This window comes from Serinus canaria, chromosome 18, assembly GCF_022539315.1.
Source record: "Serinus canaria isolate serCan28SL12 chromosome 18, serCan2020, whole genome shotgun sequence".
In the NCBI taxonomy this organism is placed as follows: domain Eukaryota; kingdom Metazoa; phylum Chordata; class Aves; order Passeriformes; family Fringillidae; genus Serinus; species Serinus canaria.
Genome location: NC_066331.1, coordinates 4367973 through 4489868, shown reverse-complemented (window position 1 = coordinate 4489868; position 121896 = coordinate 4367973). Strand labels below are relative to the sequence as shown.

The following is a 121896-nucleotide window of genomic DNA, read 5'->3' as shown; positions in this document are numbered from 1 at the left end:
GAAATTTTCTGAAAGCCACACAGATGTGAGGAGGACTGAGGAAATCTAGTCCCAGGTGAAAGATGTTGAGACCAAACCCCTGCCCCAGGTGAGCTGTTATGGGACAGAGATGCCAGTGCAGGAGCAGGGGAAGCTTTAAGCCTGCAGCAAATCCCAGCTACAGAGGACTCTCAAAGGGAAGCAACAGCTTTTCTTATTCTTGGTGGGATTTTTAGTTTTTCTATCTGAAGCTGCTTGTAGTACAGGGTACAGTGAGGAGAAGACATGCTTATCACCCAGGAACAGTAGCTTTGATGCAAGATAGAAATAATTTCTTTTCCTCTTTGAACTGTCATCATCTGCCAGGGGCAGCAGAGCCAGGATGCCCTTCCCAGCCTGGGGAGGGCAGGCAGCTGCTTTGGGCAGGAGCTTCCACACTGCCTGGAGATTTTGAGCCTTTGCCCAGCCGTGGGGATACTTTTGCTGGGGAAATGCTGACCTTTCTGCAGGGCAGGAATTCAAGGCAATGCTGTGAATATGAGAAGTGCAGCAGCACTTGGTATGAGATGCCACATTAATGATGCACATAACACCAACAGAGGGGCTTTCATGTTAAAGAGCTCCAAGCTTCTTTTAATGAACTTTACACCACAGGCAGATCTGGCAGGAAATGCAGCCACACCTGGAGGGGAAGGAGTTAATCAATCAGCATCAGGCAAGCTGCAGATGAGAGAAGTCAGGGATGGGTACAGTGGCACCAGCCATGCACCAAGTGCAAAATCATTAGTGCTTCCAGAAAAAAAGAAAGAAAAAAAAAGAAAAAAGGGAGTAGAGCACAGATTTCTGCTGGAGTGCTGGGTAGGAAGTATCACAGCTGGAGCTGGGATAGTCCAGTCTTGCAAAATTCTATTTGTATTCTCTCAAGGCAATGAGTACTTTGCTGGGCAAGCCAAATGAAATTAATTCATGGTAAGAGCTGGCAAGTACAATTCCAGGACCAGATTTCCACCCTTCCTGTCCATCCTGACACACACATTCTGCCTCCAAGAAATATACTCTCATCAGGAAAGAAAGTGAGGAGGAGTTTTCTGTTCTGGGTTCCAGCTCTGCCTCCCAGCACTGAGCTCCAATATCCAGCCTTCCCAGGGCCAGTCATTTTTTCTCTCTGCTTTGGCTGTGGTTAGCTTTCTTTGGGGAGGGAATGGCAATTAAATTCACAATTAATCACAATTTTAAAGCATTTCTCTATTTTTCAGAAGAGAGATGCTGCAGATGGGGAAGTGTTAGAAGGGAGCAGTAAAAGGCTGTGATTAAGCACCTGAAGGTCAGGGATGGCCTCGGCAAGGAGGAGGGAAAACTTCCTCCCCATTGCCCCATCCCTTCATGACAGCACAAATTTAAAACAAAGACAGCTGTTCAGTCAGGAGTGACTTTAGTTTAAATCTTTCTGTTTCTTGCTCAATAACTCTTTCATTATAAGCTTCCTGCTGGGGCAGTTTGTGAGCCAAGGCTTGCTACTGAACACGCGGCACTCCGGGGCTGCAGAGCGCAAGCGGCCAGCGCCGTCCTGTCCTCACCTTTCTGAATTATTGCACTTTCTAGATCTGATGGGGCAAATCCACAATTAAAAAATAAAAATGTTTAGATACAAGCTGTTCTCTGAGCAGCTAATCCCATGCTGGAAAGTTCTCCAGCAGCTTGAGGAGGAGTCAAGAAAACAGAAGCAGCTGTGGGATTTGTGTGAAGCAAGTTGTTCCTAGCCCTGCACAGATTACATTAATAAAATACCTTTTCTAATTCAAACAGTTTTAATTTATAACCTAGTTCCAAAGTCCTTTGAACTCTGTAGGAAATTCCAGGGTCTTGGATGGGTTTTTGCTCAAGTTCTCCATTGTTTGCATGAAGGGAAGAAAAGGAATATTGATATAAGCCCTGCAGCTTGGAGGCCTTGCTAACAAACACAGGATCTGAACAAGGGAGGATGGAGACAAATTAAGCACAGTCAGAAAACGGACCTGGTCCATCAGTGGAGTCTTTAAAATGGCTGTTAATTGCTCTGGAACACTTAAACCATTTATATTTGGTACGTAGATGCAAATTGAAGAGCGTCCCACAGTGCCTCCAAAAAGCTTCATCTGAAGCCCTGCCCTCAGAAGGGACTTTATCAAAATCACTCAGGAGTGGCTGGGTGATGTGACTGTAAGTTTACTGGGCAATGTTATTTTCTGTGTTACCTGCCTGCCCACATCACTCCAGGGGAAGTGCACAGAGCCCAGACAGCCCAGTGTGGGCTGTGACCTGATGGACACTGCAGGCAGGGGCAGCTGCTTTGTAGCATCCAGGGAGCCCAAATATCCCCCCGGGCTGGGAGCATCCAGCCTTCAACCTTTCCAGTACCCCTAGCTCAGATTTTTCTTCTGCTGAACCATAATTGAAGTCAATAACCTCTTCTAAGCTTCAGACCTGTCCACACAAACTTTGTTTATGCAGACTTGTCAGCACTTTAGCAAACCATACTTAATTGGGCTGGCTCCATCCCCACAAGAACACTGTGGCCATTCTTTTCCCTCCCAACGCCTCTCGACTCGCAGAGAGCCCAAACCATGCTCCTCCCCCAGCACTGCAATATGTGCTCCACTCCCACAGGTTCACCACCTTCACCCCCAGAGCTGCCCCTTCACCTCACTAGGTCACTCATTTTGGGTATATTTATTTGCCCAAGGCTGGAATATCCCGGGTCAGCTGCCACAAGTGATTGCACAGCAGCAGAGGCTCCTCTCCCACACACAGAATGTGCTTAGGCTTTTTTGGGTTTGCTCAGACCTCACAGGCAGCTGGATCTGGGAGACATCGATCAATCTTTCAGAACAGTGGCTGACAAATTTGTTTTAACCCAAGTTTGTAACAAAAAAATCCTACTGCTCTAATCCTACTGCTCTTCTACTGCAAAAGTTAACGGGGATTTTTTCCCCCCCTACAATGAAACCTGAATACCAGGCCTGTTTCAAATTATAGAAAACATGAAAGTTATGATTAAAGAATTTAGCTTGCAAGTGGAAGAGGAGACTGCCTTCTACCTCAGATGAGATTCCACTGTGCAGCTACACAAACACACAGGAGAAGGTAAAGCCAATGCCAAACCCTAATGACTTGCAGTAGCTCTGCAGCAGAGGCAGATTGTTACTCCTACAGCAACGATCCCTTGGGAGGGTAACACACCCCTCTAAGATGAGCACAACACCATTCCCAGGGTTTCATCCAGTAATTTCTTCCCTTTTCCAAAGGCCTAAGATAGAATATAACATTCAAGAGAATAAAACCTATAAAAGCTTTGGAGCAATAACCCAGTGGGTTGAATCTCCCTGAGATGCAGAACGTTCATTAAACGAGCTGGCAATGTGCTAATTCGGGGAATATCTTTTTTCCGAAAGGCTAGCGTTACAAAACAGTGTCACCAGGCACTACCAGGAAAACAATCCAGTCCTCTCGAAAGTTCAGCAGAGCTCATGACGACATTCCTGTCCCCAGACTGCCACCAAGATGTTCTCAGACAGCCCAGGCATATGGAAATCATAGCTCCCACAGAACAGCTGTGTTTTTTGGAAGTGACTTCATATTTTTGGATGTTGTCTGCCACATGGAATCTAACATCTTCAACAGCAAATAAAGCTCTTCCTTTTATCCCCTGCCATGTTTCCTTCATGTAATAAAGGTGGTAGATGATTTTTTAACTCCATAATCACTTTTTTCCCGGCCTTTTCTTAGAGCACAGGGACTGTAGCTCTGTAAGTGCCTTTGCAAGTTTCTGGTATTTCTAACAGGAATTGCCCTGAGATTTTACCCAAGAATGGAAGGATTCTCCTTCCCACTGGCCTCACGTCTGGGCTGATGTACTGACTCACTCTCAAACAGTCACTCTGGAAATAAGTTCCTTTCCCAAAACCCTCTGTTTCATACTGGCAGTTCCACCACATGTTTGCCTGGCAAGCCACGCACATTGTTTGCTACCAAATTCAGGAGAGGTCCAGACTCTGTGGGACGTGCCAAAACCTACCCTGGGCCCTGCCATGTGAACCAGGGGCTCAGAAGGCTCAGGGGTTGCTGTTGGCCAGCACTTCTGCAGCCTCTGGTAGTGAAAGGGGTGGTTGACAAGTCCTGTAAGAGGGCAGTGAGAGAGGAGATGCCAGGCTTCAGCAACAGGAGGGATGAAGGGCTGGGTTCACCTTCTTTATGGGTGGAAAATAGGAAAAAACTTTGCATTTCTTTGGCATCTGCCCTTCCCCAGCACTCCCTGCAGGTGCTGTCCTTGTAAGAGGAGGCAAAGCATCCTGGAGTCAGCATTTGTCCCCACACACAGGGACAGACAAGCACAGGTACAACAGCAGCCTGTGGAGTCACAGAGCAGTCCCCACAGCCATCAGCCGAGGCAAAACCAAACGCTTCAGCCATCCCTCCTGGCCTGCTTTGTGTGATAACCAAGTCCCTCCTCAGCCTTCCCTTCCTCACTAAACAGGGCTCAAGCCTCCCCACAAACAACTGCAGAGCTGTCCTTTCGTCTGCTCACGAACACACTTGATAAATAAACCCCAAACATTTCCATTTGCAGTAACAACCAGCTGCACAGGCTGCTGCAGTGGAGCTGCCATTCCATCTCTCCAGGCAGCTGCTCACCCCTGGAAAGCAGCTGGATCTCCACAGGAGCCAAATGGACGAGCACCAAAGGCAGCTAATGAAGCACAGGGAGTGCTGCTCCCTGCCCCTGCACTCAGCATCTGCCCCAGCTCTTCTTTGAGAAGCTGTGCCAGTGACTCCCAGACCCACTGGCATGTGACTCTTATCACTTCAGTTCCTGTAGATGACCACATTTTCTCCCTGGCGTGCCGGGAATTGACAAAAGAGAATCTGACTTAAGCATTTTGAAATAAACTCCAGGCATACATCAGGATGTTCAGCTGTTCCAGGCTCAGCTCATTTTACCACTTCACTCAGATCCCTCAGGCAAACTGCAGATTGCACAGAAGGATCCAGATGCTCAAAACAGCACCAGGTTCCTAAAGAGCTTTGGAAAAAAATCTTTTTTTTTTCATTTTTAAATCCTTAAAGGCCTTATATGTACATTAAAGTACTTTTAAAAGGGGGAGGTTTGTTGCTGTAAGCAATTAAGGCCTTTACTTCAAATGAACAGGACCTAAACCATCAATATTTTCCCTTAAGACCTCCACTAGCTGCCTTTGCTTTCCAGTTTCCTTGCACTAAGAGTACTGCTCAAGGTCACAACTTGGTTAATAAATCTAGTTTTACATTGAAGTTCTGCATATAATGCTGGAAAAGTCCAAAAGTTATTATATATATGTACATTAAAAAAACCCCAAACACATAAAACAAATTTCTATCTAGCTTAAAATTAAAGGCAGCAAGAGAGTGTCTTATCAAAAGATAATAACTCAATAAATAAAAATATCTAACAGAGCCCAGGTGAGGAGTCTTAGACAGGGATTTGGAAGAGCTACAGACTGTTTTGTTTTCTTGGGTAAGCCCTGCGTGGCAGTGAAAATTTGCATACATATATCAATATATATACAGACTGCTGCTAGCCAGGAGGGAAACAAACAAGGAAGTAGTCAGGAATTGGGAATAGCAGGGTGTCTTTTAGTTATTTAAGGTATTAGCTGAGCCAATGGGCACGCTTTTCCTGTTTTAAATAGACACAATAAGATAAAGGTCAGCAGGGGAATTGGTTACATTTCTCTTTCCCATGTATAGGTATGGCTGTGGAGGATGTAATCCTCCCAGAACACTTCAAAAATACAGAATAATTTGGAGATTTTATAAGCAACAAATTGGCTTCCTCAGCCCAGAGCACAGTGCATTACAGGTACCAATTCCCTGGGAAAACCAGAATAATTTGGGCTTTCTGATACTAAACAGTAAACCTAAATCCTGTCATGCAAATAAGGGATCCTGTAGGAAATATTACTTAGCATCAAAGCTAAGTGTCCTGTATGCTTATCGTTATAAAAGAAAACATCACACTGTAGGTAAAGAATATTTTCTAATCTGCTTATCTCATCTTCAGTAGATAATTGAATTAGAAATCAAACTCCAAGTGCACCAAGAGCCTTAATAAATACCAACAAACCCAATAATTGTTTTGGGCAGGCAACAAGCTACTCAGTGACATTCTTCCAGATCTATTAACACACAAACTTGATACAGACACCAGCCCAGCCACAGAACCCACCTTCATTTTCCTGACTTTCCTTCTCAATCCTTCTCAACCCATATTTTTTTCAGTTCACTAAACAATTATAGAAACAGCTCTTTCAGGCAACAAGAAATAAAAGATACCACAATCTCACAAACCTGCATATCCCACTGGGATCAGTAGGAGCTTACTGGGAGTTCAGGCTGATTTGAAATTACATTCATAATGCACTTGGGTTCATTAGAAACCAATTAAGGGCACTGGCTTCTGAAACTGAACCCACCACAGTCAGTTAATCAATTGCTAGTTCTAAAGTGCAAAGAAAGTTCTGCTTCTTATTACCAATTACTTTTAAAGACTATTTGATTTCTTAAAGGGAAGAACATCAAAGGCTGAGATTTCTATGTATCTGTACACACACACAGGCACACATTAACACACAGGCACGTAAATAAAAGCCCAAGTGAATTTGTCTCATGGGGAGTTGTAGAAGAACCTTTCCAATGGGCACAGTGGGCATTCTTGAGTGCTGCTTCTGTAGTCTTCAACATGAAATCTAGGACTGACAAATACCCAGCAGCCTGGCTGAGGTCTCAAGTGTGCCATGTCTTGTGTCCAGGTCCCCTTTTAGAGTTTCCTTGTAGCCTCCAGAATCAATACTTTAGAGAGCTCTTTGTTAACTCAGCAAAAGGCAGAATCCTGCTGTAAGAAGCTCAGGCAAAAGCTATTACAGAAGCCAAAGCATAAGGTGGGATGTTATTGGAATGTTCCTGAATAAGCAACTTTAAGCAATCAATTAGTTCCACTTTTGTTTTGGAAAGAAAGTAATGAAACATTACTCTTAGGGGCCAAAATGAACAAGAGATCCATTCCCTCCCTTTCTTGTAAAAAGCTCTGCATCTTGCAATATCTGCTTTAATGGCTCATTTCTGGTCCAGGGATTTCAAAATGTATATGGCTGTCCTCCAAACCTTCCTTGTAATAAGAGTGTATTTTGATTTAACTTAGAAAAAATCTTCTCATTGCGTGCAAATCCCTTCCCTGGCCTGCAGCAAAAATTCATCAGAGAGACCAAGAGCTGTGAAGTCTTCACTGTGCAAAGCACAGTGGCTGGAAAGACACCTCATTGCCTCCTTCTGCTTGGCCACTTGAGCTGTCACTGAAGGGCAGAGGTGTGAGAACACACAGGGATTGGTTCAGGAAATGATGTGCATTAGCTGAAGTTTGGTCCAGCAGAGCATCAGAACCCAGCTCAGCCTTACCCATCTCTGGATCCTTTGCTTAATCCACAACAACAGCAGAAAGTCCCAAAGTCCAGCCCCTTCTGTGGCTTTTATCCCAACAAATGCATTCAATGATTTCCAAATCAAAGACGTAGGCCAGGGAATAGGGGGATTGGATACTGAGCTTAACTGCTGCTCTTTGGATGCACTCAAACACTAGTTTTTGGACAGGCTGCTTCTGCAGCTCATTGTGATACTACCAAGAACCTCTGGCATGGGAACAAACAAAAGAAGTGTTGAAGACGCCAGGGCTGGCTCTGTGAGAGGGCAATTTAAAGAATAATGGACCTCCAGTGATAAAGTCTCCATGCTGTGCTATTCTGCTGGTACTTATCGAGGAAGTTTATTTAGGATTTAGGCCCAAGAGCTCCTGAGAGAGGCTTGTAAACAGCATGGAAGTTGAGTTTCCTGTGGGTGATAGGAAGATTGACAGCTCACAGCAACCTTTTGCGTTGTGCAATGACAAGTGTGGTTACTGGGCTGTTCCCCTGCAATGTGATTAGATTGTAATCAGACTGTGGCTCTGCTGGATTTCTTGATGCCTTAATCAATGGCCCCAAACCAAATGTCTTTCACCAGAAAGAAAAAACCCTGAAACTTGAATTCCTTGACACTGAGTAGGTTTAACACCCTCTAGTGCCATTTCATGCTTGTGGCAAATGAACCTTTTTTCCTTATGTACTTGGGGTACAACCTATAGAAAGCATGGAAAGATCCAGTGACAGATTCTGTTTTCTACTTTAATTTAGAAAATAGGTATCAATTTCTTTTCTCAGTTCCATAAAGTTATTATGACGGTGTAACTCCTTTTAGAATTAAAAAGCAGTTGTCAACACTTAAACAACTGTGGGTACAATCTTGGTGTTTATGGAAATCTGAAGGTTGGGTTACTATCACCAGTGAGACAAAGACATCATTTGGTGCATTAAGAAAAAAGTAAGTGCTGTAGTTTCTTTATATTACATAATTTTATAGGTGTGTTGCTCGGAGCACATTTCTAAATTTTGAGTTAGTTAGTTAGCTAGATGATCTGTAAATTAATATTTACAAATCATCTACTTTAGTGAAGAGTAAGACATAACAGGATGACTGCTTATATGTACAAGGATAATAAGTTTAATTGAACAGATGTGAAAAACAAACAACAAAACAAATATTGTCTGTAAAAATAACTCTGACTAAACAAAATCAAACTAAATTAACTTAATCAATTAGGAAAAGGTGTCTCATGGAAAGTATAGCTAATAAGCCCATCTTGGAAATTTTTAAATTATCCAGAAACCTGAGATACAAACTTGTATTTGACAAACACCACCGAAATGTTCCAACATCACATGGTATAATACATGTGGTCTATTTATGTATTATATATAAACACAGACCATGCATGAGAAAGTTGCCTATTCATGCTTCATAAATCAAAAAAGATGATGGAAATATACCAGTATTTAAGAGATGCTATTAAAACATAGAGACTTCTTAAACCATTTTCCACAAGAAAGAGCAAACTCAGAGATGGGAGCTGAGTTCTTTTCTTGGGCCCACAGTCCAAATTTCCCTTCAAAAAAAACCAACACAGCTTTTTTTTTTTTCCCTTTCTGGCATCCAGGTTGTTCAGTGATCACAGGGGAGGAGCCCACTCTGGGGCTGTACATGTTCATTTGGAAACAGACTTATAAACCCTCTAAATGAGCTGATGTTCTAGCACGTGTCCTTCCTCTATGGGGAGCCCGGGGTGTTTCTCTACACTTCAAAGCCTTCCATTAGCAGCTGCCAGCTCTGCCACAGGTCCCTCTCTAATCTCTCATTCCATCATCACTTTAGGGCACTTGTAATGCTTGATGGGACTTTAACATAAAACTTCCCAAGGCAGTTGTCAGATGGCCGTGGGTCCTGACCATGACACAATTCACATGGTCAGGAATGTGGTTTCATGCTATGCATGTTGCTTAGCAAGCTTTTGGTTCAGACTTCATGGTACTTAATCTTTTCCATGCAAAAAATTGCTTAACAACATCTCCTATGTTCAGCTGAACTGCTCCACTAGCCAGAGGGAAAACTTTGTTTCAAGGTGGATTTAAACTTTGCTGGAAAAACGAAAAATCTAATTAGACTACTTAATAAAATTTACACTGTTGTTCCTTCTGTCTGTGATGTGCAGGGGGTGCAGAAGGGCTCTGCTGACCTCAATGAGCCACGCACCAGCAAGGCAGATCAAAAACCACCACCTGGGCTGTGTACCACACGCCCCACAAGACTGGAAGACCTAGAAACTAAATACAAATCCCCAAGCACTGTCATACCCACAGAACAACCCTCCCACTGCCACTTTTGAGAAAGTGCAGGATCAGAAAGAGCAGGATAACACTGCCGCTGCCACTGGGGAGAAAGTGAAGAGTCACTTTGCAGGATGTCCTTCACTCAGCTCCTGCTCAGCCTTGTCCCTGCGATTAAATGATCCCTCTGCACAAAGCCCATCCAAAAGCAGTTAAAAAGAGTGACTGAACGAGATGGAAATAGCAGCCATCCCCCACAGGTGGTGTGCCAACATCAGGGGCTAACAGGGCTGGAGTACGAAGAACAGCCCTCTAACTCCTGGGCAAAACTGACCGCTTTTTGGAAGTTATTTGGACAGCAGGCTGTGACTGCAGCTCCTCCCCCAAGCACTTCTGTGCTTCAGTCTCTCCAAATCATTCCTCAGCCCAACTGGAGGCCTGCTGCCCTGTGACCACACTGCAGCCTTCTGCAACAGAGGCTGGCTCCCCAAAACCTGATGTTCATTGAGGACTTGCAGCAGGGGAGACTGGCAGAGCATTTCTTTCTTTCAAAGACAGATCTACACAGATGAGAACTCTCCAAGTGCTCTGCAAAGCTGATGCCAGTCACATTTTCAGAGTTCCAGTGTTGAACAAAGACTTCACTCTGGGGAGAAGAGCATTGTCCAGCAGAGGAGGTGACAGAGACGTCAAATCTATCTGCCAGATGTCGGTGTCGTAACTTGTACCGAGCCTCCTTTCTCTTTGTACACTTGGCCCTGCCGCCTGCAACATGCATTTCCCAGCTGGAAAGGCCTCACACACTCCTATTACTGGGAAAAAAGAAAACTGCCCAAAGGGAGAAAGTACAAAAGATTTGCCTTTGCTACAGGAAACTGGAACTGCCAACAGTCTTGCTGAACTGAGTGCGTCGGCAGAATTAGGGTTTAGCAAGGTATCAGCAGTGGGACAGAAATGGAGGGAAAAAATTTCCCAAGTCAGGCTATTTTCTCTCAAAACCAAGTGGAATAGAGAAATAAAATTGATTGATCAGAGCTCTTTACAGTCTGGAATTTCACTGCATGAAAAACTCCAAGGTTGTTCTCATTTTCTTACCTTCCCAAATGCAATTCTCAGCCTCAGGAGTTTATCTGTGCAGATGAATAGGTACAGAGCTTTCATACTTGTGCATATTTCATTTCAGCAAAGATGAAAATCTTTCTTGTTATCCTGCTCTTTCTGATTTTTTAAATACAATGCAGTTGAAAATTAAATGTGGTGATCCAATGATTACAACTTCCTGTAAAAATGAATAAGCAATAAAGTTTACATTTCTGTGAAATGTTTTGACTTAACAAGATCATAGTTTTCCAGTGGAAGACTATTCCCTTGGGAGTTTCTGACCAGCTGTAACTGCAGCATTTGGAATACATCTGTCATCCTAGGAAATGAAGGATTACCAGAACCACAGGAGCACAACTAAGTGTTTGTTGTGGTGGGGCTGAGGGATGCTCTCAGTGGTGGGTGCACCAGGTTCCTTTCTCATTCTTTGCAATTTTAAATCTCTCCTACATCTGAACAGAGAGTGCTGAATTATTGAATCGATGTGTGAATATAAACACTCAAACTGTGCAATTAGAAAACAGATAAAACTCCAGTAGATGGCGCTCAAAAATATCCCAAATTTGTGTCCCTGCTCGGCTGTCAGGACCTCGGTGCCATGCAAAGGCCTCGGGGAGGCAGCTCTGCCAGCAGCCCCGGGCAGCCTCATCACCATCGCTGAGAGCCAGGGGATGCTCAGAGCTCCAGGGCCGGTCACAAAGGTGGGCTCAGCAGTCGCTGGGAACACAGAACATACAACAAAAGCAAGTGGATTAAGAGATCTAGGTCCTGTAAAAACACAGCAAAGTTTGCAGAAATGTTGGGAACTGGGGCAGTTGTAGAACATGACTTTCCAGGCAGGGGAATGTCTGGCTGCCAGTTCCTGTGCAGTCCTGTTGTTCAGTTCTGGGGTCACTTTTAAATGTTGTAGCTCAGACTGGAAGAAGCCTGTTGTATTTCAAAGGCTGTTGAGTAGCAATTCTTCCACAGAAGCACAACTGGTTTTACCACCACCAGGGGAATGGTTTTTATTGACCATTCTGACCAAAGACCAGAGTGAAAGTTGATACCGTCTGATAGAGTCCCTGTTGGTGGCCCACGGGAAATGATCTAATGGCCAGTTCCTCTGCAGTCCCAGAGCCAGTGCCAGAAGTGCCTCAGTCCCTCCAGGCTGGGACACAGCCGATGCTCCGGGGTGACAATGCTCAGTGTGGAACCCAGAGCTCCTGGCTGCCCTCTGCTTTCTGCAGAGGAAAACAAGCCCTTCACACAGCCAGGGAAGAGAAACCTCCCCAGGCTGGTTGCCAACATGTTCAGTCCTCCTCTGCAGTACTTATCTCTGCTTTAGCATTAGTGTGAGCAAAGCATACATGGGCACATGGATCCTCTCTGATTTTTCTGTCCCATCCTGAGCTGCAGGCTTCATGCTTCACTTCTGGTCACTTTACAGACCAACTGCACTTTTCTGTGTCTGTGTCTGTAATCCATCTAGTCCTGCTTGTCATGGAGCAGCCCAGGCTGCAGTGAGGAAGAGGTGGCAGCTCAGAAGAGCCACCTCAGCCCCACTGATGTCAGCTCACAGAGGGGCAGTGACTGTGATGTGAGTGCTGTGCTCAAACCGATGGCTCGTGTCTTTCACAACACTTGGAGCTGGTGGCACTTGAGGCTACCACACCTATCAAGGCCCAGCTCCTGCAGTGGAGGAACTTTAGGGTTTTGCCAGGGGAAGAACAGCTTGTTCTCTAACTTTTTGGGGGTTTTCTTATAAAAGGCTATTGAGGTGTTGGTCCTATATGCATTTAGTTGCTCATTTTGCAAGAGCTTAAACATCAGCAATAACTTGACCACCTTTATGATCTTTCACATGAGTTATATTACTCACTTCAGCAGTTCTACCTTTAGGTAAAAAAGGGAAAGGGGCTACAGGATGCTTTGCTTCAAGCCTGCATTTAATTAAACTTCTGCTGTACTGCTTTTGCTCCAGATTAGGAAACAATTTACTCCCAGACTTCATTAGACTTTCTTGAGAAAACTGTTTATAGAGAAATGGTTAAGAGATCAGGATGTTTCTTTACAAGTTCATTTTGCAAACCAGAGTGAAAAGTCCTTTGCTTGTATGCCAGCAGAGGTCGTTCTTTGAAGCACCATCAGTTGGGAGGCAAATAATGAAATTACCTACATAGAAGCAAAGCAGAACTGGCAACAGAGATGGTCATCCATAACATGTCCCATGGATTCCAGGGAAATAAATCTGTTCAGGGGAATCTCAGCTAATTCACGTGGAGGCCACTTTGTCCTTTTTTACTGTGTGAAACAGCAGATTTCTCTCTGCAGCGGGAGAGAACAAAGAGCAGCAGGCAGTGAGAATGTGACACCATCCCTTCCCACAGCTCTCTGGGCTGCAGCTCTGCTGGCTGGATGTTATTTTAGTGGCTGTGCCTCCCTCCCATGCCGTCCCAGGGCCCGGGAGCCGCGGCTCTGACGCCCGGTGAGCCCGAGGCTTATTCATGTTCAGGAATGGGAGGGTCAGGGCCATCGACACACACCAGCATCCTGCTGCCTATTATTTCCTGCCAGCCCTGGCGTTGCACCAAACCCTAACATGACAGGTGGATGGAGTTCACAAGGAAATCATGTCATGGGCCAGTTTTCCAGGAAAGCTGTTAACTCTATTCACAAACCCGGGCCTTCAGATGGAAAGGGAACGTGGCAGAGAAAAGGCAGTGAAGGGCTGCTCTGCTGTTATTGATGTTTCTGTCCCAGATTATTCACTGACATCTCTTGCTGCAGCACAGAAATCTTTACCTCTGCACCGTGCCTACGCCTTCAAGAGCAGACTGTGGCTGAATGTCTTTTAACTTAAAAAACATGGGGACACTGCCTCTGCAAATCCAATGTGGGCATTTGATGTCAGTCAGGCTGCAAAAGATGGTAAAAGAATCTGCCTTTTGCTGAGCTAAATGCTTCCTGGGGAACAGAAAATAAATATGAGGTGAGGATCTAAGACCAATGTTAACCTGGGGACTTCAAACATTTTGTAAGAATGAAACTGAGGATAAAGTCCAGGATGTATCAGAAACAAGACTTACACATTTTTAAAAGTCTCCATCAACAAGGCACATTTACTGTCCTTCCATTACACTATGCAGTGTCCAACATCTGCATTTGTATGTTTTTCTCTTTCTTTCCTAATCTTCTGTTTTTAAAATGCAATAATTTTGCTATTAGTATAGAAAGCACAGAAGAAGAGTTAAGAGGAAAAGCAATCAATGCAAAAGAAGTGTTTTTCAAAATTGCCATGTTTGCTACAAATGCAAATTTTAGGATGCACAGTCAGGACAATAGGACTCCAACTGGCTGCTCACAAGAGGAAGGATTAGGTCCTGTGTCATGTTAATAGTGACATCAACAACCTGAATAAAAGCCAAAAATTCAAGTTGATTTTGCAGTTTAAGACCATTGTTCTCCCACATGGTTTAGCCTGTAAGATTTAGTCTACACACAGATTTCTGCGGAATTGATAGTTTTCACATCATACAGAGCAGTTCTTGATATGTAATGTACTTCAATATATAAAAGCCCTTAATGACTGGATAATATTTACATTGATGTAGCTAAAATGCCATACAAGCTAGAGGCAACAAATGTATTGGAAATATAAAAGCAAAACGGTATCTGTCAATGCTCAGAGGTACTGGTAATATCTATGCAAAATGATGGCTGCCAATGTTGTTCTGCTCTTCTTATTTTGCAGCCCATAGTAAAAACAAATTAGGTGAAACCTGCTAATCATATGCACCAACTTCCACCTCAGATATCAAAGGAGCAGTAACCCTGGATTTGACTCTGGATAAGCAAAGCTGAGGCAGGAACACGGGATATTCCAGAGGGCTTGTTCCTAGTCTGACTCTTCCGGATGCTGATGAGACTCTCAGGCCTCTCTTCGTTCCACACTCCGAGCTGGTTCCTGTTCTCTGGAGCTGCAGTAACACTGTATATTTGGTGTTTGGTAACAGGAGCTCTCCCAAGTGTCCATGGCAGAGAAACTTAATTCTTGACACAAGTCCATGAAACTAACCTTTCTTTCTCTCTTTCTCTCTCTCTTTTTTTTTAAACCTGGAAAATTATGGTATTAGAGCCAGAGTCATGTACAGAACACAACACGTGAAATGACTGGGGAATTGTAAATTGGGCATTTTGACTTGAAAAAAATCTAAGCATTGTCATACCAATTTGATTATTATTTTAAAATACTGTCCCAGGCTATAACTGTCTTTGTGTACAATAGCAATACAGGGTGTAGTTACAGACACAAGTTCCTGTGCTTAGGTTTTGCAATTATTATTTAAGATCACTGTAACATTTGCCCGGAGCACCACCGCAATTCCTCTATTAGATAATTTTCTATCCTTGTGAGGGCAGTTTTGCTTCTGCAGTGCTGCCAGGGGTTTCAGGAAGGGATAGACAAGTAATTGTGACAATAAAATTTGCACCAGCTCCCACCCAGCCTCTCCCAGAACTGAAACACCATTTGTGGCATTCAAAGCCTTTTCACACCAGAAGGGAAGGTGTTTCTGAACTGGAAAGTCACTTTGATCTCCACAGGGTTGCATCCTTCTGCTTCTCAGATTCCCATGAGAAACACCAAGCAGCAGTCGTGGAGTTCCAGATGGCTTTGCATCAAAGACTTGGTGCACTGCAGCACCCAGCACCCAGGCATGAAACTCCAGATCCGTCCAGATTAGGTCATGGGGCTCAAAATTTGAAGTAGGAATTTTGGTTGGGTTTTAAGGGCTGAAAAGGATGTCTTGCTCCTGGGAGAAGGAGAGAGGATAATAATGAAAATATCTGAAATAAATAGATTTGCAAGAAGAAAAAAGCATAGACTGTTAGACATGGGTAGGATGTCATGCCTGGTCAGTCAGAAAAGATGCTACTACTGCTGCAGACTGGCCCAAAATCAATGCCAATGAATCATGGGGGAAAAGTCATGGTTCCTAAGGCCATGTGAGCACTTAGTGATGAAACCTTTGAAAACACTTTCAACAGCCTAAAAATCTGCCTGAACTGCTCATCACCTCTGCTTTGCTCCTGCAGGACACCAGGATCAGGTGCTGAGATTCTCCCACATAAAATTACTGTTTCGCTCCTCTGAATGAAAGACAAACAAGCCTGGCTTTGTGCACAGCCTTTCATTTGCTTCTTGGGATGAAGATGCTTGTGCTTGTACATCATCTCTAAAGGACACAGACAATGCTGCTGAGCTCAGCAGCCCCTCTCACCCAGATGCCTCCCAGCCTGTCCAGTTGGGTGGTACTCAGGAGACCAGGGTGTGCCTGAAGCTTTGCAGGGATCACAGCCAGGGTCACTGCAATGTGTCTTTCTTTGCACACAGGCTGGGTAATGCCCAGGTGCCCACAATTAGCAAGGCAGAGTGTGCTCCAGGAACTCTGCCAAGTCCTTGCCTATGCACTGCAAAAGTCAAAGAGAGCAGAGATAAGGACAGGGAAATCATCTCTAGTAGTAGCAGAGCAATTCTTACTCACTCCTATTTACCCTTCCTGAAAAAAACTGCTCCAAAACCCCCCTCATCTCCATTCCACTGAGTTTGGATTTTCTTTTTTGACTTGGAGCTGAGCCTCACCTTGTACCTCTACGTTCCTTTCACAGCAGTGATGGCCAAAGGAGGACCCATGTGTGGGAAAGACTTCTGGAGAAGCTGGTGGACAGTTCCTGCTCTGGGCTCAGTCTGGGAACCATGGAGCCAAGCTGCCACACACTTAGTGCAAATCACTACATCTCTACAGCCCCTGCAGTTCTCTCCTCAGCAGCCCCCAAAATTCCACTGACAAAAAAAGAAATGGGGAGGGAAGGAGCCAGAAAAACTATTGTGTTCCCAGGGAGGGGAAAAAGATGAACAGCTCTATTTAGCTTATCCAGCTTTGCTAATGTCAATCACTTCTCTCATTTTAAACAGGAAAGACACCACTTTAGTCCACCTGTTCCATTATTTATCATGCTATGCGTTTCCCATGAATTGTCACTCATGCAGAACCTGTACATAGTAAGGGGACACCCTAATATTTTTAATGACCTTAAGCAAAGTGATTGACACTAGACACCGGTGTCAGATGTTCTGGTGACGCAACATGTTCTCCTAGCAGCAGGAAAGCTTCCTGCCGTGATTAAGTGAGGGCTATGGAAGTGCTAAAATGTGTTGTCAGCTTTCCTCTGATGCAAGTGATTTTATTATAGCATCTGGTAACCATGGAGTGTGGCAATGCAAATACTGACCCCAAACATCCCCTCCTGCACATATAGCTCACTCTATTTAAAACACAAGGTGCAGCTTGCAAATCCAGGGATAAGTTATGGATGTAACAAGCTTAAACCATGGAGGGCAGAGGAAATGGTGGCACCTAAGCCAGAATTCCTGGGTGGTTTCAGCAGGAGAAGTAGAGGGATTCAGGATGAACTGCAGAAGGAACCCCCTGCAGCACCTCTTTGGCAGGTGGGCTCTGCAGCAGCATCACCAAAACTGTCCTGGCTGCCAGAGGCTCTGAGGGCAAAGAGAAGACACAGGCCTGTCTTACGTTGGTAGTGGAAAGCAAAAATCTCCAGCCCTTTTGAGTCTGGAGAAAGTAAGGGGGAAAATAAAAGAGAGAAAAAATAAAAAGAGGGCTCCATGCAGCCCCTCTGCCTTCTCATACACACCAGGGTGGAAACCTGTGACTCAGCTCAGCACCACATGTCCTTCAAGAAGAAGAAATCATGTTCTGGTTTGCCTCAATTTGGGACAAACCTCTCAATAATCCATTAACTGAGAAAAGCTGGAAGAACTCTAAACACAAGAGTTACAGAATCAACACCTCAGCCACAAGCGGGGAACACCTGGCACCTGCTTTTCATGCAGATTTGTAATCCCAAAGCTCAGTCAGCAAACACTACACATAGCTTTGCTTCCACAAGTTATTATTAATAGTTGTGTCTCAAACTGACTGTGACAGTGAGTGTCTGCAGAACTGTCTGCTATGATTTTTCAATAACAGAGCTGTTAATCAAGCTGCAGAGGGTTCAACTATCAAACCAAAGTCCACAGGCTGCAGAGGTTTTCATAAGAGATCAACAGTACATGTGTTCGCAGTTATTGTCACAGGGGTTGTTCTACAAAAATAGAAATATTAAGTAGTCAGAGTTAAAGATACAAGCTATCTTGATAGCAATAAAGAAATATTTTCTAAAGGTCCAGCAGAACTGGATATTATTTTAATGAAATTTATTTTTTAATTTTATAGCAAAATAATCAAAAGTGCTAAACCTGACCACTTTAATTTACAAAAAAAGTCTCATGTTTTAAGCTATGATCATACCTTGTTATTTAGGTTAAACACATAATTACACATTTCTACTGATTTCTATTCAATAATGAAACAAAATCAATATTAGTTGGTTTAAAAAAGGGGGAAAGTACCACAGGTATTGGCAGGGGGAAGTTACATAAAATATAAGAATCAGCTTATTGAGAAAATTGCAATGTGTTCTTATTGCCTTTTTTTTTTTTTTTTTTTTTTTCCTACAGTTTCAGTCCCAGATGCTCTGGCCATAAGCTTGTAGTCACTTCAATGCTATGACTTCTCCCTTGGTCAAATGTCAGTGTTTTAAGGAGACCTCTGGCATTTCAAGTCAATTCAAATTATTTTCTCAGTTCCCACGTGTTCCCCTTCGAACACAATCAGCATGTTGGAGAATGCAGTCAGGATGGTTTCAGTTATGTGACAGTTTTCTGTGAAGGAAAAATGGGTTTTCCTCTGTCTTGGAAAGAATCACTACCAAATCTGCAGTAAGAAATATATTGAGAGCACTTGCAGAGTTGTTACAAGTATTTCTTAATCCATTCCATTTTCATTTCAGTTTGTTTCCACAGTTAAATTAAAACCTGCAATCTCTTCTACTGATAAATAGCAAAGTTGACTTACAAAGGATCTGCCTTCTGTCCAGCCCTCTCCTGGTGGCCTTTAGCCAAACAAGGTTCGCTGGTTTGCCACGAGCGCTGTCTGGCTCTCCCGCCTCTTTGCTTTCTTCTTGTGCTGCCTGATCTTCCAGCACACAGCGCTGGAAGCCAGCAGAACGAGTCCTGAGGACAAGAGGACCAGCCCAAAGACGGAGATGATGGATCCATGGGAGTTGAAGATGTACGCCACGGCAGTGACCACGATGCCGGCTATCAGGATGACCACGCCGAAGGGAATGGTGCAGCGGTAGCAGGAGAGCTCTGCTCCCCCTGTGGCTGCCGTCAGCTGGCACTCACTGACCAGAGGAATGGTGGTTATCACACAGTCATTGTTGTTACTCTTCTCTGTGGGTACAGAATCAGGGTGCTTTGGGGTGCCCAGGATCTCTTTGATAGGTTCGTTTGTCATCTTGATTGTCTTGGCTCGGCCCGTTCTTAGGCTAGAGCAGGCTCTGCTGAGCTCGTGCTGCACTGTGGAGAGAAGAGCATGAGTTCAACCAATAATTAACAACTATTTATAAGACAAATGGGGACACAGAAGTATCCCCTTGGGATCACTAAAAACCATACATTCAGACCCCACAAGGATTTATGCACAAGATCAACAGTGACACAACTGATTGTGAAGGATCACAATCACTTCTTATAGTAATCAACAATATGTGTTTAAGTTCTGGAAATAACAGAGTCACGGACCAAGACAGACACTAACAGTAAAGTGTTGTGAGCCAAATCCTACATTAAGTTACATCCCAAAGTCAGTATTTCTGGACATAATTTAGATTTCAATGGCATTACATTTTCTCACAAAGAGGTGAAGTTCACACACTGTTTTGATTTTTGCTCACACACTTTTCGTACAGTTTCTTTATACATCTACACACAATACATTACACAGATTTTCTCCATTGCACATCACAATAACATGGTCAAGAACTAGCCAAACAAAAACCAGGATGAACAGTGAGCTCTTTCTCAGTGCAAGTGCTACTTAGGGAAAAAATTCAAATGGTCACGAGAAGGTGTAGATGTGGGGGAGTGGGGATGCAAACAGATTCCCACACTCGGCTCAGCTCAAGGTTGGTGAACCTCCAGTTACAGCAATATCAGTGCCAGACTGTCAGCTTGCCATTTACACTGGCTTCATGCAAAAGCAACAGGTCTCTTGAAAATCCATGAAATTACATCCCTGTTACTGTGGGAGGTAGATTTACCATCATATTCACTCATCTCAGGTCAGCAGGTTGTTTTTCTCCTGTTTCCAGACCGTAAACACACTCTTCAGTCCTGATAGCATGCTCAGTTTGACTGCATCTGCACAGGACACAAATACCTTTTGGCTCTGGGCCCAGGGAATAATCAGAGCCCACCTGCTCAGAGCAAGAGGAGCTCATAGCTCTCCACCATTTCAGAGCTCAGCCTTGTCTCTGGGGCTCTGGTGATGTGGGGTGGCTCTGGGGCCTGCAGTGAGCTCTGCCAACACCGAGGCTGCACAGATGTGCTGTCCTGGACCCAGCTCAGTGCACCCCAAACATGCTCCAGAGACTGGGACACTGGGGAACCACTGGGGAACCACTGGGGAACCACTGGCTGCCCTGCTGTGGGCAGCTCCCAGGACTCCTCCACCACTCTGGTGTGGGCTGTGCCGCTTTTGCTCTCATGAGCAGCGCGATATGCAGCTCAGAGAACAAGGAAGAGCACTGGCAATGCAGTAATGCTTTTATCACTTTTATCACCTTCACATCTGTGACTAGGAAGTTAATTGCCAGATACTAGAATTCTCCTTTTCCTTTCCCACCACTCCACCCTTGTTGCTAAGATATATTTGCTCATTGTGGAGAGCCCTTGGTTTTATATCTCAGTACCTCCTGTAACTGACTGTGGGTTCTACAAGAAAGAAGATTTTACTCTTTTTAAAAAAACACAAGCACAAACAAGCTAAATGCTGGATACAGAGTGTTTGCATACAAAGTCCCCTTGAACCCTCAGGAGAGAAGAAAAGCCCAGATCTGGTTTGCTAAAGCTTTTGTTCTACTGCTCTGGGAAGAGTGCTCAGCTCCCTGTTGTATCTGCTGTGCAGAGCTGCCTGTGGGCTCAGCCCTGCCAGAGGAGCCTGTCCCTGCTGAGCACATACAACACACCCAAGCACACACAGTGACAGCCCAAGAGGCATCAGGCACACACTGAAACACTCTGATAATCAGGAAAACTTTTATACTGTGAGGGTACCTGAGCACTGGAACCTAGTGAAGTTTTGTAGTCTACCCTTGAGATAATCCAAAAGCCATCTGCACAGTCCTGGGCAGCATTGCCTAGGTGCTGAGCAATAGTGGGGTCAGACCATAGGACCTCCAGAAGCCCCTTGTAACCATGACCTTTCAATGATTCTGCCTGTTTCTGTGAGAGTACTTGGTATCTCCAAGGGCAGGAGAGGGATTTGTTCAGTGCTTATCAGACAAAGCAAATGCATCTATGCTGACACCTTAGATATCCTAAATTCTCCTAGGTTCAGTAGGTTTGTTTTCTGAATCCTAATGCATGGTTATATGCCTTTTAAATCAGACAGAAAGAGCCCAGGAAAGCCATGGGTTTGCTCTCGAGTGTCATTAATCTGTTTCCCTGTGGATCTGAGCCCAAGTTCTGCATTTTCAATAATGATTGACACAGCAGAGATGTACACTGGTGCCATTATGTTGCTGCATTACTTACCCATAAAACGTTACAGAAGTTCAGCATAACATAAGAATGTGGTCCCCAAATGTCACCTTATTTTGATCTTACCATTCAATTAGTATATCATTTTATTATCAAATTTGAGGGAGAAAAAAATTGAAGTATTTTGCATATAAAAGGTCTATTGGCTCAAATACACTAATAACTATTCAAAAGTCCAAGTACTCTAACAGTCACTGAAATAGGGAAACTGCCAAATAACTTTAAAAAGCCCATAATAAACATTATTTTCTGAAAAATTTTACCCTTTAATCAAAATGTATTTACTCCTGTCTGTAAAGTCCTTGTCCCTCTGCTTCAGCTACATCTTCAATGAGAATTAAATTCTCCTAGACCTCTTGTACAGAGATCTGTGAAGAAAAGAGATATATTTATACAGTCAAATCTAACAGGAATAAAAAAATATATTCTAATCTATAATAATTAGGTCAATGGCAAAATAACTGCTCATTTCTGAGGAGCACTGTTTTTTTCTGGAGTAGGATGCAAGAAGGCAGGCATTCATATAAAACGAATAAACAACCTTCTACTGAAATGCTATTAAATTAAATAAACAACAGAACCTATTTGAAGTGTAAGCAAAGGTATCTAGCCCTAGAAAAAAGGGCACTGGATCCTCATTGCCAGCAAAGTCACTTCTGACTTAAGCCAACAGGTGATTTGGTTCAAGTTTCAGGGTAAGAAATTTAGGCAAAGATACCCAGTAACACCAGCATCCTCTCGCTAATCATACCACAAGAACCATCTTAAGGAGCTGCTTTGAGTTGGAGGAAGAATGTGCTTCTGTGGCAATCTGTGGCTAACCCTGAGTAAAGGGGAGAGAAGAACTTTAGCCAATAATAAGTGTAAAAGATTTATCAAAAAGACATTAAAGCCATCAGCATGCACACCTACCAGATCCAGGAGAAATCCATGGTCAAAGAGTGCTGAAGACGTCTTGTGTGACAATTCAAGGTAGAAAGAGCTGCTCGAGTCTTTGAAGCATCAGATATTGCTGATTGATGAACTGGAGGTGAAAATATTCTAGCATGGAAGTTTCCTACAAGAAAAGTTGTTGGATAATTATCAGTTTCTTAAGAATAAAAGTCACGAGTATAAGGCTTCTGCTGTGGGCTGACTCCTGCTCCTAACCTAACCAAAGCAGGAGATGTTCTCCCTCTGGCTCTGCTAGTGGCTTCTGCCTCTTTTCTTGGAAGCAGCCACCCATTTCTGGCCCAATGTAACATTTTCATTTGATGGTGTGACGTCCCAGTAGTGAGTAACATAACCCAGTCAAGTCCCCCAGAGAGAGCCAGGGGGAAACTGTAGATAAAAATCTTATTAAACTTCACTCCTATTGCTCACTTCACCTGTGTGAGTAATGATTTAGAATACATGGGAGTTTGTCTCTTCTATGAGCCAAATTTCTGTGAGCAAATCACTCCATCTCCCCGCTCCTCAGATTTCCTAGCTGTGAACTGACTGTGACAACACACTTACCACTAAAAAAAAACCTGTTAGATCTCTTCCACTATAAGAAAACCTAAGTAATACAATCCCAAAAACTCAGAATAAAAAAAGGCAGACTTACACAGTCCAAGAACTCTCTGTAATACACACAAGTCCACTATATTTACTACTGTTCATTTCTGTTCCTGGATTTTTAAAAAGAAGATTCGTTAAAAACAAGATTGGTAACTCCAAGAGGGTCAAGGTGGGCTCTGCAGCAGGGCAGTGATGACTCTGCAGAAAGCAGAGCGATTGAAATTGTTATCAACTGCAGAAACAGCTGTGAAATCACCAGGCAGCTGGGTAAAACTCACGAAGCAGCAGATTTATGTTGCTAATCTTATTTGACACCCTTTCTAGAAGTGCATGATCACGGACGATGATTTCAACATGGAAGCAGGAGTCCTAGGTGGGGATGAGATTAAATTCATGAGAATAATTTTGTATAACATTAAACTTTAAGGGGCTTTCTGTTTTTAAGTTATGTAGACCCACCCTGCTAACATTTCACAAACACAAATATTTACAGGTACAAACTGCTGCTGTTCTCCAGAAGATCGCTGGAATAAGCCTGTGACATTGCCAAAGTATATTTAGCTGATTATTGAAGTTAGCTAATAATAAGGAAGTCTACCTGTTTATCTCATTGATTATATTATTTTCCACAGAACCTAGCAATTAATTTAACTTTCTGAAAAGTTTGGAGGGAAATGCAGGGAAAAAATCCAGACTTCAGATAAATAATCTAGATTTCATTAAAAGAAATGCAGACCTTTGAAATGTGCTTGCAGTCAACTTCTACTTGGATTACAGCAAGGTTATATTTGTTGGAAAGCTCTTCCCAATGCAACTGTGCCCCCTAAGCCCCTCTGCCAGTATCTTGCTTGGAAAAAATTAATTGCTCATCAGTTATTTATTTGTATTTATCCCTGACTGCATGAAGTTTAGATGTTTTTATTTTAAATTAATGTCTTTATCAAAAATTCTAACAGAGCAACTTCTTAGAGATTAAATTTCTTCCCTTCTCCTTCCCCCTCTCACCACGAAATTGAGAAGCAGAAACACATGAAATCTCTACATGAAACTTCCAGCGTTTTAATTTGGAGTCATTTCAATGTGGTGCTCTCTCAGGAGGCTTCCTACATATGGAGTATCTCTGTGCAAGGGCAAAGAGCCACTACAACCCTTTCCTTTTATTCATATTTTACTTATATCCAGTGGGACACATTTGAGTTTTCTGCCTTCAAGCTCTGAACGAGATTCTCTCTATCTTACACAATACTGCAGGCACCCTTTTTTGCTTATGTAAAATCCCAATAAATCATAATGCTCACACTTCACACTATGGCTATGCATTAAAGTGACTACGGAAAAGAGCCTAAGGAGTCCCTCTGTTCCAAGAGGAGAGCCTGAGTTCATTCAAAATTCAACAGTCTACAGTAATCCTCAACACAATCCCGCAGCTCTGCCCCAGGTGAACACTCCTGGAAATACACAACCAGAATTTGTACTTACAGGACTCCAGGACCATGCCCTGACCTACAGAGGCAGCAGAAGAACACACTGCCTCCGAACCAGCTGCCTCAGGATGCAGCAAGTTTCTCTCGCCAAGTTTTAAAGTAAAATCATGAACAGGTTTATACTCTCGCACCTTTTTCGTTTTCCCGACGTAGCCGGGGTGTAGGATGGGAGCCAACCCAACCCCTCCACAAACCAACTCCGTTATGTGCCAGTTGCAAAACTTTCAAACGCGCCTGCTGCACGCCACACACACACACCTGGACTAAAATCCTCCGTGTCACGCCTGTCCCCGAGCACCTCTGCAAGAGAGCAGAGAGGCGAGCAGGAGGTCAAAGCCTTGTGCACGTACAGCCCTGCGGTACCGGGAGGCAGCGCGCCGAGGGACACCGACCGCACCGGGAGCGGCTCCGGCTGCCGAGCCCCCGCGGCCGCTGGAAGCGGGGAGAGAGAGCCCTGTGCCGCAGCGGAGCCCGAGCAGCCGCGGCCGCCCCGGGGAGCCGGGCACGGGAGCCCGGCAGCCGGAGCCCCGCGGGCACCGGGAGCCGGAGCTCTACGGGCACCGGGAGCCGGAGCCCCGCGGGCACCGGGAGCCGGAGCTCTACGGGCACCGGAGCCGGAGCCCCGCGGGCACCGGGAGCCGGAGCTCTACGGGCACCGGGAGCCGGAGCCCCGCGGGCACCGGGAGCCGGAGCTCTACGGGCACCGGAGCCGGAGCCCCGCGGGCACCGGGAGCCGGAGCTCTACGGGCACCGGAGCCGGAGGGGCGTGCGGCTCCGGAGCTGCCAGCGAGCTGAGCCGTGCCAGCCCATGCCACAGGCTGGGCCAGTGTGCCATAGCATGGGCTAGTGTGCCATAGCGAGCCGTGCCTTACCTCCCGGCCTCCGGGCGGGACTGCGGCCCACAGCCAGCTTAAGAGGGGATGCAGCTCGGCGTACAAGGGACTGTAAACAAAGTTCTCGGTGAGAGCGAAACAATTAAGGGACCGGAGCAAATTCAGCGGTGGGAGCTGCGGCGGGCGGGGCGGCAGCGGGACGGTCCGGCTGAGCGGGGGGGCCGGGAGGGTGTCCGGGCTGGGCCGGGCCTCTGCCTCCGCCCCGCGCTGCTCACAGCCCGGCACAGGGATGCACACGGCCGGGACACCGCGAGGGGAGGCTCCGCATCGCGCCCTGCCCGCGGCAGGTCACACACACGCAGTTCCCTCTGCCATCCTCCAGCCCTCTCTGCCATCCTCCACCCCCCTCTGCCATCCTCCAGCCCTCTCTGCCCTCCCGCCGCCCCTTCTTCTCTCCAGCCCCCTGTGCCCTCCGGCGCACCCAGCCCCGTGCCGTGTGTTCGGCCACATCCCGGCCGCGGCAGTGTGGGTGAGGGTCAGTACCTGTCCTGAGCTCGCTGGGTGGCCGTGCTGGGTCACTTGGAAGCACAGTCCCTGCCGAAATCCAGATGAACCCCTAGCTCAACTGCTAGGAATTAAAGGTGGAGGAATATAACTTCGGATGGCATTCTAAAAGGATAAAGTTTTATGTATCATTTAGAAATATTTTAACTGGCTTTTCTAAGCTTTAATTACTCATTTCTGCAGCACATCAAATACTACAGGGGTTTGGAGAGGATGGGTGTGGGTGTGTGTTAATTTTTTACCATGATTTCTGTTACTTCAGACAAAAACCAGACAAATTATGTTTTTAAGTATTGTAAAAGGACATGTTTGAATTTTGCAGTTAAGCTCAACCAAAGTTTATATTTAAAAGGCACTATTATATCAATGATTGATAAAAGAACAGTGCACCAGATGTATTTAATCAGCCACTCTGTCTCTGAAAGCATGCATGTACTTTTGACTCCCAGAGTGAAATCCTGGCCTCACAGAAATTTATGGCAAAACTTCCACCAACTTCACAGGGGCCAGGATTTCATCCTGTGTGTTGTTAAGAATTGCCCAGTGACAGAGACCCTTCCAAGGGTTCATCTCCTCCAAACAAATCAACCAGGTTCTGGAAAAGCTCCACAGCTTTATGCAAGAAACTGTCAATTTTTTCCCCTCACTTGCTGGTGCTCCCATCAAATATATCGGCATTTGAGCAGAAATGACAAAGAAACTGGATCTGAGGGAAACTCCATTAGGCAGGATCTCCTGGACCATTGTCTGGTCCTTCCCAATGCAGGCAGCCATGTCTGTAATATCTTTATTAGACTTGACAAGTTCCACCTCAAGAACAAGCAGGTTTCCCAGTCCTCCTGTTGGAGCTACTCTCTCTTTTGGCAATTAGCCCTCTAATACCTAAAGAGAGAGAAATTAAACTCTCTCAGGCTTGTTTTCAATTTTTTTTTTCAGATATCTTACCAACTTCTTCCATGGAAGTGCAAGTATTTTCCTGGCCTACTAGAAATATCATCATTTCATAATTTTCTTCTGCTTGTTCGGGATGTCTGTTTTTTTTCTCCAGTATCAGTTTCATTTTTCACTTTATATCAGAAATTCTTGCTGTTTGCACATGTGTGCATGACCTAAATTTCACCCCATTCCTGTTACATCAGTTCCTCTCTAGTCCTTCCAGTCTAGTACTTGGTCCTCCTATGTTGACAGAGAACCTCCCTCTCAGGCTTACACCATCCACAGCTCCACTAGTACATTCCTATATCTTCATGCCAACTTCATTACTGAAAGTATTACATAAAATACTGTTAGTTTTACATAAGATATCTCACGAAACTGATTTTTTTAGGAGCTATTCTAATGCACATAAACAAGCACCAAAGCTGGGCTTAGACTGTACAAATAAATGCCCTAACTAATAAAAGTCACACACTCTGCTAGACCTCATGCAATTCTTATTTCTTGCTGTGAAGCATAAAAGCTGCAATAAAAAGTGATGGGAATGAGGTCCCCTCTAGTGCTGAGATATCAGTGTGCTCTCTCTCCCCTGGAAGGATGGGTTTGTAGCACTCAGGCACTGAAGGGTTTAGAACAGCTTGGGCACCAGCCCTCTGGTGTTTTAAAACAGGGATGACTGACCACCTCTGCCTTTTAAGGTCCTGCTGTGTTCTAAGCACGGCTCTCCAAGGATGTAAGGAAAGAAGCAGCAGACACACCCGGAGCAGCACATTCTGCACCTGTAGAAATTCAGTGCAAACAGCTGAGGAAACTTCAGGGCTGAGCAACAGCTGCAGCGAGGGGTTACAGGTTCACACTTTTGGACTGCCAGGCTTCAGTGATACATAGCTCCTCTTTAGGACCTGCCCTAAATGACAAAATCTCCTCCCAGGGGCCTAAACACAGCTGCTTAGAGGGAAGTGCAGCCCCAAAGCTGGGCTGATAAGCAAGAAGTGTGTGTGATTCTGGAACTCAGGGCGCCTACTGAGAGAGCAGTTTGGCTCCTAAATTGAGCAATGCTGTTGCTCCGCCGACTGAAACACACTTGCACTACTTCATGGCCTCCTTTGAGTTTCTAACAGTCTCCTGGGCCTTAACAGCACAGCAAACAGTGACTCACTAATCTGGCAAAGTACAACCATTGTGGGCTCCTTATTCACTTAGTTTTTCTTACCTTTTCCCTAACCTGCCACTGAATTTTCCTTTTATTTTATCCCTAAGCCCACACACGGACACATCAGTTTACTGCATTTTGTGAAACTTTCAGAAAGTGCCCTTTCAATATGTTCAATATATTATAAATTGTCCTTGCCATGCCATGCAATGTATGTGTTTTGTGATGAGGAATGGAGTCCAAAAGGAGCCCAAAGCCAATTAAGCCAGAGAAGCAAATAATTTCCCATAAAATGCTGTAGCTCCTCTCTCATGGACACAGTTTGCCCCCCAGTTAGTTAATAGCTGTGCGACCCAGCCACTCTGTGGTTACTGAGGCTCATGAAATGGATGTGCTTATAACGACTGTGAGAAACCTCTTTGGTGGCTGGGAATATGGAAAGGAATTTTCTTTGAACTCTATTAGATCTTACTAGTGCTTTGGTCAACATCAGTTATCCTGCTGTGCATGTGAACTTTGTTATTGCCGTGATTGACTTTCACTTAATCTTCCTGCAGTGCTGAAGAAGACAGGATATCTGGAACTGAAAACAATTATTCTTATCTCCTACTGCTTTCATAATTACATGAAGTTCCCATTTGAAGAGCTGCAGTCCTTGTGTGGACATGTGCTTTTAATTAGCAGAGGGATGCATCACACCACCAGAAGCCAATTCCTCAACCTTGCATAAGTTGGTTACAGAACCTTTGGCCACCGTGGCAGCTTCCTGGCCAAGTTGGGGGAAGCATGGAAGCAAACTCCAGGCACTGTAATTTCACCATAAGCAGGATTTTTAGTAGAGACTATTGCAGCAGCATGCAGCAGATTCAGCTGAGATTTAAGTTCAAAATAGGAATGATCTCTTTTCTTGGTTTTCCACCTGCACTGAGTCACGCAAAGAATTTACAGGGCTCAAAGACATGAAGGGAAATGCAGACAAAAAGCTGAAAAAGTGACTAGTCCAAGTTACCCTGACCTAAAGGGTAGTTAAAAAAGAAAAAAAAAAGAATCATTGCAATAAGACCAGTTCTTACGGTTCCCACAAAAGAGAGCTTTTTATATATATCATCTGCTTTAGCATCCCCTGCTAAAGGAAATGTTTGGAAATATTTCTACATCCATGTAAACAAGTTAAGAAAGTAGAGGGTGTGGTAGTGCTAACTACCAAACCAAGTGAAGATCTGAACAGGCTGTCTTATCTTTTGAATGAGTCATTTTAGGTCATGGAGGTAATGGTGAAATCCTTTCCTTCCTACAATGAAGTTTAAAATTACCCCTCTTTTCTCAGGGCCAGGTAAATAGGTTGCACCTCTTTATCTCCCTTTATTTGCACTGGGAGTGTGTTACTTTCCAGAGAAACTGTGGCTGAAAGATGGAAATCAAAAACAAACATGGCCAAATGAAAGAGATGGGTTCTGACACCAGGAGTCCAGCACAATAAACTACCTACCAAAGGTAAAAAATACTTAGTATCAGAAGGCAGAAAAACTGCAGAACTCCAGTTACCCTCTGAATCCTCTTCTATTTGGGTGGAACTCTGTTGAAACTAGATACTCCATACAGAAACAGTCAGAGTTTGGGGTTAAATTCAACTCTATGAAGAAGGCCATTATAAACCAGTATTTAATAGCCACTTATGACATTTCAAGCAGTGCATGTTTTGTGCTATTTCTTTGTAAAAATCACCCTCCCTGCCTAAATATTTAGGAATAAAAACATATAATAAATAAACTTATATATAATATATAAAATATATAAACGTTTTGATGTAGCAGACAGGCTATATTTTCTGTACACTCTAAAAATGTTGAAAAAACAGATTTCCCTCTGACTCATACAGGAGAGGAGAATATAGACTGCCTTACACATGCATGGCTGTGATGGGAGATGCTGTTGTTACTTCTCAGTTTTTTGGATGAAGAATTGTCTTTTTGCAAACTGTAAAAGTCATGAAACAATTTGTGAGAGAGGCTTTTACATGATGCAGCCAAAAAAGCAACAGCAGAAGCTTATAATTGCTTTGGCTGTGTATACTAGAAATGCAAATGTACAAATTGTATAAATGGTAGGGCAGGACTATTCAGTTTTGCAAAGTTTTTGGGATTACAGTAGTATATAAACATCTGCACAGCAGATGAATTCATCAAAATCCCACATCTTTAGTTCATCTTCAAGAATTTTTCAAAGTGCACCAGTGCCACACAGAGACAGATAGAGGAAAACACAATATAGCTGGGAACATTCCCCTACATATGGATGTCCATATTCAAAATAAACACTGAAAATCACCTGGGGCCTGACAACATCAGTGTAGTATTCATTGCTGGTTTCAGTTCTGGTTAATATGATTTTCTGAGGTAGGAGTTGTCCAGTTTCCTGGTTTTGTTCCATGCCACAGAATTCATTGGATTACCCAGTACTGATTTCAGTAATGGAAAGGTTAGGTGTTAGCAGTACATTAATGCCCAAATCAGCAAGTTGCCTTGAGGTATATTTCCCACTCAGAGCAGCAGCAGCTAAAGAGAATCATACAATCACAGAATGGTTTGGATTGGAAGGATCCTTAAGATCATCCCATCTTATTCCAACCCTTTGCCATGGGCAGGGACAACTTCTACTAGAGCAGGTACTAAAAGCCCAGTCCAACCTGTTCTTAAACACCACCAGGGATAAAAGCTAAACCTTCCCATACCAGAAAGCCTGGCTGAAAACCAGGTATGCTAACTACTACACTATAGGGTAACTAACCTGAAGCCTGAGATCCACCAAGTATGTAGATCAAGTTATGGGCCCTTTTGAAACTCCCCCTCATTGCCCCAGAATAGTAACCCTCTATTTTCACTTGAATGGTATTTGGGTCCCTAATCCATGCGTGGGACTGGGCTTTGCTGTATCCAGGCTGCCTTTGGGTTCATGTTCCCACACCCAGCTGGCCCAGCACAGTTGCTGTCCCACAGTGTTGGGGCAGAGCAGTAGAAAATCAGTCCTGAGCTCATGCCAGCCTACAGCCACTACCCAGCAGTGAAGATTCTAAAGGACCTGGGTTCAAACTTCAGCTTGTATCCCTAAGCTAAGGGCAATACATGGAAATACAAGTACATAAACATACATGAAAACAGAAAATAAACTCTCAGAACAGCTTGTGCTTTCTTAGTAATCACCCCTCCTTATTTACCAAGAAAAAAAGGTCACATAGTAATGCCTAATTCCTTTTTTGAAAGCTTTGGTCCCTAGAGTGGCCTTGTGAGATAAATCTCTTTTTCCATGAAAGTGCTGGGGAAACAGGGAGTGGTCAGACAGCTGAAGCCAACTTACTGATGCCATGTAGACAACCATATAATGCAAAACATTGACTCTAAAATAATAGGCAACATGGAGCCTATTATTCAGTCCTTTTGCACAAACAAGGAGATCAGGTAATCTCACAGGCATGTGCCCTTGCTGCATGTCAAAGATCAGTTCTTGACCCACAACTCCTCTTTTTTACTGGGTCAAAGTCACCTCTGTGCAAACAAGAGCCACAAGCTCTTTCATTTTCACTGAGCCCTGCTTCAGAGAAAGAATAGGACTTAGAAGTGAGACAGCAATCTGATAAAAGCTTTGCAAAAGTAAAGAAATATTTCTGCAAGAAAAACTAAGTTAATCTCACCTCCTGGCCATTGCCTCAAATTCCATTTGAAAGACCAGCTCTTCAGCTGGGTGGGCAGCACAGCTTCACCCAAGACAACTTAGCCAAGAAATTACTCATAAAGGATCAGCCATAAGAAATGTATTCCCTTGATATTTGGAGAACAAACTGGGCTCAATGAGAGCATGCCATTTTAATTAATGTTTAAAGAAAGAACAAAAATAAGCCAAAATATTTATACAATAATAATAATAATAATAATAATAATAATAATAATAATAATAATAATAATAATAATAATAATAATAATAATAATAATAATAAATACATAAGATTACTAAAAAAATTAAAAAACCTGAAATATTTGCCAAGCAGTCTCAGTGGGGAGGTGAGAGCAGGTAAGATATGAGCAGATATTTATTATCATTATTGACATTATTTTATGAGGATGGTAAGGTCAAGTTCTGGCATCAAATTTACATACTGGGAGGAAGTTTGTGAGATGCAATCTTGCCTTCTGCCAAAATGCACTCTCCAAAAGTTTTCTGGACTGTGCAAGGATGAGGGTCAGCCTGTATGTCCAAACCAGTCAGCCAGAAATCCTCATGCTCTGCTTGCAAACCAATTGACTGGAACTGGAAAGGACAGCTGACATAAGTAAACTCTTTGTCAAAGAGCTCAGCCACTTGGCAGGAAAGCTAGAAACACTACATTATTCCAGCCTTGCACAGAGGTTACCACCAAATACATTGAGTGGTGTTGCCAGTCAGTAGGTTTGATGATGTCCCACTGCTCAGAGCTGCTTGTTTTATTCTGAAGACAGTGTTCAGCAGGAAAATCTCACAGGAATTAGAAGAATAAAGCTGTAAAGAAAACAAATTTACAACTCCTGGGAGATAACCTGCCATAGTCACATTTTGAAGGCTTTAATGCTTGTCTGAGTGTGATAGGTGGTGTCACTGCAGAACCTGAGCAAGATACAAAATGTGTCCCTGCCAAGGGATTCCTCCTGCCCGGGAGCTCATCCCAGTGAAAGTTTTCTGTCCCCTTCCATCCTGTACACCCCAGTGCAGCCCAGTATGCCATGGGCCAGAGCCTGCTCCCCTCCTCTCGGCCAGGCTGGCTGGGTCTCCGTGGTGTGGGCCAGGGCCACACGCACCTGCCAAGCAGCTGTACAGCAGTCTTGGGTTCTTTATATAATTCTCTCGTATGTACAGTCCATAAGGAAAACTGCCTATCAAAATGCGAAGACGTACAAAAATACACGTGCCCATAGTGTTCAATCTGCGTTCTTGGGGAACACCCCAAAGGCCCTGAGCAGCACACTCATGGACACCGCTCTGGCACCAAGCTAATGTCACACACACTCTAAGGCACCACCACCGAGACCGCGCCTAGCCCGAGCGCGCACGGAGCGCACCTGCAGGGGAAGAACGTACCGAGCACCTGCCGTGACCCCCGAGCCCGCTCCCCCGGCCCCGCGGGCCCGGCGGGCCCGGCCCCGGGGCGGAGCGGGGCGGGCCGGGCCGGACGGGGGCAGTGCCCGGCCGGCACTTGGGCCTGCCCGGCCGCCACCGGGGATGGCGGGGCTGCCGGAGCTGGAGGGAGCGGTGGGGACGGCGGCGCCGCCGGAGGCGGAGGAGTCGCTGTCGCGGGGCTTCTCGGAGGAGCAGTTTGGGGCCGCCTGCCGGGAGCTGGACCAGCCGGCGCCGGCCGCGGCGGGGCCCTGGCAGCTCCTGGTGGAGACCATGGGCGTGCGGATCTACCGGCTGTACCACCAGGTGGGCGGGCTCCGGCTGCCGGCCCGGAGCGGCCGAGGGGCGGTGGTGGTGGGGACGGGGGGCCGTGGGGTGGCAGGGATGGGGGCGGTGGTGACGGGGATGCGGGGAGCGGTGGGTGACCGGGACGGGGGGCGGTGGGTGGCAGGGATGGGGGCGGTGGTGACGGGGATGCGGGGCCCGCCCCACCCTGCTCGCAGCCGCGGGTTCCCCTACAGGCCTGGGCTCGGTTTCTCCAGGCTGGCAGAAAGCAGCTTTCCTGGTAATGCCATTAAGTGCTGATGGGAAAGCTGCTGGGCCGCAGTGAGCCGAGCTTGTGAGCAGCTGGATGCGGAATTCCCGGGTGTTCGATGTGCCACTCTCCTGAGCCCCCTCGGAGGGGGTTTGTGGTCAGGGAAGCGTGTCCCTAAACATCCCGAACCCCGCCCGTGTAGAGCATCCTCTCTCCTGGAGCCCTCCCCCCTTCCTGCCTCTCTCAGAACTCCCTGCACACTTTCCACCCTTCGCCCTCTACAATCAGGAGGTAGTTCAGAAAGGGTTGGAATGAAATTCTTCTCTTTTGGGGTGACTAACATTTTTAAAGAACTTCCGTAGTTTAGGAACTGACTTGTGATTGACAGTGTTTCCATTCTGACAGAGACTTATTATTCAATACTGGCTTCTAAATCTATATATAAATCTATATATAAATATCTTGGTTTTTTAACTGAGTGGTCATAGTTTCCTCTCAGCTCCTTCTGGACTTCATGCTGTATTTTGCATGACAATTTTGTATTTGTATTCTGGGAAATCATTTCAGACATGGTAATGTTAGAAAAAACCAGCAAGCATACAGGGCTGTGCTAAAGTCACAATGGGGTGGGGAAAGCCTCTTTAAAAAAACCATCACTTCACAGACCTTGGAATTTTCTTTAGTCCCTGTTTACAGGGTGGATGTAATGGCAAGATGAGCTTCTCAGTAGGTGCTCACAGCGCAGGCGAGGCTGGGGTGCCTGCCAGGTATCCATGCAAGAATTAGTGAGTTGCTGGAGTTCAGGGTGCTGGGGGTGTTCCTGCTGGAGTGGATGAAGTAGAGGCTTTAGGATCAGAGCTCAACCCAGAACTGTAAATGCAGAGGAACTTTGGGAAGCTGGAGGCTGGATTTAGCCAGGCACATGGAACCAGGGAAGCCCTGGCTTACTGCAGTGGCTGTGCTGCTATTGTAGGAATGCAGCTGGTGAGATGGAAAGTTTCTCAGGCTTCTCCTCCTCATCCTCTTGTGCTTTTATACAGAAGGACTGTAGAGCTAAAATGACTATTTGAAACTAAAAAACCCCATTTACAGGTATCTGTCAATTTTAATGTAGTGTACAATGCCCCTAGTTTGGGCTGGATGGACAGACTATGTAGGATGCAAGGGACCTTTTCAAGTCCAATCTTGTGACTCTTCTGGGAAATAAATCTCCTGTTTTGTCTTTCAGTTGCTTCAGATTGCTGCAAGAGAAGATGAAGTCTACAAGTAGGGTCTTTGTTTAAAGTTGTTAGTGGAAAAATTAGCTTTTAGTACTTACTGAACTGTAGCTCCCCTGCAGCAGCAGTAGTCCAAGAAGCTGAAAGCAGCAATTATTCTTCCTGTTGTCTTCTCTTTTTTGCTTTGTCTTTCCACCTTCTCTGCAGGCTGCACAAATAGATCTGGGCCTTCCTGCTCAGTGCTGCATTCCAGCCAAGCTGATTGACTCTCCTGATGCCATGCCTCAGAAAAACAGAAACATTTCACTCTTTCTTTAACTTTCTTACTGTAAATCGCCGTTTTTCTCGTGAGAATAAAAATGTTGATGCCTCTTAGAAAGATGATGAGTGCATGGGGTTACACAGATGCCAAATAGTTCAGGTTTGAACCTAGTGATTGGTGCTTCAGTGAAGCCACAGTGAAGATGAGTAGCTTAAGCTTCTTGCCCACATTACTATTTTCTGGTACTTGAAATTCTCATCTTCTGGAGTTGATTTGTGAAGGCGAGGAAAAGAAAATCCATCTGTTCACTAACAGAATGTTGTATAATCCTTCTTTTCCTTTCCTTGGGAATCCTTTGATTTGATTTCTGCACTGTAAATATTAAATTCTCTCATTGTTTTCATTTAGTCCTGAACTCTCAATGTTTTAATGTAGTTCTGAACTCGTACTAACAATGGTACAAACGTTGCTCTATAAGCACAGATGGAATTACCATATGTTGAAAATAACATTAAAGCAGGAGATATCCTGCACTCCACCCCTTCAGTGCATACAGCTTTCTGAAAGAAAATAGCTGGTAAATATTCAAGGCAGATATGAGTGCATTGTATATAAGTGTGGATATTGTAAAGCCTTCTTGTATCCCAGCCTGATGTGTAAGCATAACTAACTTGCTGCAAGAATTAGTGCTTCTGGTAAACCTCATTGTGGGCAGGATTCAGTTCACACTGACCACTGGAGATGAAAAGGGGATTGTGTTTGTGAAGAAACATGCTCCCTCTGGAACTCCTGATGAAGTAAAAGGGTACTGGTGTAAGGGAAGGAACAGCCATTGTGCAGGGCAGGTCAGCCTGGCTGGATTTACACTTTCATGTATAGATCAAAAAGTTGAGAGGTTAAAGACTGAATCTTATATTGTTTTCTGAGCACTTGCTTTCACAGCTCTTGAGTATATTTGTAATTTGTGCCCCACCTAACTTCCTTCAGCTGTTCTCCCTGATGGCAGAGTACTTCCCTTTCCTGTGTGACTTTTCCTCTCTTCATTCTGTTTCCACAGCAGTCAGGACTTTATGAATATAAAATCTTTGGTGGTCTTGCTGATGTTTCCCCAAAATTGTGTGTAGATGTCTACATGGACTTGGATTTCAGAAAAGAGTGGGATCAGTATGTTAAAGGTAAGCTCATCTAGGCAGTGTAAAAGCAAGCTGGAGTCCACATTGATTGTTCTTTCAATGTAAAACTTAAAACTTTCTTCAAAGGTATTTTGAAGTTACTGCCTCCAAAGACTTTGGGTCAGACTTAAATATCTTTTGGGGTAAGGTTGCACTCTGCAAATACACATGTAAACACTGATAGGGAATCTCTGATATCTCAACAGTATTTATCTTTCCTCTGGAATGAATTCTTTCCACATTGGTTAAAGCATATGATTGGCATCACTGGTTATGCTGGAACACCTTGTTACTTCTAGTTGTAATGCTTAGGTTAAATTTTAGTACATGTCTTGGGGAGAAATGGGGTGGTACCTTTTGTGCATCTTTGCATGTGGCAGTGGAGCAGTGCATCATGGAATAGCAGCTTGGAAGGGACTTGTGGGATCATCTGCTCCAAACTTCCTTGGTGAGAGCACAGTCAAGACAAGATGGCCCAGCACCCTGTTCAGCTGAGTCTTAAAATTTGTCCTTGGGGAGATTATTTCAAAGGCTAATGTCATTGTGAAAATTTTTCCTCAGGCTTCCACCAGTTTGATGCACAATGGAATATTTTTTCCTGAAAGCATGGGTTGTTCTTGGCACATTTTACAGTCAGGAATGGGTGTATCGAGAGTGTATGTCTTTTATAGAGAAAGGAATAACTAATTGAGTTAAGGTTATTTAATGTTGTCTTTGAAAAAGGGCATTAAACCTGGGTATCCACATGGTGTTAAAACATCCTAAGTCAGCATGAACAAGGTAAGGGTTCAGCTGATGTAGATATCTAGTAATCCATTTATTTTAAAGATGGGGAGCCTTTTCTTTTTAAGCCTGTGCTTGAAGTCAGAGCAGGCCAGTAAAACTGAGAAGTGGTCTAAGTGTTTTGCTGAACAAAGAGCAGTGTTAAAAACCAAAGACCGGTTAAATGTTGTGCTTATTAGGTTTAGGACAGCTCCATGGTGAATGATTGCTGATAATGCCAGTGGCTGCATTGATACAGAGACCCATAAATTTAACTCATGTCAGTCTTGGTCAAGTTTAAGGAGCAGTGTCTTCATTAAGAAGTGTTAATTGTCAAAATGCTCAGTAGCTTACTTGTAACAAAAACTGTAAAATGAATGGAGCCACAGGGGCTAGCTTCTCAGCCGGAGAGCAGGTTCCCCGCAGGGTAAGCGCCCCAGGCAAGCGGCCCAAGGCCGAACACCTCAGCCCTCCGGAGGCTGGGGTGCCTTAGGCCAGACAGCCGCACAGCCGAGACAGTGATTTCAGCTCTTAGTGAAAGTCAGCTCTTTTGTGATTTCAGCTCTTAGCTTGCTCGTAGGGGCTGTGGCTGGCCGTGGCTCCTGGAAGGCAGACGAAATGAGAGAGGAGAAGGCGGCTCAGAGCGTTCCACGATGGTTCATTCTGAGGGTCTCGCAAAGGGTCTTGAAGCTGCTCTTCTGGGGAAAATGGGCCCAGACGGCCTCTTTTATAGGGTTAGGGAGGATTGAAAACTGACCAATTGTAAGGGTTAGGGAAACCAGGCTGTGGGGTCACAGAGAGATAAGGAGAACCAGAGTGAGGACTCCTGGTACAATTCCTATGACTCAGCAAATACCTATCTCTAAGCATCCCTCCACGGAGCCGTAGCAGGCCCTGCGTCTGCTACAACAAACCATTTGCCATTAATGTAACAAAGAGTCAGAGTGGAGCTCAGCATTATTGTATTGGATGTAAAAATATTCTGTTGAATTACTTCAGGAGTCTTTAAGTGCATTTAGGAGAAATGAATGCTTCTTAAATAAACACTTTTTTTTTAAAATTCCTTCATAGAGAAAAGAAAGGAAGCTGCTGGGGGAAGCTACACCCTTAAACTAAAAACTAGATAATGTTGCAGATCTGACATTTATATCCTTGCTGACCATGGTTTGTTCATCTCTTAATTTATACTTGTGCTGGTGCTATAGGTCCAGCATTTCACAGAAATTAACTCTTAGAGGGCATAAATATAACTTAATGTTTTCCTTCCTACTTAAAAATTGACACAAGCCCACCTGATGAAAGTGCTAGCCAATGTTTTAAATGTAACCCCAGTTCAGCCTGGCTTTTTTCTTTCACATTTGGGAAGAAACCCCAGAAAACTTCCATTGAGAGCCTTCTTGCTCTTGGTGTTACTGTTTTTATTCCTTGGTGCTCTTACAGTCATGCCAGTGGCAGCCCAAAGGATAATTTTCTGCTGAACTGCTGGCTGGCATTGAAATAAAAACCTAGAGCAGAAGTAGCTGCGCCTTTTTAGCTGAAAAGGCAACTGCTTCTGCATGCTTCTGAAAATCCACAACATGTGGACATCCTGAGGCCTGGTTTGTGCTGCAGCTGCCAGTCCAGCAGGGAAGTTGTGACTGAACTGTAGAGTAGTGACTGAGGTACCACGTGCTTCTGTGGCATGATGCAAAATGGTTGGGCCTGAGCAATACTGAAACTTGCTAGTCCTGATTGCAGCACCTTCCTGATTGAGATCAGACTTCCCAACAATTTCACATAACTGAATGTTGAAGCAGTAAGTGCTGCTATCCCTATTATGGGTAGAATGGACTTGGGATCTCTTGTAGTGATGCTAAATGAAATCAATTATTATTAAAATGCACTGTATTCTGGTTTGAAGTGAACACAGGTGGGATGTGTATTGTGTATTTTTTCCTGTGTTTGCAAAAATACACAGGTAAGTGAGGTAGCTAATAACAGTTGTATTGGGGTCTTTAAAACAGTGTCATGGTGCCTTTGTAAAAGGAAATCTCTGTGGTTAGGAGTAAAAGCTAAGTGAATAATCCAATGCTCCAGTGACCTCTGGTGGAAAACATAAATATTGTGGGTTATTACAACACCAGGTGCATCCAGTATTGCTGCAGCTGGAGAAGAGGAGAAGCTGTTTCCATGGGTGACAGCTGAACTGCAGGGCATGCCAACAGAAACCTGGTTTGGAATATATTATATAGGGAAAGAATCTCCCATCTGGGACACTGTTCTTGCCTTGTCAATGAGATTATCAGTTTATTCTGGCCTCACTTTCAAAAGCCTGGCTCTGGAGGATATAGAGCATCTCAGGCACAAGTCTGCTGTAAAGAAAGAAACACTGTGACTGTTAAGGTGAAGCACCTTTCTGGATCACACTCTTCTTTACTCCAGACCCTGAGCCAGCAGTTCACCCTGGCTCAGCCCCAGGACTCGTCAGGTCCATTGCCCTTTTAGTGGCAGTTGCTGCCTCAGGGAAGGAAGCTGTACGGTAGATAGGTTTTCAAACTCGATTATGTGATTTGATTAGAACTAATTTTTCTCCTTCATGCCAGACTACTCTCCGACTGAGTCACTGCCATGTTTTAGGCACTATTCTTAGATTCTGCTGCCTTCTGATTGGAGTTTCCAGGCAGACTGAAGGTGGTGTAATGAAGGCTCATAAACTGCTCAAGATTCTGGTTTGCTGTTGCATGTATATACTGCTGTGAAATTCCTGACAGCTTTTCCAAAATTCATTTATCCTTCATGAAGATGTCTTTAGGTGTTAGAAAGCTGCACTCATCCTGGTTCCATGTTAATTCAGTATAACTTATAAGCACATTGTACTCATGACTTAGACTTGTGCAGAACATGCACAGGTGAGGAATTAGCTTTGAGATGGAAAGGCTTTGAATGAGCAAACTGTTGGAAAAGGAATTTGACTCTGTTGCCCTCAGAATTGTTCTCATTTTATGTTCTGGGGTTTTTTGGATTTTTTTTTTGGGTTTTTTTTCCCACCAATTAATCCAATAGCCAAAGAAAAACAAGTTCTGGTACAGGACTTCTTAATGTCTGTTACTGCTAAAATTCTACATACCTATCAATTTTGACATCAGGGTTGCATGTAAAATGTGTTCATGTCAGAAATCTGAGCAGTTCTTGATACCATCTATATTTCTGTTGCAGTAGAAGTTAAAAATACCTAACAGTCTTCTTCTTTCAACCGTAGAACTCTATGAGGAAACATATGATGGTGAAAAAGTAATCTACTGGGAAGTGAAGTACCCTTTTCCTCTCTCAAACAGAGATGTATCCTTTCAAGTTTTTGTTCCTTCTACAGTTTTTGCCACTTTGTCATCCAGGAATCCCAACAATGAACTGATTCCATCACTCTGCTGCACTGATCTAAGATCTTGCAGTCCTCGTGCTACATGAATATATATGGCATGAAAAGGAGTGTGGGTGCCTCTTCCCACAGAGCTAGAGCTCCCATAGCTGAATTACTGCTTTGCAGGATTGAATCCTGTAGGGACACAAGAAATAACTTGAAGGAGGGGCTGTTTGTGATGGAATTCACTTGTCAGCTCCTCATGCCTCAAGCTGAGATTGTTTTGACATGGCTCCTCAACTTGCAGTGCAGTATGTCTATATCCGGGAGTACCGGGAGATGGATGTGCATGGGAGGAAGATCTGGGTTGTGTTAGCAAAAAGTGTGGCTGTTCCTCAGTGCCCTGAGAAGCCTGGTGTTATCAGAGTTAAGAGCTATAAACAAAGCCTGGTAATTGAAAGTGATGGCAAGGCTGGATGTAAAGGTAAGAGGTCAAGAAAACGTATGACAAGTCGTGTAGGCAGGGAGTGTATATATTAGCAAACCACACAAAGAGGGGGACTGGAAATTTTAAGACAAGGGTTGCTTTAAAATGAATAAAACCTTTGGAAATGTCCAGTGCAGTGCACTACTGTGAAGAATCTTTTTATGTAGCATTTGGGCTGGGTAGTTAAGAATAGTCTACTGACCACCTCCTTCTGCCCTCCCATCCCACCCCCAGTCTCTACTTCTTTTCCTTCCAGACAGTTGAGCTGGGGAGACTCTGCTGCAATTTTCTTAACTCAGCAATGATTTAAGTATTGTGTTTGACAGAGATATAGATTAAAGATTAGCCTAGAGCTTGACTTCTCTCTGAAATTAGTCTTTTAAAGACAGTCTTATAAAATAAGACAGGGTGCCAAAAATGGTTTACAGTAATCTAAATGCCTGTTGTGGCTCTGTCAGCTTCCCAGAAGTTAACAGGGAATGCCTGTATTTACTTCACATTTCACTTCAGGACAAGCTGAATTTTTTGTGCAGAATTTAGAGTAGAACTGTTGTAGTTGGTGCTTCAGTGATGCACACTGACAGTTTCTGTCACAGTGTGTTAGAGCTGAGTCTCAGGTATCTGGTAACTTCTCTCTCCTCTCTAGTCTATATGTACTATTTTGATAATCCTGGTGGCATGATTCCAACCTGGCTGGTCAACTGGGCTGCCAAGGTAAGGAAAGGATACAGATAATGATCTTTGGCTAATCTGTTTCAAGCAATAAATTCACTGCAGTCATACCCATCTTCTGCATTTTGGGCAGAATTATTTTTTTCTGAAGATATATCGGCGTTCCTAGATTTTACACAGTCCCATATTTTCTGTCTCACTATTGTATGCTCTCATGACAATGGTCTTAATTAATTTACTTATTTTAATTCCTGTCAAATTCCTTTGGTTTTTTAACCAGGCAGGTAAATTTCTGCAGCAAACCCCAAATAATCTGTGTTTCAGAGAATATATGAATAGCCTCAAGACCAGCAAACTTCAGTGATGCAGTTTGTTCCCAAAGTATTCAAGGAATGGCTTGATGCTATTCCTTGATGCAGATCTCAGACTTGTATCTTAGACAATTGGATATTAGATCTTAGAACTGTATCTGTTTGAAATCCTTGATCTATATAAAGGGAATTTTCATCTTGCTTATAGTTTTTATTGATTTCATTATGCTAGAATAACTTTTCTGCCTTTCTCTTTACAGAGTGGTGTGCCTGCTTTCTTGAAGGATATACAAAAAGCTTGCCTTAAGTATTCTAAGAGCACATAGGTGTTAAAATTGATCTTAATCATTTAATTCCTAGATCTCTGCTCTTACAGGAGCAGATGCTATATATTATACTGGATAAAATCTACCTCTAATATTGGAAAAAAATTATTTTAGTTGAGTTATGCCTTGAGTTTTATTAGATTTTTTTTCCATCTCCAACTGAAGAACTGGCCACTGGCAAGGTAGCACCAATATCAGCTGCAGCTTTTGAAAGACTCACATTTAGCCTTGTTCTCCATGCTATGTTTATGCTGGTTGTCAGGTGTCAATTAGAGGAGTTCTGTGATGGATATGTTACATCCTTGCACAAGAGACAACAGTCTTACTAGAGAAATGTCTGAACTTGGACTGCAGATTATCTGCATGTGTTATGCCTGGATCTGCTTTTGCTACCCAAGTTTGTCATTCCTAAACTCTCTGCCTGATTTAAACCTAAAAAATGCTGAGGAATGAGGTAAATTAGAAGAAAAGTGCAGTAGGAGGTCTGTGATGCTAAGCTCCCTTAAATCCAGCTGTAAAACGATCCAGCCTAAAGCCTTGCATTCACAGCTCCATACTTCTCTATGAAATGTAAAAACCTTTATTTGTCTCTAGAAGAAAAAGGAGGTGACTTCTTGCATGTCTGATTTAAGGGGAACAAGTTTTATCTTCAGAGTCAATAGTCTTACCTATAAAACAGCTTGGACACCAACTTGCAACTGGAGGCAGTTTTAAAATGGGTGCTTGCCACTGAATGTGGATGAGCTTGATGTGGAACTTGGGCTTGCTTGCATTTTTAAATTTCATGCTGATGTAAAGAGTGGATGGTGACACACTAAAAGCTTAACTGAGCAGGAAATTAAATTTCCAGCACCTTTTATTGGGGGAGGGTGGGGGCTGGGGGTGGGGAGGAGGGACAGGGAGTGCATAAAAAAATGGGAGGACATCATTCTCAGGGATTTAAAATATTCAACATTTTTCCTAAATCTAATCCTGTTCCCGAATAAGTCTGGTCATAGAGCAGCTTTGTGTTGTTAAAAAATAAACAATTGAAATTATGCCTGTACATCTTGTGTGAATATTTCCAATAAATCCTTATTTTGTCCATGTAGTGTTCTTGTTCTGTCTCCTAAGTTTTAGAGTTCCATGCTGGGCAGGTCACAAATGAAAGGCTGATACTGTGAGCTGCCTTACTTTTAAAGGATTTTGAAAGAATAAGTTGGATTAGAACTAAGCAGGATTCTTGTATTCTGCCAGCAATTCAGGCATTTTTCAATGTGTTTGACTTGGAGACTGTCACTGGATTGAATATTACAGTGTTACACAACATAATATAACAAAATTTTAAAAGGAGACTATCTGAGGATGAATCTTCCTGGAACAATGATGGAGACTAATCAATTTGCAGTTTTTTCTGAACAAAACTGACCTCTGTGCCACAATAGTGCAAAACTTACCTGTAATTGTAAAACTACCCTAAAATTTGAGTTGAATTTTACAAGCAACATGAGCTGAGTATGTGCACAGAGATGAATCATGTACAAAAGAGGCCGTTTTTTCATTCTTTTTCTCCAGACAATCTAATTTTGTTTAGTCTTTAGGGAAGTGAAAGCAGGAGAAAGACTGAAAGCATTTTATAGTCATGAATTCACTTTGTCTTAGTTATCACCAAGACAGGGTATTCATGTGTGTGCAGTGTGCTGAGACACTGAGGCTGAGAGTTCAGGGGGCTGAATGGCTCCATTGTCAATCCTGCTGAAAACTGGATTTCCTGCAGACCCTGCACTGAGCATGTAGAATCCACAGCCTTTGCTCACATATCCATGCTGAAACCATTGCACAGGCAGCTTCTTGTGCTATACACAACTTTCTAAATTAAAACAGAAGATACTAAACCCAGCTTTTCCACTGCTTACAAGTAACTAAGCAATGATGTGAGATGAAAGCACCCCCAGATCTTGTCTTTAGTTCCCCGTGGGCTTTTAAAGTAACATAAATATTCAGTGGCTCTTCAGTTTAAGTCTGGGTTACTACACCCATCTTTGTATTACTAGAGAAGAAAAGTTCCAGCCTGTGTGATGAGACTTCGTATCTGCATAGAAGATTGTAACTAGAAAGAGTTGTTTTTTTTAGTCTTTGGATGTAAAGACATTCTTAAATCATTCTAGAGCATTATTAATGACTGATTAAATATTGATCTTCCATAAATTATACACGTGTTATGTCAGCCTTTCTGGATACCTTGAGCAGGAATTTACCTGCAGTGAAAGTTGTTAAGTCACCATGCATTATGAATTCTGGTGCACAGGGTTATAAAACATGAAACCCCCTTCCCATGCTATTTGTTTATGTAGCATCTTGAAGTTGGTTTTGTTTCATCAGCTTGCCTAAAACTGGAGTGCAAAGTTAGTTCTTTTAGTTATCTGTTGTAAGCAAATGATTGTTTGAATAAAAAAATGAACATTTCTGTTAGGTGAGGTTGAGCCTCTCATCTTCTCTATCCCACCTCAGTTAACAGACTGGGAGGTGTCACACTGCAGATTAACAGGGACTCATGAAGTTTTCTCAGCAGACAAATAGAAGGAGAAAAATTCTGTAGTTTCAGTCAACAAAGAGGCATCTGCTCCAAAGTGCAATATCAAGAGTTTGCATAAATCATAAGAAGCTTTGGATCTATTCTCATATAGAGCTTCTGTTCTAAATTTAGCAGCTCTTACTGTAACATGTTTTGGCATGTTCTTCACAGAAAGAAGTGGTGGTTTTTTTGGAATGACTGGTTCCCCATCCCCTGTTTCCATAAGGAATGAGGCTGTAATAAAATAAATATAAACCATTCTTCCACAATGTGTTCCAGCCATTCAACTCCATTCTTTCCATGTGATCTCTCTGTAAAATGAATGTATTTGAGTTGGAAGGTAAAGTAAGGGAAAGATTCCCAGCAACCCAAAGTCACCACAGAGAATGATGTCACATTCACAGTCACTGGTGCTGCCTCTTTGAAGATGATGTGCAAAGGGAAACAGAAGTTGTCTTTGCTCAGGAAATAACTGGCTGATTCTTCACTTCTCAAGCAGGTCATCATGTGTTTTATGATTTAGTGGAACAAAAAATGTGGGAAGACAGGGGGATAGACTGCTGATGCTAGTCCATGCTAGTAGATGATCTATCTTCCCAGCAACAATTTTGCTTCCTGTTATGTCAATTTTCTATGTACAAAGAACATTTTCAAAAGGGATCTAATTATACTTAAATGTTACTCAGCTGAGAGTGATTTCTTCCTAAGAACACATTTGCCTTCCTCTATCAAGATGATAATTCATTCAGTAGTTCTCTAATCAAACTACTACACTTTCAGACAAAAACCTTTGTTTTCACTCCTCTCAGTTAAAATTCACTGAAAACTTCCATAGAAGTTAGTTTCCAAAAAAAAAAAAAGAAGGCTTATGGCAGGAGCAGAGTTGCTATAAATCCAGATGGACTCTATGAAAGATAAATGCATTTTGAGAAGCAATAAAAAAGAAAAAAAATCTCTACAGTAAAATTTTTTTGCTGGGTTTTTCCATACCACTTTTGTTCACAACTGCAGACTTTGGAGTCCTGATCAATAAGGGAAATAAAACTGGTGTTAAAGCATCCTACTCATTCTTCTCTGTAAGTGCCAAGGAACATATTAATTAGGATTACATGTGCACACATAAAGAGAATGTCATCTTTCTGTTAGCTCAGTATTCCCTGTTCTTTGAGAACTTGACCATAAACAATTATTCTCATTTGGAATCTGAATGATAAATGTATCCTTGGAGTCCTGCTGTGAGACAGGAACATTTCAAATGGGAACTCTCCACTGGAAACCTTCATTTCCAAAGTAAGGACTGCATCCTGTGAATAAGTGTTTCGATGGAACCTGCCTTAATAATCATGTCAAAAGGGCTTAAACACACATATTCATTTTAGTTTGTGAAAAATTTCCTGCATTCCAGCTGTGAAGCAGGTTAAACTGAAAGGTGTTCCTGCAGTGTAAACACAAGTACCTGTAACATTACAATTTAAGTGAGTTTGCCTTTATCGGTACTCTCTGGATTTCCTGCAAATTCTAATATTTTTCTAAGGCCTGTTTCAGCTCTGGAGGCAAAAGAGATTATGTGATGGACTGTAAGAATCAAGTTTTGCTCCAAGCTTAATTGTCCTGTCATTCCATTCTTCATGTATGGAAGAAACCAATGAGAATTAATCATGTTATTCCTAGAATGACAAGTTTGGGATTGAAGCAATTCTACATACTGGGACCAGAGGCCTGCTGTGAAGCCACAAGGATCACTGCATTTCTGCAGATCTTGGGAGGTTTTAAGTCTTTCCCTGTTTCAATCACTCAGAACCATGGGGGTTTGGCTTTTATTATTCCTGGTGCATACACATGTCTTCCAAAGCACGATAGAAATTGTGTGTAATTGCCTGGAAATGGATATTTCACTTTCAGCTGCAACTTGGAGTTATATTTTAAGAGTGGATTTTAAATATTATTTTTATTGAGACCAAGCTACTGCTGTGCATTTTAAAGTTAATATGTTTTCTCAGTATGGAAACCATAGAATTGATTTGTACATTTGAGTGGATCTCACAAGAGGCCAAAATTGCCTGGTCAACCATTAACCCTGTGAAAAGCTCATGATGCTGTTCAACGATTCAAATTAGAACAAACAGTAGGAACATGCTTTCAGCAGGAAATTACTGTGACAAGACCTATTGTCTCAGAGTGTGAGGTGGGTATGTGTAAGAGTACATGGCCTTCCACTGATTTTTTTTTTTTTTCTTGTAACATGGGAATAATCTGACCCTTGATAACATTTAAGGTGTGGTTCTAAGAAACATGAAGTTGAGAGCATTATCACTGAATAATGAGCTCGATAACTTCAGTACAATGACAGTCAGGCATGTAGAAAAATGACTTTTAAATCCATTTGGAACAAGTTAGAGAATAACAATGAAGAAGTAATCTGAGGATCTTTTAAGGTCTTTCAGCAAAGACAGGCCTAGAAGTACCTGCCAGGTCACCAAAAGCAATTATAGGCATCACATAACTCCTTCCCTTGCATAAAGTATGATTCACAATTTTGTGCTTAACCCATCCTCTCTTTCAGACCTGTAATTCTGTATGCTCAATATCTTTGTTACTAAGTTTGTTGTGAAAATATGACTAGTGTAGAGAACTTGTATTTTGCTCTTTAATAATTTCTTTAATGGCCAGTAGATATCAGAATGTTTTATGCCAAAATAAAGGAAGTTTTTCTCAGTGATGATAATCAGCAATGAAACAAATTGCTTTGAGAAACTCTGAAATCTCTGGTTTTGGAGATACTCAAAGCTGAAGTGGACAAGGCCCCAGGCAATTTATCTGACCTTGAAATTAGAGCCAGCCTCAAATTTGTTGCTGCTGTGGTCTGTGGGTTTGACTGGATGATGAGATGATCCCATATGTCCCTTCCAAGCTGAATTATTACAAGATTTTTAATATTAATAAATCTAGGAGATTACAGTGTGAATCCTTCTGAGAAGGCAGCATTATTTTCTTTCCAAATACTGTTATTTAACAGACTGACTTCCACTGAGATACAATGAGACGCACAAGTGTATAAAAAACCTACAATCAAAATCTGTATTAAAAACAGGTACATAGATATTTTTGGCAAGATACTTTTTGTAAGCTGCTTTATTGCTTTAGGTTCTTGTTGTAACTGAAATTATTGCTATGAAGTCAGTGAGAAATCTGGGAAATTGAAACTAAATTAAATGAAGGCAGACTTTCTGAATCCTTGCTAGTGAAACAACACCATAATAAGCATTACATTACATTACATAAGAAACAGCATTATTGAGTGAGAGCATGGTGACTAAGATTGGAAAAGGACAGCAAGAGCAGACAAACTGAGGCTGGGCTGCACACTCCCAGAAATGTTACTGGTGCCATTTGTTATTGCTCATTTCCTGTTGCATCCAGCAGCTGCAGATCATATCTGAAAGGTTAAAGACTGGGAAAGGGCCAACTGGGCAAGGTTGAGATGTAATCAAAGAGAAGATGAAATGCAGATTTAGAATATCTAAGAATTCCATGATGATCCTGTAGTTTTACCTTAACTATCAAGTCAGCATTTTTAAAGAGAGCATGCTAAGCCAAATAGCACTCACAAACTTTTAGCCTTATACATGGTGGACTCTCTTTTTGTCAGATGGGAATCTATGTTCAAACACATTTAATTAAAACTAAATTCATATTAAAGGATATTTACTGTTAGTAAGTATACTCTTCTTCTCCAGATCTGGTGCTTATTACCAGCCCAATTCAGTATTTAGCAACAGAAGAAGAACAAATCTTTGTGTTGATCCCATAGTGGACCTTCCTCTCCCCAGCCCAATGATGGATATTTACTGCTGAATACAATGTCCTTTACTGTCACATGTCTTCCCCTCTCCCTTCCCCTTTCAATACTGTGTCAACATTTGGGATGAGCCCAAATCCTAGTGTGTGATCTGACCTTCTGACATTGTAGCCCACTGAGCTACCAACCTGGCCCTGCTTCCTGCTCCAGAGAGGGAGCACAAACAGCACTCTCAAGGATCATCTTCTGCTCAGCTATTATTTTTATGTCTGTTGCTGCTGGTCCATATTAATGTATTATAAAAATCTTGCATGGATTCTTGGTTGCCTTCCCAAAATATATGTTTGGATCTGTGGATCTGTATTTATGTGGGAATAGGAATTATGTCTTTTGCAATTTGTAACTGTTGAAATTAAGAAAAATGAGGGGGAAGAATAAGAGCTGCACTGAAAACACAGTAGTAAATATGAAATTATGTTGGTCAGTGTTAAGCAGGGCAAGAACATTCTAAAAACAGACAATGGTTTTTGTTTAAAATTATGTAATGAAATATATCCAGTATAATATATAATAAAATCTTTAATTTAAACAATGGGGCAGTTTTTCAGGGGCATTAGTCTCTTCTTACATTTAGCAGAGACATATTTTGAAATATGCAAATTGCATATTTTCATTTTCTGGGCCAGATAAGGAAGGAACACAAATGCTGGCCAGAGTCCCCAGAAATGGGACTATCTTCTAATTTGTAAAGCTGCAGAACTGTGTTAGTTTACACAGTGGCACTATTGAAAACATCAAGTTCTTAGGGCATTCTAGATAAGATAGCTTCAACTTTTGCTGTTTCCTGTTTTCTCCTGATATTTTGAAAGGTAAAAAAAAAAAATAATAATCTGCATTGCTCCACCCTTGCCTTGCAGAGAGACTACAACCCAAATATTATTTTGTTTGGGAGTAAGTTTGCTTACAGCTGCAAATAAGGAGAAAAACAAAAAAGGTTCCTTTTAAACTCCTCAGAATGGCAGTTTCAGTAAAGCACCTTCAGTGGTTTCCCAGCAGAGATCAAAGGAATGAAATCCCAAAGGGCTTGGACAGTGGGGTCTATTTTTGGTAGTGAAACATCCACACAGTTCCTCTGCTTTACTGGGGATATCAGAGGAAATTGCAAATGCTGTAGAAGCTTTTTCTGATGTCACAGGCTTTTGGGTGGGTTAAAAGGACAAATACTGAGCCTTTCCCTTTGGATTCCTCTCTGTTAGTTGCTGCTTATCAAGCAAAATGGTGTTTTTGTCTACCCCACCTTCATTGTCCCACAAACAGCAATTATATTTTTTCAAGCATTGGGGAAATCTGTAATACAGTAAACTACATGAAAAAATAAGTTTAAATTTTTTCACTTGGTTTTAAAACATATATTAAAAATGGTTATTTGATTTTGTTTCAAATGCAAATACAAAATATTTAAGCTTTTCCCACCTCATTTTCTTTCCACTTTTCAATTATTAATTACTAAAACTAACGTGGAGCTAGAGAAAGATGCTAAGTAATATATGGCAGTGAGGAAATTAAATCTTCTGATTTGTACAGAAAATGGGCACAATGCTCCAATTGTCATTGAAAAATGAGGGGAAAACTATTTTTACTTTTGTGAAATAATTCAACGTTTCAAAACTCATTTTCCACTGCTGCAGAACAGTTAATATTCTGGATAAAACAGAGGCAAAGTATAAACTTGCAGAAGGAAATAACCCTCTCCTCCATGGGCAGCACCTGAGACTCATCCCTTCTCCCACTGCTTAAGAGTTCTAGCACTGGCTTTGCTCCATATCTCTACTTCCCTCTCAGCAGATCCTTTAGCAGAATCCTGCCTCTTTTCCCCTGGGTGGATTCTGCCAGTGTTGAGGAGTGGCTGTAGAGGGCAGAACAGTCAGTTATATCCATCTCTTCAAAGTGTTGATGATGCTGCCTCATGAGAGAGCAAACTCAGAATGAGTTGGAACACCTCAGTTTGGGAACCAAAGGGGCACTGCAGGACAGAAATAAATATATTTAGTATTATCCTAAATTTGGCTTCAGTATTTACCCAGAGAGCAATCCATTGTCTGCACAGGGAATACGATCATTCCTTAATGGACTTCAGACAGCAGATACTGATCATTTGAGGATGCTGACACACAAAACTGCTGTATTCTGATCCAATGGCTGATGTTCTAAACTGGCAGCCTCGTTGTCTTACAGCATGACCTTGCATCTGCAGCCTGGTGAGTCAGCTGGCAGCAGGATCACTGACTCTGGAATGTGGCAAAGGGGAAGGAAAGCAAACACCTCGGCAGAGAAAGGCATGCATGGGAAGTAAATGGCAAAGCAGCACCTGGAAAAGGGCAGTAAATAGAGCTTAGTAGTGAGGAAAGACTACAGGAAACTGGGTACCCAAACACAGGAGAGCCAGGAAGGAATATCAAAGCATTTGCAAAGGGCCACAGGTACCATGGGACAAACAAGGGCACCACTGGGCGCACAGTGCTCACTGGTCTGTGCAGGGACAACAGGAGCAACATAGACACAGTATCTTTTTTTTTTTTTTTCTTTTTTAATCTGAGAAGTCACATCAGCATTTGGTTTCCTTTTTCCTGATACTTTCCTGATGTTTCATGTAGCTTTGGAAAAACACCAGAAAAAAATGGAAAAAACAAATTTTATTTAGCTAAAAAAATAAGCATTTTCCTAATTTATGCTATTCAGAGACTAAAGACATCTCTAATACTTTTGCATATTAAAAAAATGTAGGATCTGGCCACCACTGAAGAAAAAACTGAGGCAGACTCTGAGTTGGGGCTATCAGTCCCTAGGAAGGACCTCACTCAAGTTTATGTGAGAATCATACACAAAAGTAAATTCTGGTGCAAATACATAGAATTTTTACCCTGCAGTTTTCCTGTCTCAGTGAATTGAATAAGAAACCTCAATTCAATATTTTAAATCTCATTAAATCCCTCCTTACTCCAACACATATGTGCATAAACAAAACAAAACAAAACATCCCATCTGGTCATAGGCATCTTTGAGTATTTGTTTAATGGCTCCCTAGCTGTGAGGACTGCAAAAATGCTTGAAATCCAAGTACACCACATAGCTCATAGCAACAGCATATAAAAGTTTGCCTCTCAAGAGATTTACTCTGTGAGGGCCCTATCTGTGAAAAGTTAGAGGAAAAAGGGAACCAGTGTAAAATTGTAGGGTGCACTGGTTCTGTTGATAAAATATTGGTTCTGCTTGAAGGAGTGTGGGGTAATGAAGTGCAAAGGACGGGATAGAATCCTCATTATGGCTGAAATGAAATAAGAGAGTAGTCCGTGTAATTGCAATGAAAACTTGCTTTCATTAGTTTCTCTCGATGTGCTTTCATCACAATGTGCATTATTTATACAGTAAAGACAGAATATGAGAGAAAGTGCTTCCCTCAGCCAAAGGCAGAACAAGAAGTGAAACTCAAGTTTTCTGAATCAGCCACTACAAACCCATGCAAGACACTTTGACTTTCTCATGAAATAAACATAAGCATATGGTCAACTCTACGATGCTCCTTTGGGTTAAACTTCACTCAAGAACATCCAAGTTCACTCACACAAACTTTTATTAGTCAAAACTTTGCCTCAGCAAAGAAGTCTGCTCAGTCCACAATCAAGAGGTATTTTGGGGAAAGCAAGAGACAAAGTTTTTCTTTGAAAAGATGGCTTGGATATTCCTGAAATCATAGCTCCATCCTCTTTCTATCATCTCCTTATCAGCACGTTACCAGCAGGAGCTTCTACAGGGAATCCAGGCAAGTGTTTAACAGTTCACAGGCTGTTCCACATCTGCTTTGGACAATAAGAACAGAGATTTTTGTACAGTTACTTCAACTCACACCCAAGGAAAAACCTCCAGTGTAAGCAAACTGCAACTGTATTTTTGTACATTGTCTTTAACATCATTTGCTTTTATCTTATATCCAGTGCAATTTCATAATGTCAGATTTGCCTAAATGTGACAGGCATAAAGCACTTTGATTTTGCTGGTGTCTGAGCTGACAATATCTACCGTTTTTTTAGCAGACACAAAAAGAGCTTCATCAGGTGGCCCTTGCTGGGAAGGGGCTGTCTGCAGCCTGAGAAATGCTGCATCTCAGAGCAGCTTCAGACTGGTGACCGAAACAAGCTCAGAGGGGAAATGGGGCTGCATTTTGGACTCTACTTTCCATTTCCCAGCGCAGATCAGCAGTGTCCGGGTTTCCCTGGAAGTGCAATATGGCACTGCCCTCTAGTGCCGTGCGCCAGAGCCAGCATCGGCCGAACGGCTCAGACGCAGAATTGTGTTAAAGCACTTGGAATCATGGGGTTAAAAGATCTCATTTCCTATCCCCTGCTCTCTGCGTCACTGCGGAGTGATGTGATGACTTTTGGTCAGGCCCTGGGATCTGTTTGTTGCTTATATGGAGTAAAGTAAGAATGCAACAATGGAAAACTTCAAAATCAGGCAAGAGGCCTGAAAGAAGCTGTGCTAAAAAAGTGAGATAACATCAGAGGAGAGGGTTTTTTCAATGAGCCCATAATACCCAGCCAGGCTAGGCTTGTCTTTGCCTCCATGAAATAAACCCCCCAGAACTCTCAGGTGGCTTACAGATGGTTTCCCATCAAATTTTTCCTGAGATCATATAGGAAAAATTTGTCAACATTCAAGACGAGGGACTCAATATTGACTATTCTTGGTCAATATTGAGTCCCTCGACTCATAATGAAAAGAATTATAATTAAAGTCTTGCTTTATGAGACCAGCTTCTGGATGCTGATAAAACACTTGATGGGAAATGATTCTGAACCACAAATAAAAGGCTGCCAAAGGAAAAACACATTGGAACTGCATGGGCTCTAAGTACAGTTAGGTAGGATGTGACTAAAATAACTTTGGCTGTCAGCACTGAGTATCTCATGTTTATTGATGGCTGTAATTGTTACTGCTGCAGCAGGAGTAAAGTTAAAACTAAAAAAAAATATTCATGCTGAAATAGTTCAAAACTTGATTGAAAATTTACCAGATTCCATGAGATCTTTGACTTGAATTTTGGGCCACTACTTCAAAATGTGTAAAGAGAATTCAAGCATGGCTCATAACTGGCATGAACAGTGTAGAGTTAAAATATCTGCAGGAGAAGATTCATAAAAAACTCTTTTCTGCATTTCTCTCATGTAAAACCTATAACTTTTTCTCCAGATAGAGATACTGCTCAGGAACTGGAAAGGTTAGGATAATTATTCATTCAGTTTGGACAGTATTGGGAAAAGTCCCTCAGTTATAGTGTTCTTTTTTAAAATATATTCTGTAGCAAGGTGATAAACTGAATGTAAGCAGCATCACTCAACATCCATTGAAATCTTTAAGTGTTCTCTTTTTACTTCAGTAGTCATCTGACTAAGCCCTGAAGGCAGAATTATAAGTTTAAATTAAAATTTAAAGTTTTTTAAGAATTCAGAGGGGATTTTTTGGTTTTTGTGTTCAAACATGACTCAAAGTTAAAATGAAACAAATGACATTTTCTCTCATATCTTTATTTTGGATCAAACCTATGAATTCTAATTTATGCTTTCCTTTTTACTGAAGCAACTGAATAGTTGCTTCCAGGTTTGTCCCACTGAGATGAAGTATTTTGATAAATTCTGTATTACACCAAAACGTGATATTGTAAAACTGCTTTCTTTTATTGACAAAGGATAAAATGTCATACTAGCTGCTGCCAAATACAGTCACCCATATATTCATAAGACATTTGTGACAATCTCTTAGTATAATCAGTTTTATATAATTTAGGTAGCTGTCTTTATTTCTCTGTTTGGTGAAAGTACACCATAAGAAGTAATACCTTTTGTCATTTTTTTCCCAGTTAATTGAGTTATATAGCTTGGAACTAGCTCTGAAAAGTACTTCAGAGTTATTTCTAGGAGAGCACAGAGGAAAGCAACACATTGTCATAGTTCAAAGCAAATGTTTTTCTATTTTTAGACATTTCTACCTTGCAACATGCAAGAACCCTACAATAAAATTTAGCTAAGTACACTTTAGTCCAACTTCACCCTATAGGAAATTGAATGCTAAAAATGGTAAAATCCAAGACAAATTTGTAACATTTGTTTCCTGAATATAAGAAAAATACCAAACAGGAGTGCTGGTGAGATCTGCAACAGCCCTCTGGTGTTACAAGAAGCAGATTACAGATCAAATCTTCATTTCCTTTTGCCCTGCATTGGGCTAACATTTTATGACCTTTATAAAACATCAGAACCAGAGAAATGCTATCATTTTGCACTGTTTTGTGCAAGAAGAGCCCAGAATCAATCCTGTCTTGGATTTACCATTCAGCCTGCAAGTCATCCTCACTGCTGCAATGATTGCAGGAGCTAATCATTTACCTCTGTGTTATCATTACAAGATATAGCAGTGATGTACCTGTAAATGATCTTCTTGAGCAAAGGCCTGCAAGTTTGGCTGCCCCCTCCCCTTTCTGGTCCCTCTCCCATCTCTGTGCATATTCAAATCATCATTCAGGCTCTTCTGATACAACATTTTCCAGCATCAGTGTCAGCTCCTGTCTCCCAGCCCCAGATGGATGACCAAAAACATCAGCTGGGAACGAGCATTTTATTGCTGGAGTTCCTTGTGCAGTGCAGACCCGTTCACTCATTAACTCAAAGCAGGCATACAAATCTCCTGGCTTGGCAAAGAATTCATCTTCCCTCAAGTAACAAAGACTGAAAAGAGCGCCTGAAAACCTGGTCATTAGCTTGTTCCTTTATTTGCAATGTACATAAGGCCAAAGGAATAGCAAATGGAGTTATTTCCCACTGAAGAGAAACGATGTTTTTTCTAATCTGCAATCAAAAGAGGCTTGACACACATTAGTACAAGAATATTGCTTTCAAGTCAAACATTTTCCTCTTGTTGCAACCATAGCAATGGAATAAGAAACTGCATGCCAGAAGTTGCAATCCTGGGAGCTGTTAATGATGGATCTGAAGCTGGTTTTGTTCTGTGACCTTAATGAGAGGTGTGATCCAAGAAGAGAGGCTGCTGAAGCATGTAGGAAACAGCCCCATTCACAAATCAGACTTAGCTAAAATCAGCTTCTAGAAAAGATTGAGTCAGACTAATTCACAAAGTTAAGGCCATTCCATCAAGGAAATAGAAAACAAATATTCAATTCCTGCATAAGCAGCACTACTCTACTGATCCATCCTACGTCGTTTTTGGAAAGACCAACATCTTCTGCAGTAATTGATGTCGTGTAAACTTGGCAACACAATGGTAACTGCAGAAGCTGATCCAGAAGAACATAACTGAAAATGGATGCAGTTTGAGAAATCAATTAAGCAAGGACTTAACTACAAAAATGAAATTGCTGGTCTGAAGTTTAAAAACCAGCCAGAAAGATCATAATTGTTGATTGTAAGCTCAATAAGTCTTACTGACCAAATATGCAAATACTTCCCTATCTGAACCTAAAAAAAGGGGTGTGTTGCAACAGCAGGATGAGTTTCCTTCATATTGTATCAAAATGATGGACTGGAATGATTTGTGGCATGGGAAAGTTTGCTCTTGTCACAAGGGAAAGAGCTACTAAAAAAGTAGCCTTGGGTTGTCTCAGGGGTAAAGGTTTTCCTGATTGAGATTATTTATAGAGAATAAGTTTTTATGATGGGCATTTTATTATTTTCTTTTTCTCTTGAAACTTCCATCCGTTCCTTGTGATTCATTCCAGATGTTTCAGATGAGTGAGGCATATCAAGGTGTCCTTTGTAGAAAAATTCCAACAGCAACTCAATAAACTCATCACTGTAAGTAAATCCAACAATCAGAAAATTACTAACATTTGTCAAAAATGTTCTGTCTTTTCCCTGGAATGATACTGGAAATAATACTAAAATACTGGAATAAATGGCATACTTTGAAGCAAAGCCTCCACATCCCAGAGTGCATGTTTATGTTATGTATGCTGTAATGAATTTCTCTGCAGCTAGATGAGAACTCTCATGAGCAGTCTGCACATTTAAAATATTTTCTGAGCTGTATCTGCCAGCATGGACACTTTGCATGGGAAGATGTTTGCTGCTTCTGCTTCATTGTACTTGCAGAACAGGCTCTTTGCCATGGCTGTGCTGTACCAGGGTCAGTGCACCACACTGTCTGCTATACTTCAGCAGTTCTATTATATTAGCATGATTATAATCTGAGTGCCCATTCTCTGGAACATTTATTCTTCTAAATTTCTCATCAGTGGTTCTATGGAAAATAACACTTTTTTTTCATTAAAATATCCCATGTTCATGCTTTCATTGATGGAAAAGACTCTTTTAAATCAGCCCTTAAAACCCTGTTTAATAATGTCTGTTTATTAAATCCTAAACCACTTTAGAATGATGATGATGATGGTGATGATGATTATATGATTTAAAATTCAGTGTGAAAAGAAAGATACAATCAAATACCATTAAAATTTCAGGACAAAACTTAGAGAGTTATGTTGATAGATTATGTTCTTGTCTGTCTTCCAAATTGTTCTTCAGATCGTCCTGACTCTTCCCTAGACCTTTGATATTCTCCTCCCCAGAGAGACTGCTGGAGATGAGCCGGTGCACTATATCCCACAAAATGCTTTATATCTCCAGCCTCACCTTGTCCCATGTCCATTTTCTGAAGAGACTTCTAAGGGTTGTCAGGAGGCATAAGAGTTGTGGGCAAAGTGTTTTCTGTGCCCAGATTATATGGATGCAGTCTCTGTTACAGTGGAAATGAGGCAATATAGGGTTTCAAATTATTTCTCAGCCAAGTCTGCAAAGAGAGGATGAAATTATGACATACTCATGTCACAGAAAAGCTGTTCAGTTGTAAGAATCTGTGCTAAGTAGAGGTTTGTTTGGCTTATTTACAACTATGAATGTTGCTTCTACACAACCTCCCACCCCACCTTTGTGAGTGACTTGGACTTAATGTTGTTTCATTTCTCTGTGGCATTCAGCACCAAACAAAACAGGAATTCTCCCTCTCTCCATCCTGGTCAATTTTAATAATTTCTGTGGACCCTTGGCCACTATGCAGTAACAGATGCTGTGAGTCATGGAACTGGACTGCACAGCACTGAGATGCTAAAATATAATCCTGATGAGTACTGAAACAGCTAAATCCCCCCCAAAAACAACAACAGAAAAAACCCTAACAGACATGATGGCCTCAGAGACAATCCTAAGGCTGTTGTAAATCACCACTACCTGCTCTGACTCGCATATAATTCTGACAGTGTCAGCCATCTGAGACTGGTCCTCCTCATGCAATAATGTGGAGAGTATTATGGTTTCCCACAGATTTCAAAAAGGGCAATTCTCATTCTGACTGCCCTTCTCCATTTTTAACAGGACAATGAAGAAGGAATGGACTGTTTCTTTAATTTTCTTTTAAATAAAGTATTTTCCTTCAATCCCTTCTTCTTGGCATAAATAGGAATTGTAAAGGTAGTTTTAATTTCCACTCTTCTTATTTTCTTGAAAGATAATTCTCTTTTTCAATTAAAATTAGAAATAAACAGTTGAAGATGGATCTTCATCCATAGAAAATATAATTAGAAAGCAGTTTCTTCAAGGAGGAGTGACATTCATCTGTTTGAAGACACAGGATCTTTTAGCATAATTAGAATGGGCTCATTTTACCGCTGAGTACTTTGTGTCTCTGCCCTCCCACCTTTGGGTATTGTATTTCACCATGTTGTCCGACGGCTGCCTAGGAAACACTGAGGCCCAGTTTGAGACATTGCATGTATCAGTCTTTCTCTTTTGAGCCATTTGTAGTTCTGGATCATTGGAAAAAGCAAGCTTTAGATAAGCATTTATAAAAATATTTATTAATCAAATTATAATAAATAAAAATTTATTTAGTAATCAAATGGGCAAATCCTTCTTAAGCAGTTAACGTTTTTCCTACTTCACATCCCCTCCAGATCTGAATTACTGAATAATTTCTTGTATCAAATCCTAAACACTGAAGTCTATAGTTCCTTGTAGAAAAATGCTTGTATATTTTCTTCCAGAAATTACTGGAAGTATGAGTTTGGTCTTTGTATATTTCACATGAAGTGTCCCTTTGTTGTGTTTTAGATTGCACAATACCATACAAGTGCAAATTATTTCTACATAATTGCAGTAATTGTCAGAAACTGCCAACATTGCAATAACCTGTTGGAGGTAGTAGAAATCTCTTCTTGCAAGAACAGTTAATTTGAATCTGCCCTAGAGGAAATTGAAGGGTCTTCATGCGTAGCATTAAAGAAATTATTGCAGTGATTATGGACTTCTTAGTTATAGAAATCACAAAACACAGTGTATTTATTCCTGTATTTGCCTGTTATTTTCTCTGTATTTAAGACATTTTCATATGACAAGGTGTTTGTAATGCAAGGGATAGGAAAGAGTGAACTGGTACAAATTGAAACACTTCCACTATTTTAAATAAACCAAGAAAAACTTATTTCAACTGAAAGTCTCATTAATTAACTCTAACCTTTTCCAACTCAGAGATTCCATCCAATTATTTTAAATAATTTGACCATCTAAAAATCTTACAAAAAATTACTGTCAATCAAAACAATCCAATTACTGTCAATCCAACTGATTTTTTATTATATCTTTATTGTGAAACTGAACAGAAATGGCTGCCAGGGGATTTTAATCTGTCCTGGTGAAGTTTAAACTTTTTAAATAGTATACAGCTATATGAGCAGGAGCTCAAAGAATCTACTTGTCCCATAGAAAGATAAATGTTTTGATTTCCATTTTAGTACCCTAAATCAAGGTTATTCAGTGTCAAGAACTTTTTCTACACTGGAAGTGTGTGGCTGTAGGACTTCACCAAGGCCACATACAGCTCTGGAGTACAAGCTGGTCAGGGGTGTATCCCTGATATCCAAAGGCACTGCAGCTAAAGATACCAGAGTTTAAGTTCCTTTCTTCCTATATGAGCAAAGACAGATACTCCAGTTTTTGATTCCTCATCTGGGAAATTAAAAGCCATCTTTTATTCCCTCACATGGAGTCAGTGTATGAGCCAGAAAGCCTATTCCAAATTTCAGTAATATGAAGCAGTAAATAACTACTAACTGTGCTGCAAAAAGATGAGTATTTCTGTGTCATAAGTAGCCTGGAAGCTATTCAGCTCTACTTCATTAATAACAATAATGATTTACTGTGTTAGAATCTGAAATGTTTTCAAATCTGCCCTCTGCTCCATGAAACTTCAAGATTAGGTCTGGTACAAACAAAAGGCTGCTGCTACAATGCACGAAGAAGTGCAGGAGCCCCAGCTGGTGAGCATTTCATTTATCAGCATTCACCAGTGAAAGGCCCTTTTTGTCTGCAGTACATTAGAGCAAGTAGGAAAAACTAATAGCTTTGACTTCAGGAGGCCAGACAGTCTGTAGACAAGCACTGTGCAGATCTCCAGACTGCCCCATGAAGGCTCCTCGGTTCTTGCCCTCAACACTCCTATTATTCCCTGGCAATTGCTGCCAGTTGGCTTGGTAACCATGGACATATTTTAACAGCTGAATTCTTCCCTCAGTTACACTTGGCACCACCACTGACTTCAGGGGAGCTACAGGGTGTAACTGAGGGCAGAACTTGGCTCTTGGCACCCACTACAAACCAGTTCAAGGCCACCAGTTGCATTTTTACCCTTAATAATTTAATCCCTAGCGTTAGTGAAAGGAACCTAAAGCATGCACTGTATCACCTTGCCTGAGAAAGCCCTCGGTGTGGCCATAGGAAGATGGTGTGCACGGAGCTGTGTCTGTTGCTAGCCCATTTCTGTGACAGAAGCCCATTTCTCATACCGGCAGCGTGGGCTCAGTGTCACTCGCGCTGCACCGATCACCCCGAGCTCAGCCAGCGTCTGGAGCCGCGCTTGAAACATTGCTTTGTTTTAATCACATGTTTTTATTTCATGAAATAGACCCAAGTATTCTGAAACTAAAGGAGTGTTTTTTCATGCTGCTATAATTTGTGAAATAATGAGACATTTTGGTCTGTTAACTCCTCTTAAGTCTCACCACAATGTTATGCTTTGACTTCATTTGTGGTTGCAAAATATTTACTTTTCTCTTTAGCAGATTATATGAAGCTGTGTATTTTGTCTTGGGAGATATATACATATATTTATATATATTTAATCTCAGAAGCTGTTAGCAAAACTATTTTTGTCCTCTGATCTGGTTTTGCATCCTCTTTGAAAATATTTACCGGGACAATGTGGATTTATTTGCTGATGTGATCTTTTCTCAAAAAACCCTAAAAGTTGACGTACTAATAATGTGGATTTTTTTCACCATGCAGGTCATATGTATACAAATAATTCCTCACTTGTACTGGGAACAAATTGCCCAAACAATTATTTAGTACTATTAAACCTTCTCTCATTGGAGATTATAAATGGAAGATGCTATTTTTAAAATTGCCAGAGGGAGTTAGGATCATAAGCCTTCTAAAAAGTATGAGTGAGGTTTTACTGGGTCAAACTCCAGAATAAAGGAGGCAGTACTGTCTGCTTAGGATTTAAACAGCAGAACACCTGGGTTTACTTCCTTTCCTTTTCCATCAACATCCAGTCATCAAAAACCTGATCATCACTCACGTACCAACTGAGCTGCTATCCAAGCAGAATTCAGACAGTGGTGATCCAATGCAAATCTGAACAGGTACAGCATTCAGGACACTTCTGATTCCTCATTTGAGCCACCTGTAGTTACGCTGCTGCTTATGCAATACAACTGTGAAGTAAAATTAACAATTTAATTAAATGTTTGTAAGAGGTTATGATAGCCTTTAAGAGAAACAATTGAGTATCTAGTCATGATTCTCTGCCCTGACACCTCCAGTGACAACTCAAATCTGACTTCCTCAGTGTCTGGGAATGCCCCTTTAGCCAGGTTTTCCATGGTAATTAGAGATCTCAGCCAGTTCCTGTCTCTCTTCATCAGCTCTATCAGCTCAGTGCCTTGATGTCTCCATCAGTGTCATTATCTTGGGGACTTCTCTGGTTTCCCTACAGAGTCCCTGCATTTTCACAGGTTGCTTTTCCCATAGATGGTATTTTCCTTGCTTATACTGAAATGCAGTTTAATGTTCTCACCATAGTGAATGTTGAAGACTCCTGGCAGGATCTTAATTTTTCATGGCTTGTCAGTCTGTAGGTGATCTGCAATTCCTGTCACTTAGCTCACATTTTCTTTCTGCCTGACCTGAATCTCCAGACTTAAGAAAAAGCAGATTTTCAGAAGACTTTAGGCACCTAAAGAAAGACACCTTTTTACATTAAAAAGGGACTTACAGAAATAAGATATCAAATTCCTGTTGACTACCAATGGAAAAGTACTTAAAATATTTAATAACTTCTAACAGTTTAATTAGCTGTTCCCAAGTGTTGTAAAGTCCCTAAAACCACTTCTGGAGACAACAACTCTTCCTTTTAATTTGTGCATTTTTTCCAATTGTGGAAGCAGAGAAAGGACCCAAAAATAAACATGAATTATATACACTATAAAGTCTCTCTGTATTGGAGAAGCAGGATAAAGGAAGGGTTTGTTAAGTTTCTGTCTGTGGACCTGTGCTGTCTTTGAACTCCAATTCCAGCTATCCACAGTCTGCAACTGGGAATCCTTATGCTAAATATCTTTATTAAGGAAGAGAATCCTAAAAAAGATAATAAATTGAAACTGGGCCTAAACTCCCCTTTTTTTGGTGTTTTGGGAGTTTTTTTTTCTCCCCAGCACTTAGAGATAACATAAATGCCTGACCTTTGTTTTCATTCTTATATGGTTTTAAGGCAATTTGGGGAAGGGAGGGAGAGGAGGGAGAAATGAAAGGGAATTTTTAGTTTATCCACAAGACACATAGTGGAGAAAGGTGAATTTAGGAAATGGCAGATGCATATGTCTTCCAAACATCTCGGGGTTTTTTGAGTTTGTGAGGGAAAAAATGTTATTGTTGTCTCTGATAGCTACTACTTTCTCCTAGTAGAGTCCCAGGATTTCTGAGACTTATTTTACACAGGAGACACAAAAGTTGGATTCAATGGGACAATCTGACCCTGCTCTTGCACCTCCAGATGACAAAAGTCAGTTTTGCTGAGAAACCTGCATCTGGTGATTCTAAAGCAAAAACTAAAATCTACACTAAAGAACTTGAATACAAGCACTGAGGTGATCCTACAATAATCACTTGCATTTTTATCAAAGGCTTTGGGGTCTAGCCAGGGATGAAATCCTACATAGTAATACATATCTAGTGAAAACATGCCCAGAAAAGTCTGGGCTAAGTGAAGCGAAACACTAAAAGTTCATTCTGCTTTTCAAAGAGTTTAACCAAGGCTGCCTTTTGCCAGTGATAATTTTCCTGGATGCAAAGAAGAACAGCAGATGCCTCCAAAACTTTTACCATGCAGTGCTTTGTCCGTGTACTCCAGAGGGCAGCATGGTAATACTGCTGAAATGGTCTACCAAGTCACACAAGATTCCTCTGATTTTTCACATTAAAAATAAACTTTAAAATATTTACTAAAAATTTTACACAGAGAAGCCATTAAATATATGAAAGCTACATCAGAAGTGCTGTTTTGGCTTCTTAGGTAACTAAATAAAAAGATTTATAAGGACATGAAGTTTAAATTAAAAATTTTAAAATAACATTAAATAAAAATGGTTTTCATTGTCTTTTAAAAGTGTTTATTTTTTGATGATTTTCCTGCCCAGACTCAATTTTGGATGAGAAAAATGTTAATATACTAACTACAAGTATAATAAATTCTGTATTAAGTGCTTTCTTCAAACTCAAAGTTATATATTAAACCTCTGCTTGATAGCAAATTCCATAATTTTTAATATCTAAGTAAGGTAATTTTTTAAAAAATCTAACTTCCTAAGAATTTTACTTCACAAAATGTTCACTATGTTCTTAGTGCTTCTAGATACTGCAGCCTAAGAAATTATTTGTTTTTGTGATCTATATTTAAGATAGATCTTAATGGAAATAACAGTTTTTTACAGGAGGGAAAAAACCTGCAAAGGGTCAACTGCAATATTTGACAAGGTCATATTATTGGAGTACAATGTGTCTCCCTAATCGTGGTTCCTTAGTATGTTAATCTGAAAGATAATTAAAAGTGTGCATGTGTATACCTGTAAGAAATATGCAGGTGCCAGAATGCTGAACAACTGAGAATCAATTGCCAACAGCACAGCACCATTAGAAAACTATTCCTTGAGAATAATATTGTATAAAATTACAAGAGGATCGTATTCCAATTGTCTTCATAAAGAGACTACAATATGGGGCACTGTTTAGGATTGGCAGGATTGGCCATAAAATGCTGAAATTAAGACCTAATCAATCTGTAGCAGAAGGCCAGCAAGACAAATGGGACATAAATAATGCCAGCAAGAAAAATGGGAATCCCTATATATTGCAATACTTAAAAAGCTTATGGTGTGTTGATTGTCTTATTATGGAATTTTTCATGGTTTTGTTGAGTGAAGTAGCAATTAAACTGAAGATGCTGCTGCAGAAACCATTTATTACCCCAGTGCCTACACAGAGCAGACTATACTGAAAACAACCATGACTTGCATTTCAAGACTCATTTCATTTTCATGGTTTAGGCTTTCCCTCAGTGGTTGTAAACAACCTGCTATGGGTCTCTCACAAGTAATTTAATGAAGCCAAAAAAATCTGCTTTTAGGTTAAATGTTTAGGATGTTGAGTCCTATGCCTCAGGGGGCCTGAAACATCATGGGCCCTTCCCAAGGAATTCTTAGGTCATTTTTGATGACTGCAATAATCCAGTGTAGTCTTAAAGTCAAAGGAAGTCCTTGGGTTTGATGAGCTTTGAAACTAGCCTTGCAGTCCACAGGTATTATTAATTCTGTAAGTTTTTTCCAGAGTAGTTTAGACACAATAAAACTTCCCAAGGAATTTTGGGGAGGTTACCTTTTCCCGTGTAAGTTTTAACTAATCAGGATCTTTGGAAGAAAAATATGCAGATCAATTTTGTGCTAAGGCTTTTCCAGTCCTAAGCAATGCCAGGGCTGTACCAACACAGAGCACCGAAAGATGCTGCAACACTTTTACCCACAGTCTCCCCCGAAAGAAGGATGTATTTAAAGAAGGATTGGTCTGGGGAAATCAGTCATTACAATCTGTACATTATTAAGCTGAGAGAAGGGTTGGCTAAAGAGAGTATATTGTGAGGGAAAACACATTTTCTGTAATCTGAAAAGACATAGACACTTCCATGGTATGTTTTTTTTGTTTATTAACTTTTTCTGCTAGACCTGACCATAGACATTGGGATTTTTGGCTGAGTTCTGCTTCAACATTTATCTGTGGCCTGCAGGTTCAGCAAAGCTGTTTTCATTTCCCTTTGTCCACTTGCTTGCTGTGAAAATAGATTTTAATAGCCCAGCCAGGAGCTGTAATTTATGTCACTCAAACTGCATACAACATTTGCTATCCATGTAGAAATATGCATCAACCTGGGCAGCTACAGCATTGCTTCTCTCTGTCATAATACATGTCTTATCCTTCCATGGGCATCTACAATAATCACAGAGGACGTGTAGACATAAAAAATGTGGCAGAGACAAATTGTGAAAAAACAATATGGTAAATATGTATTTAACTGACCCCTTCAGTTAAACAGAAATAAAAATATTTCATTATACAATAAAAGTAACAGTGTGGGTTGTCGCAAATAGTGTCAAGAAAGAAGGCTCCTGAAGTCATAATATTCTCTTCAGACATGAGATCTGTATTCACCTCCTCTCAAAAATATTTTTTATTTCACAGAGGAGTAACCACCTTTTCTATGCTTTATTTCTCCATGTGTAAAACTCACCCTCTGTCTGTTACACTAAATGAAGATTGTTTGGGACAGAGGCTGTGTAACTGCACTCTTTGTAGAAGCTTGTAGCAGTATTGACTGATAGCAGCTGGGGCTGCTAAGTGCTGTGTGTGAAACAAACATTCTTGGGTTTGGTTTGATTTCTCTGCCAACACTTCAGGTCAGCCCCTAAGCTACTTTAATTTTTAATTAAAGTAGCATCAATAATACCCTTTGAAAGCTTGCTTCTCTGCTGTTTCCAACTACATGCTAATTAGTTTTTGTCCCCATTTACACAAAATTTAATTTTCTGGTTGCTATCTGGAGAATTTCCATAGTAATTTTAAGGGGTTTTTTTCTTTGCTGCTGTGGGTATGCTGACTTTTTCCAAAAGACACCTGCTCTGAAGTTAAATTGAACTCTTTTCCACCTTCTTACCCACTTCCCCCATGATTTCCATAGAATAAAAGCATTAGTCATTGACCTGTAATTATCTTTAATTCACTGATACTTTTCTTGGACCAGCTGCATGAGGGACTGAAAATGGTGCAATGAAAAGACTGAAGCAGACACAGACAGCATCACAAGAGTGAGCTACACACACTTCCACACAACTGCACGTGTATCACTTAGCCACAACACAATTAACACTCTTGCCCCAAAGAAATTATGATCCAAGGAATTCTGCAAACTTTCAACAAGTGCTGTGTTGTCTGTGGTGCCAACTTTCTCAGGTCCTATCAAGAATCCTACAATGTATGACATCTGCCTAAAATCTCATTTCTGAAACTTGTATGTCTGCATGAGAACATCCAGATTCATTTTATTAAAAAAAGGGGGTTCTGTCATTGCAAAAAAAAAAAAAAAAAAAAAGACTGGAAAACATGACACAAATGTTTCCTTAAGGCTTAGTAAACAGAAAGTGAAGTAAAAAATACCTTTTTAAAAAGTTCTTTAGTTTAAAAATCAATTTTTTAAAACTTAAGGGCCAGCCTGATGATGTTTTAGTACTTCAGGTTGACAGAATGATCAGTGGGACTATTCACAGAGTATAAAGATAAAAATGTGCAAAAGATCTTTGTCAGATCTGGGCCTACAGCCAGCCTCTCACTCCCCAAGAGCATGTCATATGGCACTACTTCTAAATTTGGCTCAACTTTGCTTTGGTGAGTGCAAAATTTGTCTAGATCCAAAGCTAGCTCTGCATCTACCATTTAAAGCTTTTTCATCCCATGTAGAAACTCCAAATAAATAAAATTTACAAAGAAGCTTTTATCTGGCTGTAGGTGTGTTTATAAGTAAGAGTGAAAGCAAAACAACACTGGGCAGGGATCCAGAGACTGATACCTGAGCTATAAACTACCACTGGTCACAGTATTTAGTAAATAAGTAAAAATACCTACCTCAGTTTCACTGCCTGAAGTCAGATAGCATGCTCCCCTTCTTGCCTTGACTACAAGCAGCGCCCATAAAGCCCCAGGGAATCAAGATAAATGCAATGACAAAAATTGAAAGGGATCATTTCCTTCCTCTCCAGCATTTTCCATGTAATGTTGGCAGCTCAATCTGCAAAGTTACAGTTAGCAAAAGAAATCTTTGACAATGACTGTGTGTGTCTCATATTGCAGCCCCATCCTTCTCCTTTACAACTGTTTATGCTGACTCACTTTTTATTTGCCACCTGGAAAAAGCCAGTGCCCAAGATAAGGATACACTGGGCATGCAGTGCCTCCCTTAAAGCCTTCCAAACTCCAGAAAACTCAGAAACAAGGGTGGAGTTTGCTCATCTCTCAATAAAAGCACAAAATGTAATGACCAAAAGAAAACTACTGCCAGGCAGAAAAGGGTTCTTTCCCTTGACCTGCTAAAACACAGAATATCACATAAACATTGCCCCTCCTCCATCCCTTCCTAAGGGATTGTTCCTTCTGTGAACACATTTTCCTCTGAACAGAGGGGGAATGTCACCTGAGGGAAGGCCCCTGTGCAGTCACCCGAGGGAAAACTCTTGTCACCTGAGGGAAAAAATGCTGTCACCTGAAGGAAAACTGTCACCCGAGGGAAGGCTCCTCTTCTGTCACCTGAGGGAAACAGCATGCTGTCACCTGACGGAAAAATCCTGTGCTGTCACCTGAGGGGAAAAATTCTGTGCTGTCACCTGAGGGAAGGCTCCTCTTCTGTCACCCGAGGGAAAACTGCTGCCACTGAGGGAAAACTGCTGTGAGTGAGGGAAAGCTGCTGTGAGTGAGGGAAAACTGCTGTCACTGAGGGAAAGCTGCTGTCACTGAGGGAAAGCTGCTGTGAGTGAGGGAAAACTCTTCTCACCTGAGGCATGTGGTGGAGGGCAGGGAGAGAAACACTCCTGGCAGACCACATTCCCACTAAGGTTCTGAAATATTTGTATGACTTGGTGTCTCCTCTAGATGACGGAGTAAAGCAGAGGAAGGGAGGATAAAGAAAGGGGATGTATTGTCAAAAAGAAAATGTCATTCCGAAGGTCAGAAACCAGAGGTGGAGCTGCAAGGCCGTGGAATGCAGTGTGCTCTCCTGGACAGTAATTAGCAGGGCCTCAGCAGCCCAAGGGACATTTTTTGGATAGCAGTGAGTCTTTTGAGGGGTTAATGGTGATAGAGCCAGATTTCAGACATCTTTCTTCAATACTGCACAGTCCCCAGGGCTGAAGGGCAGCTGTGGGATGGGATCCAGGGCAGGTCTGGGGGCTGTGGTTGTTGGTGGAAGCTGTGGGGGCTCCTGGGTGAGCTGGGACTGCTGAGGCTGAACACAGTCCTCCAGCCTCCACGAAAATCTCTGCTTAAATTTTCAGATGCAGTTTTGAACTTCAGCCATGTGATGGCCACATTTAAAAATTCCATTTCTAATAATGCTGGTGGTTTAGTGGCTGAGATAATGAGACCCAAATGGATATGGTCAGAAAATCCTCGAGGCAGCCCCACACGGGAAGATGTTTGTTTGTGTAAGTATTCTATACACAATACACAATTTTGATTGTACAAATACATATTTAAATACCTCTGTGAAACAACAGTATAATGAAACATGGAGAAGAGGCAAAGATTTTGTATTGAGGTGGCATTGTGAGTGTAATGCTCTGGTCCCATGGCCTGGGCTGTGGTGGCTCTTTGGCACCCAGAGCCTCAGCTCTCATGTCACGCTGGGCTGTGACCACTGAGAGACTTGGAATAAATGTAGCTTTGTCTATGTATGCTTGTACACAACATAATAATATAAAAATAGAAATATTATAATGACATTATAACAATATAAGAATAGAAATATTATTTTGCACAGTTTGTGGGAGATCTACCCATATTGTGGTACAGTGATTAGCCAATCCACCTCATAATTTCAATATTGAAAGAAAACACACCAGCATATATTTTGAAGTTTGTAAAGTTTTTAGATTTATAAAGAAATGAGGAAGTCTAATGGTAGTTTCAAATAGAAAAAGGTAAGACACTCTGTGTGGAAAGTGGGTGCAAAACTGGCATTCTGAAATTTTTCAGATTTAACTTCTTATTAAATAAAACATTAGATAAATCCAATTTGCTCTAGCAAATTTATGCTTTGAGCCTTTGATTGAACCCTAAACTATTCTGGCTGAATGGCTCACAGTCTGAGGCTTTTACCTGAGAAATTTAGACCTGCAGTGCTTTTGACCCTTTATTTATTTTGAAAGTATTAACCTTCAAATGATTCAAGAATATAATCTTAATAGATGCAATTTCCTCTTGCGAATTTCTTCTGACATGGCACATAAAAATGTTGTGGGACTGACTGTCATTGTTTGTACCAAAGTTCTTTTACTCCTACCATAACTTCGGGATTACAAGGGCTCATTAGCAGGATAATGGCAGTGTTACTTCAAACAGCATGGTACCTTTTAATTGTCTTGAGACAATCTGACCTTCTTTTAAAAGGAAATCAAATAAGTTTGTTGTTGCCAAAAGATCTTGGGAAATAAAAGGAAAAGAGGCTGCAATAGTACTGAATTAAAAAAAAAAATTAAAAAACCCCACCCATATATGTGACTGCTAAAATTTGATAAGATCTGGGAAATTTAAAAAATCATTCCTCTTTGGATTACTTTAAAGTTTCTTGGTGGTATTTTTAGACCGTGTAATTTTTTTTTTTAAACTTAATACAAAAAGTCTGTTTAATATTGTTTTAATCAGAAAGTTGTTTATCAAAGACTTTGAGACAGTCTCCTGAAAGGATCTAAAAAATTAAAAACTTGGAGGAAAACTACAACATAATTTGTAGTGCTTCAGAAGTTTGGGGTTGGAATTTGATTTTATGAAAAGCTGGTTCATTTGGCTAACTTCTTCTGTTCAACTCCACGTGTATGTGAAATGATGGACAAGAAGAGCTATTTATTGTTCATTCCTAAATTTTAATCTCTTTGAATCTTTGATCAATATCAAAAATAACCTGTCTTCACTTTGGCAACTTTGAGTTCTAGTAGTTTCTCATACTTAATAATGAAGAAAAAGAAAATGTGCTACAATTTTTACTAATCTTTGCTTTCTTCTTTCACTCCTTTTTCCCTTTTCCTCACCCTCCAGTGTGACTGTGGCATTGGATACAGCTGAGACAGAACTGGTTCCAAATTCTGGTACTTATTTTTGGTTCATTAATTTTTGGCAAAGAGGGGACACTTAATAGGTCTGACATTCCCAGCTAGGTGGTGATTGATCAAAAGTCACCACAGTCGGTGTTGTTATTTTTTCCAAATTTGTAAGTGTGTTATTCCCTAGGAGCCCACAAAAACAAAGCAATTAGTCTGTCTTGACAGGAATGATGGTGGCTAAACCAGCATCAGAAGTGAAGGCATTCCATGGGATTACCTTTTCCCTGCCTTAAGTCTGCTGCAGCCTAATTTACAAAATGACAAGGTAATGTGTGCTTTATTTAAAGTGCATTATCTGCATTATGCCAGCTGCACCCTTCAGGAATGTGACATTGTTAAATGAGATTTCCACACACCTACAGGAATGTGCAGACACTGTTAGCCTAGTAAACACACAATCTTTTATCAATAACACCCCGTCTCTCTCTCAATTTCTTCCTGTTTGTGTTGTGTGTCTGTGTCAGCCTTGTTCTGAGCCAGTGCTGTCAGGTGAACTCTCCAGAGTCTGCTCAACTGTAGCTGGGAATACCAGCCAGAAATAGCCAGCCCTGCTCAGATGCCCCTACAGTCAGTAAGTGCCTGTGGAAGGTACACACAGCTATTGGCTGCTGGGATTGAGCTTCTCCACTGGAGATGAAGTTGTAACTGGTGTGGGACAGTGGGAGGCTGGCAGCTCTGGAGAGGCATCTGATTAGTGAGGATCTAGGTGATAAATTCAAATATTCAGGTGCTAATCCAACCTTAAAACACTGAGCTACTGGGTACTTTTATGTAGCCAGTATCTTTCCTGTGACTTGATTTCCCCAACTCTGAAGTAGAATCATGCTGCTCCTGAATTGGAAAGATTAGATATTACAAACAAACAAACAAAAAATTATTGCTCTTATTGACAGGGAAAATGCCCCAGTTGGATTGTTTTAGGATTTCATAATATTGGTAATACACTCCTGAATAAGGTTATGTTGCAGCTATTCAGTGGGTGACATTCACCTTGGCACAAACTAGGCTTATGTTGTACTGGTGAAATTGATAATATAAATTTGCTTCATACACATTTCAGTAATTCCACTTTGAATCTGTGGAAGATTCTCTGTGGGTGTTGATCGGGTCCAGAATATTGGACACCTGCCAAAATTCTGGCAGAACTTATTTTTCTTCATCTGGACATGTACAACAACTCAGAAAGTTGAGAATGCCCATTTTGGTCTTATCTCAGGAGGTTTAGTGTCTCTCTAATTCTGATAACTGTATTTGGAGAATAGGAGTATTTGAATGAGCCCTGAGAAACTGTGCCTCCAGGGTTAATGAAAGGAGAAAATGAGTCTGGTCTGGTACCCAGCAAAGCACTTCTGGGTTGCCTGCTGCACCTGGTGGACTTCCAGGAGGAGCTAGAAAAGGGAAAACTCAGCTTTGTTTAGGAATACAGTTGGATGTCAAAGGCATGAGAGCCTGGAATTTCTGCCCGAGTTTTCCAGCATAGTGATAGACACAGCAGGACATTGCTTTCTTTGGATGTCAATGTCTGACTCATTCTTGTCTGAGCCTTAGTAAAGCTGAATAATTGGTGCTTCAGAGAAGCAGGGAGCTGAAAGTTGTCTGCTGAGGTTTGATCTTGAAGGGAGTGAAAGACTGGATGTGTATTGTTTGAACTTCAGGAAGAAATGAAAAAAATGTTATCTAACTGTAGCGTTGAGTCATCTTAGCCTGGCAAATGTTAGGAGCTGCTTAGGTCAGCTGAAAGATTGGGAAGGAAAATACTGACTCAAGAATTTTCTTGTGTCCACAGAGGGTCTCTGCTGCACTATGGGCTGGGATTTAGAAGTGGAGATCTAAAGGAGAACATAATAAACAGCATCTGCTTTAAAAATAGCCTCTTTCATTTGTTTCGACAATTGCATAAAGTCATAGGAAATCCTACCATAGCTATCCCTTCTAATTTTTCAACAAACAATATTCACATCTCTGTTATTTTCTAGCCTAGCTACATTACTTAGTGCTTGTTTTAGAAAAGCTTGGTTATATATTCTTTCCTTAAATTGGCTTTGTCTCAAGCACAAGTTTCAGATGCATCCAAGCGATTTAAAAGCCTAACCTGACTGAATCACTCCTGAAATTTAGACCTGACATTTTACAAGTTTTATCTGTGGGCTATTGCTAAAATGAATCTGAATATATTTTTTCAACTTCTTTGGATGAAGGTCTCAAGAACCTTGTGAACTTCTTAAAAAATAATTCTATTCTAAGTGTGAAAATATTAATTCACCCTCCCCTCATAGGATGACAGAAGTATGGTTTACTCTTGGTGATGGGAAAAGTTTGGGACTCCTTTGACAAAAAATTTAAAAAAGGCTTCAGCTAGGGCTCTCAAGGATTCACTTACTGCATGTTGTACTGTAATTCCGGTGAGGTCCACTGACCAAGACCTTTGCCCTGGGCCTTGAACACAATTTGGAGTGTGCCTGAACACTTTGTTGCGTTCTAAAAAAGTCTCCAAGTGGCAACTACTTCAGTCTCCTTTTTGCTTTTTGCCTTCCCCCTGAAATAGAAGACACATCATGTTCCTTTGCTTCTTCTAGTTATACATGCTGCATCTCCAGCATGCCAAGATCTGCTCTATTAAGAGTTGTAAATAGCTCAACTGTGGGAGGCTTTTCTTTACTTAAGCTGTGAAATGCTTTGTCTTCTATCAGTTCTTTGCATGAAGCATATGAAATAAAGATTTTACAGCAAAATAGGTTCTCTTTAGATTGCACCAGAAAATCTTACATTCAAGCAAGGGATACAATGAAGTTTCCACCAGGTTCCTTTCTCTTCCCTTCTCCTTTAGCCTGTTATGGATCCAGGGGATGAAAACAGCCTGTCACTGGCAAGACTTGTCCATAGAAGGTCACACTTAAAGCCTTGAGACTGTAATTATTTTGTCTCCTTGCTCTCCAACACTGCCATGTGAATGAGGTCATGGTATTAAGTGATTCTTGCTGCTTAATATCTTCACTTTATGCCCTAAAGGACTTCTGGCACTTGAGCACTGTGTTTGGGGACTATTAGATAGGAATATTTTCTTGAGAATTTATTGTCATTGTTGAATTTATATCCTTATGTGTTTCCCATCTTTAAGTTATTATTTCCTCCCAATAATACAAGTGATCCAAATGTCAGGATTCTGATTCTGTGTATTCTACAATGAGAGTGGGGCTCAGAAATCCCAACTCATTGATTTCAATTGAAAAAAGTAATACCCTCTTATAAAAGATGCATTATCTCAGTCAGATTCCAATGCAGAAAAATTAATCTAGGCACTTATACTTTTCTTCTGCTACTGTGCTTAATATTTCTTTCTTTTTTCTCCTAAGTGTCAGGAAGTTGTGCCGAGTTGGCAGCAGTATATATCATCCCAGAGGAGGCTGTAATGTAAGTGTTAGAAATGTTTAGTCCTGTCTATAAAAATGAGTTTTACTGAACTCTAAAAAAGTAGTAACAGAACTGCCTCTTCTAGCAGTTTTTGTGGTTATTAATAGATGCTAGTGTATTAATTATGTTCCAATGGAGATTTAAATTCTAATCCAAATTCTCCATCCAAATTAAATGCTTTCTTAACCTCAGCACTATCTGATAAAATTTCTGTGAACTCCTGTATGTGGAATGAAATTTACCACTGTATGAATAAGTAGGCTTGTGGGAATGATTATTGATTCATATAACTGAATATTGAGGAGGAGACCTCTTTTTGATGGAGAGCTTGCCTTGAAGATTCATGTTACAATTCATCTGTTCACTTGTTTCACAACAGAAGTTATTGTAATTGAGGAATCTCACACACTAGAATAAATTTAAGAGACTGTGTTAAAAAGATGGCCCTTCATCAGTATATCAGAATTATTTCTTGTTATTCTTTCAAAACAGAAATTTTGTTATTTAAATTGTTACACTGCTTCTAATCCTCATGCAACATAATTGTCAATGTGATGGTGCTAATATTAACAGAGTAATTTAGCCTATTGAAGGGAACATAGTATCTGTCAGGAGTATTTCAGCCTTTACTGCTGTCCTGGTAAAGAGGAATTGAGAATTTTTCTTTTTATGAAGACATAATTTCATTTTAAAGGAACATCTGCTTTTTAAATGTCATGATATTCATGAGAATGATTGCTTTAAAATCCTTTTCCAGAGTTTTGTGCACTCTCAAGCTTATTATCAGTATTTTATAGTATTTCTGAGGGTTCAAAATGCCACTGGAGGACAGATGACACATTTCAGTCTACCCTTACCATCTAATGTGTTACTTTCTGGTCTCAGGTTGCTTTTCCTTGAGCAGTTGGGCACTATCAGTTGTCGGTTTCCCCTCTATTGTTTCTTTGCTGCAGAAGCTCAGCAAGTGGGAGATGAGAGAACAACCGTGCTGCCTCTGCTTGGGGAGCAGGAGAACTCTGAAAGGATATAAATGATTGGAAGAGTGTTCATCTCGGGAATTGCAGACAGACAGAGCACCTCTGAGGAAATGCAAACCACAAAACACAATGTATTTCTGCTGAGGCTTGAATAACAGCAGAAGCAAAAAGGGGCAAAGCACACTGGAGTCACTGTATGTAAGTATTCTCAAATAATTTTAGTTCACTTACCTGTTGAGCAGATTACCACATGCATTTCTAGACTTTTCTACTTTTCATCTTTGAGAAATGAAATTTGCATTTCATTTAATGTGATACATGAGCAAAGTATTTCTTGCTGTTCTCTAAATATGTAGAATATTTTATATGAAGAATGGAATTTGAAGTATTTGTTGGGGAGAAAACACTTTTGTTATGCCTTCCAAGGAAATGCTACTGTTTTAAACTGAATATATACTGATACTATGATGAGTGTCCAATACCTTTTAAAGGGAAATACTTATAAACCAGTAAAGGGAAATACTTATAAGCCAGTAATAATAATATTTAAGACTGGGTGTCCATAATTTCTATTTATGGAACTGTTTAAATTTCTACTGTTTTCTTCAAGAGCCAGTTTATGGGAGGGTGTTAATAGCAATAATTTACCTGCATTTACACATGAGCAAACCCAGTACTAAAAACTGACAACCTGGAATGAGTATGCATAGAGTTTATGACAGTCCAAGACAATCTGGGGTTTATTTTTAAGGAAAAGTTCTTATTTCCTTTGATTCTCTGCAGAAATGTAGGGGTCAGGTGTGTGAGTGTGTGTGTGTGTCTGTGTGTGTGTGTGTGTGTGTGTGTGATAACAAAAGAAAAAGTAATTTTGGGAGTTATCAAAAACTTTAGGGGACCAGTTTTGAATAGAACCAATCAACTCCAACCAATGGAAGATTAAGGAAGCTAACTGAGATTAGATTGCATTGTACTGTACACTCAGACTGCTATGACACTTGGAATAAAAGAGGATCCTTTGGAATTTCTGAAACCTGGTTATTAACCTGCAATTATTTCTCAGTATATTTTCCACCCACTGTCTATTAGCAGCAGATTCAGAGCTCATGTGCCTTCTAGCAACAGCAATAGCAACAGCTCTTCAGGATTTTAGAACATTTATGTGGCACTGCAACAGGCTAGATTTTTTCATGTTTTATAAACTGATTAAGATGCATTTTGGAAGTGAAAAAGAGGGATATAAGTTTGCATAGACCTTTCTCTGAAAGACTTTGATTTGACTGTCTCTTGTCAGAGGCTCTAGATAAAGAGTGATTCATGTAACTAAACAGTCTCCATAGAACTTACCTAAAACTCTGTAGTGAGCTCAGTATAAGCAATGACAGAAGGGTGGCCAGTAATTCACTGAGGAAATAATATCCATTTCCTTGGTTTTCAATGTGATGGCATGTCCAATTACACCGAGTCTTTACTGGTAATCTCAACAGGCCCTCTCTTGCACTTCTTGCCTTTATTGTTCCTGCAGCTTTCCTAGTGTAGACTTGCTGGATGATGCTATTAAATGTTGTAAATATAGGTTCTTACAACTACTTTCTGCATTTATAGAATAAATTGAGGACTTCTTGTTCAGCCAAACTGAATGATGACAGAGCATTTCCCCTATTATTAGGACTGACTAGAAATCATTTTCCCTAAAATCAAGTCAGTTCTGGTATTTTTGCTGTGAAATCCAAAAACTACAGCTCTTTTTAGGCTTTAGGAGAAACCTGGTCTCCCCCTAAAATAAGACAGATTTTTATTTTAGTGACAACAAATTTCACCACAGATTTATGACTGAAAAGGTTCCTATATAAAATAATATTAAACTTCACCTGTTAGCTATATTTAGGATATTTTGCAGAGTTTAGTCCATGCAAAATTCATGTTGAACTCTAAACTGGTTTTTAGTGTGTACCTATAGAACAAATCAATGCATTCAGCAAAACTGTGGAATACATATAAAAAGCTTTTTACAACAACTGTGTTAATTTTGTTAGTCATAAATGCAATAAGGCTTGATGTAGAAAACTAATTACTCTCTAAGGTGAAGGAATTGGGAATTGCTAATGTTTTGATTGCAAGTTCTACAGTTAATTATCATTGCAATAGTGTTCCTGTGGACTCTGCATTTATCAAAAAAAAGAAAATATGAGTAATAATAGTCAGATAAGGTTAAACTCACAACTGAATAGATTAACCAAACTCCAAAATTTAAACCAAGGTATCCAAAGTTTAAACCCATTTTTTCTCTGTTTCCAATGTTTAACCATTCAGTACCACTGTTAGGGAGGGAAAGTCCTTCTGTAGGAAGGGGATGTGTTTACCTCCAATTCCAATGCTCCCTGCAGCTGAATGTACCTTGTAGAAACACTTCAGAGATTTTAAATCTTTATTTTTTTCAGAAATAAAACTATCAAAACTAGGAAACCATTTTTCATTTTGTTTTCCCCTCATAGTTTGGGGTTTGTTCTTTTTTTAAGGTTTATTGTAATCTGAAGCTATCATATAATGCAGGGAAAAATCCAAATCCTCCATGAAAGCTAAGATTAGATTAGATTAGATTAGATTAGATTAGATTAGATTAGATTAGATTAGATTAGATTAGATTAGATTAGATTAGATATCTGCAGCAAAAAACCTTTGTGGAATATTTTTATTGGGAGTTCAGGTATTTTGAAATCACACAGCTAGTTAATTTTTCCAATTCAATATTAAAACCTATGCATCTGGATTATGATGTCTCTCTAAGAAATAAGGGGGCCCAGGTTTCACTCTCTTTGAAAAGATCCATTTAGTATGAAAAGTATTAAATCTCCCAGCACTATTTTTGAAAACAGGACTCAGGTGTGTGAGGTCATTCAAATGGCCACGATAATGATGTTTCTAAATGTGCTTATGTGTGGTTCTGGCATAAATGACAGACTTTCACTAAACTTGGAGAAATATTCTTATGCTTCTGTTTTAACTGCCAGTGCTTGTGTGGCTCAGTTTTAGCCAGCACTTTTTTGATGTGTGGCAGGACAAGGGTGAGAAGAGGAAAAGGGCAACCAGAAAACACTGATTGTAAATTTGTTCTTTTTCAAATAGTTAGAGCTACATTTTAGCTTAGTTTATTTTTAGGTGAACAACATTTTATCAACTGGAAGCCATTGTTGAATCAGTGTGAAACTTCCTAACGGTTTATCAAAAAAACTAAGCAAAAATATTGTTCTACTATGTTCCCCACCCACTTATGCAGAATTTCTGCTTTGCAACCCAAATGTACTGCTTAAATGGCCCAGCTGATTATATGATTTGTTGCAAACACTGTCAGATCTCTTTAAGTGGTATTGGAAAAATGCAGGGAATATTAGAAAAAATACAGGCAAGGTAGCTGTGTTGATGTTTAATAGACACAAGAAAGCTGTGTATTTAAAACATAGCTTTTGATCCTTTTATGATATCTCTTGTAGCCAGTCTCCAGCATTTGGATGTATTCATGAGTCCAGTAGTGGATCCTCTGTTTTCAACTTTGAAAAAATAGAATGGAAACCCATCAAAAGGTCAGATGAAAACATTCTGCAGCCTACAGCAGATTCTGAGCTACATGGCCTTTAAGCTGCCTGAAGAACAATTGGGAAGTGTGGGAATTGCTCTAGAGAAGTCATGAATTGTTTTGGGATTTACTCAACATATTCTAATTTTGGATGAAAGATGTGATTATAGAAGCACATAATAAGCATTCTCTCCTACACTCACAAACAGTTTGTTTTCAAATCATTCTCTGTTATACTTGCTCAGATTCTGTGGCATTATATCAGCCCATGCACGTGCTTCAGCCAGGTTCTAGAATGGATTCCTAAAGATGCAGTGGTTTTTTCCTTCTAAATGAATAAATAAACACAATTCCTGCCTCTCCTATAAGTATTACTGTTCTTGTGACAGCTGCTGTGCAGTGATGCTGGATGTGTTCGAGGTGCACTGCCTTCCACCCCTCCTTAGAGCACAGAAAAGGGGTGAAGAGCACAGTTTATTTATCAGGTGGAACTTGTTTCTCATGTTCTATGGAAGAATGAGCAGAGAAAATCTCATGGCAGCAGTAGGTGGGGATGTTTGGCCAACCTCCCACCCAAGCAAAATAACTGAATTAAGACCTTGGCTATGTTGAGTCCCCACTCCATAAAAAGGGACTTGGTGGTACAACAAAATTAATCTAAATCAAAACATGGCAAAGATAAGAACATATCTTACAAATTTCTGAGCCATGGTAAAACCCAGAGGCATTTTTTTTTAGCCTAAGGGAACAGTTAAAAATTTAATTGCATTTATTGCAATTTTTTAAAGCACTTTTGCAACCATGAGCAAAACTCTGTATCAGTTGTCATTGCTTCTTTGTGTCCTTCATTAAGGGCAAGGAAGCAAAATAAAAGCACAGAATTAAGCTGCAATCCAGAGCACTGATTCATGTCCTTTATATGTAAAAAATTATGCTTTCTGAAGTTCAAATTTATATTTTCTGAAAGCATAAGTGGCTATTCTGCTTCTATCCTTATCCTTGTACTTTTCAGTGGCTATAAAATGTGGTTATTAAGTCTACAGTGTGTCTTCCGCAGTGGTTTCATTGTCCATATATAGATATGAAGACAGCTACAGACTACTTAATGACATCCTTTTGGTCCAATGAATGTGTCAGTAAAGGAAACCAAGCATTTCTCTTAATAAAATGGTTTTCAGCATCCTTGAGGACTCATTAAGGGATCTCTTTAGAAGTCATATTCACTGAGCTAATTAACATGCTCATAATGTGCATTCCTTCCTTATGATTAACTTCGTAGCACCGAAAGGAAAACTCTGAGTGAAAGTCTTACAGTGACACTAAATACATAGATCCTTATATTCTGTATTGGAATGCATGACACACTGGCTACAGTTTGAATAACTGTTTAAAGTATTTTGAAAGCAGCAAGGACATAATTCAACTTAAGCTCTCACTTTCCCTCAACAGAAATACACAGGGCATTAAACAGTTTGGGCAAACAGTCTGGAAAGTTACATTGCGGTTCATCTTGTTACACTTGGTTCTTTATATGTATTGGTGGTTTTTACTCTGAGTTCCACTCAGTAAACCTGGGACTTCAGCTTTTTTATGGAGACATAAAAGTTTGCAATGCCTAATCTTCTTTATTGGGATAATCTACTCACCAAGAAGCAAAGATAAAACACATGTAAGGGATAAGGATTGCTTTCGTCACTCTTAAAAGTTTGGTATCTCAGAGGTTAAGAATATTAAAATATTAACCACAGGAAAAAATGTTACTGACTGCTTTTTAGAATTTTAAAAACTGAAATATGAGTGACATGATTTATTCCTGAGGCACTTGCATTGAAGTTTATTTTACAGTGAGATTTTTATAGCATCCACATGAACGCTGCACTATAGTATTGTATTGTAGGGTTTAAAATCAATAGTGACACTCAAGTATGCCATTTCCTATGAACTAGTGTAATCTTGGCTTAGTTCACTGAACTATACTTGAATTATTGGAAGACAATAGCCTTTAGTGATACAATTTGATTGTAATAGGATGGAAAACTAAATGTTGTATTCCACAGAGTCCGTGACTGGAACAGATGAATGGGATTAAGTTATTTAATACTGCCCGCACAATTTGGGCAATGAGTTTTTCAGAGTATTGCACACCTTAAATATTCTATTTTCCTCCATGTCTGATGTGGTGCACTGACAGCCTGCCCTTTTTTCTTTGCTTAAGCAGATGTCTTGTTGCAGCTATGATGAGATACATCAGTGTAGCTCCCACTAATACTCTCTGATTTCTGTCCTATTGCTGGTTTATGTCAGTCTGTCAGTCTACCTCCATTTGGAGATCTCTCCATGTTTGGAGAGCTAGTTGTTGAACCACTTCTAGTTGAAGCCATACTAATATATTTCTTTAGATTAAACTCTTTACTAGAATGAGAATGAATGGAATTTGGTAGTTGAAAGGACTTTAAAGGTATCATCCCTGGGAAATAAATTTTGAAACAAAAATGTGCAGATTAATCTAATTCTGCCTTATCTAAAGATTAGCTTTCTAAAACTAGAAGAAGATGCAGGTCAAGTAAAAGACTAACGATGTTCATTTGCAAATAATACTAATGATGAACTATTTAAAAGGACTAACCTACATTGTTTTCAGTAAGGAATCATTTATATATTTGGCATTATGGCACCAAATTAATAAAAATAAGGTTTTAACAAAAATACAGATGTCCATTTAGACTCCTGTTTATTAGGCATTGTTCTGCCTGTGGTCATGAACATCTCTTTAAAGGACTAATATACTTGATTAACAACCACAATTTAGATGTTAATAGATCAGTACACCAAGGCTGAGTTTGCTATTAAATTAAATCTGGGATCAGGAAAACAGTCCTGATTGTTTTCAGCATTTAAGTAATTTCATTTCTTATTTTGAATATTTCAGTCTCTGTGAATTTTATCAGAGAATGCTGCTTTATGGGACACTGTCGTTACAAATTACTGCCTCTAAAGCTTGTACTACAAAGCAGAGAAGGGGAGAATTCAGCTGTATGTTCCATCGTTACTACTGCATTCTTTGGAATGTTCCATATGTTTACCTTTATCTGACTTCAAATTTTGTGCCTTTGTGGTTGCTGGCAAGAGCAGTTGAATTCTTTCATGCCTTTTCCTTTAATAAGAAATGTGAAGCCACATACACTGTAACATGAGAACACAACAGCATGAAGCAGAAATAATCCCTGATGAGATGCATATCTTGAGTAGGGATTAGGAATGCTTTGCACCAAATTCTTTATTTGGACTGTTACTCTGAAAAATTCCAAAAGGGGGCAATCTTACCCTCTGCCTGGAAGTCTATAAATATAATTCAACTGAGAAAATACAGTGCACTACTTTCTAAGTTCTCATTTACCTTAGAGAGCTGAAGGTTAGTGTGATGGTAAAAACATTGAAGGGTTTGGATTTTTTTTTGAGAAGCAAATTTTAAAAGTGACACTGGATTTTCAAACTTCATTAACTGCAACAGTATGGATACATGTAGTCACTTTCAAATTGTGATGGTCAAAATTATCTAATGCCCTTAGAGTGAAAAATCATGTTGTTGAGAGGGAGATACATTAAAAATTATTATACTTAAATTCCTTATGAACATAAGGCAAACATGCTTATGCTGGAGATTGAGGGGAAAACAGAATCTCAAATTCATCCTCCAGATGATTGGCGCTTACCATCTTGAGACAAAATCTCTATACTAGCTTGGAGGAATGAAAATTTTGTTTTATAATTTCTTAACTTTCTATAGTGAAGTAGAAGAAAAAACTTGTAGCCATGTACTTGCCATTAATTTGTAGTAACTTTTTTACTTAATTGAGTATTTTCTGTAAGAAGAATGCCTATTTTCTTTCTACATGCTTCCTCAGCAATGTGTTCTTGACCCATCTTTTGTAATTTGATTGCAAATATCATTTAAGAAGATATTTCATAGATATGATATATCTGGATCTACTTGCTCCCCAAAATAGTTTAAACAGATATTAGAAAGCCAGCACCAAGCCAATATCCTTTGGCTGAACCAAATGGATGTTCAGAAGGAAGGCTTAAGGAAGCTGGTGAGGAGCATTCTTGCTGGTGACTGTGTGGCACAGGATGCTGCAGTGCCAGCCCCATGGCTTTGCCCAGGCAGTGTGAGTATCCTGCCATGCTCTCAGACTGAATGTCTGCTGCATGTTCAGAGCTCTGGTATCTCACTGAGAGCTCCCCACCTCAGAAATCAGGGACCTCTTTTCAGGCCTCTGCTGAAGAGCCTGGCGTGCTGCAGGGACAGACCTAGCACTGGGGTGTGTGGTTTGTTATGGGGCAGGTGAGAGCTGTGCTGGGGGAAAGAAATCACACAGCTCAGAGGTACAGCTGAGCTTGGCTTTGTCTTACATTTAGAGAATACTTCTGATGTTTTAAAGATATTCCACATTTTGACAGATTTCTGAATGCTGACATTTATGAACTGTCCAATAATTTCTCTTTTTTACCTGTGGTTCATCCCCGTGACACTGGGGCTGGGTATCCAGCCATGATACAGCCAAATCCTATCATGAGTCATTACCACATGGAGCCTGGCTAAAGCTGATAGATTACCTGTACTTAAATGAAATTCAGTGGTTTGGAATCTTGGGCTCCAGTCCATACAGTATGAATAAAGAGGCACAGACTGTCAATCTGTATCTGCTGCAGTGGCTCTGCCCTCTGATTGACAGCCAAGAGGGAGCTGGTCCAGCCACAGCTCCATAAAGCATTATGGTTAAATATGTTTTCATAAGATGTATTTGAAGCTAAAAAAAAATATAGCACCACTTTATTTTTATTGTGTTAAGCAGTATGCATAATTTTTTTCTTTTTTTTTGTTTTTTGCCTTGCTTCTCATTCATCTGGTGTAGACTATTTTAAACTCAGCTGCATTTTTCTCCCCTCTAGAGAAGATGACCATACCAATTGCCTCACTATCTGTTTACATTTTGGAAAGAGTCATTTGGGATTTTCTCTTTCTGAGATAAACGTTTGCTTATGGATTTTTTTTTTTTATTGTCACATCCATGGCATTTTTAAAGTAAATATGAGTACAAGGTTTATATTATTTTAAATGTATATTGTATTTGTCTTCCCAACACTGTGGTTTTTAGTACTGTGAATAACGTAGTATGGAGCCAGCCTATTAAACAGCCTGTTTTTGTAAGGAAACTGTTAGTCCACCTACAATATTCTATTGCTTACTGTGTTCTTCCAATATGCTTAGCATTCCACAACCTAAATGATCATTTGTTGAACAAATTCATGCTTTTATTAGTCAAAATACAGAGAAAACAGAGCCCCCCTGTTTCAAGATATTTGCTAATGCACGGTTAATTATCACATATAGCTTACTATAATTCATTTTACAGGGAGACCTCCTGCAGGTAACATACTAGCAGTTTATGAAGCAAAATAACCTCACTATAGATTAGAGCTGTTTCACTACTGGTCAGACAGTTGCTGCTTCTAGGCCTTCTCACTTCACATTGCTAATTTGAACAAGGCTTTATTTTTATATTTGTCAGCAGCAAGACTGTAGCATGGTTGTTAAACCTCTCCCAGGCCTAATTAGAGTAGCAATGCTAGCATTCATAATGAATCTCGTGTCCTGGGTTGGAGAAGGTAGCCATGGTGCTGCAGTAGCTTCCTGGCAGACAGTTGCTGGCAGGTTTAAGGTAGCTTGTGGCTTGCAATATTAAGTGACTGTTGAAATTCATTGACTCCACTGCGGCTTATGTGTCTAGATGACAACAAGTTTACACGGTTCTTTTATAGTTACAGCAAATGGGTCCATTTAAATATTTATTAGGTGATTATGGTGATGTGAAATGGAAAAAAATTGCAAAGTACAGTATTGCATGTATAACTGTTTTAACTGTTTGTACAAAATAGGCCTGTGGTATCATTTGAAATTACAGCATCTTTTTTTCCTCATAAATATTTATAGCATATCAGTAGCTAGGAATGCTAATTTATTTGCATTTTGTTTCTTATTTAATTTGACAGCCTTTTGGGTAGCCATTAAAGGCACTCACTCTTATTTAAATGAAGGATAGTTCAATCAGCAGTTGAGTGGCATTTTGATTGGAGTGGGTGAAGTTCAATTTTAGGAGTTCTTTTTGCTTTATGAGACACAGAAAGGAGTGTTACCTCTGTGTGCTCAATGACAGGAGCACCCCCAGAAGGCCTGCTTCTCTGAAACTCTTACTTCTGAGCAATTTGTCATAGCTGCTGCATTAAATGTAGTCAGTTTGGTTTATTTTGCTCTTTTTTCTGGTTTAATAAAGGTGAAAGTAACACAAGGGGCAGGTATAAATTTCTGCACAAAATTGGGCAAGAGTTGTTGTAAAATATGAATATGACTTAGATGATAGAACAAGCTATTTCAGGTATATAGATAAAAGGACTAAAACAGTCAGAAGAAGAAATCAAATTCTTTGACAGCTTTGTAGCTACTGTTTATTTTTTCACAGCAACAGAAGAAATGGAAGTGAGTCAATCTCACTCAAGGGCATGAGAGAACATGATGATATCTAGAGGTGTCAGAGCAAATATATACATTGGAAATGCCTTCAGTGATGGCACAGAAAATAGGTACAGTGAAGAGAAATCAAGCATAGTACAGTAAATTTAATGTGAATGTATGTGTGTGTCTATATCTATGTGTAAACTTACACATAGTAAGAGAGACTTGCTCTCTGTGAAGAGAATAATTATGCTTCAGCAGCTTCTCTCACAGCTATTACTGAACTTCACTCTTGTTTAGATATTTAAATTTGCTGCAAGTGGGTGGCAGATCTCTCTGAATCTGTATTTTCTGAAGAACAGAAATAAACAGCAGAGATAAATCTGAAGTCAGCTCTTGTCAGAGGAGGTGGAAAATGTGCATCATTGTCAAGGAGAGGCAGGGAACACCAGCTGGAGTTCTTTGACTATTTTGAGATATCGACCAACATGTATCCACAGGTCTGACTTTTGCTTTGCTAATTCTGTGCCTATACTTTCTTTGATAGTTTCACATAAATTTCAGCAGGCTTTGAATATATTCTATTTTCTTCTGCTGAAAAATTAATTTATTGTTTGGGCCAATTTTGCCAATTTCACTTGAGGAAAGTGGTTCCACAGCCTGGAAATATTGACAGCAAATAGAAATTGAGATGAAGAATTTTCCTCCATTTGAAAATGAGGTGGCTTACTCTTCCAAACAGAAGAAGAAATTCTGAGAAGTAAAATGGAGACATGGAGTTGAATTAACTCTGCCACACGATGCTACTGGAAGCCCCAGAGTCTTCCTTAAAATATGCTGTGCCATGTCCAGGATTGGGATATAGTCTTCTTATAGAGCTCAAGCTTGCATGACACTTTGTTATTGCATTAATGCTTATTTCGTTACCAGTAGGAAAAAGTAAGGTAGAAATCCTATAGGTATATGCTTAATGCTGGGTTTAGCTCAAATTTGGTGCCCATATTCAAAATTGAGAGAGCTAGTGATCAAAGGATACTATTACAGTACCAGTATAACAATTATGTATTACAGCTCATTTGAGAACTGGGTGTTTGGTTTCTCTTCTCCTCTGAGTACTCAAAAGATAGGGATGAATTATTGTATGATTATTTATGATTATAAAGTTATTTATTCTCAGGCTGAAGAATTCTGTGCTTATCTCTGCACTGGTTTTGGGTGAAGGCCTATGACATCCAAGATGGGAAGTTAAACAGGCAGCTCTGAGTGAATATTCACTGATGTGAAAGGAGGACAGTGGAAATGTGTCCTTGTGTGTCCACAACAGCCCTGGTCCTTAGGGCTGTCTATCCAATTATTTTCACAAGGACTAAATTCATTTAAAAGGGAATGAAGTCGCAAGGGGGAAAAGAACATTCCTTAGCTTTTTGAATCTGGCACTTCTGTCCTATGCTTTGCTCAGATTTTCCAGTGAGATCACTTCCTGAATGGGGTGTAATATGAATAAGTGTTCTGAAAGGCAGGTTCAAAAGCTGAGCACATGGAATTTGCCCATCTCTGTCATATCCCATAGGTGACAAAGCTGAATTTTGTTCAAGTTTTCAAATAAGCTCAGAACTGTCACACATGCAGCTTGAATGAGATGAACTAAATTATGTATATTGCATACACTTTTTTGTGTCAAAGAATCTGTGAAATCAAATGTTTGAAGTGTGCATTGCATTCAATATAGAGTTGACTGTTCATCCAGTGCTGTAGCCTTCTCTACTTCAGTTTTCTGCCACAACTTTGTGCCATCTGTACTCAATATCCTGTTAAATACTTTATTTTTCTGGAGTTTAGTAGTAATAGTAGTAGTAGTAGTAGTAGTAGAAGCTACTGTGGTAGTAGTTTAGAAGTTAATGTATTTTATACACTTCTTAGAACTGTTACAGATTTATTGTTATGAATTTCAATAACACTTCAAGGTGGGGATGTACTGTTTTCCCTACTGAGCTAATATAGAAAGTAAGATGGAAATCTTGTTCAAGACATAGTTATTTAAATCTGTCTCTGAGTACAAAGTGGTGCTTTCACAACTGAGTCCCTCACTTGCTGACATTCCTTCTTGTGATCCATTTAGATGAGATAAAGAGGGGTGGGGAGATGGCAAAAAAATCACAGAGTCATGAGACAGCAGCACTCACTGCAGATGGCAAAATAAAGTATCTTTTTACAGCATCAGGAGAAATTATTTTAGGCAATCAGTAGTACAGTAAACTACATTCTGTCTCTGTGCATGACACCAGGAAATAGAAATTTATTTTTCAGTTGAATGAAATATATGAGGTCCAAGCATCAAGATCTTAGCACTAGGACAAACTGGAAACTTTCCAGTGGAACATTTCTCTCTCAGCTAATGCTGGTTCACCAAAACCTAACACGTTGCATGAAAATGTCTATTCCAATGAAATTTTTGATGGAAATGTTCTTGATTTGCTGCCAGCTCACCCGCTTTTCCCAGCTCTCAGCTCCCTGGCATCTCACGTGGAACAGTGCCAGAAAGTCAAGTTTCTTCACGTTCCTGGCCTGTTTGCCAGACTGCCACTAGGGATGGGAGTCTGGGCTCTCGAAAGTGGACAAGAAACCTTATACATGCACATACAACTGTACACATACTCTCACAGGTCATTTAAATCCATGTCAGTTCATTCAAAGTAAAGGGCTTTTTTTATATAGAGGGTCTTTTAAATATGACCCTCCTATGGAAAATTTCTCATGTTGGAATTTAATTCTAACTTGCGACTGAAAAAAAAATTGGGGAATATGAAAAATTCTCCTTATAAGGTGAATACTGGTTCCTGTGCAACTGCATGTTGCACTATTGTCACTGAGGCTATCAACAGCTCCATCTGCCTTCTCTCTTTCACTGCATAACAAGAGGTATATTTGTAACAGGTACAGTGCTTACACACTTAACCTTAATAAAACAAGATAATATTTTTAGAGCTTTGTAAATATTTGTTTTAAAAATTCCTCATAAACCATTTTATATAAGGCAGGCAATCTTTTCTTGCTCACTAAGTGGACTGAGGGGATAGGGTTTCAATGTTTTTGCCTGAATGATAAACAGAAAATAGGCACATATGCTGAAATTCTGACTGAGAGGGCCCCGAAGCAGGAGCACTGTGATGTACTTTTCCATAGCCTCACTTCATGCACTGCAAGCTGCTTAGTTGATTATTATATGTAAGTAAATAAATAAACTTCAATCACACTCTGTAGGTAATTTCTGACTGCAGAGATGTGTTCACATTTGGGACAAAAAGCAGTTGATTCAAGTAGCCACTAATGAATTCCTTTTCTGACTATTCTTAATACCTTGGATTAGCATAACAAAGTTGGGCTCTTTAGACACTAGTACTTACTGCAGTTTATTTTTCAGTTGAGAAGATGGGATTTATTGTAATAGATACAGTTCAAGACTTCACTAAGAAGGATTCCTGAGTAGAGTTTCCCTTCTTGTAAATTTGCATTGTTATCATCAAATCTGAGCCTCACTGCCAGTCTGACAAAAATGTATTGCTTTTGTAATAATAGGAAAATAGTAAATATCCTGTATAGAATGCAAAAATCTCTATTAAATAGAAAAAATACCTATCTTTGTTAAAATATGGGGGGAAACATTGGTATTTTGTTTATTTTGTTTTTTGGGGGCTAACATTGTGTAGTAATGCAGGAGGCTACATTGGTGCTGTCCCTGACTCTTTCATAAATGTGATCTGAATTTGCTCCCAGTGTATTTTTATCATGAAGTGACAAAATGGGAATGATCAGCAGAATGCTCTTGTATTAATGAAAGTATTATATACCCAAACACTTGTAAAAGGCTTAGATAAAGTACACTGTCAGACTCACTATGCATTAATCTGTGGCATTGAAGAATTTTATTATGATAGGAATTAACTTTGAATGCTCTTGTAATTGTAATTACTCCGAAGAAGGTTCCATGGGTTGCAAGCAGGAGAAGAAAGTGGGTAAAGTATTGGCAGAAACTTCAGTTCAGTCATAAAACCCATTGTCTCCTTTGCTGGGCTGAGAATCCCAAGATCTTTTATTTGCATTTGCCTTGACATCAGTCTGTCTATGAGCAGGAGAAAATGGGATGAGTGCATTTTTGTGTACACATACACAGCAGGATTGAGCAATTCAAATTAATCCTCTGAAAGGAAAATAATACATAAAATCAAAACCTTTTAAATTGGTTTCCAATTAAATGTTCCTTGATAAAAATGATGCAATGGAAACCCATTAACAGTTGCTTTATAATGTCCCTAAACTGAAGTTTGGGTTGCACCCTCTAATCTCCTAATCTTTTGAAAGGAAGAGCAGAAAGGCCTTTCTATAAAGCAATTCTGACTGCTTTATTTGACTCACTGGGGTGAGAGAAAGATGGGAGGGTGTTGCAACTTATATCCTGCAAATACAATTCAACATGTGTAATGAAGTGACAACTGAATTCTTCATGTCAAAGAGTCAATGCTGGACTGGGGTATGTGAGCAAAGACATCTTATTACTCTTATCTGACTAGTGTTCTCTAAGAGCATCTCTTGTGCTCTCTAAGATTATACTCTAATCTGGCTGAGGGGGAAAAAGTTCAGCTCCCTGGAAAACAGAACACTGGCACTGATACTCCTCAGCAGCTACCTCGCATTAAGTGAAGCTCAGCTCTTTTCTGTAAGACTGAACTGAACCCCTCCACTGTTCCAGGCACTCACAGCTGCTCTCTGGTGGAAGAAGAAAATTCTGCTTTCCATACAGAAGGCCATCATCTAAGATTTTGAACTTTTGTCTATTTATCTCAATATAATGTAACTAATTTCTCTGATTGTGCTCTGGATATGTTAAGAACCTTAAAGAAGTCTATGCTTGAAAATTTGTATCTGGATCTAAGTCTTTGACCATTTCTACCCCATAATACTTACAGTATTAAAACAGCTAAATTCACAGAAGAAAAAAAGCACTAACAGTATTTTGGGGTGCTGTCTTTGCCATCAGCTGAGAGACAGCAGGATGTGACTGTGCTGTGCAATTCATGTTATATTGTCAGAAAGAGGCTGATTTTCTTCATGCAAACAAAATGTTTGAGGTTAGACTCAGGAGATTTCTGTTCCCATGTATCAACCTTCCTGATAAATTCTATCAGCTCTTCATGGTTTAGGGCCTCAGACTTACAGTAAAATCACATTTATATCGAGGTCCACATCCTACTATATGCCTTAATACAACAGAGGGTAAGATAAGAAGCAGGAGTTCCTAACTCCATGTGCTGAACTGGACTGAGCCCAATGGGCCTGTATAGAAAGCTGATTCTTAAATATTTGGGGGTTCAGAAATATGGCCAGTGCTGGGTCTAGGGAAAGAAAAGCAGCAGGGAAGAGCAGCTACAGAAGTCAGAGTTAAGGATTTGGGCTTGGATCTTTATAGAATCCCATGTAAGTAAAGGCACATCTCTTCTATAGCCCATCATGAATACATGTAAACTGCTTTTATTTGTTACTGCTGATCTCTCCTCATTTTTTGTCGTAGACTGGACCTGATTTCTTGATCTATCTCTCTGTAATCAACTATCCTCATCCACAAAAGCTGATTACAATAACTAAATTAAACTGTGTGCAGCAGTGTATTGTCCCATCAGATGGCACAGAGGAGTTCTACAGTCTCCTTGGAGTCACCCAGATCAACTATTAATAGATGCTTTTAATGAAAGAATTCCTAGGTGGTTCCATTTTTCTAAGGTTGCAAGACATTCTGGACTTTTTATTTTCTCTCTGAAATTGTTGTGCTGTTTTCAGTACTTAAGAGACAGACTCCAAATGAAGCAGCCATTCCTAACCTATGCAGACAAAGGGAGTGGTTCCCTTAGCAACAGGAACCATGTGGAGGTTCTCAGAGAGCTCTCTTTTCCCCCTACTCGTGTTTTCTTTTAACTCAACATTTTGCACGGCATCTTGCATGGAGACTCCGACAGCTGGGCTGGAGGCAAGTGGCTCTTCCGGCTCTGGCTAACCCATGCTCGAGGGGCAATTGTTCTACACTCATCAGACAGAAAAAATGATAATCATGGGTAAGTGAACTGGCAGACAATCAGAGTTCATGCTGAGGAGGGGGAAAGTTTACTGGCTGGCAACCAGAAGTGTCCAGCACTTCCCAGTAGGCATGTATACTTGAAGCAGGGGCACTAGTGTGATGCTTGCCTGTTTTTCTGGTGAGATTGCATGTCTGCATTTCACATTTCAGGGGTTGGAAACATTAGTACAACTGGGTTCTATCCTTAGCATGCTACTGACTTCCTTTACAGTCCTGAACATCTCATCTCACCTCTCTGTTTTCCTTCCTCATCCATTAAAAAGAGATTATATGCCATGAGGATCTCGAAAGGAGTGTAAAGTGCTGGATTGTATTGTTGTCAAAATTGTATTTGATTTTGAAGTTGATGATAAGGTGTGCAGACCCTGAGATAAAGTGTGAATCTTTTATTGTGAATTTAACTGAATTAACTTTCCTGTAGATAGATCTAGTTGCTTTTCTTCCCGGTACGGAAGAAGAAATGTGTGCATGTAGTGCTTTTACATATATGTGCCTAGGTAAAAGAATTTGTGTATGCTGGTATATAAGTAACATAAATAGAGATGTTTATTTCCCTCAAAATAGCTACAGCATGGATAAAGTAGTAGCTGTGTTTCAATGAAATCCAGCATACTATAAAATAATAAAATTTAAGCTTCGTATGTATTGAAGTTAACTGCTGTCTCTAAAGTGTTATGTTTTACCAGAGCTCTAGCCAATCTCAGTTGGAAAAGCCTAATGCATAAACTCCCTAAGTTTGTTGTCATTTAACCTAAAAAGACATCTGAATTATTCCAATGTTAAGTCAGTTTATTTTGTGGGGCACTTGCATAAGGGATGAATTTGTCTCTGTTTTTCTGAATTGGATGTAGGAAGTACCTCTGGTCACAATTTTTCATCACATTTGAATTAAAATTCAAGCATCCAAGTTCATATTTCGACAAATTGTGCAGCATGCTGATCATCTGGATGCAGGCTCCCCTTGATTCCACACTCACAGAGTCTCAGTGTCGCAGTGAATGCATTCACCACTACAGGCAACTTAGTTCTTGTATTTCAGATGTGATTTGATTACTGCAGGCAAAAGCAGTCGCTGTGACTGTATGCGCAGAGCAGCTGCAGAAGTGTCACGCACCAGCTCCCCACAGTCCTGTCAACAAGGATTTGTCATTGCTCTTCCTATTCCTCACCCAGCACAAACCTACAGATCCCCTGCTCTGTGCTGGTACAGCAGCCAGCACCTCTGAGCTCTTCCCGGGGATCACAGGTGACAACAGTCACAACACTCCTGTGTTCCTGAGGACTGATGATTTGTCTCTCAGCTCCAATTTAAATGAAGAAAAATTGCCATGTTTGCACCTTTATGAATAATATTAAGTTATGTGTCTGAATAAAAAGGAAGGCAATAATGAGTCACTGAAATTAATTGTTTCCTTTTTCTGTCTGGGATTATATTTCTATCCTTTTATACACTACTTCAAACAATATTACTGCTTGAATAAGTGATACTAGCTAAGGTACAGGATTAAAATACTGTATGTTTAGCGTGAAGTGTTTGAGTTCATAACAACAATTTGGCTTGTACATTTTGCAATATGGGAAGAAAATCCTGAGTTTAGGGTGTGAGGGTCTTTTTAGCAAAAATTTTAAATCATTGCATATTGATGTTCTTAATTACTTTCCCCATCCGCATTTGGTATCTAGTTCTGCAGTTTTCCCTTGTTCAATGTTTTCATTTAGAATTTATTTTCAATTTTCATTCAGATGAACAAAAATGTCAGTCCTTTTGCCAGGCCTGTGGATAGAGATTTTGTACGAATAAGCCACTGAGAGCACTTTTAGTAACTTTACATTTACTAAGTTTGTACTGTTATTAGCAATTGTTATGCTGTAGTTTTTATCCCAGCATTTGAAGTGTACTGGATAAATGAACTACCCAGAAATCTGAAGACAAGGAGGTAACACCAAGGGGTCACTTTATCCATAAACTAAGCAAATAATAAGCATTCTAATGATCTACAGAAGTGTTATATGTCTTAGAAAACAAAGCAAAGATAAAGCAGAACAGATTGATAACAACACCTATTTCAGTTTCTTGATGGTTTACATATAGGAAGTCAATACAGACTAAGCTGAAACAGTAGAAAAAGTGATGTTAATCTTAAAGACATGTATGGTGAGTAACCTATAGGAAGAGGTATGAGAAACTGATTTATGTGGCTGTCAGCCAAGGAGTTGGCAAAGTTTCATGGTTTTAGAAAGAAGAATAATCTCACACAGATCAAATATCAGGATCTCACCATTTTTATATACTATATGATTTTTCAACATCAAGTAAAAGCCAAGGTTTATAACATAATTCTTTGTTCAATCTGATTTACTCATTAAAAGGTCAGCAGGTTAACTCCTCCAAGATACCTCTGGATACAAAGCAGATCATATATTAGGTTGTGTTTGGCTTAAGGCCTTTTAAGATGTAGTCCTGGAGAAAGGACTGGTGTGATGGTCTGGGGTGGTGCTGCCCATTGCAACCTGTTATCACTTGTCGGATACTTCATTAAAATACATCACTACTGCATCAAGGTGGGCAGGGGGCATCCTCTTCTGTAAAATATTTCAGTATCTTTTTGGGAAAAGCCAAAAAACCTAGGAGTTGTGAATGGTTCCTATGCAGGTGTTTCCAATCCTGGAACTGATCTGGCTTTCGCAGAGAACCTTAAAGGATTTGAGCCAGGGCCAGTGACCATGTACAGTCTGTGGCTGTAGCTACACTCTGAATACTTGGGTCATGTAGGTCCTGACTCCGGGTATTGTCTAATTTGCAGACTTTGTATTGTGGCTAGAGAGATGCATGTGGATCAAATGCCAATTAGTCCATGGGACTAATGGCTCAGCTATTTGCTTAAACAGATGAAAGGCCTGAAAAAGGACAAGTCACCCCAAATCTTTCTTTGCCCCTTCCCCCACTCCCCATTTAGTAATGTATTGCTGAGCCATGCACAGTTCTTGCTGTAGCATTAGGTAAGAGCAGTGTGCTCTTACTGACAGAGGTAACAGCAGCTGAAGAACACTGCAGCAATGAGCTTAGCTTGTTCCAGGCTGATGAGAGGGCAAACTCTTCAAAGACCCATGGGAACACTCTTGTTTCTAAGGTGTACTAAATCCAGTGTTTTCACATCTTCATTCCTAGTGTTGCCATTGTCAACTCATTAATGACAAAATTTGCTATAATCCCATTATGTTAAATTGATATATAGGCTTTTTGTACGTGGTATAAACTGTACTGAATAAACAAGTAGAAAATTTTAGAGCCCAAAGATTTATTTCACTGAAACATACATATTCCCCAGCAATTAAGATTTAAGATGTAAATGTAAATTTAAGATGTAAAACTAACAATGTGATGTGCTGAAAATATAATGGCAATGAGTAGCATACATACATTTTCTAAAGTGCAAGAGTAGGTGGGACATCTGAAAGTGTTCAAGCAAGGAGTTTGGACAAACAAAACTAATCTTAAAGTCTTTTCAGATTCATAAACATTATGCATATGAGAGGACTCAGATTAATGTTATCAAGAGAGCCATGGGATTTGAGGGGCTGTTTTCTTCTCTTCCTGTGTCATGTCAGTTTTTTTCCTTTTTGTTTTTGTTTGTTTGCTTGCTTGTTTGTTTGTTGTTTTCGTTAGGTTTTTTTTCTTTTTTACCAGAAGGAAGCCCATCACTGATTTTGTAGCCTCCTCTTGTCATATTCAAGCCTGTGTTAAGGATCATCTCATGTGTGATTGAGATTGGTTTTTTTCTGTGCTAATAAACCTTGAGAGTTTGGAGTGCATTTTAGAAGAGTTTAAGATGGACTTGAAGCTGTTGCCTAAACTTGCTTTCCCCAGAAGCATGTCAAGAATGTACACAGAACAGCTCCAAGGTCAGTGTTTGTGTCCTGCCTTACACAGAGGCTAAGCTAGGAAAGATGGAAATCTGCAGAGGGATCCTAAAGCACTCCTTTCTAAATCTTTTAAGGCTAATGTCTCCTTTTCCTTTTGTATCCTGGCAATATTGAAATTAATGATTTACGGATTTAAATTTCACATGGAGTCAAGCTGAGAAGATGTACCTGACTCCAAGTTTCTTCTAAATGCAAAGCTGCTGCAGCTTTTGTTCCAAGCTAATCTTTGTGTGACTCATATGGCAACGCTCAGCAGGCCTGGGCTCCTGAAGATGTTCCTTTGAGGTCAGCAATTGTCTCAAGCAAATATTTGCCACTTCATAAATCTCTGCTTGTATAGCCTGGATTCTATAGCCTCTCTTTTGGTTAGTACAAGATTATACAACAGCCATCATGTATCACCAGGGGAAGAACAAATTCTTTTAGAAAAGGAGAGTAGATACTCAGACTGGAACACAATGCTTTTTGTAGCTAAACTAAGTTTAAATCAGTCAGATTGTCACTTGAAATAGATAGAAATTTCAGGTCCAACATTTTAATGACTAAATAACATGTTGTGGAAGTTGACATATGCAAGCAGCACACATTTGAAAAGTGAAGGAGAAGTTTGAAATATTTCACTGAATGTGTGATTGCAGTGGTTGGGGAAGTTTATACAAGAATATTTAAAACTATGACCATATTTCAAAAATTGTTAAAATGAAGTGTATCAAATTTCCAGAAGTCAATGTGGAATATATATATATGTGTGTGTGTGTGTGTGTGTGTGTGTCACTAGGCATTTTGTATATGAAAATTGATCAATGATCATTGCGAAAGAATGGAGAAGAACCGGCCATTTTTATTGGATTCTGTCTAGTGTGACCATACTTTTTGGCTCAAAAGAGAAAGTAATCATTCAATTTTTATTTAATACATAGCCAGAAAGTTATAATCTAAAAATAATCAACATAGCACTTCACTTTGAGTTGGAATTTCAAGCAGATGATGATTTTTAGGGACTTTTGGAAACTGAATGGGCTGACATAGTATGAAATATGTTGCATCTAGCTTAATGTTGATTATTTTAGAAGTGGCCTCCATTGCCTAATGCCTGCTGATTGCTTTTCTCTGCTGTACTGTGTATAAAGAAACCCTGTGGCATCACTGGGCAGTTGAATGTCTCTATCTAGTTTATTTAAAATGTTCTTCAGTTTTCTGGCATAAATTTGTATTGACTTAGACTGATGCTGCCTAAACTTGACCATGGTGGCCAATTTGGGATTGAAAGCAAATGCCATAATAATGGTATGTTCTTATATAAATTACATTTTGTGTCATTATCTGTATCTATTTTGAGCATTTAGGACAGCAAGTGCCTGTCTGAGTGCTCACATGGGTAAGGATTGAGCCTCAGCTGTAACAAGTTTCAGCACTACCAAATTTAATTGAACTACTACAGGTCATATTAGCTAAAGAATGGCTTCTTGCAGCAGTACATGAACAATAACTCGATTTCATTTACATGATAAGAAGATGAGAGTTGCAAGACTTGATGTCTTCTAGTGAGGCATGTTCTTTTACATCGTGGCATGCTACAGGCATTTTTAAATTCCCTAAGTTGAGGGGAAGATGAAGTTTCAGAGAGCATACCAGATTCCAAGCAATGGAAGTAAAAAACAGGATGAAGAATGGTGCAAGGAGGTGAAAAAAAAGGGGGATGGAATGAGAAATGCTTTAAGGTCCCTCCAAACCCAAGCCATTCTATGATCCTATGATTTTTACTGAATTTGTGTTGTCAATTTTCAATAGTTCAATGCTACAACACAGAATGTGCATCATGTTTGGTAAGTGTGGGAAATTGAAGAGAGACACATCTTGGTTTTGTCCAAAGATTTACTGGAGTCTTCTGCTGTCCTTGTCTCTCTGGAAAGACCAGGGAAATTCTTGTAGACAAAAAAAAAGACTCAGGGTTAGAAGAGTAATCAGATCAATTATTGCCTTCCCCTAATGAAACATGAATAGTTTGTACCTGATTCTACAGGTGAAATTCACCATTAATGGTTTCCTGTTCTTTCATTAAATGTAAAACAGGAATGGAGAGCTTCCAAAAGTTCTCACTCACGGTTCTTACTATGGCCACTGATAATGGCTTTCCCCAAACATGGGGCAACATTCTCTGTGTGTGAGACAGCTCTGAGTGTTGAGAGATCAGTCAGCATTTCATAAAATAGAAGCTTGTTCTCCTGTACAAGGAGTATTTTAAAACAGTGGCTTTTAGAAATCTGTTTTTCTTGGGAGTCACTTCATTTCTTGATTTAAAGGTTGGACTCGGAGATTTGTACAGGAAGAACTGAATTATTAACATGCAAAACCAGGCACCAGCAGACACAAATTATACCTGTCTGAAGATATTTTTGAAATGTCACCTAAGATAGGTAATAGCTAATAGCTAGTAGAAAAATTCTGCAAAGAAAGCTAAGGTGTCAGTCTGTGTGCTAGAGAATGCAGCAACTCTGTGTGGTCACTTAGAACACTCAGTAAGTACCAGGAAGTTTATTCCACTTCCTAAAGATTTGGGGCATGGTGAGCAGATTAACACAGGGAATTTCTGCTAAGAAATTGATGTGTTTTAAATTTGTGTCCCAGAGTAATTTGCAGCAATTTCCTGGATAGACAAATGCTACAGAAAATGAAAGGGAAATGAAGGAACAGAGAAAAGCCAAGCAAACCTCAGCTTGCAATCCAGACTGCAAAGCCGGAAAAAACCCCCCAGTTTCCATCTGGCTGAACAGAAAGGGAACATGATCCATAAAAGTGGATATTGAGATCTCCTACAAGTTCAAACGAGGACAGCTGTGCATCCTTAGAGAAACCATGACCAAACTTGTATGGGTAGAAATGTAAAAATAGCCTGTCAGCAACTTAGTGGGTTTGTTTTCATGTTCTGTAAGACAATCACTGGTGGCAGACAGATCTCCCCTCTTTGCATCTGACTAATCTGCACGGGAGATCCAAAAGTGAACTATGATTTTTGCCTAGTTTCTCCTAGTGAATGGTTTGTGGGGAGGGCTTATACTTGGTCAGACATGTTAGGAAAAAGTGGCAAAAATAAATTATTTGCTAACTATGAAAATGAAATGCAGCCCCCTCCATGAGATAGGCAGAGATTTTTGCATGTAATTCTGTTTTAGTGAACTGCAGCCTCACAAACTGCTGTTGGTGTGGGACTGGGACCATCATTTCTGCCTTTGTTCAAAAAGATCAGAAATGGCTCACATAAGCCAGGCACCTGAGCATGTCTTCATTGTAACTGTTGCAGTCTGATCTTTTCCTAAATTGTTTTCCAAAGGAATTCCATAGGGACATGACTTTAACTGGAGCAGGCAAACTGTTCACAGGTGGGCTCACTATCCCTTCCTCACTACATCTTCCAACAGAGCTATCATCAGGATTTTGATTACAGGATTGATTACATCAGCATTTTGATTACAGGATTTTTCTGCCTCTCAGGTAAGTATTTATTGCACTTCAAATGTCTGTGTTATTAACAAGATTGCATCTTTTTACATAAGTGCATAATTTAGTATTTTACTGCTTCGGAGAAAAAATATTTTCCCACACTGCTTGAAAGAATGCCAGAAAAGAGACTATTGCAATTGGAGATTCCAGCCTTGTCTTACTGACTGCTCTAGTGATGTTTGTCTACTTGTTCCATGACATCAGGATCTGAGCCAAATTTTCTCAATGTTTTAAAGCGTACATTTTCACAGTTTGCAAATGGTAGAAATCTGTTGCTCTGAAACTTCTAAGTTGTTTTCAGGCTGTCAAAGATCAGAAAGAAACTAAAAACTAAAAAAGCCAAAAAGTAACTGAGAATCCAAAGCTTGAAATTTTCACCAAATTGGAAAATGGGTGGAGGTTCACTTGTCACAGTGTAGAATACTGAGACTGACATTTACAGCAGAAAATACTCCTTTTCTGTTTAGAATTGTAAAGCTTTTAAAGTAAGGGTCTTCAACTTAATTATGGTGACTTCTGTGAATTTCTTCCAGTTTTCAGCTGCAAAATCATTGGGTCTCTGGAAATAAACAGCTTCTAAATAAACCACTTTAGGTTTTCAGAAATTACGTTTTTCCCAGTAAAGGATTCTTCGACTGGCAGAGTAAACTCCCTTTATATTTAGGTTTTCTCTACACACCAATTTTGTTGACATCAGTGGATTCTGTATATGAAATGAGATGAATGTACAGTGGAGAAATGTCCTGAACAGCAAGAACATCTTTTCAGTCATTGAGCTTGCATATAGAGCAGTGAAGAATTTGCATGGTTACAGATGTTGTAGAAGATTAAATATAAAGGCACTGTTACCTGCAGGAATGAAATCCATCTTGTCAGCTAGTTGGAAGACTCATGAGCAGGAATTTCCTGTTGTGGCCAATTTCATCCCTCCTTCCTCCGCCCCCATTACGTCTTTGCTGTGCCTCCCTCTCCAGCTCTATCCGAATATATTTTCACTACGGCACATTTAGTTATCAATCAACAGGAATCTCAGCTGCTGTTGTGCTTAGGGGACAAACTGTTCTTTCTTCATACTAACAAGGAATGCCTGAAACAGCCAAACACACAGCACTGATTGATGCAGCTACAGTTTATACACCTAGATTCAGACAGTCTGAAACTGCCAGAATTAATGGCTTATTATTAGAAAAATACTTCTGCTAGACTTATAATTTAAAACCATTTAAATGCCTCAGGCATAATCACTGAAGTTAAAGTTTTAGCTTGTAAAGTGCTTGATGGTGTGAATTAGACACATCTGCCTGTCTCAGGTGCATTTACTCTTAGTGTTTTTGCTGTTTGAATGGGTTTTTTCTGTATTTCTCTGATGTGATATCTGGGATTATGAAAATTGATGCACCTCTTTTTATAGATTAAGGTATGTCCCCATATTAACAGTTTAATTTGGGGGAGCTTGGAAGAAAGAATATGGGACCCCAAAAATTTAGGACTCTTAATGTTTCTGCATGAACAGAAAACAACGAAACATTTTCCCTTGACAGCCTTGAGCTGTGTGGTTTGCTTAGCTTGTGGGTGCCACTGCTCAGGGAAAACACCAGCAGGATCCTAGAGGAATCCTACATTTGCTGTAGTGCTGGCAAAAGCAGCAACCGCTGCTTCTCCTGGATTTATTCCATGACATATACCAGAATTAAGGGCTCCAAAGAGAACCTGTTGGCAGTGAAGGGAAAGGACCAAGTGAGGTGTGACAGGAGTAAGATACTACACAAACAGGGTCTATGGAACAAGCAGCTGAGTTTTGCCACACACATGCTCTTTGCCTCTGCCTGGGACTCAACCTAATGGTGAGCCTTTCTAGTTTATACAGGGGAGTTTAGGTTTGTGGCTGGCTTTCATCACAAAAATGAAGCATGATTTAAAAGCTATGGCAGCACAAAATACAGAATGTTGAGCTATGGGAAGCCTGCCCAAAGGCTGCATTAGCCTGAGTGCTCAGAAATAGGCCATGGGCTGCCCGGGAGGAGAAATCAAAAAACAGGAGGGACTAAAAGAGGTTTGTTACTCCAGCTGAGATTGGAGGCTGTGTGCTGCCAAAGCAGGAGTCTGCACTCAGAAAAAGCTGTCAAATGTGCAGAGTACCAGGACACCTGAGCAAGGACTGTCTCTTCCATCGTATTGAGCTGTGGAAGGCTGCACCTTTGCCACCTGTGCTAATGCAGTGCTCTGAGTTTGTGTTACTGTGCAAAATTGTCAGAGAAAATTATCACTGCACTTAAGGAAGCTTTTAACTGATGGAGTTCTATTAACTAAAAGAACTTTTCTGGGAATACAGAACACCTCAAAATATTTGTGAAGGCTGATGGAAATACTTATTTATTTATCACCTGATGGATATATTATTATTATCCCTATTCTGTTGTAGCCTTGTCAGTCAGAACATCTGCTTGAATCATGTAGAACTTGTGAATTGATAAACTAGAAAAGGTGCTGTATGCTGAGTAGCAGATTTCTTTCATGAAAAGTTTATGCTTTAAAACTCCCTCGTTCTGTTATTTTAGCAGTCTTCTTTTAAAAGAGGATCCTTTTTATTTTTCATGGTCCACTATCCCATTCTCTCTGTCATCAGTAAAAAAAAAAAAAAAAAAGAAGAAAAGTCTCTTCACTATTGTATTTTACTTTTGAACTGTGTTATTCACCAGCTTTCAAAGAGAGAGGAAGAACTTAGAGTTGATCTGGGGGAAATCAGAGCCCCTGGTGCAACCCTGAGGTCAGTGGGGCTGCACCCACGGTTGGCTGTGTACTGGGGGACACAATGGCAGCCTTCCAAACCGGTTGCAAAACCAGAATATTTCCCTGCTCTGGCAAAGCGTATTATATTTTCCCTGTTTTCACTCCTGGTAGCTGAGCTCAGTGTGTTGGTCTGTAGAGCCCCATAATCCCACAGTGGTGGCTGTGCCAGACCATTGTCCCCTGGTCTGTCCGGGCACTGAGTCACCCTGTAAGCAAATGTGGGGTGTTCAGTACATGCCTGTTCTCTTTCTACAAGAACTGCTTCTGAAAAGGTCCTTTGAACTCAAGCAGTGGTAGGAAAAACACAGTACTGATTTCACAGGTTATCTGAGGCAAAATCTGGTTTTGCATTCTCTAGATAATTTGAGGTATCCTTTATAACAAAGACTTTCAGACACCCCTCAGAAAAGAAAGCATTTCAGAGCCTTTTTTTACAAGTTAATTCTGGTAAAAGTCATTATATTTAGTGTGTCTTGGCAAATCTCAACACATGTGCTGTATTCAAATGAAACGTAACTTTTTTCTCTATTTATTTACATTTCATTTGTTTCAGAAATAAATTCTTACTATAGTCACAATATGCAAGTGTTTGTGGGTTTTTTTAAACCTGGCTCTGAATAGCTAATATACTTTTATATAAATTAGGGCTAAATTAATGACATGTTTACACTAGGAACATGAGGACTGTTTGCGTTCTCAAAGCACTAGGAAGTTTATGCAAGGACATATTTCTTATTTTTATTTAACATCCCAAATTTTTTTGACTCAGAGTCTTAAGGTTAATAGGCATATTTATAAATATAACCACATCAATCTATATTGTGGCTCACAGTAAGTGCTAGAGAAGAGTTGTTTACACAGGAAGCTAAGACAAATTAACTAAAGATATGATTTTAAAGTATATTAGTTAAAGTGCATTAAAGCTTGGTGTGAATGTTCTCATTCAGAAATAAAGTGACTGTAGTTCACTTTACCTTAATGCACTTTAAATTCACACCTTTCAGCTAATTTAGCTTAACTTCCTGTGTGGACAAGCCTTAAGATTGTTCCCATTAAATGGCTCTGCTGAGCTTTATTTTCTACTTCTTAAATCCAAACACGTAAAATAGTCTTACATTCTAAAGAGACTATGTTTAAAAAAGAGAATTTGTTTTGAGTTTTCCAGTCATGAAATTTGTTTGAATGGAGTTGTAAGTGGTAAATTTTAGGAAGAACTATATTTTGTCATTTTTATTTTTAATTTCAGGTATGACATTAGTGAGAGATAGGATGTATTTATCAAGCAAAAACCATAAGACCCTATGGGCAACACACAAAACTATGAAAAATCATACATAATGAATCTGGATTATTTTTACTTAGGAACCTCTTAGAACAGAATAAAGAGAGTTTGAGCTTTTTTTTTTCAGGATTTCTGAATTTTAAAGCTCTGGGGAAAATATGCTGCACATGAACAGATTGACTCACACATGCACAGTGATTTTGGTGCTGAGAGGATGTGAAACTTGGAGTGAAATCTGCACACAGAGCTCTGCCCATGACCCCTGGTCCCTGACATGGCAGTGCACAGATATTTTCTGTTTATAAAAGCTACTTCCTTTCACTGTTGTTTAGCAGTAATTTTGGTAGAGGTATTGCATCTTAAAGATAGATGTTTGATGACTATTTACTGCAGTATCTTTGTGTATTTTAGGGTGCTTAAAGTATAGAAACTACTCATCATATTACTCAGAATAGATTTTTCATTAGTTTAGGTTTAGATTTGTACCCTTTTGTTCTCATGTTTATCATCAGATAACAAACTGCTTCTACAGTTCCCTGTAAGTTCTTGTCCCAAGCACTGCACAAGGCTTGGTGATTGAAATAGAACCAAAACCAAGGATGTGAATTAGTGGCTGGATCTACAAGGAGTGTTGGTCCTGATCCAGCAGCCTACCTGAGCTTCCACTTAATTTTCAAGTATTTAAGTGGTCTCATTTTCAGTGGAATACTGAGATTTTTTAGGTGTTAAAAAAAATCATGCTTAATGGTTTCCAGGGTTAGGGCTAGAATGCTGAACACATTTCAGGGTTTAGCACATTGCATTGGACTCTGCTGATGACATGAACTGTAAGTGGGGAGTTTTGATCAGAGCTGACACGTGGCTCAAGAGACTGTGTGGCAGCTGATAGCTAAGTATGTGTGTAATAAACACTGTCATTCTGGTCTTCAGATAATGGTGACAGAGCTCCAGTTATCTTTGCTATTTCTCTTACTGTTCACATTCTTGGGAAGCTGTGTTACAATCCTTAGAGCAGTCTTTATTAGCTTTCAACATAATTGCTGTTCCCTCTTTGCATTGTTGATAAAAGTTACAAATGTTTGAGACAATGAAACTATCAAGCACCAGTAATTTCTGATGGCCTTTTCCATAAAAATCATGTGAAATAGAAGAACAATAGATGAAATTGCAGGTTTAAAATATGGGTAAACAATAGTAAGCAGATACGGTAGTGACCAAAGACCAACTATTTTAGACACTTCAATAAGATAAAATACATTCATTGGTGCTCAAAAATGCATTGGCATCTGATATGTGGTAGATTTACAGACTATAAAGGAAACAAGTCTTTAGCATCATTAATGGTTCATGTATTTGTAAGACTATTTTGCCACTGGCAGTTAGGATTACAATAATGTTTTCTGTGAGTCTGACAGTAATGTGTTGCCATTTCTTGAATCAACCACAGAATATCATGGAGGAAACATATCTTAATAAACACAGGTGAGAAACATTGTACAGAAATTATTGTGTTACAGGATCACCTACAGATCCTATCTCATTAGGTTTTGCCTGTAAGAAGGCAGGCTTACTGTGCAGGCAGATGATGGATGAGGGTGGAAGGGGTCAGAGAAACAGGAAGCAACTTGGTCACAGTCATGTAACAAGAATAGAAATGGAGTCTCCTCTCTCCCAAGCCCAGTGTGTTATCCAGTATTCCACACTGCTGCTCCACCTCTCTGCTCACTTGTTTCCTAAGCTCAACCACTGGAATTGGACCCCCTGTTCCCTGCATGCAGCAAAGAGCACTACCAAAAATTTTAGTCAGATAAGTTGAATGGGCAGGTTTACCGTATTAGTTAGCAAGTGTAATATCAGGTTTCTGATTTTGTCTGCAAAGACCATCATTCCAATTGCATTTTAACACCAAAATAGCAAAATGAATTTGGCACAAACAGTGAGTTTATCATCTCTTTATTTCCTCTCTGCATATGATAGGAACAAAGTTGCATTTCTAGTTGCTTCCAGACAAAAGTGTAGTGTGTGGGAAGGGCTGTAAATTTCTTAGGTTTCTGCAGCCAAGTGTTTAGATAAAGGGATGACTGTCAAAGGAAACCTTTTTTCAAGCTGTTTTAGCTTCCAGGTGAATAATTAACTTGTATCACCTTTTAAGCTTAAGAGCTTAAGTCATAAACTCTGTGGACTCTTTTCCCTGGTACAACCATTTAATCTTACAGTAAGTTATTTTTTTTTAAAAAAAAAGATTCAAACATTCAATATTGCATCAAGCTGTAGTGAGAGGAGGAGCAGTGAGATTGCTTCCTTTATGCTCCACTGTGAGAGTAGCAAAGGATACAAGGAGAGAAATTAACTATACCACAGCTACAAGAATCATTGTCCATGTTGTACACATGGACATCAGCTCACAATTCCAGTATAGGAAAGTTTAACTGTTGTAATTGGATCACAACATGCTTTAATATTATCGTCATTGCAATAACTCAAGAATTTCTATTTGGAAACCATTCTTCATGCTGGCATTTACTGTAAAGAAATATGGGATACCACACCTCCAGATTTTCATTTCTAGGTGAAAAGCCTCCAATAATTTGAAAGCTCTAGCTTTAAACTTTTAGCTTCCAATATTTTGACACATTCAAACATTCGTCCAGGTACCATGAAAAGCCAACTGGAGCATCAGCAACTGCATCCATTGGCAGTTTCAGTGAGACAGATCTTACAAGAAACACTTGAGTGCACTCAATGCAGCTGTTGTCTGCCTGCAGTAGAGCTGGCACTCTCCAGACATTTTGGGCAGACCTGCCCTACCACATTTGCTTTCAATTCCAGGTACACTCAGTAAGTCACATCCTTCAGGAAGGACCCAAGCTCTGTCTGATTTTTCCCAGCACACCCATATTTGCTCCATTCCCAATGTGCACAGCAATGATCCCCACCCAGGAGGTCTGACACGATGTTTGAGCTGACAGCACAGGCATTGCACAGCACATCTGTAAGTATTGCAGCCTGGATTTACTGTAGGAACCCCAGAGGCTCTGTCTCACATTTAGCTGAAGCACTTGCAATCTGTAGAAACAGAGCACTGAGTTGTTATAGTAAGGATGAATGAGAGATGAGGGAGGGAAGGAACACCTCAAACCAACTCTGCTGTCACAGAAAGTGCTCCTGACTCTCCAGATTTACATGCATGTGCTCATGTAACTACAAGCACGTGTGTGAATGTAGCACTGCTCCTCAGAGCAGGAGATGGGGACAGGGCTGGCCATGCCAGCAGCAGCTCTGCCTGGGGCTGAGGGTGTGCCCCACGTTAAGGCAGGATCCAGGGTCAGGTTTGCACAGGACAGTGCTCAGGATGGACGGGCTGAGCAACACCAAACAGCCCTGCTCTGCAAACACCCTGAGTACCTCAGAGTGAGCTGCAACTTGCGCTTCGCTTGCGCTACTATTTAAGGATTATTTTTCTTCTGAAACACAGAAGTTCTTTCCTGAATATCCATAGAAAAAGAAAGTTGACCTTTCTAAGTATGGTAGATTATTTAATTGTTGATGGAAACAAATTGCATTGTGTAGCCACTCCTTTGCATGGTTTATTTACACTGCATGTCCTATAAACATATCGCAACCTTACTAAATTCTCTGTTCAATAAAAGAATGTGGCCAGTCTGTTTAGATGTGCTTGGTTTTTACTTTTAAAAAACTTCTTTGTCTCCTCTTAAGAAAATTAATTTGCTTTAGAAATAACACTTTCATGCAAATTGTTGTCAGATAATAAAAACAGCCTAAGTGTCAGCCAAAATACACCAAGGCTATGGCTCTCATATTTGTATTCTGTATTCCTTCACTGTCCACTAAGGCAAATTAATTACCCTGTGTTTCTTTTGCAAGTCAGCAGGAGGTAAATTGGTATTGTAGAAATGAAAGGGAAGAGTCTAAAAGAAAATTGTCAATCAATTTGTTAAGTTTTAATTTCTCTTTACTGCATTGTTTTGCAACATCAAAGCCTGAAAATTAAATGCCTGACGTTGCTCTGAGCATTGTCCTAGTGCTGCTGGCACAGGAACTGTTAGCAGTGAGAGAAAATGTCAGATGGCTTTTTGAATGGCAGCTAAAGGGCATCATGAGAATTTGAAAAATCTGTTTCCTTAAGTTCTAAAAAATCATTCATTATTTGTAGAGCTATTGAATAATATGAACTTTTTTTTTTTTTTTTTTTTTTTTGAGAATTCTGGTATCTTGGTCTTTCTATGTGGGAGAGATTCCATCTCAATTACTTCATGAAGATGATGTGTCTTTTGCCATCTAGGTCATCTTCAATTATATTCACTGGCCTTTAAGTTGGGTTTATGTGTAAAAATAAGTGAAGTGTTTTAGAGCCTTGTTCCTACTCTTTACAACTGGGTTTAAAGAACTGAAGGATGAGGCACAAGCACAGTGTGTGTATATAAAAGGGAGAGACACTAGGGTTGAAAGGAGCTGGAAATATTAAGAAAGCCTTTTTTTTTTAATGTTTATATTTAGGGGTAGGTCTGGGGAGTTCACAAAAGTCAAGTGGATTGGTTCCCTCATTGAAAGGGTTAAAGATCTGACTGATCTGAACCTTCAACACCAGTGCAAATTGAAAGATGTAAATCTGATCCCACAAGTCTAGACATAACTGTCAGCTACTTTTAGCCATTGTTCTGTATTGATTTTTATGTTCTTATTTTTATTTAATGAACAGGTTATTTTTCTCTTCCTCTGTAATTCTGACCTCATTCAGTAGAATCTCAATCTGTAACTCTCCTTTAGCTTTCAAAAAAATCTCTTCCAAAACAGGTTCAGAAAGCAGTTTCCTGTGAATTTTTATGAGGATGTTATGAAAATTAGGGTTGCATTTTTGACCCCATTTAATCTCCAAGCATCTGGCTTGCACTGTTCTGCTTGGTGATGTTTCTTTCCCCCAATATGACTTTGATAAATACTTTTGGTAGGCTGCTTACCCTTTGCAATTCAAAGCATTAGAGTTATTTACTACACTCCTGCAAACTTTCCTATTGTTTCCACTGTCCTTTGTATCAAATAAGTTGGAGACCAGCACCAGCTTTGCAGGAGATTGATTATGTGGCTGTTGATGGCTGCTTCTTTGGTAGTTTTGAATTTCAGTGCAGAGTAAGAAGAACTGTGCAAGTACTATAAAATTATATCTTTCTTGCTTTTATTTTCCCTTTGCACATGATGCTTTTATTAAGATGATATACTATTTTTATTTGCCATGAAATCTTAGTTCTACAAAACTAATTTAGTTCAGATGGAAATACTTGACATATGAATTTTTAAGAACTTTGATGTCCTACAGGACAAAATTCTTTTCCCGCACCTTTAGTCGATGAGCTGCATTTTTACCATCAGTAATATTTTTATTTTTTGTACCATAGTAGTACCCCACTGTGAGAAGATACCCATTGTAGTAGGCACTAAACCAGTATTGATCAACAGAATCCTTGCTCAGAAGTTACAGTCTGAATATGAACACAGAGAGGAGAGGAAAGAAAGGAGATTTTATCCTCCTTTTACAGATGAAAAACTTGAATGGCATAAAGACATTTCACTGCTGTTGAAATCAACTAATTGGTTCAAAGTCCATAATCACTCTTCGTAAAAGTAACAAGACACCTAAGTTAGATATACAGATCTAAACAAACATACTGGGGAAAAAAATAGCATAATATAAACTACCCCCAAATACATAGGTTTACATAAGGTAAATCAGGATGTGACCATCAGCTGGTGGAAAAGACTCTTCCAGTGGGAGTATTGGCAGCAAAAAAATCAAATTATATTCATGGAAATGTATAGTTCAGTGCCCTGATGATCAAAGAAAATTAAGAGGCATCTCAGATTGTTGTGTTCATCCTTAAAAATTTATTGTAGAGCCTTAAAGTTTGTTGACCCAGACACATTGTGGTGTGGTGGTTCTGTTTGTTCTGCGGCAGGGTTATAAATAAATAGTCTGTAATGCTTTGGTCTACTGGGAAATAGCCTTTGGAAGCACAGAAAATGTGCAGTGTTTGCCTGCAACAAAACCTCTCATTTACCTGTGGGAAATCTTGATCTTTGGATCTCTCCTCTCTGGATATCCCTCACCAGGAGATATCCTCATGTTTTTCTAGGTACTTGTATAAAAAGCCCTTTCAATCGAATAATCTTAGAAGAAGATGGAGAGAAGACCCACTAAAACTAAGCACTAGAAATGAGAGGAAGATATGGAAACATTGTAATGTGTGTGGTTATGTCTGCCAAGAAAAAAAAAAACAATGCTTGAAAACCAAAAATTATATCTAATCTTTGGTTTTTGCTCCGCACTTTAGCAGCAGAACCAATGTAAGCCAGCTCATTCTGTGTAAAGCAACAGAACTTCAAATGTCATCCTGTCATTGAGCTATCTAAAGGAATTTTGTATTTTTGAGAAAATCAAATGTCTCATAATTCGAAGAAGCTTCGCTTTGGTTATTCTCTTGGCACAGATTATGACATGAATTAGTTATCATTTGAAGTTCTGTGTAAAATCTCAGAAGCTAATTTTCCCTAAAATCACCTGACTTAAGCTGTGTCTCTGTACTTAACTCACAGATCACTCTCTTTCAAGCTCGGCGAGGAACTGCTTTTACATTATCTCACTGGATAACAGACAATCCCCAATAATTAATGCCAGATCCTCAGCTCTGATACTTTCATGGAAACCATTAGGCCAATGCCAGTTTACATCATTTGAAGATCTGATCCAGCAGGTATAAAAATGAAAATGGCAAGACAAAAAAATAAGAGCAATTTGATATCAATAAAAATGTGCATGAGGTCAGGGAGGAGAGAGCCTTTTCAAGTTTTCCTTTGACTTTTTATCCTAAAGAAGAACGTTGGTTTTTTCCAGTCATTGAGCAAGATAATGCACAGCAAATGATAAATTACAAAAGAAAATAATCTGTTGCAATAAAACCTGGGCAGAGCCCCAAGTATTTGTTCCCAAAGTATTTATTTTTCCCCAGCTGTATTTATGTGTGAATTCAATCATGTTTGTAAAACAAGTATTAAAAATTGTAACATTTGGAGTTATGCTCATTTCCAAAAAAAAGTTTCTCCTCTTTCAACATTCAAACTTTGACCTTTCTGAAATTTCACTATCACAACTAACAAGGTCCAACTGTTTTTTATTTTGCAATGTTTTCCGAAAAAGAAATTTCAATTCAGAAGTTGGGATCAAATTTCTAATACTGAAAGTTACTCAATTGCCCAGAAAAGAAGATGTAATAGAGCAGAGAACAGAGCACAAGTTATTGTCTCACTTTGAGTAGCAAATATATTTTGACTTGTATTGAAATTATTGTTGCCATAACTTATGCCCAGAAAATATATATTAATAATTATTTACAAAGTAAAAATTGAGACAGTGACAAATACAGGATCAACTCAAAGAGGGGATGCTTTCTTTTTATTTCACTGTAGCACTTGTAGAAAGCCTCAAATGCAAATTGTTTTGAGGAAAAGTACAGTTTCAACAATGAAGTGAGTGAAAAAAAAAGGAAAAGAAAAAAAGAAAAAAAGAAAAAAAGAAAAAAAGAAAAAAAGAAAAAGAAAAAAAGAAAAAAAGAAAAAGAAAAAAAGAAAAAAGAAAAAAGAAAAAAGCTCAGGTGTGAGACCTTTTAGTGATTTTGGTTTGTTAATTTAAGTTTTTTTGATTTTAAGATTTTTTGGTTTAATGTATTAGAAAGTGTGGTAGGTTTTGGTGTTGGTTAATTATTAATAGATTTATTTTTTGTTGTGAGATAGGATTAGGAGAAAGGTAAAATAGGTTTAACATTTTTAAAGGGTATAAAGAAAATTTATTAATAGTAATTAAAAGTAGCAATTAAAAGAAACCTTTTTGAATACTTGTTTTTGTTTTATAATAGTTCTGAATGTAGAAAATGAGAAGTTACAGCTGGGGCCACCTGCTGTGGGGGCAGCAGCAGAAAGGCAGAGAGCAGCCAGGCTGGTGCCTGCCCCAGTGGGGAAACTGAGGCAGGAGGGCTGGAGGTGGAGCTGCTCCTCCCAGGACAGAGAAACTGCTCAGTCCCCCTGAGCCTGTGTGTGACCCCAGCCAGCTCTGCTCTGCCAGGAGCTGTTCTCCAGCCTTTTACTGAGGTGGATGACAAAGATAACCCTGGCTGGTGGGAGCTGCACAGGGAACCTGGGAACAGAGGCTAAAACATGTTCTCCTTCACAGTGGATCCTACAGAGGAGCAGTTCCCTCTCTGGAGTGGTTTGGGTGTATGCTGGGGCCTAGCCTCGTTATAAGGAATGGAATATATGGAATCAAATGAAATTCTATATGGGACAAGAAATGGGGTGGTCTTTATAGCAGGGTGGTCTTAAACTGAGGTTTAATGTATGTACAATATACAAACATTTTTGACAGACCATTAACACCTATAATCTTGTAAATATTTGCAATTTTCTAGATCATAAATATAGCTGCATAAGCAGTTCTTTCAGGACATCATTTATACTCCATTAAAGGTTAATTTACAAGTTAGTACCTTATAGAAAGAAGATATGTGTACTTTTATGTTAACTTTCTGTAAAGGGAGACTGGTGTCTCCAGCAGCAATTTGTAATTCTCCTGTGACACTCCCAGTGGCACTATTCAAAGCACTATTTGAATTCTTTTCATCAGCGCATGTTCACAGCAAACTTAATCTTCTGTTCTGAAGGTGGAGGGAGAAAGAAAAGAGAGGGTAAAAAAAAAAAAAAAAAGAAAAGCAAGCTAGATCTTAGCTCTTGTGTCTGTGTTCCCAAGCATCCAACTGTTTGTTTGAACAGCCTCCCCTGACACACATTCTCATTTGTCACAGTGCTGATGATACCTGCTGCTGTCTCTGAGCCCAGCTAAGCAGCCTGCCTGGGCTGGGGGCTGCCTGGGGAAGGGGGGAGGTAAATAGTAGGGGATTGACTCTGTGGGCTATGACTTTATTCACTGTAATGGCATTTGTGCTTTCTAAAGATCAAAGGCCAGGAAAAAAAAGGTGGGGGCAGGGGAAGGGAAAGAAAATTGTTCATTGTAGACTTAGTCAGGAGCTTTCAGAAGTGCCTGTGAGAAATTAGGTGCCTCTCTTTCACATTTGATCATCTAACATTGAAATCCTGGTGAGAGAGCTTAGAGAAGGATCTGAAGAGAAAGGAGAATAACCACTCGTCAGTCAGGACTGGTGGGGAAGAATGAACAAGGAAGGTGCCAAATTTAACTGGATTTTGAATTATTTTCTTTTTCTAAATGCCAACTTTGCTTGTTCAGCCTGGTAGTTAAACAAATGAGAGGCTTTAAAACTTCAGTTAGCTACAGATTAAAAGGAAAAAAAAAGAAATCTATTGTAAATGCTTATATTTTTGTTGCCAGCTATTGGGATAAAAGAAAGCTTTCTCAAATAGTATGGGTGCCTACAATGTTCTCTATGGGTTTATTTGCCTTCCATAGGATTTCCCACAAAGAAAGATGAAAGCTTTATGCTCATTAGTCATCAGGTACTACATGCTTATGTTCATTATTCATATCTTTATGCTGTAAAGACTTCAGCAGCATTTTTTTTCCTGTTTCAAACCACTGTGCACACTGCAGAATGTTCCAAGCTTCTGTATTTCATATAGGGAGTTTCTTTCAGCTGGTTTCATGCACAAAACAGAGGGTGGTCATTATGGTGCATTCACATCACACTAAATAGGAGTTAATGATGTATTCTTACTGTACTGTTTTCACTGAAAGGTCTTTATAAAAATTGAGGCTTTTATGAAAACACAAGGATATCAACACTTGAGTAATTTTCTTGGGCTTAGGGATGAATTTCTCACTAAGGGATGTGAGAACTGGAAACTTTGACCACTGTACATTGCTTTTGCAATTTTCCAATCTATATTTACATTTCTTCTTTGAAAAAGGCAGATCAAGGAGTAATTAGAAGCTCACAGGCTGCAGACTGGAGTGAAGAGGAGGGACTGAGGAACCACTTGTAACCTCAAACTAGTTGTTCCTGATATTTTTAAAAACACATCCTATAAATTCAGTAGCACCAGCAGTGTTGAATGAAGTGACTGCCTTCTTGAGGCCTGAACAAATGGGGATGCACTTTGGTATGAAATTCAGTGAAAAGCTGCTGCTGTGAATGTGGCTGGAGTTGTTCCAGGCTCCAGGACAGCACTGTGAGTCCTGGTGTCACACCCCTGCTTGGAAATCTCAGTATTTTTTGCATGACCAAGGGGGCATCTTAGATGATTTTGACAGGCTCATTGATCTTGATACCAAAGAGTAGCTGTGTGAATGCTTCTGCTGTTTAATGCCACGTGCTGTGTGCCTCAAAAATCACAAAAAAGGTGTAAGAGGCACATATGAAAATGGTACAACTGCACTTCTCAGTCCCACATCAGTCAGTGCCCCCCTGAGGCACAAAGGATTTTGCTCTGTTAAGTGGAGCACTGTGTTTGTGTCTGCAAATCACAAATGTGGGTTTAATTTCTCTTGTAGTAGTTACCATAAATAGCCTTATTATAGCTGATGTTGTAAGTGGGTGGGCAAAACAAGAGTAATCATAAAGGAAAATCTAAAATTATTCATTCCCAAGGGAGGTCATCAAAGAACAGTTTCTTCCTACAGTCCTGCTGAAGCAGCTCTGGGGAAGGAATGTGAGCTTTAATGGCTGGGTAGGTGCTTTAATATAATTTAGAAGAGAAACCATGAGCCTCACACTGTTTGGTGGAACTGGGCCTGTAGGTCTCTGCTGCTGCATGCTGAAAGAAATATCAAAAACATAACTTTAATAAAAGCCTGAAAATGCAGATTAAAGCAGGATTCATTCTATTATTTTTTTTCCTAGGATGGAAGTTATTTCAACTACATTGGAAACTTAAAGGAGTGTCTGTTAACTATTAAAGTCACTGGTTAATAATTTAGCAGACTTGCTTGGAATTGCATTAAAAACTGTTTCATGTAAATTGACTCAAAAATACATTAAATTGCCTCATTTTTGAAGCAGTTCTATGTCACACAGTTATTCCAGCTCCACAGGAGGCCACTTGGGGACACCATTTATGTGGGACATCTTTCTGCTGATAATTTTATATATTTTACCATGAATGTGTCTCTTGCATTTATCAAGCAAATGTCTTTTCCCTTTTAATTTACAGAGTAAGGAATGTACGTAACAAACCAGTTTTTCTTTGCTGCTGTGAGGGAAGGGAAATGTACCAGTGCTTCTGAAATGACAATGTCATGGTTTATTTAGGACATAATTAAGACATCAGAAAGGGTTGATCCCTTCTGTAGCAAAGTTAATGAGATATTAACCAGCACTTTGAAGCCTGATCCAAGCAATCATTCTATTTCACAAATCCTCCAAATTCCTACCTATAATAGTCAGTGGTAGTGTGAAAAAAAGACTTTTTCATTTTTTTCCTATAATTAAAAAAAAAAAAGCTTTATTTTAAATTCCTAATGCAATAAAGCAATTTTGATCATTGCAATAAATTTCTGGGTATAAGTTATCACTAAACTTTTTTGCTTTAACCTGCTTGCAAATTGACAGTGCAGTGTCTTTCTGGGTGGCAGCCAGCTCTGCTGAACAAGAGTTTGCATGCATTGAAGGCACTGACAACTCTTGCTGAGTGGATGCACCCCACTTCTGATCATTCAATAGAAAGCATGAACAAAAGGAAGAGCAGTTTGTCCCAATCCCTCTCTGAAGGACTGTATTTCACAGGAATATTGTCACCAAGGTGACCATCAAAGCAGGGAGAAAATCAAGATCCTGAGAAAGTGACACAATCTAACAGGCAAAATCTAAATATTTTCTTTAGGAAACTTGATGCAACTTTTTAAAAGGAATCTTCAATGACCTAACAACCAGGCAGCACAGAGGTGATAACTGAAGCATCTTCAAACTGTAATGAACAGTTGCTGAATTGCAGCAGAAAACTGCAAGTTGAACAGTTGCACAGATTCCTTATTCTGAAATACTTTTTAGTTACTTAAAATCTCCTGGACAGCTCTTTATCCATCTCTTCAATGAGCTGGTATTGTTTATATTTCCCTATATAATAGTTCATGCAAATGACTGAGATTGTGGAGGCTTTCCAGAAAGACAAAAAGCTTGAGATTAATACATCTATACATACCCATTCTCAAGCAGAGATCCTGGATTGTTTGCTTGTATTTTCAAGATCCAGTAAATTATTGTTGCTTTCATTGTTACACTGAGTCTGTGTAGTTTTGCTTCATTTAGCTTTTGGAAAAGCAGATTCCTATGGCACAGAATTCAAATCCAGATTTCCTGTGGCACAGAATACACTTAACAGAGAGGGTGCCCTATTTTTTCAGCTGTTTATGAACTGCTCCTGTAATTGAAGAACTATGATCAGAAGTTGCTTTTAGAATTCCCCTGCACATTTTCCTTACCCTGTCACAAATCCATTTTAAAGATAAATCTGAACACATCCTGCACCATTTCTTTTAAAGTTTTCTCATTGAATGTTACAGATACACATCTATAGGGGCTTACACATTTATTTACTGAAACACCACCTCACTTTCTTCTACTGACTGAAATTGTACCAGTTTTAACTGGTGAGAATTATTTATCTAAGAATATGGCTACTCCTAAGACAAGGAATTATTCCATCTCTGAACCTAAACCTCCTTCTCTTTTGGTTTCTCTATAATCTATCCTGTCTGTCTTTTGGTACTGATTCAATTTTCAGCATGTCTTCCTGCCTTGAACTTTATCTTGAAGAAATTGTGGACACAAGAGTGATTTCCCTTATGAAAATACTATTGCTAAGTCTTTGCAATTTTAAAGAAAATATGTTTCAGGATTTAAAAACAAAAATCTATCTCCAAACAAGTGATAGGTGGGTGCTGCACATTTGGATTCCCTGACAGCTGCTGTGATGGTATCAGTGGAGGTTAAAGAGACTTTCTGCCTGGCTGTTTAGATTTCATACAAGGTGCCAATAAGGAACTAAGACACTTGAGTAGTGGGTATTAGCAAAAAGATGCAGAATGTTCAGCCTGTGGCTAAGAAAAGTCTTCCACATCTTCTGTGCAGTCCAGAAAAGCAATCAAACCAAACAAAACGTGCTCCTGGAGCAACTGACTGGCTCAGGGCCTGCTGGAGTAAACAGTGCTCAGTAGCTTTGGATGGGAATTTCTGATCTCATTTGTTAAGGTTTTTTGATTATCATTTATTCTTGATACAGTGCTATTTTCAGGACAAGACAGATAATGCAAATGTTGTTTTCTGACCTTTTTTAATCATGACTCATCAATTGTAAAGAAACACAATTCTGGGCTTTTTATTTCCTTATCCACTTGTTCCTGGATTTTAAAAGAAGTGTAAAATCAGTGTTATTTCAAGTAGGTGATATTGTAACAATTTCCTGCTTGTTTTGTCAGAGACAGAGGTGAAAATGAGTTTATATGGAACTAATATAACATACCCTTTAGAGAGAGAAAATGGGGGGAAATCCATTGTAATTACTTTCAGATTTCCATTCCTTTCATACTTCACCCATAAGCTTCATTTTCTCACCCTTCTGTGTATGCTAATTGGCTGTATTAATTATTTCATGTTGAAAGAGACTACTTCATAATTAGTTGGTTGTACATTTTGAAGCAAATGCTACAGTGGATTGTACCCTTTTTTATTTGGAAATCATCTGCAAGCAGTTTTCTCAAAAGTGCTATTTACAACAAATTATTTACCTGGTAGTTATCCTTCAGGAATTGCTCTCTAATAATGTCTGAAAACTGATTTGGGGTATCTAATATTTCATTTTTTTATGTATTCTAACTGTCAGTCACTTTTTTTTTTAGCTAGACACCTATGGATGTATTAATTTTTAGCACACTAATTCCTTAATTTTCTTGATTGCTTTTCAAGGAAAGGAAAACTTTTCTGAGAGGACATCTGGTTTTATATAATTGTTTGCTTGAAACTACAGTTCAGGTGCTGCTTTGTGTAGACAGATAGATGAAGGAAATTAAAAGGAACTGACTGTGCTTTGCAGCATGCACTGGAAAAAACATATCTTGCAGGTAGACAACTTTCACTGCAAAGTCAAAGCTTGCCACTGCAATCCTATTGGATTTTCTTGTATCCTTGTGATCAGCCCTTTATTTCCCACTTCACATTTCAAAGGCGTTTCTGGTATGCAAGTGACATTCAAATCTTGCACTGTCACCTCCTGTGAGCACCATGTGCACATTTGGAAATAGTGTTTGAATGTAGAAACAGCTTTCTTTTCCATCTTGACGGCTGATTGACAACACAGAACAGCAGTAGCTCAGCACTGCCAAGGTTTGTTAGGGCTGCTGTGATTTTCTGTTCTGAATAGCTGAATCTAGGGTTGAAGAAGGAGATGAAAGTAAGTATTTATCATGTGCAGTGAGGTTTCATATCTGTAACCCACTGGGAGGCTGTCTTTATCCAAACCTAAGATCTGAGCCATCAGATCTGTAGGAGATATGCAAAAGGCAGGAATTTAGAGAGGTTGTTATTTTTTGCTAATTAAATAGGAGCCCATATTATGGAATGAAGATCATATTACATGGAGCTGTGAAATTTCACATAAAATTAGAGAAGATTAATTTCACTTTTAAGTCTGAACCTATTTTTCATGAGGGCTCTATGAATGATTCTGGCTGAAAATACCAGTTTTATTCTCCATATTATTTTCAAAAGCCTACTGAACAAAATGCTGCTTATTAAAACTTCCTTCAATGGTTCATAGATAGGTTTGTGGGAAAAACTCTGACCAAAATTTCTGGTTTCAATGGTGTTTAACTATTTCCTTAAACTGATATTAAAATTATTTGGAATTCTATTAATCAGATTTTCCTACTACTTATATTTAAAAGCTAAATTCTGGTATAAGTAAATGAATTCTATGCAATCTTTGTGGTGGCAGACTGGCACTATTAAGCTTGAATCTGTGCTTCTTTGAGTGTTAAAAACCACAACTGTTTCACTTGTCTTTTTGTGTGTCTCACAATGTTGTATTCTCCCAGCACAGCTTGTGTGCTGATATATCAGAGCATTCAATTTTTAGATTGCCTATTTTCAGGAGAGGCTGGTAGTTAGGCTGGGATTTCTCACCCTTCTAAAAAATCATTCTTTAAGTACTGCATCTCTTTGAACAATTTTTTTTTTGAGTGTCTGGGTGTTCTTCAGAAAATCCAAAGAACTATATTATGAAAATATGATATCACAGTCTCACAGTTGTGTTTAAACTGTGAGACTGTGACATAATAATGGGCTCAATAATCAAACTTTGCTATGATACCAAATACTAATACTCTAGCTTTTGCTGAAGTGCAAGTTCATTTCTTTGTGTTAAGCTGTTTTTTAATATAGACTCATTTAAAGAAAAATGATGGAATCATCCATTGGCCATTAGATTTATTCTGTTGTAACTTCATGTAATCTAATCTGTGGGCTTTTCAAACACAAGTACCACTGTGGCATGTCAGTAATTTGAAAATTCAGTTCCATGGTAACTTCTTAAAGGGAGGCTGGTGTAAAATAAAATTTAAATGAGCCAAAATTGGACAAAATTCCAACATTTCTGTTAAGCCATATGAGGAAGGATAAATAGGCACTGGAACAATATTAATGTCCAATTCCAGCTCTCTCACAGGTCCACTGAGCAACCATTAGATAAACTCTCCCTACTTTCATTTTCCTGTTCCATCTATTTGCAATCCATGGAACTTCTGAGAGTTTGTACTTAGAGCAGTAATTCCAGTACAAAACACCCATCTCACTGAAGTCAGTGAGAAAATGTATCTCAGCCTTCTGGTAGAATATTGTAAAAGAAATTACTCTGTCATTGAAAGCTTCTTTGTTAAAAATTTAAAATAGATTTTTAATATTTTTTTTGTGGCTCCTCTTTATCTAGTCAAAGTTGATCATACCAGCTTGGCCTTTTTCCCCTTTCTCTATAGTTCAATATTTCTCTCAAGAAAAGTCACCTTATTTGTACTGAACATCAGGCAACAGAGCCGTCTGCACCAGCAATTCTCAGAGCAAACCCAGTGATTCATGTTGAACTCTGCTGCTTCCCAAGTGCAGCTGGAATAACCAAATTAACCTTCTGGTTTTAATCCAATTTAGATAAAAGACAAAGCCAGACAAAATTTACCCTGCATACTCATAGTGGCTAATTTTCAAATTCTTAATACTTATGGCTCTGAATTAAAACCAAACTATACAGTTTTATTAGACAGTACAGGCAAGAGAACAGATCAGGTGCTTCCAAACTGCTGGAGCACAAGATTTTCTGTTTCAGGATTGTATATTTTAAATTTTTATTCACCTCATTGTAAATCCATGGCTTTATTTCCAGCTGAGTAGCAACACCGGATTTTGCATGGAATTTTTTTGCAATTGTGCCTGTTTGGAAAAGTGGACAGAGGCCCAGAATGTGTTCTCCCAGAATGGTGTCTGCAAAGATGCAAAATATATTCTCAGCTGCAATCATTCAAAATACCTGCATTGAATGAAATGCTGCAAAATATGGCCTAAAGCATATTATTTACCAATTCCAAAAATGTCACAAAACAGGTATCCAAATTAGTGTGAAAATATGGACATTTCTGTGTTTGTGCTGTGTCTGTGTGTGTGAGGGGCTGTTTTGGGAGGAAGGCTGAAGCTGTAACAAGAAGAGCACCTGAAGGAAAACCCTGAGTGTTTCTTTCTGTCCCAAGGCTCAGGTGTCACACTGATCAGGGCTACTCAAAGGGTAATTCTCTTTCCAGCACTGAATACCTGTAAGATTTCACTTGGGCTCAATGTTGCCTGTAGCTGATACTGGCTATATTACCATGTGAGAATTCAGAGCAGGTTTGTGGGGAGCTCATTGCAAGTTTTCAATGACACACATTCACACAGACCATGCCCCTTAAAAAAACAATGAGAGGTTTCACATTGTGTGAATTCAGTTAATTTTTCCTTATAGCACCTCATAATTTTCCAGAACAGAGATCATTAATCATCCTAAAGTGTGTAGAAGTTTGGGCAATAGCTGTAAGACCACCAAATGCTGACCCTGAAGGAAATTAATTACTAAAGGTGAAAAGCAAGTGTTTTCTTAAATAAGCCACCTAAGCTGCCTGGTTTTGCAAATATTTATTAACACAATTCAGATGAAATCAGATCAGCACTTCTGGCTGCAGACAGTGTTGTTTCATTGGACCAGGAGTCCTCGTTTCCAAATCCATATTCAATCTTTTAACACAGCAGCAAATTATATTTCCCATCTGTCTCCTGTGACAGCACTAATGAATGTAATAACTGGATGGTGATATACAAACACTTTTGAAGTACCTCATTTATAAAATATAGGAAGTATTTATTTATAATAAGCTGTTGGGGAGTTGGGGTTTTATAGTTTTTGACGTTTTTAATATTTTAAATTTTCTGCATGTAACTGAAACATAAGTGAGCACGTGCTAACCAAACATTCTTGATATAGGAAACTCTTGGGGCAGGGTGAGCCTGATATCTCAAAGGTTTTCCCAGACAATGGCTCTGTTCTAGGACTAACAAGTGCTTCACCATGATTTGAAGAACAAAAGGTCCTGAGACTGAACCAGCTCTGGCCTTGAGCTGTCCCACCCAGGGTGAATCTGAGCACTTGCCAGAGCCCTGTTGTGTGCTCTAAGCAACCCCTGCCCTGAGGTTAACCAGCATTGTTCCTTCTGATTTGAGGGTGAGTGAGAAGGAGTAAAGCACATCCCAGAGGGTCTGTGAACAGGATGGAAGTTCATATAGACTTTTGCCAACACATCAGGATTTGGCCTATACCACAACCCCTGCTTGGAGAATTGGTCTAAGAGCTGTTTTCCAAGGACTTTGCTAAGTCAGAGTTTGAATATGAGAGATAAAGCCCACAATTTTACAGTCTGAGTCAGATTCTCTTTGACCTGCTGGAAAACAGAGGAATGAAACAGCATGAATGAACATTTCAGCCATGAAAAGTAGGAGTTTATTTCAGATTAATTTCTCACCTTTGGAGTTGGTTGATGCATTAGTTCAATATAATGAAGAGAGAGAAATGGGAAGAGGGAATGTGAACTAAATTAACCCAAAAAGTGTGTGCTCATATAGGGAGCAATTATCACTTAGTATTCTATCTTGTTTGTGAGATGGAGATGGGACTTGTGGCAACATGGCAACACAGCAAGGCCAAGTACTGATGTCTATTGCTCAGTGAGAGGCTGGCATGACTAATTGAGAGGGAACAGATTCATCAGGTTAAGAGCTTAAGAAAAGTGATGGGAAGATATTTTCATGAACTGCTGTTCTCACTACTACAGCCTTTAAAAGCCTTCACTACAGTAAAAAATAATCATTTTTGTTAAAGCATGATATAGATCTGCTGTATTCTAAACAGACAAGATTTGGTTGCACTTCTTATGTTGCACTTGAGGAAAGAACAATTCCATCTTTTGAATTTTCCCACTGATTTTGCTGTGCCCCACACCTCTTGTAAAGGATGAACAATGATATGTCCTTGTCTCTCTAAAGTATAAAAAAGTTTCAACAAAAACTGTGATGTCCATGTGCATTGCCTTTACAGTAAAACTTGGATAGTCATTATTTGAAGCTATTATAACTTCTCAGAAAAAATGAATGTTTAAATGATCATTTGAACTTATTGTGAAAAAGAACGGCACTGGCAAATCTAGAATTACTTCACAGCAATCTTTTCTGTTTTCTTTGGGGTTTTGCATTGCTCCTGTGATGCATTGGTTTGGAATTCCTCAGAATTATTTTCATTCAAACTCAAATGTAAATGAACAGCCACATCAGACCAAATGACTGCAGTATGAATTCCATCTTGGGGAAAATTCTCACAGCCAGGCAAGGGGATGCTTCTCTATTGCAAAGATAACTTACAGAACTGCTCACAAAAGCTGGTCCAGGGAGACAGATCTCCATGTGGTTCTTCCTCTGATAATGCAGACAAATAGGCTCTTGGTTTGAATTGTTGCTATCCTGAAAAATCTGTCTCCATCAGGATCTGGACAAATTATTCACCCCAGGTAACTGTTACCCTTTGAAAATATCCCCTCTCTTCCTCCTCTTTTTCATCAGTAGCAAAGTTTTCTTGAGATGGTACCTTACTCTGGGTTTTTTGTGGTTTGCTGGGGGATTTTTTGTTGCTGTTGTTTTTGTGTATGTGTTCCTTTTTAGATGTCTGATTTAAATATGTTAAAGTCACTAAAAGCCATAAATAGACTTCTGCTTTAATCTGGGCAAACAAGCTGCTCTTTAAGAAGTATCTGCTTAGTGAAATAAACAGTGCTTGGGGTTCACAGAACAGAAGGAGGTTGATCTGTTATCAAAGTTCTTTCTTTATTCAGTATGAAAAATAATAGCACTTGTCTACTATTTTATAATAAATGCTCTTATACAAGTATTGAAGTAAAGTGAATCAATCTTCAGAAACAGGCCTTATATTAATAAGTATACCGCTAATTACTACAGTCATCCAAAAGTTGCAATGACACCTA

At 39.9% G+C, this 121896-nt stretch overlaps 2 protein-coding genes across 8 annotated transcripts; one reads left to right on the top strand and one right to left on the bottom strand.

Moving 5' to 3' along the window:
• Nucleotides 1-15043: 15043 nt before the first annotated feature.
• Nucleotides 15044-33286, bottom strand: TMEM100 (transmembrane protein 100). Of its 6 annotated transcripts, none has more exons than XM_018918963.3 (4): nt 25448-25629; nt 22462-22606; nt 18800-19305; nt 15044-15637 (listed from the first exon to the last, which is right to left on the bottom strand). In XM_018918963.3, exon 3 carries the CDS (start codon nt 19241-19243, stop codon nt 18839-18841), a length of 405 nt encoding a protein of 134 aa, XP_018774508.1. In that variant the 5' UTR covers nt 19244-19305; nt 22462-22606; nt 25448-25629; the 3' UTR covers nt 15044-15637; nt 18800-18838. The 6 variants fall into 6 exon arrangements, with proteins under 6 accessions (XP_018774508.1, XP_050837240.1, XP_030088625.1 ...); XM_050981283.1 differs by lacking the exon at nt 15044-15637 and adding an exon at nt 15645-17987 and having other exon boundaries at nt 25448-25630; XM_030232765.2 differs by lacking the exons at nt 15044-15637; nt 25448-25629 and adding exons at nt 25952-26077; nt 33168-33286 and having other exon boundaries at nt 18083-19305.
• Nucleotides 33210-43374, top strand: PCTP (phosphatidylcholine transfer protein). 2 transcript variants are annotated; one of them, XM_030232786.2, is made up of 6 exons: nt 33210-33509; nt 36275-36392; nt 40390-40469; nt 40801-40972; nt 41622-41689; nt 42219-43374. In XM_030232786.2, the coding sequence occupies exons 1-6, from the start codon at nt 33309-33311 to the stop codon at nt 42282-42284; spliced, it is 705 nt and encodes a 234-aa protein (XP_030088646.2). In that variant the 5' UTR covers nt 33210-33308; the 3' UTR covers nt 42285-43374. The 2 variants fall into 2 exon arrangements, with proteins under 2 accessions (XP_030088646.2, XP_030088647.2); XM_030232787.2 differs by having other exon boundaries at nt 33211-33509; nt 36278-36392.
• The last annotated feature ends 78522 nt before the right edge of the window (nt 43375-121896 follow it).

Coding starts and splice junctions, on each gene's coding strand:
- TMEM100 (XM_030232765.2), bottom strand. CDS start 19,243: ATGACAAACGAACCTATCAAAGAGATCCTGGGCACCCCAAAGCACCCT.
- PCTP (XM_030232786.2), top strand. CDS start 33,309: ATGGCGGGGCTGCCGGAGCTGGAGGGAGCGGTGGGGACGGCGGCGCCG. Junction 40,973..41,621: donor TGGCAAGGCTGGATGTAAAG/GTAAGAGGTCAA, acceptor TCTCCTCTCTAG/TCTATATGTACTATTTTGAT. Junction 41,690..42,218: donor TGGTCAACTGGGCTGCCAAG/GTAAGGAAAGGA, acceptor TTCTCTTTACAG/AGTGGTGTGCCTGCTTTCTT.